The 144,179-nt window shown below is 37.6% G+C and overlaps 8 protein-coding genes and 2 long non-coding RNA genes across 15 annotated transcripts; 5 read left to right on the top strand and 5 right to left on the bottom strand.

Annotated features, from left to right (window-relative positions):
* Positions 1-38,979: 38,979 nt before the first annotated feature.
* Positions 38,980-55,150, top strand: LOC131550823 (uncharacterized). The gene is made up of 3 exons (XR_009273635.1): positions 38,980-39,113; positions 48,527-48,718; positions 55,029-55,150. It is a non-coding gene; the product is annotated as an uncharacterized LOC131550823 (long non-coding RNA).
* Positions 55,151-58,947: 3,797 nt separating this feature from the next.
* On the top strand, positions 58,948-69,548 carry ccl20a.4 (chemokine (C-C motif) ligand 20a, duplicate 4). 2 transcript variants are annotated; one of them, XR_009273634.1, is made up of 4 exons: positions 58,948-59,257; positions 60,306-60,413; positions 67,782-67,846; positions 68,885-68,957. XR_009273634.1 is itself a non-coding variant. In XM_058793236.1 (4 exons), the coding sequence occupies exons 1-4, from the start codon at positions 67,774-67,776 to the stop codon at positions 69,427-69,429; spliced, it is 282 nt and encodes a 93-aa protein (XP_058649219.1). In that variant the 3' UTR covers positions 69,430-69,548. The 2 variants fall into 2 exon arrangements, 1 of the variants encoding a protein (XP_058649219.1); XM_058793236.1 differs by lacking the exons at positions 58,948-59,257; positions 60,306-60,413 and adding exons at positions 69,112-69,189; positions 69,408-69,548 and having other exon boundaries at positions 67,774-67,846; positions 68,885-68,993.
* ccl20a.3 (chemokine (C-C motif) ligand 20a, duplicate 3) lies at positions 59,991-61,021 on the bottom strand. The gene is made up of 4 exons (XM_058793223.1): positions 60,827-61,021; positions 60,518-60,617; positions 60,329-60,406; positions 59,991-60,218 (listed from the first exon to the last, which is right to left on the bottom strand). Exons 1-4 carry the CDS (start codon positions 60,903-60,905, stop codon positions 60,176-60,178), a joined length of 300 nt encoding a protein of 99 aa, XP_058649206.1. The 5' UTR covers positions 60,906-61,021; the 3' UTR covers positions 59,991-60,175.
* Positions 69,549-70,268: 720 nt separating the features above from the next.
* LOC131528897 (uncharacterized) lies at positions 70,269-77,168 on the bottom strand. Its single transcript, XM_058758360.1, has 2 exons — positions 77,147-77,168; positions 70,269-72,600 (listed from the first exon to the last, which is right to left on the bottom strand). Exon 2 carries the CDS (start codon positions 72,589-72,591, stop codon positions 70,774-70,776), a length of 1,818 nt encoding a protein of 605 aa, XP_058614343.1. The 5' UTR covers positions 72,592-72,600; positions 77,147-77,168; the 3' UTR covers positions 70,269-70,773.
* Positions 77,169-95,181: 18,013 nt separating this feature from the next.
* LOC131527728 (uncharacterized) lies at positions 95,182-97,893 on the bottom strand. The gene is made up of 2 exons (XM_058757018.1): positions 97,868-97,893; positions 95,182-97,387 (listed from the first exon to the last, which is right to left on the bottom strand). Exon 2 carries the CDS (start codon positions 97,377-97,379, stop codon positions 95,577-95,579), a length of 1,803 nt encoding a protein of 600 aa, XP_058613001.1. The 5' UTR covers positions 97,380-97,387; positions 97,868-97,893; the 3' UTR covers positions 95,182-95,576.
* A 714-nt stretch (positions 97,894-98,607) lies between these two features.
* On the top strand, positions 98,608-107,767 carry capn10 (calpain 10). 2 transcript variants are annotated; one of them, XM_058753672.1, is made up of 13 exons: positions 98,608-98,864; positions 99,248-99,401; positions 99,917-100,048; positions 101,142-101,338; positions 101,433-101,659; positions 102,173-102,314; positions 103,292-103,458; positions 103,950-104,170; positions 104,251-104,450; positions 105,083-105,326; positions 106,420-106,610; positions 106,892-106,937; positions 107,629-107,767. In XM_058753672.1, exons 2-13 carry the CDS (start codon positions 99,270-99,272, stop codon positions 107,653-107,655), a joined length of 1,926 nt encoding a protein of 641 aa, XP_058609655.1. In that variant the 5' UTR covers positions 98,608-98,864; positions 99,248-99,269; the 3' UTR covers positions 107,656-107,767. The 2 variants fall into 2 exon arrangements, with proteins under 2 accessions (XP_058609655.1, XP_058609664.1); XM_058753681.1 differs by lacking the exon at positions 98,608-98,864 and having other exon boundaries at positions 99,284-99,420.
* eif4e2 (eukaryotic translation initiation factor 4E family member 2) lies at positions 107,743-114,479 on the top strand. 4 transcript variants are annotated; one of them, XM_058753725.1, is made up of 9 exons: positions 107,743-107,833; positions 109,908-110,079; positions 111,179-111,290; positions 111,358-111,492; positions 111,631-111,735; positions 111,816-111,968; positions 112,141-112,277; positions 113,277-113,351; positions 113,479-114,467. In XM_058753725.1, the coding sequence occupies exons 2-8, from the start codon at positions 110,060-110,062 to the stop codon at positions 113,323-113,325; spliced, it is 711 nt and encodes a 236-aa protein (XP_058609708.1). In that variant the 5' UTR covers positions 107,743-107,833; positions 109,908-110,059; the 3' UTR covers positions 113,326-113,351; positions 113,479-114,467. The 4 variants fall into 4 exon arrangements, with proteins under 4 accessions (XP_058609708.1, XP_058609716.1, XP_058609698.1 ...); XM_058753733.1 differs by lacking the exon at positions 109,908-110,079 and having other exon boundaries at positions 107,815-107,833; positions 113,479-114,445; XM_058753715.1 differs by lacking the exons at positions 107,743-107,833; positions 109,908-110,079 and adding an exon at positions 110,207-110,466 and having other exon boundaries at positions 113,277-113,340; positions 113,479-114,479.
* A 472-nt stretch (positions 114,480-114,951) lies between these two features.
* On the bottom strand, positions 114,952-124,923 carry LOC131525761 (phospholipid scramblase family member 5). Its single transcript, XM_058753694.1, has 8 exons — positions 124,802-124,923; positions 123,294-123,558; positions 122,695-122,769; positions 122,354-122,546; positions 118,513-118,624; positions 118,315-118,414; positions 116,268-116,326; positions 114,952-116,188 (listed from the first exon to the last, which is right to left on the bottom strand). Exons 1-8 carry the CDS (start codon positions 124,802-124,804, stop codon positions 116,162-116,164), a joined length of 834 nt encoding a protein of 277 aa, XP_058609677.1. The 5' UTR covers positions 124,805-124,923; the 3' UTR covers positions 114,952-116,161.
* Positions 123,496-125,918, top strand: LOC131525798 (uncharacterized). The gene is made up of 3 exons (XR_009267282.1): positions 123,496-123,585; positions 125,622-125,681; positions 125,821-125,918. It is a non-coding gene; the product is annotated as an uncharacterized LOC131525798 (long non-coding RNA).
* Positions 125,416-134,828, bottom strand: chrng (cholinergic receptor, nicotinic, gamma). Its single transcript, XM_058753743.1, has 12 exons — positions 134,717-134,828; positions 133,304-133,440; positions 133,172-133,216; positions 132,947-133,068; positions 132,554-132,709; positions 132,362-132,459; positions 130,757-130,957; positions 130,283-130,397; positions 130,035-130,149; positions 129,666-129,912; positions 125,772-125,905; positions 125,416-125,615 (listed from the first exon to the last, which is right to left on the bottom strand). The coding sequence occupies exons 1-12, from the start codon at positions 134,778-134,780 to the stop codon at positions 125,424-125,426; spliced, it is 1,626 nt and encodes a 541-aa protein (XP_058609726.1). The 5' UTR covers positions 134,781-134,828; the 3' UTR covers positions 125,416-125,423.
* Between the last annotated feature and the right edge of the window lie 9,351 nt (positions 134,829-144,179).

Below are 144,179 nucleotides of genomic sequence, written 5' to 3'. Positions count from 1 at the left end.
AGCCTGCAACCATTAGCCAAAAAAGCGTAACGGCTAATGCTAACGGAAAGGAGACCAGAGGCTGTTTTATATATATATATATATATATATATATATATATATATATATATATATATATTTATATATGGTTTTTAGAGTGTGCATCTAACCAAATTCTAGGGTGAATTCCAAACGGAAGTGAGCATGCCTATGCCCTATTACCTTCGTGTGTTCTTTGAAGGGTGTAGGGCATTACGGTCTCGTATAAGTGACCATCGCATGATCCCTTCGCTAATGGACTTCTGGAAGCGCCCTTCGTGAAGGTGTTCAGTTATTCACTTTCATTTGGAATGTCCCTATATGGCGTCCTTTTCCCGAAGTGCCCTTCAAGGGTGCTAAATAGCCATATGGAATTCACCCTACAAAGCTCCCTCCGTCCCTGGGTGGGCTTTAGGTTAACAGCCGAAAGATTTAAAAGGCTTTATCATATTATCATCAATATGATTTATTATAAATTATTTATTACCAATAAATCACCCTGCAACATATTAAACTGAAACCACTTTTATTTGAAAAGCAAAAACATAATCAGCAAACTGCAACAAAGCGGGAGGCACGCACTATCCACACATCTCCAATCACCTTTTAGCAGAATAGGATTGGAGAGATGGAAAAGGAGAAAAAGACAAGAGCTTTAAGGAGGAGCTGTAACATAGTCACCTATTTATAGCCTAATAAAATACATTCAAACCAAATGTTTAGATGGTTTCATCGGGCGCATGCGCCTGGTCCAAAGTTAACATCCGCTCTGTGTTTGTTTATCAGTCTGGATAGTGGCGCCGACTACAAACTCAGTTAAAGTTAAAGTGATGAGTAGACTTAAGTTTGGCTCATGTTGTTGTGCTGTGGGATGTGTTTCCCATACATTTATTTATCTGTGGCGACCCGTCACAATATCAAAACTGACCACCACAAATAGATTTTCCAAAAGGCTTTGACTTTGCTGAATAAACATGAAACTGCACGTTTCAAAATCAAAACGCGGTGTGGGTGTTTTTATATCACTGTATTTCTGAAGGAAAATGACTGTCTTTAGAAAATTTTCGATGTCATTTTCATTTCATCCTGCATATAATGCCTGATAAAGCTGCATTTGTGAGCTAAATGCTGCTTTGTGTACAGCCGTTACCAGGGAAACCTCTATTTCTGCCACTCCAAAAGCACCTCCTGCTGGCAGAGAATAACTGTGTCCCAAATGACACACTATACACTGTGCACTTATACACTATGAACATTTATGCACTATGTGCTCAACCATATACTGTATGAATTATATAAGGTTATTTTGTTGTTAATAATCGGAGTCTGATAGCCCCTTCCCCTTCGTAACGTAATTAAAGCTGCAACAGTTGAGTGCATGAAGTGTCCAACATTCCAGACTTAGTTTTTCCAGTTATTTAAGTGCATCATCTGGGTATTTAAAGTGCACTTTTTCATTTTGGAATTTTCAGTGTGAACACATTACTCGCACTATTTATACTACAAAACTTCATATAATAGTGCATAACAAGTACGTGATTTGGGAGGCAGGCACCTAATGTATTTGCATTTTCAATAAGCCTGCCTGAATTTTGCAGCAAACATGTTTTGCTTTTTATCAGAAATAATATACTCAAGAGGAACTTTGCTGATGTTATTGATTCTTTGCGGAGGGTCTACCAGAAGTTAAGTTTAGGCCACAAAAGCACACATGCACAGTAATGTTTGTTTATGCTTGTTACGTCCCGTATTGTTCTGGGAGGGGTGTTCTCTTTCATAGGTTCACTCAATGCTGCGTAAGCTAAGACACTTTGGGAACGCCCTCTGGGTGTGCCGATTGTCTGAAGCCCTTATAGAATCACGGCAATTCATTGGCTGATGCCGTCTTCGACATTCTTACGTCGCCTCCTTATACTGGCAAACACGCCATCTACTCCTCAGATTTCTCTGCCTTCACGAAGCGGCCATATTAACCCTTCTGTTGAGATTTTTCTGGCCCGAATTCGATCGTTTTTTTCTTGGGATTCCTTCGTCTGCACTTTGGCGACTGCAGTAGTGGAACTCTGTTCTCCTTGCGGCAAAGTGCCATAGAGTATCGTCGCTGTCAACCGCCATGTTCTCGCTTCATCGCGAGCGACGACCCGCACAGTAAGTGTGTTAAATGTATTCTGCACGCACGCACGCGAGGCGGTTTATGGCATCTCGAAATGCAAATTCTGCAAAAACGTCCGTCTCAAAACTCTCCGCACTAGGCTCGCGGTTTTTGAGAGGGAGTCATCCGTTTTTTCCCGTTGCGCTCCTGAGGCCGCTGAGGCCTTCCGCGAATCCATGACCTGGGGCTCGGATGTGGAGCTCGAGGTGATGGAGAGTGAGCAGATGGGCTTCGCCTTTTCTCTCCCTCTCTCGCCTGAGCATGTGCGCATGAATTCTCCGGTTGAGTTTGCGCATGAGTATTTACGTCGTAGCCCGGAGGCATGCAATGCCGTTTCCTTCGGCCTAGATGACGTGTTATTCACAGCAGCATCCGACTCTGAGGATTTCGGGCCTGCTTTAGCCGATGCTCTCCCGCCTAGCGACTAGGAAGTGCAGCCTTCTGTGGCCTACTCAGAGCTTGTGGACGTGCTTTCGCGCGCCACTAAAAGCTCTCCATTGATTGGCCCGATGAGCCCCGCGAATCTCAGTCGTCTAAGCTTGACGAGCGGTTCCTTAGTGGCCCAAATTCAAGGCCTGAATGGAGGAAGCTACCATTTTTCAGCGATTTGCATCACAAGATCTCCAGATCCTGGAAACAGCCTTTCTCCTCCCGCCTTACTAACGTGGCAGCCACTGACTTTACCAACCTAGTGGGTTCTGTGGAGCAGGGCTATACCGCCATTCCGGTGATCGAGGACACACTAGCCTTTCACATTTCGCCATCTTTGGCGCCTTCAAGGAAGTCCCGCCCCCTCCTTCCAACCAAACCATGTAGGACCACTTCCACTAACTATGGCTTAAACTCACGGAGATTCGTGAGATAGAGAAAGTTTTTCTCCTTGACGCCCCCATCTCTCAAACTGGACTATTTGGGGAGGCGGTCAGCCCTGTGGTGGAGAAGTTTTGGTCTGCCAAGTCTCAGTCAGCTGCCCTCAGGCAGTTTATGCCTAGGAGAGCGAGGGACCACTCTAACACCCCCTCCTCCTTGTCTAGAGAGCGCTCCTTGCCCAGAAAGGAAACCGCCAGTAGGAGCAGCGCCCCGGTTCATCCCCCTCCGACCACGGTCTGGGGAGACCGCGGCCGACCATTGCCCCACTGGCGACCACGCAGGCGGATTGATCTGAAGCGGCCCGACAGGCCTGCCGCTTCAGCTCCATCGAGTCGCTCCTGACTCTCGGGTCAGGATGAAGAGAGTTTTTCCAGAATTCTCACGAGGCAGGCCCAGACCGTTCAAATGTTTGCCCACCTCTAACACACTCTCCTCACTCAGATATGTCACATCCGCCCAGCAGGTTTCGGTGTGCAGCAAACGGCCATCTTCAGTCTCTTTCAGTGTGGCAGTCGGGAGACGCATCAAGCTTTCTCCCCCTACTACCTGTTCCTTCGTCACCCGCGGCTCGCATGATAGGAGACACATTCGGTTCTCTCCCACAGCTTACAGGCCCCGTTCCGGCCACTTTTCAGTCCAGTACATCAGTCCCCGTGGACTCCCTCATCCTAACCAAGGACGCCATAGGCTTTCCTTTGTGGTATGTCTTCTAGACTACAACATTCTGCTTCCTCTATCGCATTTCTTTCACGAATGGGAGCGTCTACCGGGTAACGCCTTGGGTTCTGCGCAGTTCAGTCCGGCTACACACTCCAGTTTGGCCGCAATCCCCCCGCTTTGTTGGGGTTCACCTGACAGTAGAAAGCAGCTCCTCAAAGGCTTCTGTGCTACAGCAGGAACTGTCCTCCCTCCTCCTCAAGGGGGCAATAGAGGAAGTCCCTCAATCGGACCTGGAACAAGGCTTTTTCAGTTGCTATTTTCTTGTGCCAAAGAGGGACGGCCGTCTACGACCCATTCTGGACCTGCGTCGTCTCAACCTCTCCCTTTACAAAGGGAAGTTCAAGATGTTGACGTTAAAGACTATTATGTCTCAGATTCGAGTGGGAGACTGGTTTGTCACTGTCTACCTGAAAGATGCCTATTTTCATATTCAGGTCGTTCGGCGGCACAGGAAGTTCCTTCAGTTCGCTTTTGGAGGGAAGGCTTACCAATACAAGGTTCTTCCCTTTGGCCTGGCTTTGGCTCCGAGGACGTTCACAAAGTGCATGGATGCTGCTCTGGCCCCTTTGAGGCTCCAGGGCATTCGTGTACTCAACTATCTGGATGATTGGCTTATCCTGGCCCACTCCAGGGAGTCAGTGAGCCGTCACAGGGATGTCGTCCTACGCCACATTCGTGCTCTGGCCTCAGAATGAACACCAAGAAGAGTGTTCTCTCCCCTTCTCAACAAACTGTGTTTTTGGGAGTGCATTTGGATTCTGTTCAAATGCAGGCCCGTCTGGCTCCTGCCCGGATTTCCAGCCTCAATACATGTTTGGCCCGCTTCAAGCTTGCCCATCATGTCTCCGTGAACACTTGTCGCAGGCTCTTAGGCCTCATGGCTGCAGCCTCCCCTGTGCTGCCTCTGGGGTTGCTTCACATGAGGCCGTTCCTTTGGTGGATGAAACTTTCAGGGGTCCGCTCCACAGGACCAGCCACTCACCTAGTAAGGGTGTCGTGCAGTTGCCTTCGCACCCTTTTAATATGGCGGGACCCCCTTTTTCTCCAGAGTGGAGTCAGAATGGGCGTGATTCACTGTCGTCAGATGGTCACGATGGACGCATCCCTGACAGGCTGGGGCGCGGTCTTCGAGGGCAGACTGGCGTGCGGAATTTGGGCAGGAGAGTTTCTCTCCTGGCACATAAACTGCCTGGAGCTGAGAGCTGTCTTCCTGGCATTGGTTCACTTTCTCCCCTCACTCAGGGGGTGTCATGTGATTGTCAGGACGGACAACATGGCGGTAGTGTCCCATATAAATCGCAAAGGGGGTTCACGGTCACGCACCTTAAACAGGCATGCACGCTGTCTCCTCCTTTGGGCTCAGGACAAGTTCCTCTCCTTGAGAGCGGTTCACATCCCGGGAGTATTGAACCTCGCAGCCGACTTTCTGTCGAGACAGAAGCTCAGGTCGGGGGAGTGGATGTTGAACCGCCAAACGGTAGCCCAGATTTGGAATGTGTTCAGCAAAGCGGAAGTGGACCTCTTTGCGTCGCAGGCGTCGTCCCAATGCCCGCTTCGGTTCTCCCTGAGTTCCGCCATAGATGCGTTCACTCACCCTTGGTCGGACATGAGGCTGAACGCGTTTCCGCCCGTCAAGCTGATTCCGGCAGTTCTGTGCAGGGTCAAGGAGAGCGGTGTCCATCTCCTTCTCGTAGCCCTGTTCTGGCCATCCCAAATGTGGTTCTTGGAGCTGATTCCTCTTCTGTATCAGCCCCCTTGGGAGATTCTTATCAGGCAGGACCTGCTCTCTCAGCTTCAGGGCAAGATCTGGCACCCTCAACCCGAGATCTGGAATCTGTGGGTATGGCCCATCCAGGGTCACAGGTTTTGACTTCTGGCCTTCCTGCTGAGGTTCAGGAGACTATTGCTAGTGCTAGAGCCCCCTCCACTAGGAAGCTGTAATCTTCCAAAAGGAAGGTCTTTGAGTCTTTGAAGGTCTTTGAGTCTTAGTGTTTAGCCCATGCAGTGGACCCAGTCGGCTTCCCTATTGGTCCAGTACTAGAGTTCCTGCAAGAGAAACTTGCGGCAGGGGCAGCTGCTACCACCTTAACCCTCTGGGGTCTGAGGTCATTTTGGGGCCCTTGAGATGTTTTGACATGCCCTGATATTTGTGCTTATTTCAGCTACTTAAAACATACTATTGACCAACATGTAATTTTTTTTGTATTCAGCTCAAACTGTGTTACAATAATATGTGACCAAGATGGATGTACATGTTTGAATTTTTTAGTAAAAAAATATTATGCGTGGTTAGTAAGTTTTGGGGAAAAAATATTAGCTGAAATAAGGCCTTAAAACCCACACTAAATAGTCCTGAACAAGACTTTTGAGTAATCAGTCTTGTAGCCTAGAATATTTACTTCAAAATTGTGTGAAAATCATTCTGCTTACTCATTCACAGAAAACAATATATTGATTTAAAATTTTCAAGACATGTTTTGTGATCGAGGGTCTATATGCGAGGGAGTGGCAATGGCCATGAATATTAAGTGAGTCTCACCTGAGAGACAAAAGGCCCTCCCCTAATGGCCCCTAATGGCCCATCAGTGTGACTGTGACTTTGAGGCAGGTAAGAGAAAATGTGAGGAGATTGAAAAAAAGGGTTTTTTAAATTATTTGTATTTTATTTACAACACAGTATAATCAAAACATACATAATGAAGGTCAAAGACACATTATTGTGCACACTGATCTAACAACAGAGATGTGAACAGACTTTGAGTCATTCCTGCAACAGATTCTGTCTAACAAGTGAAACAAGTAAATCATACCTGATATTTACGTGTGTTATTTAAGTGTTTCTACTTCTTTCCATGGATTCAAGAAGAAAAAAACATAATCAGTAGAAAAGGAGTTTGTTTTAACATTGAATATCAGTGTAGTTGAACATCTGATGTTGGTGCAGCGCTCTCAAAGGAAAACAGTTTGAAGAGACATCAGGATACATCTGGTGCTGGTATCTGATTCAATAAAATACAAACAAAAAAACATTTGTGAGCATGTTAATATCAGGAACATCTGTATATATATATATATATATATATATATATATATATATATATAGGTTTTGTAGCCATAGACTCACACATGCTTTGTACTATCATAAAAAAGAGAAAGAAATCTTATTATTATTGTTTAGCACGTTATTAAAATCTATTTCTGAGTAGGCTATTAATAATAAACATGTACTAAACATACTTAGACTCGTAGCATTCATCATGTTACAGTGTACACTCATATTACTTTTATTGTTTTATATAGAGCATGAAAACATCATCGCGCCGTAAGAAATTTAAATACAATGAATTGCCATCATATTCAAAATGTTTTACACGATTTCAAACATTGTAGTTAGGAATTATAGTTTGGGAAAAACCCAACTATGATTTTGTAGTCATATAGTCTAGTATGTATGATTTTATAGTAGCCTATGATATGATTCTGTAGCCACAGACTCAAGCAAGCTTTGTACAATAAAAGGATATACTTTGTGCTATAAAAAATTATATTTTATATCTGAGAAACTAATTATTATTGTTTAGCACGCTATTAAAATCTATTTGTGAACAGAGTATTAATAATAAACATGGTCTAAACATTCTTAGATGCGTAGCATTGATCATGTCGTTTGGGGGAAAACCCAACTAACTGTTAGTAAATCTGTTCAAGTTTATGTCACAATAAAACGGTAACTAATGCAAAAAAGAAACATTACTTACTCATCTCCTCTACTGGATGAAATTGTGTTCTTCTTTGGAGGGAAATCCTGCTTTTACTCGGTGCGTCTTCCAGAAACGAAGAGTAGCCGCGATGAGGATCTCCTCTTTGTTTGTGTTGGGCGTTTGCATATGCGCACGTACCACGCAACTATTTACATATGAACAGCGCGAATCGCGCGGGGGCGGGGTCACATTAGAGATAATGAGTCAGACGGGAGAGACTGAACATCGTGTTGGTTTCATACGGATTACTTCATCACAGAATGTTTGTATTCGATAAGACTTGCTTCATTTCAAAGTAGACACTTCAAGCTTTCTATAGATATATTTCTTATGTCTCTGTGTGAAGTATTTGCTGAGTTACAGTTCATTTTAGTGACGCGTTTCTAAAAACAGTTCGCGGAGACAGAGAAGACAGAGAGCACACTCTGTTTGTTTTCTTTATTCTTCAAAAGCACAAAGTTTAGTTGTTATTATGAGTGTATACAAATAAAAGTAGACCCCTTACAGATTCGAATGGTGTATTGCTCTTATCTGTACGATCAAAAATGGCAGAGTAATTCAAGCTCATTTCGGCCTTATCAGGAAAATCTGCCTCAAAACGCGTATACACGTTTGTCGACCCCAGAGGGTGAAGGGTTTACGTTGCGGCCATCACCTCTTGGAGAGAGCTGGATGAGATTCCCCTGGGAAGACATCAGTTGGTCTCTGCGTTTATGCGTGGTGTCCGGCGTCTGAGACCAGTACGCCCCATTGGAGTTCCTTCTTGGGACTTATCAGTCGTCCTTGAGGGTCTAATGGTTGCCCCATTTGAGCCCTTAGAGTCAGCTCCAGAACAAATTCTGACTCTCAAGGTTACTCTTTTGTTGGCGCTAACGTCTTTGAAAAGAGTTGGGGACTTGCAAGCTCTCTCTGTCAACGAGATGTGTATGGACTTCGCCCCGGGTCTGGTCATGGTGACCTTACGGTCTATTCCTGGCTATGTTCCCAAGGTTTTATCCGCATCATTTCGCTCTCAGGTGGTCACACTTCACTCTTTCCATCCTCCTCCCTTAGCTTCAGGCGAGGATGAAAGGCTTCACATGCTCTATCCTGTCCGAGCTTTGAAGATCTATGTGGACCGCTCCAGCCATTGGAGAAATCTCCCCAGTTGTTGGTATGGTTTGGTGCGGACCGCTGTGGGCTTGCCACATCGAAGCATAGAATTTCTCACTGGGTGAGGGACGCTATTTCGCTGGCATATGAGGTGCGTGGTCTTTCTTCACCTCTCAGCGTTCGGGCGCATTCTACTAGGAGCGTGGCTTCCTCTCAAGCTCTTTTTAGAGGGGTCCCCCTAGAGGATATTTGTGTAGCGGCAGGATGGTCCTCGCCGCACTTTTATCAAGTTCTATAACTTGGATCTTGACACGGCTCCGGGTTCCCAGGTTTTATCTGCTTGAGCCAGCCGTGTATGCTGTCTGGTTCGTAAACGGGCCAGATAGGGCAGCGTTTTTAGCTTGGCATGTTTGGTATATCGTTCCCAAAGCATCTTAGCTTACGCAGCGTTGAGTGAACCTATTAAAGAGCACATCTCGGATTACTCGCGTAACCCTTGTTCTCTGAATAGGGAACAAGACGCTGCGTTTGCTGCCAAGCTCCTCACGCTGCCGACAGGGGCCTTTTCGGCTCAGAAATCTGAGGAGCAGATGGTGCGTTTGCCAGTATAAGGAGGCAACGTAAGAACGTCGAAGACGGCATCCGCGCCATTAGCCAATGAATTGGCGTGATTCTATAAGGGCTTCAGACAATCGGCACACCCAGAGGGCGTTCCCAAAGCATCTTAGCTTACGCAGCGTCTCATTCCCTATTCAGAGAACAAGGGTTCCCTATCAGTCAGTCACGTTCGACGTAATGTCAGTGTGACTGACTAATGGGATCTCGCCCGAGAAACCTTCGAGTGTTAACAAAACAAGCCAATGACAGTTGGTGTGCGTGTTTCGCCACGCGCACCCCGCCCCACAGTGCGGGTATAAAAGGAGAGCGCGTACAAACGCACATCAGCTTTTCGCTTCGGAGCCGAGCCATTCAGCGCGAATCTCCGAGAGTGTCTGCAAGACAGCTACGAAGCAGTTGGTGTTACGGCGCGTCAGCGGAGGTTGCTGTCCAGTGCTGCTGCTTCTGACGGCGTGCTGCAGCTCGTCATTCTGCGGCCGCGCCACGACCTCCTGGGCGCTTCAGCGCTTCTCTAAAAGAGTATTTTTTCTAAAAGAGCAAAAAATATCTAAAAGAGCTCCACGAGAGACAGGCGTCTTTTTAAAGATGGCTTCCCGCTTGTGTGTTTCTGGATGTGGTCCTTTCCTGGCTTCATCTGATGGTCACGATCGCTGTGTCTCGTGCTTGGGCTTTCAGCACGCTGAAGCAGCACTTGTGGATGAGTCATGTTCTCATTGTGGGAACATGACCATCGCGATGCTGCGCTCCAGATACCTCCTCGTCAAACGGGGGGGTATCCCCCTTGCCATGCCCCGTTCTAGCTCCTCCGGTTCTCGGAGGGCTACTTCGGCTCATGGTCAGGATGACCTGAAAATCACAGTGAGAGATTCCCGGTCGAGTGCATCTCCGCGGGCCTCTCACTCCTCCAGTGCATCGCACCATCTGGTGTTCCCGGACGAACCCTCGGGATCCCCGGTCAGGGTGGGGTTCAGCATCTCGTTCGGAGCACCAGCGGATGACAGGATGTCGATCGCTGCATCGGAGGGTGAGCTAGGCTCTGGAGATGATGATTCGGCTGCGCTGCCTCTGTCAGGAAGAGTGGCGTTGTCCGAGTCAGATCCAGAGCTGACTGCTATGCTTTCCCGGGCCGCTGAGAGCGTCGGGCTGCACTGGAGGCCACCTCCTTCTCCCGAACGCTCGAGGCTGGACGATTGGTTCCTGGGGGCGCAGGCCGATCGCCGGCAGCTGCCTCCGGTTCCATTCTTCCCGGAGGTGCATCAGGAGGTGACTAGGTCTTGGAGGGCACCTTTTTCTGCCCGAAACAGGCCTGGCCCCTCCTCCACCCTCGACGGTGGGGCGGCCCAAGGGTATGTGGAGATCCCCCCAGTCGAGCGCACTATTGCCATGCAGCTCTGCCTGCAAAGCGCCGCCGCCTGGAGGGGTAATCCACACCTTCCGTCCAGGGCCTGTAAGTTCTCGTCCGCTCTGACAGCCAAGGCTTACAGTGCTGCTGGACAGGCCGCTTCCGCCCTGCACGCCATGGCCCTCCTGCAAGTCCACCAGGCCAAGGCGTTGAAGCAGTTGCACGAGGGTGGTGCTGACCCAGGTGTGCTGCAGGAACTGCGCAGAGCGACGGACCTCGCCCTAAGGGCGACGAAAGTCACGGAGCGGGCCCTGGGTCAGACGATGTCCACATTGGTGGTCCAGGAGCGCTGACCTTGGCAGATATGAGGGAGTCTGACAAGCATCGCTTCTTGGGCTCCCCGATCTCCCAGGCCGGCCTATTCGGCGAAGCGGTGGAGGGCTTTGCCCAACAGTTCTCCACCGCACAGAAGCAGACGGAGGCATTTCGTCATATCCTGCACCGGCGGTCTGCTGCTGTCTCCACCCAGCCGCCGACTGCAGCCCCTCCGTCTGCTCGTCGCTGAGGGCGCCCTCCTGCGGCCTTCACAACGGCCGCAGCGTGGAGCTGGCCGCGGGAAAGCGGCGCAGCCCGTCTCCGCCCCTGCCAAGCCCGTGAGGTGCCAAGGCAAGCGGCGTCCCTAAGACGGGCGACCCGGAGTCTCTGGATCCTGCTCTTCAGGAGATGGTGACCGCACCACTCCTTCCCCCGGAGGAGGGCCGGGTGGAAAATCTTTTGTTCCCTTTTTATTTTGTTCCCAAAACCTCAAAAAAAGAGCAGTTTCCTTTTTCTCTGGGTCCCAAGAGGGCCAGGATGGCGGTGCACAAGACACAGTCTCTACACCCCCGTCCCCCTCTCCTTTCGCCAGCAGGCAGCAGGGTCCGGTCCGAGGACGCGACGCCTTCTCCCGCGCCCCCTGCCCAACCGTGGAGCCAGGTAAATGTTGCACCGCGCACTCAGACCCCACTCAGACCCCACTCTGGGACGCACTGCCTTCCGAGTCGGGTCCCTGTGCTCCACTTCGCTGCCCCACCGCGGGTACGTCGGTGGCTCCCCTAGTCCCGCTTGTACGATCTCTGGGGGCCTGGCTAGCGCTCCCCAGGCCGTCTCGCTGGCTCCTGATAACCATCAGACTCGGCTACGCGATTCAGTTCGCCCGGCGTCCTCCCAAGTTCAGGGGCGTTCGGTTCACCTCTGTGTTGAACAAAGATGCTCCTGTCTTGCGTGCAGAAGTCGCGGTCCTGCTGGCGAAGGACGCGATAGAGCCGGTCCCTCCAGCTGAGATGAAGTCAGGGTTTTATAGCCCCTACTTCATCACACCCAAGAAAGGCGGTGGGTTACGACCAATCTTGGACCTGCGTGTTCTGAACAGGGCCCTTCACAAGCTCCCGTTCAGGGCATACAGCTGGCCTCGGTGCCTACGCAAATATGCGTTTCCCCCAGTGAGCCTTCTCGCACAAACACTGTGCAAGGTCAGGGAGGACGAGGAGCAGGTCCTCTTGGTGGCACCTTACTGGCCCAATCGGACTTGGTTCCCAGAACTGATGCTCCTCGTGACAGCTCCTCCTTGGCAAATTCCTCTGAGGAGGGATCTCCTTTCTCAGAGAGGGGGCACCCTCTGGCACCCGCGCCCAGACTTGTGGAATCTCCACGTGTGGTCCCTGGACGGGACGCGGAGGTTCTAGGTGGGCTACCTCCAGCGGTAGTAAACACCATCACTTCAGCTAGAGCCCCGTCTACAAGACACGCTTACAGGCTGAAGTGGAACCTGTTCGTCGATTGATGCTCTTCCTGCCGGGAAGACCCCCGGAGATGCCCGATCAGAGTCGTGCTATCCTTCCTGCAAGATGGGTTGGAGCGAAGGCTGTCTCCCTCCACCCTCAAAGTGTATGTTGCCGCTATTGCCGCACATCACGATGCAGTAGACGGTAAGTCTGTCGGGAAGCACGACTTGGTCATCAGGTTCCTCAGCGGGGCGAGGAGGTTAAATCCTCCGCGCCTTCATCTGGTACCCTCTTGGGATCTCCCTCGGTCCTGACGGCCTTGAAGGAGGAGCCCTTCGAGCCTCTGCAGTCAGTAGAGCTTAAGTATCTGTCGTTGAAGACAGTGCTCCTCACAGCATTGGCCTCGGTCAAGAGGGTAGGGGACCTGTAGGCAGTTTCGGTCAACGATTCTTGCCTAGAATTCGGGCCGGGTAACTCTCACGTTGTCCAGAGACCCCGGCCTGGATATGTGCCCAAAGTTCCTACCACGCCCTTTAGGGATCAGGTGGTGAACTTGCAAGCGCTGCCCGGGAGGAGGCAGACCCAGCCATTGCTCTGCTCTATCCCGTCCGTGCCTTGCGCGTTACGTGGACCACACGCAGAGCTTCAGGACCTCAGACCAGCTCTTTGTCTGCTTCGGAGGACAGCAGAAGGGAAAGGCTGTCTCCAAACAAAGCATGAGTGCTGGACGCCAGGTCCAGCACTCATGTGTTTGCTCAAGGTCAGCCCTTGTGCTGGGCTAGGTGCCCGTGTGTAGCGATTCCCTTTGGATGATCCCACATGTGTATTTTCCACGGTACAGCTCCCCTCACGGTGAGCCCGTGTCTTTCCCTGGCAGAGACCTTCTGCCGTCTCTGCTGTGTATTGATCTCACCCCAGGCTGGCTGAGTCTACCTCAGAGACTTCCATATGTAGTACTGCCTAGCCCAGTCCATATGTGTAATCTCCACATGGTACCTCCTTACGCAGGATGTGGCTTCCGTAGCGTTCCCCTACTTGGAGTACGCTTTCCCAGTGTTATCCATATCCACTGTAGGGAACAGCAGTGGCTGTCATCTCTGCCTAAGCCCTGTCCTATCTTCCGTCCCAACTGGTGTGGGGGACTTGCCGGTTTCCGCAGGGCACTGGAAGGGGTCAGCAATAGTGGCGTTTTCAAGGGATCCCATTAGTCAGTCACACTGACGTTACGTTGAACGTGACTGACTGATAGGTAACGCCTTGGTTAAGTATGTAACCCTCGTTCCCTGAAGGAGGGAACGGAGATGTAACGTCCGTCGCCACAGTTGCTGTACCACCGCTGTACGGCCGGGCACACAGTCTCGGCTCCTCAACGAAAAACTGATGTGCGTTTGGCGAAACGCATGCCAACTGTCACTGGCTTGTTTTGTTAACACTCGAAGTGATTGGGCTCGGGCGAGATCCCATTAGTCAGTCACACTGACGTTACGTCTCCGTTCCCTCCTTCAGGGAACGAGGGTTATACGTAACCGAGGCGTTACGCGATTGACCGAGACGCTTTTCTCCTTTGTCTTTCTCTCGCTTCACTCTCACCTCAGAGACCTGTGATTGGACCATGCTTCCGTCAGTCATCAATTCTATGTGACTCTTTGAGGACCAATCAGACTTCAGTGGGCGCATATAAAGACTCGGATGGGACGTGAGTTCGGGAGGAGCGTTTGCTTTTCATTTGTTTGCTCTCCCACGTTTACTTTGGTGTTTGCTCCCTGTTTTGTTGTTATTTTCTGAATTTGAGTTATTGTGTGTTTGAGATTTCTGTTGCGAAACTTTGCTGTTCATCAGCTATTTGACTGCGTTTGCGCTGTCTCGACTCTCGTTTTTTTTCCGAGTTTATCTAGGTCCTGCTTTGACACATAGTGATGGGGCCAGCTCAACATGTCACGTGACTTACATCTTAATACACGCAGGGTAAAGTTGTCTAAACACACTAGTTTAGGAGCGGATGCCAATTTCTGTATTTATGTTTGTCAGCGTAGCTAGTGGCGTTCTATGCTGAAGATGTTACTTTCTTTAATTTCTTTTGTTTTGCTTAGTTTTGATTGATGCTAGTTAGAGTGGTTATGTTTTATTATTTTCTTTTCTTTAGCACCGCTCTTGTCCCTCACTTTTGTTGTCTTTAATTCATTATTTGTACATAATTTGTAAATAGATATTTGTTGGTTTTGAAGGTATGTTGGGTGTTCAGTTTATATTATTATTGAGAGTTCTGTAATATTGAATGATTTTTCTACTAAACGCAGAACTCAGACTCTGTTTTGCCTCTGCCTGTTTCTTAATTGCACACACCGCACCTCCATAGCAGGGAAAAGTGTTTTAGCTTAAATATATTTTATTTATTAATGGTTTTGTGTTATCTCCTAAAATCCCTGGACGCCAAATAATTAGGGAGACGTAACAATGCTGTTGCCGTTGAAACCATCTATAGTAGGCCTGCTTGTTTATTATTATAGCCCGTGATAATTAATAGTCTACATTACAAAAACTTTTACCATATAAAAAAAATTCATCCCACTCACATCTACTGCTATCATCACTTGGATTACAGCATCACGTGCCTTCATGTTGAACGTGATTTTCTCCAATGAGGGGGAGGAGGGGGCTGAATGTTTAACAAATTACGCTACAACACCTAGGCTATATTATGGCACTGACTGGCTAGCTGTAAGCAGACAGAGTGTCAATCAATGTATTGGAGAATACGGCGAACATAAATGTAAAGAAACAAAGTCCCCCACAACCACGATCAGATGATAGAAGCAGGTCATTTGTAACTCTAATGAGAGCAGTCTCAGTACTATGATACGATCTAAATCCTGACTGGAATTCCTCACAGATATCATTTTTCTCTAGGAAGGAATATAATTGTGAGGATACTACCTTTCTAGTATCTTTGACAGAAAAGGGAGATTTGAGATCGGTCTGTAATTAACTAGATCTTTGGGGTCAAGTTGTGGTTTTTAATGAGAGGCTTAATAACAGCCAATTTGAAGGTTTTGGGGACATATCCTAATGACAATGATGAATTAATAATAGCCAAAAGAGGATCTATGACTTCTGGAAGCAGCTCTTTTAGTAGTTTAGATGGAATCGGGTCTAACATACATGTTGTTGGTTTAGATGATTTAACAAGTTTATACAATTCTTCCTCTCCTACAGTAGAGAATGAGTGGAATTGTTCCTCAGGGGTCTATAGTGCGCTATCTGATGCGATACTGTAGTTGACGGCTGCAGGGATACAATTTTATCTCTGATAGTATCGATCTTGGAAGTGAAGTAGTTCATAAAGTCATTACTGCTATGCTCTTGGGAAATGCCAACACCTGTTGATGCTTGATTTTTCGTTAATTTAGTTACTGTATTGAATAAATATCGGGGTTATGTTTGTTTTCTTCTAGAAGAGACGAAAAGTAATCAGATCTAGCAGTTTTAATGCTTTTCTGTAGGATAGGGTACTTTCCGCCAAGCTAAACGAAATACCTCTAATTTAGTTTTCCTCCAGCTGCGCTCCATTTTCCGGGCTGCTCTCTTTAGGCGCGAGTGTGCTCATTATACCACGGTGTTGGACTCTTATCCTTAATCTTCCTTAAGCGTAAAGGAGCAACCGCATCTAAAGTGCTAGAAAAGAGAGAGTCCATAGTTCCTGTTACATCATCAAGTTGTTCTGAGCTATTGGATATGCTGAGGAACTGAGATAAGTCAGGAAGATTATTTATAAAGCAGTCTTTTGTGGTAGAGGTAATGGTTCTACCATATTTGTAACAAGAAGTTGGCTTTACAGCTTTAGCTATATGGAATATACAGGAGACTAGATAATGATCTGAGATATCATCGCTCTGCTGCAAAATTTCAACGCCACTGACATCAATTCCATGTGACAGTATTAAATCTAGAGTATGATTTCGACAATGAGTAGGTCCTGACACGTGTTGTTTAACACCAATTGAGTTTAGAATGTCTATAAATGCTGATCCCAACGAATCTCTGTCATTATCAACATGGATATTAAAATCACCAACGATTAGGACTTTATCTGCAGTCAGCACTAACTCCGATAGAAGATCAGAAAATTCTTTAATAAAGTCTGTATGGTGCCCTGGTGGCCTGTATACAGTAGCCAGTACAAACATCACAGGGGATTTATCATTAACACTTGTTTCTTTGGATAACGTTATATGAAGCACCATTACTTGAACGAATTATACTTGAAACCCAACCTCTGAGAGATACTGAAAATATTTCTATAAATTGTAGCAACACCTCCCCCTTTACCTTTTGGACGCGGTTCATGTTTGTAACAGTAATCTTGGGGTGTAGACTCGTTTAAAGTAATGTAATCATCTTGTTTTAGCCAGGTTTCTGTCAGACAAAGCACATCTAGTTTATGGTCAGTGAACATATCATTTACAAAAAGTGCTTTTGAAGAAAGGGATCTAATATTTAATAAGCCAAGCTTTATCATGTGTTTATCTGTATTATATCGTTTTTTATTTGTTGAACATCAATTAAATTGTTACTATTACTTTGGTTTGGATGTTTTCTGTATTTTCTAGTTCGGGGAACAGACACAGTCTCTATAGTGTGATATCTAGGTGAAAAAGTTTCTATGTGCTGAGAGTTAACTGACTTTGGTGGCGTGAGGCGGCTAGCAGACGATCGGTTTAGCCAGTCTGTCTGCTTCCTGACCTGGGCTCCAGTTAGTCAAGTACAAACTCTAAGACTATGTGCCATATTTCTAGAGAGAAGAGCGGCACCACCCCAGGAGGGATGAACACCATCTCTTTTCAACAGGTCAGGTCTGCCCCAAAAATTCTTCCAATTGTCTATAAAGCCTATGTTATTTTGGGCACCACTTAGACATCCAGCCATTAAGTGACGACAGTCTGCTATGAATCTCATCACCACGGTAAGCAGGGAGCGGACCAGAGCATATTACAGTGTCTGACATCGTACTTGCAAGTTCACACACCTCTTTAACATTATTTTTGGTGATCTCCGACTGGCGAAGTCGAACATCATTAGCGCCGACGTGGATAACAATCTTACTGAATTTACGTTTAGCATTAGTCAGCACTTTTAAATTTGCCAAGATGTCAGGCGCTCTGGCTCCTGGTAAACAATGGACTATGGTGGCTGGTGTCTCTATTTTCACGTTCCGTACAATAGAATCGCCAATAACTAGAGCACTTTCATCAGGTTTCTCGGTGGGTGCGTCACCGAGTGGGGAGAACCTGTTTGATGTTCTGATCGGAACGGAAGAGTGGTGTTTTGACCCGCGACTATGCCGCCTCACTGTCACCCAGTTGCCCTGCTGCACGGGCTCAACCGAAACCGAACAATGTACAGGACTCCTGAGCTAGTCGCATCCAAAGCAGTATCTACAGCCCTCACATTCTTACTATCCTCAACTAAAGTTTGGATGCGTGTCTCTAGTTCTAAAACCTTCTCTGTCAGCCTAACTATTTCCCTGCATTTATCACATGTGAATCCCTCGCTGCTGACAGAGACAGATAAACTATACATGTGGCAAACAGTGCAAACAACAATAGCAGGAGAAGAAGCCATTACTCACCGTGATTGATGAATGCTTGTACGATCTCTGGGGGCCTGGCTAGCGCTCCCCAGGCCGTCTCGCTGGCTCCTTATAACCATCAGACTCGGCTACGCGATTCAGTTCGCCCGGCGTCCTCCCAAGTTCAGGGGCGTTCGGTTCACCTCTGTGTTGAACAAAGATGCTCCTGTCTTGCGTGCAGAAGTCACGGTCCTGCTGGCGAAGGACGCGATAGAGCCGGTCCCTCCAGCTGAGATGAAGTCAGGGTTTTATAGCCCCTACTTCATCACACCCAAGAAAGGCGGTGGGTTACGACCAATCTTGGACCTGCGTGTTCTGAACCGGGCCCTTCACAAGGTCCCGTTCAGGGCATACAGCTGGCCTCGGTGCCTACGCAAATATGCGTTTCCCCCAGTGAGCCTTCTGGCACAAACACTGTGCAAGGTCAGGGAGGACGAGGAGCAGGTCCTCTTGGTGGCACCTTACTGGCCCAATCGGACTTGGTTCCCAGAACTAATGCTCCTCGTGACAGCTCCTCCTTGGCAAATTCCTCTGAGGAGGGATCTCCTTTCTCAGAGGGGCACCCTCTGGCACCCGCCCAGACTTGTGGAATCTCCACGTGTGGTCCCTGGACGGGACGCGGAGGTTCTAGGTGGGCTACCTCCAGCGGTAGTAAACACCATCACTTCAGCTAGAGCCCCGTCTACAAGACACGCTTACAGGCTGAAGTGGAACCTGTTCGTCGATTGATGCTCTTCCTGCCGGGAAGATCCCCGGAGATGCCCGATCAGAGTCGTGCTATCCTTCCTGCAAGATGGGTTGGAGCGAAGGCTGTCTCCCTCCACCCTCAAAGTGTATGTTGCCGCTATTGCCGCACATCACGATGCAGTAGACGGTAAGTCTGTCGGGAAGCACGACTTGGTCATCAGGTTCCTCAGCGGGGCGAGGAGGTTAAATCCTCCGCGCCTTCATCTGGTACCCTCTTGGGATCTCCCCTCGGTCCTGACGGCCTTGAAGGAGGAGCCCTTCGAGCCTCTGCAGTCAGTAGAGCTTAAGTATCTGTCGTTGAAGACAGTGCTCCTCACAGCATTGGCCTCGGTCAAGAGGGTAGGGGACCTGTAGGCAGTTTCGGGCGACGATTCTTGCCTAGAATTCGGGCCGGGTAACTCTCACGTTGTCCTGAGACCCCGGCCTGGATATGTGCCCAAAGTTCCTACCACGCCCTTTAGGGATCAGGTGGTGAACTTGCAAGCGCTGCCCCGGGAGGAGGCAGACCCAGCCATTGCTCTGCTCTATCCCGTCCGTGCCTTGCGCGTTTACGTGGACCACACGCAGAGCTTCAGGACCTCAGACCAGCTCTTTGTCTGCTTCGGAGGACAGCAGAAGGGAAAGGCTGTCTCCAAACAAAGCATGAGTGCTGGACGCCAGGTCCAGCACTCATGTGTTTGCTCAAGGTCAGCCCTTGTGCTGGGCTAGGTGCCCGTGTGTAGCGATTCCCCTTTGGATGATCCCACATGTGTATTTTCCACGGTACAGCTCCCCTCACGGTGAGCCCGTGTCTTTCCCTGGCAGAGACCTTCTGCCGTCTCTGCTGTGTATTGATCTCACCCCAGGCTGGCTGAGTCTACCTCAGAGACTTCCATATGTAGTACTGCCTAGCCCAGTCCATATGTGTAATCTCCACATGGTACCTCCTTTACGCAGGATGTGGCTTCCGTAGCGTTCCCCTACTTGGAGTACGCTTTCCCAGTGTTATCCATATCCACTGTAGGGAACAGCAGTGGCTGTCATCTCTGCCTAAGCCCTGTCCTATCTTCCATCCCAACTGGTGTGGGGGGACTTGCCGGTTTCCGCAGGGCACTGGAAGGGGTCAGCAATAGTGGCGTTTTCCAAGGGATCCCATTAGTCAGTCACACTGACGTTACGTTGAACGTGACTGACTGATAGGTAACGTCTTGGTTAAGTATGTAACCCTCGTTCCCTGAAGGAGGGAACAGAGATGTAACGTCCCGTCGCCACAGTTGCTGTACCACCGCTGTACGGCCGGGGCACACAGTCTCGGCTCCTCAACGAAAAACTGATGTGCGTTTGGCGAAACGCATGCCAACTGTCACTGGCTTGTTTTGTTAACACTCGAAAGTGATTGGGCTCTCGGGCGAGATCCCATTAGTCAGTCACACTGACGTTACGTCTCCGTTCCCTCCTTCAGGGAACGAGGGTTACATACGTAACCGAGACGTTACGCGATTGACCCGAGACGCTTTTCTCCTTTGTCTTTCTCTCGCTTCACTCTCACCTCAGAGACCTGTGATTGGACCATGCTTCCGTCAGTCATCAATTCTACGTGACTCTTTGAGGACCAATCAGACTTCAGTGGGCGCATATAAAGACTCGGATGGGATGCGAGTTCGGGAGGAGCGTTTGCTTTTCATTTGTTTGCTCTCCCACGTTTACTTTGGTGTTTGCTCCCTGTTTTGTTGTTATTTTCTGAATTTGAGTTATTGTGTGTTTGAGATTTCTGTTGCGAAACTTTGCTGTTCATCAGCTATTTGACTGCGTTTGACTGCTTTCGTGTAGGCCTACTTTACGCAATGTACTTGGAACTGTTGCATTATATGTAGGCTACAATATAGGTGTATTACTTTTCTGTTACATCATATTGAATTATGTTAGTTCATACTGGCATATACTGCCACATTTTAATGGGTGAATTTCATTCATTTTTTATGTTTTATTTACTTTCATTATTCTTTTTAGACTACAACATAAAATATACTTGATGCCCGAGAGAGAGAGAGAGAGAGAGAGAGAGAGAGATTATCATTTGAAAATACAGACTTTGTTAAAAATTATTTTGACTTTTAATTATAATTAGTGATCAAGGATTATTAACGGCTTTGTGTGAATTATCTGGAAAAAATCAAATAATCCAGCCATATTATAAATCTTATAGGAAAAAAAGTGAAATAAGAATCATGAGGATTCATTTGCATTTATTGATTTATGTATTTATTTATTTATTCACATCATTACTCTATCAAATTGCTTCTTTTTTTCCCTTATTGTATATAAATGATGGTGGAGCACATGAGTAAAAAGAGCCAGTCCCTTATAAACATTCAGGAATGTGTTATGATTGCGAACATCAGAACCTTTGATTATTCACATGACGTTCAATTCAAAGTGTGTGCCATTATCATGCTAAACGCTACCAGCCTCATCCAACCCCCCAAAACCACTCACACACACACACACACACACACACACACACACACACAATGTGCTGCATATTTCATACAAAGATGCCTTCACGCAAACACAACACGGGCCGTGTGTTTTCCACTGCATCTATTCACTGACCCCCACCCCGACAGGCCCTACACCCACCCATACACAGATGAGCCCCATCCGTCATGAAGCAGCACACAAAAGGACAGTTCAGGCCGATGCTCGTGTCTGTATGTCTATGTATGCAGTGCAGTGTGTGCTCTTTGCTCTAAGCTGCCAAACTGCTTCCAGATACGACCCAGCTGACGTCAGCGTTATCGCAGATCCTCCCATAGTATGTAGCTGTACGTTTCTATAAGCCCTGTTAACATTTACAACAGAGAACCATTTCATTTGAAGCCTTTGAGAGAGGCTGTTATTGAAGTGAACAAGTCATAATCTTCTCTTTCACTTGTTTTGTGTCATACATTTACATACTGATATATACAAAACACTTGATTTTCACAAACTCTGGCAAGAATATGTCTGGGTCATATTTTACCACAAAACCAATTAAGTATGAATTAAGAATTTTGCTTTAATCCCATTTTTAAAAACCGCTAGGAATTTTGCATTGTGATTATTTCTTAATACATTACCGTCGAAAAGTTTGTGATTGGTAAGCTTTTTTTAAATGTTTTTGTATTTATTAAATTTATCATACAGTAAAAACAGTAATCTTATGAAATATTATTACAATTTAAAATAACTATTTACTATATTTTAAAATGTAATTCATTCCTGTGATGGCAAGCAAAATATTTCTCTTTATTAACAATGCTGAAAACAGTTGTGCTGCTTAATATTTTTGTTCAGACAGTGATGCATTTTTTTTTCCAGAAAAATGTAAAAGAACAACATCTACTGTATTTTAAATAGATTTTGTTATTGGTAACATTATGAATGTCTTTACTGTCACTTTTGATCAATTTAAAGCATCCTTGCTGAATAAAAGTATTTTATAATTTAAGCGTATTACAGTAATGAGAATCTAGAGAGAAAGATGGTCAAGTGTCATAAAAAATAATGTCAATAGATAGATAGATAGATAGATAGATAGATAGACAGACAGACATATAGATAGATAGATAAAGAGTTCCAAAAGATAGAGAGTTCCAAAAATAGGATTTATTAAAATTATTTTAAAAATATAATTTTTGTTGTTTCTTACACTGTAAAAAGTGATAAGTTGACTTAACTTAAAAAAATTGAGGAAACCCGTTGCCTTAAAATGATTAAGTAAATAATATTTACATTTACTTAAAATTTAAGGCAACAGATTTCCTCAATTTTTTTAAGTGAAGTCAACTTATCACTTTTTACAGTGTAGGCTTTGTTTTTTCTAAATGTTTTAATACATTGATCTGCATGAAATAAAAGGTGCTTTCAAATTCCTTTAATATTACAGCACTTATTAATAATAAAAGGTAGATATAACCATGGTAGACAAACTAGGCCCACATTTCAGTTATGTGCAGAAAGTACAGGGAGGAGACGGAGTGAGCACTCTTGTGCTTGGGTCACTGTGGGATATTTTTAACGCACACAGACCTCAAGGCTGTAGTTAGAGGGTGGGGTCACGCTGGCCTGTGCTTCCCCCACTGGCAGCGCAAACCTGTATTTATCTGAATAAAATCCAGAGGGGAGTCTGGACCATATGCCCTAAGTTTATCTTCTCTTAAACGTTGCGACTTTGCAACAGTGACACAGAAACCGCACTGGATCTGGCTTGTTTTGTGGATTTGTTATGAAACAATGGGAGATTCCACCATACTTCAACATCTTCTCTGAACTCCACCATCTTGAAGTTGTAACTTAAAATGTCTAGGAAAACAAGCAGTGCAACTCGATTCATCTTTTCTATTACAATATGCTTTAAACTAAAGTGATCAAATTGGCTTTTTATGGTTCCAGCTCATTTTTACAATTCCTGGCATGCACTGAGGTATGAATAATAAATACGGTTAAAATGAAGATAAGCACTTTGCTCCCCATTACTTGCATGTTTCTCAGCGAAAACATGATATGAAGTATGTAGAATAATTTAAAACCATCTAAATAAACAGAAAATGTTTGAATATAATTATTTTTAAGATGACAACTTAAATGGATAGCGCACTCAAAATCTTAATTTCATGTTGTTCTAAGGTTCTATGCATTTCTTTCTTTTGCAGGACACAACAGATGATATTTGAAGAATTTTGGGAACCAAACAACATTGGGGCCTGCTGACTTTTGTTGTATAGCCAAAAAAAAAAAAAAAACAGATTTTTCTTTCTTCTTTTATGTTCCACAGAGAAAAAAATTAATACCGTTTTGGAACAACATGAGATTGAGTAAATGATAACAGCGCTTTTCATTTTTGGGTGGACTGTCCCTTTAAGAATCTTCTAATGACTACTTCTAAGAAGGTAATTGGTATAATGATAGCAGATTTTAAGTCCAGCCAAGACATTTACAATATAAATTCAACAACATTAACAACAAAAAAGCAATGCAAACTGTTGCCTCTACACTTAATTTTTTTACTGAAGACTGTTTGTTGTTTTAACACGATTCTTAGCAATTTAAAAAAATAAATGAGTTAAAGAAAGACAAATTAGATTGTGAAGAGAGATGCAGAGTGAAAGAGAAAGAATGACACAGATTGCAGGAGAAAGAGAGAGCGTCCCTTAGGAGATCTGTCGAGTCTTTTTCTGCATGCATGAACAGTAAATGTATTTTCACTTGCTAATTAAAAGTTCTGTTGTGTTTATTTTCATTTGTGCTGCTCCAGTTCTGCTTACACATTTTCATGCGGCCTACATTTTCCCTGAATATCTCTATGCTCTTTTCATAAACTCTGTGAAATGACTGCTGGTGTCAAACGGACTATTTTCTGAAACAAACGATGATGGTGACAGATCCTTAGTTCCAATATTGACTGCAATCACATTCCACTGATCTTCTGAATAGTTTAATATACTTTTAAACAACTCAACTTCCTCCCTAGTCCAAAAAAAGCATCAATTTAAACTAAACAGCAAATGCCTCACATGCAGCAAAAAAATATTCTTTTATTTAGTCATATCTGGCTCAAATCCCTTTGGATCAACTGAAATCCAAATTTCTCTCAGTTACTGTAGAAGTCAAGTCTATTGGCATTGTGCTCAAGTCATTAATTTGGTAACTGATATTTACTACAGTGACTAAACAACCAGCAGTGCGTCAATCCTAAATATCTGAAAAACTAATCAGAATTGGGTGCAGTCTGAATCATGTCAAAACACTGAGAAATCTGTGACACACAAAGATTAATACATTACCACATGACCATTCACATTTACTCAGCTACAACACATATGTGGTATTGAGCAACTTGGCCTACTTATTCATCGTGAAAGAGGAAGTAGAATAGATACAATTATCCATAAAGACCATAACACAAAATTATTTTCCAAGCTGGTATTTAATGATGAGAGTAAGAGGCAAAGTCCACCAAATAGTGTGCTGCTCTGGACTCTCAGTATTAGAAACAAGCAGCCTTGACCTTAAAGGAATAGTTCACCCAAAAATGAAAATTTGCTGTACTCACCCTCAGGCCAGCCGAGATGTAGAGTTTGTTTCTTCATTGGAACAGAACTGGAGAAATGTAGCATTACATCACTTGCTCACCAGTGGGTCCTCTGCAGTGAATGGGTGCCGTCAGAATGAGAGTCCAAACAGCTGATAAAAACACCACAAGTAATCCACACGACTAAGTGAAAAGCTCATGTTTTATTGTTTCATGTTTTGTGTTAATTTCATCCCCTGTTGTCCTCTCACATCAAAATCTATCAACATTGGTTTGTAAATAGTGCTTGATCTGTGCATATTTCTCATTCAGACATTTTACTGGAGAAAGCAATATTAGACTCAATTTTAGTATTTCAGCTTGAAGAAGAAATGTCTTGATGGATTTGATTCTTACAAACACAGCTTTTCACTTCATAAGATGGACTGGTATTGTGTGGATTGCTTGTGGATTATTTATATCAGCAGTTTGGACTCTCATTTTGACGGTACCCATTCACTGCAGAGGATCCATTGGTGAGCAAGTGATGTAATGCTAGATTTCTCCAAACCTGTTCTGATGAAGAAAAAAAAACTCATCTATATCTTGGACGGACTGAGGGTTAGTAAATTTAATCAAATTTTCATTTTGGGTGAACTATTCCTTTGAGACCACTTACTAAATGGACCAAACAGACAACCCACAACCTATAAATAAGCATTGTTACCCACTTCAAGCAAAAAGTAGGCATTTGGATCTCAGAAAAAAAAAAAAAAAAAAAGATTAAAAAACACACATGATATAGCCCCTACCCCTTGCTAATCATCAGTGGAAGCGTTTCATGTTACATATGCTTTCCATTTAAACTGCATACAGGAAGTGGGTATGGCCTCAGTTTTTTGTAATTGTTTAGGATGTGTTTAGGAAACATTCATTATTATTCCTAAAGATTGAGTCTACTGTGCGTTTAAGTGCCACTCGAGTTTAATTAAACTGTTTACTCACACATAAACAGGCATTGATTTTGTTGTTAGATGGGTTGAGTCATGACGCAGGGTTTGGTCTCATGCCTGCACGGCAGAAAGCTTGTTAAAGAAGAACGATGAGCAGATTTGTGTAAATTCTCTCTGGAACTGCATCATATTGCGACAAAATCTAAGAAAGCCGCAATGATCATACAATACAAGAGACCCACAACCATGATGACTAACTGACATCTAATACCAGCTCTTTCCATCACCCATGGACACAGACTAGAGATTCGTTCAACATCAGTTCTGTCCCATTTTCCCCTCACTCATATATTTTACTCAAACTAAATAATAATCTGTGAAACTCAAGGATGCCGCTGTTTTTTTTGTTTTTTTTTTTTTGTTTTTTTTTTTTTTTTATTCTTGAGTGAAGTGGCAGAGGAAAATCTTTCTGCTCAAATGTTGCTTCATTTCATGGAGTTCTCAGTTATGATTAAGTGAAATTTGAACTTCATCTTCATAAAAAGCCAGTGTATACTTATACGCATATTAGTGCACCAAAGAGAAATGTACTGTAAAAGTATAAAGCTATGAAATGAATGGGCCACAGGAGTCATCATATTTAAGATTATATAAAGAAAACAAAATGGGAAAAGTGAGTTATCTAAGCAAATGTCACCATTTACTATCTGTTTTACATCATCATTCAAACGTTTGGGGTCTAAATGATTTTTAAATGTTAATGATTTTTAAATGTTATTATGATTTTAAAAAACTCACCAAACCTCACCAAATTATTACTCTAAATGCACATTATTGAACACATTATAGTCAATACATTATATTACTATATTACTGATCTCCAAAAAATCTTTCACAGAAACATTAAATAGTGTAAATTAACTTAATGTGCACATTTGAACACTTGCTTCCTTTGTTTACACTTTGACCTTATATATGCATAAAGCTACATTAAAGGGTTACTCCACCCCAAAATGAAAATGTTGTCATTAATCACTTACCCCCATGTCGCTCCAAGCCCGTGAAAGCTTCGTTCTTCGTCTTCGGAACACAATTTAAGATATTTTGGATGAAAACCGGGAGGCTTGTGACTGTCCCATTGACTGCCAATTATCACTGTCGAGGTCCATAAAAGTATGAAAAGCATCGTCAGAATAGTCCACCTGCCATCAGTGGTTCAATCTGAATTTAATGAAGCGACGAGAACACTTTTTCTGTGCAAAAAAACAAAACTACTTTATTCAACAATTTATCTCCTCTGGTTCACCGTAGCGCCATTTTGGAGAATATCTGCTGGACGCAAGCAGCGTACGCTGTTCTGTGTCAGCTGCGTCACAAGGATAAGTCTTCTATGTTTGTTTACGCTTTGATTTGAATGAAAACTGCGTATCCGGTATGCGGCTGACACAGAAGAGCGTACGCTGCTTGCGTCCAGCGGATATTCTCCAAAATAGCACTACGCTGAACCAGAGCAGACGAATTGTTGAATAAAGTCGTTGTTTTGTTTTCTTTGCGCAGAAAAAGTGTTCTCGTCACAAACCTCCCGGTTTTCATCCAAAATATCTTAAATTGTGTTCCGAAGCCGAACGAAACTTTTACGGGTTTGGAACGACATGGGGGTAAGTGATTAATGACAAAATTTTCATTTTGGGGTGGAGTAACCCTTTAATAAATGTGTAAAGATACATTTATTTAATAAAAAAATAATAGTATTAATAATAAATAAATAAATAATACAGTAAAAAAGTGCAATATTGTGAAATATTATTACAATTTCAAATAACGGTATATATTTTAAAATGTAATTTATTCTTGTGATGCAAATCTAAATTTTCAGCATCATTACTCCTGTCTTCAGTGTCACATGATCCTTCAACAATCATTCTAATATGCTGATTTACTGACATTTCTTATTATTATCAATGTTGAAAACAGTCGTGCTGCTTAATATTTTTCATGAAAAAATTTTTTTTCCAGGATTTTTTATCAAAAAAGACATAACAGAGATTTTAACAACATCTCAGTAAATGCTGCAAATAATACAGAGTCCAATTATATATTTCTCTGGCCTCATTTATGCATGAGAGCATTAACAATACAGCTATATGCTGTTTACGAGATATTGTATTGTTAACACTTCACACCGGCTTCAGGTGTGTGACTTTAGTTTGTCCGCTATGAAATGACGTGTGTAAAACGCTGAAGCCAGCGGGCAAATCTGCTCTCAATGCAAAGCCACTGTCAGCAGCAAACACCAACACATACAGTACGCTCACTTATACCCCAATGAAAAGAGTTATCCCGAGCATTCAGTAAATACCACAGCAAATCCTCATCCTCCTGCTTGCGTATGTGCGTTTTCACCACTGATAAAGCCGCCGGTTGTGCTTACCTCCTCTCATCCTCAGCATTATTCTTCATACTTTTTTGCCTTGAATGGTCAGATGTGTAGGAGTGCTGAGCCAGAATCTGTTTATATGACTGAGATTGTGCCAGGAAAGGGGAAAAATCTGATTCGAGATCAGCACTTTAACTGAGAGATGCTTTGTGAAGCGCAGAGGTAGGGAGAAATTGAAACGGTGGGAATAATGTGTTCATCAAAACAGTATGAAAGACAGTGTTGCTTTGACACTTGTGTACTCATACATTAAAGAAAGTGGACACAGTTGCATACGTGCACATAAACGCACATACTTACATACAAAGTCGCATATGTTGCTCCAGGATGGTCTTCAGGCCTGCTGGCTGTTTTGAGCCGCTTATATAAGTGCAAACTGTCCGCTGTGATTAGGGTCAGTCCACACAGGCACAGCTCACGCACACAAGTGTGTCACTTCCTGTTTGCCCACCTCTCAGCCTCCCCCATGGGCTTCACAGTTCCTGGAGTAAACAACACACACAACGCAGCATTACTGCAGAGGTCATCTCATTACCAGAGGAACTATATTGATTTTCCAGTATCTGAGCATTTGATAAACTACGTGTTCAATAATCAGTTGAATTCAGGTTATATCAGACTTTAGTGTCGGTTTGAATTTCTAACCTACAAAATGTGAATTCGCATTCAAGTTTTGAATTAAGAATTTAATTTAATTTAATTTAATTTAATTTAATTTAATTTAATTTAATTTAATTTAATTTAATTTAATTTAATTTAAATATTTATTACCATCTTTACTACTAAACATAAAATATATTTTTTCTTTTTGTTTCAGGAATGGGGCAAGGGCTGTAACAAGTGAGACATTTTCATAACCAATAAATTTTTCAGCATGGCATCAGTAGCATCTTTTGGTGCCTTCAGCCAATCAGTAGGCATAGATCACAGATTAACTAGGTTAACTTTTTCCATAAAAGTCAATACATTATATTACCATACTATAGGTCTCCAAAATATCTTTCACATAAAGATTAAATAGTGTAAATTAACTTACCTTAACTTGAACACTTGCTTCCTTTGCGTGAATTTTGATCTTGGAAGTACTTTAATTCCTATTATTTTGAAAATACAAGTGTTTTTAAATTGGTAATTCCAATCACATGATACAAAGACTCAAATACATTTTTTATTTTTTATTTTGCACACACACACACACACACACACACACACACACACACACACACTATATATATATATATATATATATATATATATATACATAAATTTTATATAATATATATAGAAATTTCTAACTTAAGGCAACTTAAGGCAAAACATCTAATATGAATAATAATATAAAATACCATTTCATATTATATTAGGCTATTTAATTAATCTTATTGGATAATGCATTCTGTAGTGGGTTTCATGAAAATGTATATTATTTTTATGATTGTAAAGTCAAAAATGTCTGTTTCCATTGTCACTGTCAGAACCGCTGTATTAATGCTAGTACTGTCTAAAAGGCATGTGACAAACATTACTTTGCTACCACAATACACTTTTTTTTATAAAATGACCAAAAACACAAATTATATACTGCACTAAGTATCACAGCTTGTATCCTAACAGGAGCCAGAAAGAAAGGTTTCTGGCATTGCTGCGCTAGCCACCTGGCATTTAGGATTGGATTTAAATTGCATTATGCCTTTTTGTTGAAAAATAAGTTCCCAGCAATCAAGTATATCTTAGAACTCCTAATGAAAAATGTTTCAATCTGCATTTTTATATCTTGTGTAAGTAACATCTGCAAGGCTGTTTCGCTGGAAATCTGCCAGGGACGATTGGAAAAAAATAAACAAAAAATTATTTAAAACAATATTCTAAATCTCATTTAAATCTGATTAAATAATCCTTTCTCTGAATCTGTATAAGGTCTTCTTCACAGGGTATTTGTAAACCTCAACTTTAAAGCACAACACTGAACTGGATACATGCCAATAACTACGGCATTTCAACATACTGATGTTGTATTTAAGCTTATTATTCTGAGAGCAAAATTCTTGATTCTAAGTCCTAGAGCTTTCAAGCTTCATCCACGTCTATTTGTTATGGACTTAAGGCTTTTTACACTCTGACACAAGATATTGACTTGACAAGCTGTGCTTTTTTAGTAGCTTTTGATTACAGGGATACTTGACATAAAATATTCTGTTTGGTGACATTGTGAACTTTGACATGTGAATCATATTCCATAAATCTGTGGAATAAATCACAGAGACCCAAAGGCCATGTGATTTATAGACCCAAGCAAACTGATTCACATTCCTTGTTATTCATAGTTTTAATGTCTAAACTCTCTCTGTACTATCATAGCACACATACTGTGTGAGTAGCTGACCTTTGTGAAGATATTTTCAACCAATCATGTGCAAGTCTGAATAAACTTTGAAATACTGTAAATACAGATTTATAAAGCGATAGCATGTTTATGGATTTACTTTATACTTTTACGTACACTTTTATGCAAAGTTATTTGGTGTTTTCCTTGGGAATCGAACCCACAACCTTTATGTTACCAGTGCCACAGACTTTGTTTCTTGTAATTCTGAGTTTATATCTCACAATTCAGACTTTGTTTCCCGCAATTCTGCCCTTTTTTTCAGAATTCTGAGTTTATATCTTGCAATTCAGGGAATACTCATGTCTTGAGGAACAAGAACAATTCTAAGTCCTGTTAGAAAGTAGAAAATCAATGCAAATGGCTATTTGACAATCATATAATCAATGCAAATAGATACAGAAAAGACAAAGTTGAAATAAGTGGGTTATTTCTGATTCTCGACATATGTATAATATCACTCAACAGCATGAAAACAGCAAAGACTGTTCACATCTTTCTTGCTGTCAAGACTTATTAGTCACAACCAATCAACATCGCTCCACTCAATCCTGATTGGCTAAACCCCTGTCAATCAAACCCAACCTCTGTTTAAAACTGCTTTTGAGTTGTATGCTTCTAAATACCTGCTCTAGGACCTTTTGAACTTTAAGATTAAATTAATTTCAGCGGATGGTACATCTCGGCTCAGTACCAGGAAAAACTAATGTTAAAAATACTTTTAATACTGTTATGACAGGTACACGTCCTAAAAATGAAAGCCAAAGTTCTAAAACTGACAAATGTTTAAGTATATGCGAAACAAGAATATGCAAAGATGAAGATTTGTTAATATGTTCATGCTAAACAATTCATAAAACCTGTGTGTCCATCTGGAGTGGTGAGAAATAGTGACAGACTAGAGTAAAATGCAGCCAAATAAGTGCTTGTCATATTTTTGGCCACATTATGTTGCAGACGAGACTGTCCTGATATACATCCAATATTAATAAGATGCTAATGGTGAAAAAAAGAAAAACTTTTCAGATGGCTGAAGAAATGCACCGGTGCTGATATTAAAAACATTTTTGCTAATATGCGTGTTTGAGACCAGGGCAGAGCTATGAGCACAATACTGCCATTTATTTTTAAAATAGGCTTAAATTATGCAGCAACAACATGGCATTAGCCAGAGCGTGATCGTCATTATAATGCCTGTTGGCAGCATCCTTAATCATGAGACGTTGATTCCAACAAGAGTGAAAAGAGACGGAGAAGAAGGATGATGCACAGAGAGATGCATCAGTGATGTTAGATTTGTGTCTGCAGTAAGAGAATATGCTTGGCTGAGCATGTAGGCCAAGCCAACAACAATGCAGAATAACCCCCACAGCAGACCTCCAGCCGTACAACTGCCTGCATCTTGTCCACACGTCGCGCCGCGCTTTCACATCAGTGCGACAGGCCCGGCGCCCCAGAGACTATCGTAATGCTCACTGCCTAATTCTGCTATCAGCACCTTTGTCAAGCGGCATGGGCTTTAAGAAAGGGCCTGTAAGGCTTGAATTGAAATTAATTACAAGGAAAACAGAGTTTGTTGAACATGTGATTCAGTAAAATGTGCATTTTAAACAGGTTTTTGAAACAAGTATACAAACTATTGAATTTATGGAGGTAGTTGTATTTTATGCTCTCCAGGGCTGCGTTTTTAATTAAAAATAAAGTAAAAACAATAGTATTATGAAATATTATTACAATTTTAAATGACTGTTTTAAATATATTTTAAAATATAATTTATTCCTAAATGCCAAAGATGAATTTTCAGCCGCCATTACTTCTGAAGACTTCAGTCTTCAATGTTACATGATCCTTCGGAAATCATTCTAATATGCTGCTTTGACACTCGAGAAACATTTCTGGTTATTATCAATGTTGAAGACTTGTGCTGTTTGATATCTTTAAGGAAACTGCAGCTTAATAAAAAATTTTCAGTAGAAAGTTCAAGAGCACGTAATGGAAAGAAATCTTTTGTACACTTTTGATCAATATTATGCATCCTTGCTGAATAAAATGATGCATTTCTTTAAAAAGAAAAAACCCTATTGACCCCATACCTTTGTTAGATAGAAAGACAGACAGACAGACAGATAGATAGACTCTAAAAAATGCTGGGTTAAATACAACCCAGTGCTGGGTAAAATATGGACGAACCCAGCGAACCCCTTGTTTAGACCCAGCTGTTGGGTTACTGCCCAGAATGTTGGGTTAAACATTTAACCCAACTGTTGGTTGAAAACAACCCAGCATGTGTTCTGTCCAATATTTACTTTATATTAACTATATTAACTTTATATTTACTATATATTATATTTAATTTATATTATAGATTATATAATAGATAGATAGATAGATAGATAGATAGATAGATAGATAGATAATCAGTATAATATCAGCCAGACGCAACTATTGTTGCTAACTGATCACAGTGTCTACTCATAAGCCTTAGCGGCTGAGCATGTGAGAGTGAAATTAATGTTATAAATGGAACTTGTGGTGTTTACCAAATGTTAATTTGCTGTTCTGTGGCCAAATCTGGTTCTGTCTGGACACAAGAATTATCAAACCAAAACACTGATTCAGGATCAGAGGAAGAAAGACTGTTTGTCAAAAAAGGGCCCTGATATTGTTTCACCGTCACTTCCTCTTGGTGGGTTAGAATGTCCTTCCTCCATTTAGGCTCGAAGCGAACAGTTGCATAACGGCTTCATAAGTAACCGTCAGTCACCCCGAAACCCAGACATGTTACTCAGTATCTCCCTCTGTATCAGACACACTGTTCTTACCACACACCACTGCTCAGCCCAGGTCAGGATGACACCAGATCAGCTGACATTCAGAGGGTACAGGATCACAGAGACCACAGTAAGAGTCACAGGTGCTGGATTTCCATTAAATGAGAAGTGTCATCCAGGGAATTCTGGGAATGTCAGTTTTCTTTTTCTTTTCTTTTTTTTACTGTAAATTATATATGACAAGGAATCTTACCATTAACCAAAATTATTTTACAGGTAAAATGACTATACATTTTTACAGTATACAGACAACATATACAGTGATTCTGTAGCTCAAGTAGAGCATGGTATCAGTGCCAAAGACATAGGTTCAATTCCCAGGGAAAAACAGAACTGATAAAAATGTATATCTTGTTCAATACAAAAATCCCATTGGATAAAAGCATGTATATTAGGGGACTTCGGCAGTGCATTATGGAACGTGCACTAGGTCAATTTTTTCCATTTATACTGGCAAATGTTTGTATGATAGACTAAACATTTGATGAAAATATAAACATGCACTCAAACACAAAATGATCAAATGTTCCCACAAGGATAGTATAATCAAATGCATTTGGGGACCAACCGATGGGTCTAATAAAAAATTACATTTTCGTAATTAAGAGATTTCTTTTAATTATTAGGTAAGTGTAAAAATAATAAATGTCAGTGAAAAACCCCACAATGACAGAAAAGCAAACACATGTCAGTGTGTCAGATGTGGTTTGTCATTCTGTCACTCATGTCACCCCGGGATTTGATGATCCCATTTGAGCTGTAGGATGTCAAAACACATACACACACTCACACTCAAGTGAGTTGTCACTTAAGTGCACTGTATAGGAACATACACTACTAAACATTCACACACTATCAAAAATGTTAATGTTTTGAAAGAAGTCTCTTATGCTCACCAAAGCTGCATTTATTTGATCAAAAATACTGTAAAACAGGACTATTGTGAAATATCACAATTTTAAAACATAATAATATGTCCTGTTTTGAAATATGAAAATTGAGAGTAATCAGAATTCCAGAGAGAATCCCGATTCTTTGATCTCATTTTGTTTATCATCTGAGGGAATTTGGTAGTGCTCATTATCAGCAGCTGACTTGAGCAATGTGTTATTGGCTAAAACAGTGGGTGCCTAGTTAAGGACCTCTCCCCTCATTAAGACCTAATCACTCCAATTAGCAAACATCTGCCCTCACTCAAGGCACATCTGCAATCAACCAGCCATTCTGAGATCCAACATGGGAGCACCTTCATCTCCTCAGTCACATAATAGAAAAGGCTAAAACAGTCTGTAGTAATAGGCTGCATCCAAAATCACATACTTGCCTACTATATAGTAGGTGAAAAAGAGTGTGAACAGTCACAGTATTCATAAAACTGCAAGCAAAAAAAACAAAAACACTATGTGCAAATAGCCCACCTTGTTGGCAGAGGCTATTTACACTAACTCCGCCCACCAACGTGTGATTGGGATAGTCAACACTGAAAAAATACACTTGTTAAATATCAGTTTCGGTGGCGTAGAGGTGCGTGCTTTTTGATGCGATCAACCCGAGTTCGATCCCGCCTTTTGCCAAATTTTTTCTCCCTTTTTAAATCTCATATGGCATCAGAAAGGCATTTGTTTTCAATAAAAATGAAGGAAATAATCAAAAAGTTGAAAATAAAGTATCGGGTAGGGTTAGGGTAGGTGTAGGGAGGTCTTTATTGTCCCAATAAGGTGGCATCCATTTCATAATTTGAATTAAAACTATAATTTACACTCAATACGTTATTATTGCGTACTGTTTTATAATGTACTACAATACTGAGGTGCAGATAATTGCCACTATTTGCAATAAAATCTTGCTATTTTAACACAGTGTAAATAGAATCTATAGCTATTTGCACTTAGTGTAAATAGCATATCATTAAAAAATACTGCTATTTTCACTTAGTGCAAATAGCATCTCTCGCTAAGAAAATATGCTATTTGCACTTAGTGTAAATAGAATCTAATCGCTGTTTACACTTAGTGTAAATAGCTGCTGCACTACTATTACATATGCACTACTAACCAACCACTACTATTTCTGGCGAGGTTCTAAAGTGCACATATGATTGACATTTTACTATACTGTTTGGCCATGAGAGAGGATTTGTTAATAAAAGTGAAGCGACGAAACTGATGCTTGTATGTCACATGACAGTGACAACATGATGAATGTACATCCAGATTACATTCATACTGCACAGATTCATACTATATAGAACGTACTTTCTTTACAGTCGCTAAGTAATTGCTTATTCAAAAGAAGTACCTACGTAGGCCCAGAATTACACAACACAATGGAAACAAGCCGCAACACAATGGAAAAAAAGTCACAGCGCAATAAAAAAATCGCAACACAACGGAAACATGCCACAACACAACGAAATTAGTCCTATGCGTTGTGTTGTGCACTACTGGGCCACCGTAAGTACCTCAGACAGTAGTGCAGCTGCAGTGCAGTGTTTGATCTATCCACCATGTATATATATATATATATATATATATATATATATATTTATTTTATTTATTTTTTGCGTTTTTTTCCTGTTTACTAGGATAGGACAGTAGGCCTATACGAGACAGGAAGTGAAGTGGGAGAGAGAGGGGGGTGGGATCGGGAAAGGTCCGCAAGCTGGGACTTGAACTCATGACACCCGAAGCGGAACGGCGCTATGTGTCGTATGTCGCTATATTTATATTGTCCACCATATTTTTAATGTAAGAACGGACACAGCAATTTATAACTTGAATGTGCAAGGCTTCCAGTGTCATCTGCTTCCAGTTATTTTTAGCTGTCCATTATGCTGCTTGATATAGCAAACTGGTATTTCTTTTCATTCATTAACACTTTATTTTTATCATTTACTGCACGTTGTTATTCTTCTAGTTATTTCCATATAGCAGCTAATAAATCGGAAGTCTCGCACATTCACAGACAAATAGCTCGCTTTCGTGTTGCAAAACAAGGTGGATAAACATTCTGTCCTCATCTTGTTTTGTAAACTATAAAGCATGTTCATTTAAGTGTTCATTTCTGAATATATTGACTGATTTTATTTATTATTCACTAGAGGCTAGCTTGACAGTGACAAAGAGTGGAACAATCATTCTGATCACACACACAATGGTGTTTTAGTCTCAAATCAGTTAAAAAATTATGCATCACGCCAGTTTAAACTGATTTACAAAGCAGCCTCAGAATTTATCCAACAGTAATTTCCAAAATTCATCTGTAGGACTATATTTAGCAAATATGCACTTCTAGTTATTTACACAGAGCGGCTAACGTTTCGCACATTCAACAGAAAAATAGCTCACTTCCGCATTGCAAAATAAGGTGGATGCAGTCTGTTCTCATTCTGTTTTCATTTTTCATCTGTAAATATGCTTTCTGATTGTATTTATTATTCACTACTATAGCTAAAGCTAACTGATAGGGTTTTGTTAATGCACACATAGAAATTTGCACTCTCCCTATTTGGCACCGATACTACTAAATCCCTGGCTTTGGTAGGTTGCCATGGTAATCAAGTGTAGCAGATCAGATTTCCACACATGATGACAGTGACAAAAGGTGGAACAATCATTCTGATCACACACAAATGGTGGTTTTGCATCAACACGTTTATAAAATTACGTGTCGTCCCAATTTAAATTGATTTACAAAGCAGCACCAGAATTTATCCAATAGTAATTTACAAAACCTGCTGGTAAGAATATATTTAGCACATTACGTGATATGAAACAAGACTTAAATCGATTCTTGAGTCCAGATTTTGAAATGGCTTTTGGAATTTATGGTAATAATGAGTATGCGTGAGTTTCTCTCATAACACAATTCATGATGTGGTCTCTAGACTGCGGTGTCAGGCAGATAACTGTGAAAATGTCCTGCCTAAATTTAGCAATAAATTCCAGCGCTGAATACCATCCCAGTGAAATGTTTTTACCCACATGTGAACGTCTATGTCAAATCACCATGGAGACGACAGAAACCAGCCTCTGCTACACAAACCTGCAACACTTTCATTACGGATTATCCTTTAGCAGGAGCGAATTTATCAACCCTGCAAATAACTACTGAGCACACGAATGTGTGTGTGCGAAGAGGAGAGAGATTAATTTTCCTTCACACTGTCTACCACATCCTTATAAATTGTGGTTTCAACAGACAACATAATAGACAGAAATGTGTGCAGTATTACGCATAACTCTATGAGCCTATGGGGACAGAATGTAAGATGAGTTTCAATTTGAGAATTAATCTTTTTTTTTTTTTTTCCATAATGATTTGGATAAATTCTTTTAAAAATGTTCACAAATGAATATATAGCATGTGTTCAAAAGTCAAATACTGTTTTAAACCTTCAAACACACACACATATGACTTTCTTCTATGGAACACAAAAGGAGAAATTTTGAAAAATGACCACTCTTTTCCAGGCAGTTCGTGCCATAAATATGTTCAACGTGACTTCTCACTTCCTTTTGTTTTCCATGGAAGAAAGAAAGTCATACATGTTGGAGACAACATGACAGTGAGTATAAACGATGATTTACAGATCTGTTTTACAAGCTGTTTGATCCTGATAGCTTTGAGGAGTGACTCTCATTGCTCACAAAAGGAGGACTGAATCCTATTTTGAGTTTTCTTCTGTAAATAATTCACTGAAATGTGTCATAGAGCTCTGCGGTTCAGCGCAGAGGAGAAGCACTCTTAATGTTTTTCATTCCTCTTTGTTGTTTTATAGATCTTGGGGAACCAATTGTCAATTAAAATTTAATCTGTTCCAGATGATGGTCAAAAACATACCTCAATGGAACTGTTTAAGGATGCTTTAATGCTTCCTTCTGCTGCCCTCACCAGAAGGAAGACAAATGAGTCGGTTTAAAAGTGTCCCAATAGCAATACTCGTTCTCCTCTAAGCCAAGCAGATTCATTCAAATTTGTGGCTAGTGGGGTAAACAGGAAGTGTACAGGCTAAGAAGAAAAAAAAAGCTAATCAAGAAACACATGACTATTGTGAACACACTGCAAAAAATTAAATATAAAATATGCTTTCTCTACATTATTCAGTATGTTGATCCAGACATTGGCTGTCTAATGTTAATAGTATATATATATATTTTATTATATGAATATTCTTTGACAAAAATAATTTGGATTTTAATTTAAATATTGTAAAATTATTTTATTTTTGCTCACAACGCCTGAATGATTAACTGCATTAGTTACTGGTCTTTTGCACTCAACAAAATAAATAATCGTTAAATATATAGCTTCACTTTCATGAATAGTATACGTTTTTTAAGCATCTTTAGGACGGAAATCTCCACACTGACAGGCTCGCAGAAAATATGGGCCTTGCTGTTTTTCTTTTTCTTTTTTTGGTTTTTTTTTTTCTAAAGGACCCCACCCACCCACACTATTCCCCCCCCTTCACAAAATTCTAACACACGCTGGACTCAACGTCAAATAGCTTTACACTCAACCAATCAAAATCAACAGCATTTGGCAACCTACATCCCAGTGGCCAATCATATGTTCTACAGTCTGTCATGTGACACAAAGCCCCGCCCCATTTGTGGAATCATTGAGAGCGCGAGTGGAACTACAGCGATTCAGCGGTGACCGGCGCAGATCCAAGCAGCTGGAGGATCCGGAGAGATTTCTGAAGCGATTCGAATGCTCCTTACGTGGACTGGCTTCCTTTATATCTTCTTAAGATTTTTAAGACGGTATGTAAGCCTTCACTTTGCTCTCACAATGCACAGGTCGCAGATTTTGTTCATTAAATCAAGGTAAAAAAGCTGGTGGCAGCTGCGCATGAAATAGGAACTGTGTCACCAATAACTTATTCATAAAAGTGCTATATCTGCAGGTTGATAGATAAATTTCCGTCAGGCTTTTTAAAAATATATTGCAATACATTTAGATGTTTCATGTAGCCTAATAATCTATCTAAATTTATCTCTGTTAGAAATTACTATATAATTAATAGCCTATAAAAGTTCAATATATCCGATTGCAAGAAGCTAATGTTGCAACAAGATATAGTTACAGATACAAAGATCTATAAAAGCCACTTTTTACCTCTCAGGGTGTAACATCAAAACCACAACTGGGGTTATCTTTGACCCTTACTTAATTATATATGACTGTTCTCTTTGTATGTTTATTTTTTTATTTTATTATTATTTACACCAAAAGCTCTTGAATAGCCTATTTATGGAATACTTTTATTGCAACAACGTCATCTCACTACATCACTAAAAATATAAAATGTTTTGAAATATATAGAAGTAAGAAATAAGAAGAAATATTAAGATTTAATAATTCATGCAATTCATAGAAGGGTTAAATGCGTAAAGTATGTTTTTTTTTTTCAGTCTTCAAAATGTTAAGTTTAATTCGATGTTTCTTTCCATTTCTTTGTAATTCATTGTGAAATTTACTAGCAATTTCTGAGCCAATTTCTTTTTAAGGAGACACTGGGAATTGTTGTAACACATTTTGTTTTAACATGTTTAACTCACTGTTTTTTTTGTGCTATGTATCTCAAACTTTGATATAGTATTCCTAAATTAGTCTGCTACAAATGAAAGCAGTTTAGAAATGTACAGTTTACCCCTTAACTATGTAAATTAATATCAGATACAAAAGAGTACCATTGTTGCCCTTGTCCCCAGAGTGAGCTTCAATTAAAAAAACAGACGCTTTAAATTATGTGCATTAATTTATTGTGGTAATCAAATTTCTTAATTGTAAACCTTTTCATTTTTCAAGTGGTAAGCACATTAAAACCATTTTGATTAAAAATGCAAATAAAACAGGAAACAAATGGTGTACACACTGTCCCATTTTCAGCAATCTTTGTGGCTCCAGTAGATGTAAATTGGAAAGTATTACAGCCCTCCCCGTCTGCTCAGAGATGATATTTCTAGTTTTCTAAGCGTGTAGATGAAAAGCTTGCTCCAGATCACCTGGATTTCACCTCTTGCGTTTGACTGCTTTCCATTGTCGGTCTGATCACAGACGGTGGTGTGAGTCATCTCAGCGCCCAGACTCTCATCTTCACCGCTGCATCATTAGATTAAATCAGTAAACTGATGCTTGTATGTGGGCTGAAGATAAACTTGGCTTAGTGACAAGTTAAATGTGCATGATTACCTTTAATCTGGGTTTCAGTTTCGTTGTCCTCTGCAGGTTTTTCTACAGTAAATGTTACTTATTAACTACAGCAGTTGATGTGTTTTGTGTAGACGAGTCGCTGTTTAAAAGAAAAAGTAGATTATGTGCAGAACAAACTGAATCGAGTTGATCACTAAAATCCATCTGGTGTTGTTGACAGGATCCAGATGTGTCTAATTGCAATATATGAAATCTGTTTGTTGTCGTTCCGGTCTGCAGTGAGATAAAGTAAGGTCATGGAAAGCCGCAACAGACCGAGAGAGACGACTGTTAAATATATTACAGGCTGTGTGATTATATCTGTACCGGAAAGTGAACCCCCTCCATACACACACACTCTCTCCACCTTCTTTGTCTGTCTCCTGGGTTTATTTCCACCTACTGCCACCCTCAGAGACACCTGAACACAGACATAATGATCAACAGCAACGGGCGTCTGGAGAGAACACCCCCTCCTCTCTTTCTCTGTCTGTCTCTCTCTCTCTCTTACACACAGCAAACAGGCCCAAACAGCGGCAGAAAGGGCTTCTATTCTTTTATGAATAGGCGACACACAGTGTGATAAGACACACAAATCCGATGTTTTTAATGTCAGGTATATCTGCAGAGTAAGATACACTGGCCTCAAGTATTTGAACATTTAATTATGTCATTGTATGAATTTCATTGAATTAAAATAAACAAAATGTCAAACATGGTTATTTTAATTCATATGTTTTAAATAACACGGCTTAAGCACACTTATGCAAGCAAAACCTTTCAAAAAAAGATGTTGTTTGAGCTTTAGATTGGTAAAGAATAAATATGGTTTAAATTTAGGAAAAAATGATTTGGACATTAGAGTTGATGGTTGTGATTGTAATTGCGAAAATATTTCGCAATTACAAACCTAATGCTACTTGGCTCATAAAAAAAGGGACCATTTTAGTTTTATAAGAACTGTTTTTAAAAAAAAACAAAAAAACATAATGAAATACACAGCCATAATGCCTGCTCTGAATTTCTTGTCTTCTCGTTATTTCATCAGTTTTTCTTTCTAAACATGTTCTATTATTCTGGCATTATACCATTCTCAGGCTGCTTGCTGTGACTTCTTGCTCTCTCCAGATCAAGTGAAAATACAAGGGAAGCATATTTTTATGTTTTTATGATAAGTGGCCCCTATGCTTTGTGTTGAGCTACAAGTCTTAACATTTCTTTAAACTGGCTGCATATTTGTGGAATTGTAGGTTTGGAAGTTCAGAATGCTGTCTTGCACAAGACATAAGATAAAAGTACATCTCAAACACATACAATATCATTAAAAAGTTTTGTTTTTTGAAATAAATGAATACTTCCATTCAGCAAGGATGCATCAAATTGATCAAAAGTATCCAATTTGAAATAAATGCTGTCCTTTTGAATGATCTATTCATCAGGGAATCTTTAAAAAGTATCACTGTTATCTCACAAATATTAAGCAGAACGACTGGTTTTAGCATTGATAATAAGAAATGTTACACGAGGACCAAATCGGCATATTAGAATGTTTTTAAGAATCATGTGACACTGAAGTCTGATGAAAATCTGGCTTTGCCATCACATGAATAAATTGCATTTTAAAATATATTAAAATAGATCACAGTGATATAACATTGTAATAATTATTTGCAATATTTCAGTTTTTACTGTATTTTTGATCAAATAAATGCAGCCTCGGTAAGCGTCTTTCAAAAATTAAGTGTTTCAAAAACTTAAATAAAAACAATCTCACCGACCACAAATGTTTGAACATGTAGTGTACAAATGTATTTTAGTTTGAGACCATTGGAACAGTATCTCTGTAGAGCAAAAAGACACAATAAAGTACATCCAAATAATGAGCGACAGTTTGTGCTGTCCACAGGATAATTTTTTGGGTGTGTGATCACTTTTACTTTTACCAATATTATAAAACCAATAGTTTGAGCGCAGCTCTTTTAAAATGTCCCAGAAATCCACGACCCCTTGCAGGAGGTAAGCACATTGACTGCTTTTCAAGTGAAAACTGAAAGAAGTAGTTTTGATCAAAGGTGTGTGGTATTCAGTGGCGTAAATGTGGGCATTCATTGCGAACAGTGAAAAGCAGTCACCATTCAACAATAATTTTCACACACAGAAGTCAAGGCAGCTTTAAAATCCAGAGAATGCTTGGGGTGCCTTGAGGGAAGCCACGCCCATTCCAAGTCTCAACAAAATCCACACACACACATAAGATAACATACCTCAATGTGTGGTTTTGGTGTTTTGGGAAAAATATTCCAGAATGGGCTTCGCTTCAAAGAGATGTTCATCCATTCTGTCTGAGGAACTAAAATTAACAGAAACACCTCAGGGGGAATATAACACCAGCTGCTTTTGTTCTAATGCTTTTTCTGGGTGCGCTTGAGCGTGTGCGCTCACATATGTAGAGGCTTCGCTATTTCCAGGGCTGGGGATGTGGCATCCACACTGTAATCTTTTGAGTGGAGAGGATGTTGAGATGGATTATTGAAGCCCCAGCGTGCTGCGTGTGTCATTACCGTGGAGAGATCAGCACAGTGAGGTTAATGAGCCAATCTGCATAAACTTTGTCCCCATCTGGAGCGTTTGGGTGGTGTGGGGCAATGCGTTACCAGCGTTCCTGCATCTACATCACCAACAACCCTTAACATAGCAAATGATTTATGCTAACGATCTTTCTACTCTTCACTGAAAACTTACTACACAAGCTCAGGCTCCCTGGAGCATGACTGCGGTTGGTTGGTAAAAATCTCACTAAAACGGCATGGTTTCGGCTGCAGTGACACATTTATATACAGTTAAAATATGGGATATTATGTACAATTTCCACTACCTGCTGCTCAGTCATAGTGTGTGATTGTATACTTTATGTATTTTTTAAAATGAGTTTGGTGTTAAAATACCATCTCTTATACCAGCTTAATGGTCAGAGACAACTAAGCTGTTCGTAAGTTGATTTCCTCGTAAATAGCCCATGTCTCTGTGTGCTTTCAAAAGTCTTTGTTTTTGAGTCACAACATTGGCTCAGTCAATGGCACGAGTTTAAGGTGGGACTATCTGTTTTGCAGATGAGAGGAAACTTTCCATGAATGGAAACCGTCATTTTTGCAATTCCTTTTAGTGTCACTAGTGGCGTAGCAATTACATACAGTCGCTTTAATTGGAATTAAAGTAGTCATCATGGAATTTGAGTGGAACGTATTTAAACCCAGCTTGCTGCCTTTGAAAGACTCGTAGAAAGGGACCGGTTGCATAAACCACTTAGACTAGTCTTAAAAAGTTAGTCATCCAATTCTATTTCTTTAAGACTGGTCATAAGTTTTTAAAGTCAGTTATAAAAAGATAGACTGGTCTAATTTGAATCCAGAAAGTAAGTCTGATTACCTCTTGGCTAGCTACTAGTTGGTCAAACTAGTTGATAAGACACAGTCTTAACATGGTGGCTATGTTTATGCAATTGGCTCCTGGACTGGAGTGTGTTTAAGACTGTGAGTCAGAATTAAATATATCAGTTCTAGGTTGTGTATCTGAGTACGCTCTTAAAAATAAAGATTCTTTGTTGGTATCAGTGTGTCTATGGAGAACCATTCCATTGCATAAAACTTTCTTTACAGTAAGAAAAAAAAAGGTTCTTTAGATTTTAAAAATGTTCTTCACACTTGGTTCTTTTAAGAACTGTTCGCTGAGAAGCTCTTTGGGGAACCAAAATGGTTCTTCAATGACATTCAAAGCAAAAGCCTTCTTTTGGAGCCTTTATTATTAAGACTGTAGGCTTATATGGAAAAACACAGCAATTCAAACTCGTTTTCACTGCCCTACATGGGCAAAATAACTACACATTTTATCAGTTGAGTTATGTCCGAAGATTGACTGAGACAGATGGGTTTGGTTTGATTATGCTTAGAAAGAAACCCAAATGTGAAAATTGATATCAAATCAAAGTTAATCAAAAAACTCAGCCAATCTGCTCAGTTCCAGTTTTGGTGTAGTTACTGCTTTTTTTAAATTCAAGGCTGTTTAAAAGTTGTCAGCTGCTAACGTCATCATTTCAGCTTCCATTCACAGGTTTTTTTGTTGTGTAGTGTTGAAAATTCAGTGACACTTCTACTGACAAGTGATGTTCTGCTTTCGCACATGGTGGCTGGAGATACAAGGCTTTTTAGTTTGGGAAATGTAGGCGTAATTATAAGTGTGCTTTCACAAATTAGCTCTTAAGATCTTGAATTGTCTCAGAAACATCCACAATCAGTCTTTAAAGACATCCATTTGACTGGTGAACAGCTTCTTTGACAGTTACGTCATAATTGTGATGAAATAATGTGTAATTTTTAAGGCGTTTTTTAAGGCTTAATTATGCATAATTTATCTTTGATAGTTCTTTTTCCCAAAACCCATGGGAAAAATGTGTTTAATCAAAGACCATTTTTGATACAAACTCACATTCCTACACCAAATTTCTCCTAAGAGCTGCATTGAAGAAACATGTGAAATTGATTTTTAACTTAGCCAACGATTTTCATTGGAAAACGATTAAAGGCCATTGTAAACACTGTCTTGAGAACATTTTCTAAAGGTGCTGACTGTAGAATATGCCATGTGTTTACGACTGAGGATTTAACCACAGACATCTTACACAGCGGTTTCCCAAAAGAACACCTCTGCATTAGGAAATTAAGAAAAAACATAAATTCCAGAAAAGCAATGCTTTTGCAATGCAAGATTTCTTTTTATGCCTGTTTGCATGAAACCTCTGTATTGTTGGCTGTAATCTGTGATCTGCAGACTCAATAAGTTGGAACCTTTTGAAGAGCAACCACATACACATGCAGTTAAAAAAAACACTGTGTTCTACTGAGTGTCTACGGCATAAACAGAAAGCGACGATTCCTCTTTTTTTTTCTCACTTCCAAAAGACAACCACCCAGCTAGTCTAAACCATTAGAACATTTCGTTTTTCCCCCTCTCATTACCCATAATGCTGTAAACCCCACTGGGCGCAGTGTGGGACCTTACTGCTGTAGGATGCACAACCAATGAGCCGTTCATTTCTCTTATTTCGTTTTCCTCTTCTTTCTCTCCATTTCTTTTTTTACTTGTTACCCCTCTCTGTGTGAAAAATGAGTGAGGACTGTTAGAGAGTTTAATTCATTTTGATTATGTCAAGGAAAAAGAAAACGAAGCTGTTTTGTTCATTTAATCTGTTTAGAGACGAAATGACGGAACTGAATATTTAGTTACGTTAGGTTTTTTTAATGTTAATTACTGTGGTGTGGTTTGCTTATTTTTTTTAAACTTAATTTTTAAACATTTTCCCCCAAATGTAGTAAAGAGAAAAACATATTTTACAACCTTTCCACATAAAGAGAACCAGCTTGTTTCAATGGGAATGTCATTCCACTTGTATTGTATATATAGTGTAAGCACTCAAGTCACATGATCACATAAAACCTGCCAGGGCTGAGTCTCAGTTCAAACCAAGGTTTTGGCATACAGTGAATTTTCTTTTTATTTCTTATTTTTCCTCATTAAAGCATGCTCTTTTTATAGACTTCTCAATTTGTCTTCAGTAGAAGCCACCAATTTGTCTTGTTTCAGCAGACGCCAAAGCAGATGCTGCTTTGAGCACAAAAAACTACATAATGACTCAAATTTTGGGGCTCGTATACAGTGGAGTACACCCATACTCCGATTCCCCTGTAGTTTTGAAAGGATGCAAAAATGTAGTATGACACATTTAATGATTTGACTCTCATAACATGACTTAGTCCGGAGATGATGTCTATACTTGCGGTCTATATAGTGCACTGCACACGTTGTGTAGCATGTCCTGTTTGTCATTTTCTGGTTCGGAAGAGCTCATGAGCACCCCAAGTGCCACCATGTTGCCATGTAGACTACTAACTGGCATCGCCAAAGTGTGGACTTTGAGAAGGACCAGGTGCTATTTGGGACCGGATCATTGGCAGTATAGTCAAAGAATATTGGTAGCATTACTTTAAAACTATAGTATTTGGCTCGCAAATGTTTTGGAAAGCTTGCTGAACAAATACGATTCATTTGTGTACCATTGCTCATGAAGACTGTCATAGTCTGCATTTTTCCATCTCTGAAAAGGCCAAAAATTTCATAAATTTTCATTTGTGCTGTTATATTGGATGCTTGATTTTCAGTGTTTCTCAGAGTGGACAAGAAACACTTATTATTTGATACTGAGAGTCTGATCAGCTTGTAATGGCAGCCTCATGGAAAACCCTTGTATTAGACCTGTACATTCCTTCATATGTCCATATGGAGACGGCATGAACAGGAAATGGCATGCATTCCTTTTGTCCGATTCAAAAATAAACTCCAGTGTGCACTTCCTGCAGAGGCGTTGAGAAGAGAGAAAAGAGGTGAAGAGGGAAAAGAACAGAAGCAGAGGAAATAAAGAGTGTAGTGTTAAACTTAAATGGGCTCCGTTACACTCAAGGGTCTCTGCTGTGATTCGATGAATCCTCGTGTGGTGATGTTGGCTTGTAAATCACACACCATGTTTCCTTCTTTTGTAAGGAAGATTAAAGCTCTTTGTGTTGCCACATACATCCCTGCAGTTCTGCACTTCCTGTCAGCAAGACATGTGATTGTTTGAACAGTATGTGAGGTTGCCATTTGTCATAGGCATTGTGAATTTTTACGACAGCCCTGCTTCCACTTTCTGCTGCCTTCTGGAAAGTTCACCTGAGGCTGGATGAGACATGTCCTGGCATGAGGTTTTTTATTGAATATTCATAGTTTACAGAGACTATGGTGCAAAGATATGGTATCTTCAGATTTCATATATCAGTAATGATTGTGCACTGGATAAGCTTACAAACCCTTTTTGTAAAATTCTGTGGCCTGCTTTGTTTCCCAAGCCTTAAGACGTGAATTTGATATTGATACTTTTTTTGCAATTTAATTTGTGTCCTATATGGAGATAATAAATATGCGTTGTGTTAGCAGTGTAAGACAATTGTGGCTGTGTTAACAATGTTTTTGCTGATTACATAAAATTAGGCAACATCTTAACATAATTTCTCTGGTTTAAAGTTCGATTCATTCTCTTGTCTTTTTCAGATAATGCAAATGAAACGGTGAATCAAAGATTTTCATGAAAGTCCCACCAGTTATTTTACAAATATGTCAATGTTTTTGTAAAAAAATATATGCGGCTAAATATTGCTGCTTACTGTTATTTGCTGTATTGATGCATATAATTCAATGCTGTTTGTGTTAAATAAAACTAATGAAATAATAAAGAATTTAAATACAATAAAATATAAATATTAGAGGAAACATTTTCGACTAGCTGAAATAATTTTAAGTACTAATATTACTAAAACTGAAAAAAAAAAAAAAAAAAAGATGATGGCATAAATATCACTAATACAGAAATATCACTGATATAAATAAAAAAATATTATCTTTCTTCAGTTTAGTTAACAGCTATGGTGACATCCAGCCTTTATTATTTTTTACTTATTTTTTTTTTTTTAATTTCTGTTAACATTTAGAATTTATTTGGCTTATAGGGTTAAAAAGTTCATAAACAACAAATTTATAAATATACAGAGAAATATTTTGAATATGATGAGATGCTTTTTTTTTTTTTTTGCACAGCCCTAATTATGAGTGTATGTTTTACGAGGTTCTTTCAGGCCAGGCTGCCTTGTATCAGTCATATGGTTTTCTACAGTACTCTGTAATCCAGGGCTTCATCTTTTGTGGATGTGGCTCTGGTGCCCGACGGTCTGTCCCCGTCCTTTTGTTTAAGCCAACCGTAGCTGTGCATTTTCTCTTTTATGACCATATTGTCTGGCGGGGATGCCATGTGATTTTCCTTTTACTGTGTTTCAGCTGCTCGGGGGCCAAGAAGTTCGAGCATGATCATGTAAGAGTGTGACTTTTGTGTGTTTTTCAGAGGCTGTGCAGGACAGTAGAAGCCGTTGAAGTTTTGACTGTGGGTTTGCACTCTCTCACCCACGCTCTGTCTCCAGAAGCTGCAGGGGTTTTGCTGAGTTGGCAAAAACGCGTCGCGACGCAGGAACAGAAATAAACTGTCGGCGTTCAAGAACTCCAACACACGCACATCTTGTCCTCACTGGACCTCCAAGTAAGAGCTGTGAGGATAAAATACCACAGTGTTGAATAAGAAAAACAGTAAAATGATGGACTTTCCAAAAGCTGACATACTGTAGATATATTTTACATAAATGATTGTTTGGGTTTTGGCTTCTGGCCCTTCATACAAGGGATTTATTGGAGTTTGCGCGTTCCAAGAAAAATGAAGCTATGTTGCATATAAGGGCTCCATACATCCTCACACAATTCCTGACCGTAACTTTATTTAAAAATGACTATATAATGGCTTTCCACATACAAGTTACGTCAGTGGAACAGCCTTTAATAAGCCGTGAATCAAAAATGAGAGAAGAGGGAACGACCCAAAAAAGCAAAGTAGAAGACATCATCACATCTGCAGGGCTTTGGTTTCTTTGACTGACATCAGGTTTATTTTCTTTAATACGCTCATACACATTCTTGTATGTCCATTCCCACAGATTTATGTCCTTTTAATGTAGTTGCCGCTATGCGAGGGAGGCAGAGTGAAAGCTTTATGTCTGTCTGCTGTGATCCGTGGCATAAACAGTCTCACTGTACTCTGGAATCCCGCCACTCCTACAGGCTTTAGAAAAAGGGGCATTCAGGGTGAAAGGAAGGGGCAGTGTTTTGATCCGTTACGTCTAACGGTTTTACATTTAGGCTGTTTGATTGATTGATGTTTTTAGGTGGGGCTGTTTAATTGGTGCTTTTAGATTGGTAGTTGGTTTTAAAGTGGGGTTGCTTTACTGTTTTGCGGTTTTCATGGTTAATGGTTTTTTTAATTGGTGGTTATATTCAGTGAGAGCTATAATACATGATTTTTTTTAAAGTTAATACGGCTTATTCAGCAAGGATGCAATAAATTGACCATATGTGACAGTAAAGACATTTATGATGTTACATAATTTTTGTTTTAAATTAATGCTGTTCTTTTGAACTTTCTATTCTTTAAGAAATCCTGAGAAACAAAATGGTTGTTTCATGGTTGCCAGAAAAATATTAAGCAGAACAACTGCTTTTGACATTGAGAATAATAAAAAATGCTTTTTGAGCAGAAAATCAGTATATTAGAATGATTTCCGAAGGATCATGTGACAGTATTACTATTTCTACTGTATTTTTGGTCAAACAAATGCATCCTTGGTGAGAAAACTTACTAAGCCCAAACTTTGGGTTGTTTTGTGCATGCTATTTCAATTTGCTGTCATTTCTCAGTTTTGGGTACAGAAAGAGGGGGAAAAAAGGTCTTTGAAGATTTCCAATCACTTACATGTACTATAAAATGAAATATTTCTTTAAATATTATTATTATTATTATTATTAATAATATTATTTTTCGTATCTTTGTGACCACCCACAGTTGAGTGGAATTCACTGCCATAAATATACAGTATTAATATTGGATAGCTTTACACATGCATTGGTCTCTTTTCGTGGAATTTCATACCTGCTCAGCAATTTTTTTATACTCCCAAAACAGAAGATCGAGGGTAGCTTAGGAAAGAAACAGATGCCATTCACTTTAGTAGAAGTCAGTATAGCACCAGAATGATTTTTAAACAGATGTTTCAACATAAAAACCTAAATACAGCTGCTTTAAGTTAAGGATGTTTGATTGATTGTAGAAATTAATTCTTTGCATAGTTGCATTTATTAAAGGCAGGCTAGGTGATTTGGTTGTGTTGGTTGAAAGTCTCTTCACATCCATAAAAGGTTTTTCCAATCATATCCCTCAGTACGAGGACTACGATAGGCTTTCCTACCTGTCTGTCAACGTATGTATTTGCATACCTCCGCGCATCTTGTTTGTGTAGACATGTTACGTCATCAGCATGTTGCATCACGCATTTGCAGACCAAACAATTAAAGGAAGGTGTTATTATTGTAATATTATGGGCTTCGTACTGTAATGTTTTCTCACCAGTGAATGAGACATGAGGTAATCTGACAGCATTGCATTCAACCCTCCACTAACACCGTCCCTCCTCATCGTTTCACTGATTAGCCTCTGGTCTGCCTGAGCGTGTTCATGTGTTTTGGAGGAGGCGTGGCTTTGGAGAGTGATTTGCAGGGAGGGTGGGATCTTATGCTTTCAGAGCTAGCTTGCTCTTGCTAGCCTCTCTGAAATCATCTACCCTACCTTTAAGTGAGCAGATGTTTTTTATCCAGTGACTTACAAATAAGCCTTACAGTAGTCCTTGTTGGTAGTTTGTAAATGTGCTAGTCACTAGTCTGCCTCTCACTTCTCTCTCTTGTCTCTCTGTGTTGCTGTGTGAGGGTTGTGAATGGTGATTAACAGGAAACTGAGTGTCTGAGTGGTGATTTGCCAGAGATTGAATGGGTTGTGAGTTGTCCAGCCACTGACTTTTACAATGGGAAACATTGTGCATAGGCACGTCTGACAAACATCCTTTTGTCTGCAGTGTAGAAAACAGCTGTGTGCATGTAAATCGGGGGGGGGGGGGGGAGTCAAAGTCCCAGACGTTCTCTGAGTTCAGGTCTGTAGCAGGTGACCCGTAGAAAGCATTCAGGCTGATAGCAGAGCCGAACTCACTCAAAGCCTGACAGCACTCTAAATGCCTCTTGTAGACACATGCACTAATGCATGCATACACACTCTCTCCTATGGTGGTTATTGGAACAATGCAACCAGCGACTTGGGGCTGCATTCCTAAAGGTTTAGGGGTCAAAGGTTAAACTGGGGTTTACCTTTTTGTGCTACAAACTAACCTGAGCACTTGAATTGTTTTCCTTAAAGTTAAATTTACTGTCTAGCTGGCACACTTGTGATTAGAAGCCCCTGAAACCATCACACTACCATTCAAATGTGTTCTTTTTAAAGAAATTAAATACTTTTAATGATTGAAAGTGATAGTAACAGCATTCATAATGCTACAGAAATCATTCTATTTCAAATAAATGCTGTTCTTTTGAACTTTCCGTTCAAAGTATCCAAAATATATTTGACCGCTCATTGCCTTGATTGACCAATCAGCATTGTAATATTACTTAGGATAGGATATAGAATTAATAATACTGAAATATTACTTATAGTATATAGATTTTTTTTTTTTTTTTTAAATATTGTTTCCAAGAGGTACAGCAAATCATATAATTAATTATTTTCATTTGAGCTGTCTTCCTGCTCTTTTCATTGTTTCCTATCAAGGGCTGATTAGGTTAACGGGTTTTCCAGCCCACTACCTCAGCTCCAGCTTAAAAGTTGAACCTCATGGCACCTGCGGCACTGTGAGATCATATCGCTGTGGAAACTCAAGGAAGCTTCTCTTTCATCTCATCAGACCGCCTGGCATCCCGTCACTGTCCAGCGGCGCATCTCGCCGAAACAGCCGTGCAGCTTCAAAAGAATGCCTTTTCTTCAATGATCTTTTTCAATGATCTTTCACAAAAAGGCTGAAGCTCAGAATTCATAGACACAGCGCAAGCAAGAGATGCCATCACAATGGATTACTTGATTCTGATTGGTCAGTCGCGACATTCTGTAGTAAAATATTTTTGTATAATGACTGATGAAATGTAACCTTGAAAAGGTAAATTTACACTAAATGTCACCAAAAAGCTAATACAATGTGTGACTCATTTGAACAAATCAATTAGAACAAGCAATAACTCTTTTGAACAACTGAACACAAACCAATCGTTTCTTTGTTAAATAGAACAAACCAATTGAGTTCTATCACAACATCTATCAGTGAATCATTTGCTTGAACTGAACAAACAAATCGATTTGTTCAAATGAATCAGACTTCCCAGCACTACATATCACTGAACCATTTTTAAAACAAAACAAATTGATCTCCCTTGCACCAACATCTATTAATGAATTATTTGTTTGAACTGAACTAACTAATCAATTAATGACCTGGACTTCCCAGTACTTATCAATCAGTGAATCATCTTTTAAAACCAAACAAACAAAGTTATTGAATTACTGTCCCGCTACTGAAAATTTAGTTACTCTTCAATTCTATTTAGTTTCTATTTCTATTCATTTCCATTTAATTACTCTTCATTTCACTTTTGTTTAGTTTGATTAGTTCTCTTCAGCTCTGGCATGAAGTCATATTTTGTAGCAAAGCGGAAATCCTAGGACATCATCAGAGCTTTCGTCTCTCACAGTAAAGACACATCCACAGCGGTGGAAACCACAGGTGGCTGTAGAGGACGGAAGCGTTGTGTGACACATCAGGGGTGAACGTGTTCCTGATTGCCTCCTGTCCGCAGCGGCAGCGATGTGTAATCAGCGCTGATAGACGAGCTGCCCGACCACAGCTTGATGCAGGGTATTTTAAGAGCTAAAACGGGGCCCCCTCCCAACCCCCCACTTCCCCCCCCAAATTCTGTGGAAGACCACAAGGAGACGCACTGAAAAAGGCCACATCCACAGTCCACGTTAAGATCAGACCACCATGTCTGAAAGCCATTATGGACTATATATTAGACACATGAGTATATAGGAAGGTGCATTCTTTCTTTCTCTCTCTCGCTTTGTGAAGTTGGACCACTTCATACCACCCAAATAAGGAATGTTTTTGTCAAGGTGGTGATTCACGCAATAGGACAAACTGCTGTGGGACTGAGGGTGAGTTGGAGTGAGTGTCTATTTTTAATGACAGTGGAGGGATGTAGGTTGTACATTTAAAAATCATTAAAAATGAAAGATTCTGAAATATTTCAGATTTCTGCCAGGTGGTTTGGATCAGACTTGTACAAATTAGACTGCTCATGTTTTTTTTCTCCTAAAGTAGTCAAAAAAACTAAATGGATTTGAATTAGATGGGCCAAAAATTACGATTTTTCTGAACTTGGGTCACTAATTGATTCACTAAAATGAATTGATCTAAACAAATTAACATTTTTTTACACTGACGAGGTGTATTCCGGTTATAAAAGACTGAGAAAGCAAGGATCTTCATGGATAACTTGAGCGATTAATGTTGTATGGAACACTTGAACGGCATGTGTTTATTCTGGGTACACACTGATCACACAAATGTGTGAAATTCATACAGATATCCTGCTAAATAACTGATAATATCCAAAAACTGCATGAGAACACCACCAGAGCACTGTTTTGGTGATGCAATATAAACTACTTCCCTTTCATTTGGGGTATAAAGTCTGAATGTGTTCTGTCTCGTGATAATGTAATGCTGAGTATCTGGATTCACAGGGGACCCCCGTACACACACACATCCACTCTACCCACAATCCCCCTGGATTATCACATCTCTCCCTCACACCACTGTTGCCATAGGAAACCCTTTCACCCCCCCATGGTCGTCTAAAGAGGTGGTGCAGTGTGTGTGTGAATTCATCATCCATTGTGTTCGAAATGGTAGAGCGATTTGGTAGAAGAGTTTGGTTTTAGGGCAAATCAGATCACCGCCTTTTGTCTGAAAAGAAAGAGTGTGTGTGTGAGAGGTAAACTAATATTTGTTTGAAATAAAGAAAATAATGAAATTATAAAGAAATGCCGTCTGCAGTGATATGCTTTCCAGAACATTAGTTTTTATTATTTTATGATGAGATTTTATTTGACTTGCAGGGCATTTTCTCTATGGATTCTGGTTTTGTGGAGGAAGGTCCTCTACAACAGTTGTACCTCTGGAGTTTTATTAGGATTTTAGATCCATACGAATATGATTGCACATTTTATTTATTAATTTTTGGCAGGAGCTTAATCTTGTCCAGTTTTTAGTTATGGCTTTTATTAGGGCAAGATGCGCAAGGTGCAACGAACAAATAATCAATAAATAAATAGTCTGTAATGTTGTCTGTAATATTGTGAAATGTTATTACAATTTAAAACAACTGCTTTATATTTTAATATATTTTAAAGTGTAATTTATTCCTGAGATGGCAAAACTGAATTTTCAGCAGCCATTACACTGGTTTTCAATGTATCATGATCCTTCAAAAAAACAAAAAAACCAAACAATAATCATTAAAATGATTAATTAGCTGATTTGGCTCAAGTAATAAATCTTATTATCAATGTTAACAAGTTGTGCAGCGCAATATTTTAGTGGAAACTGTCATGCTTTTTTTCAGGATTCTTTGATGAATACGTTTAAAAGAACAGCATTTATTTGAAACAAGCTTTTAATCAATATTTTATTTTTTTATTATTTTATATTTTATTTTATTTTAATTTTATCCACATGAGTTATCATGGAGCCACCAATCCTTTTTATCTTGAGTAACCGCTAATGTCCTTTGTTGATGTGTCTATCTGTTTAATCAAATATTTTTTCTTATTTTGAATTGCTCTCTCATATTCTCATTTTCTCTTCTAGCAGACACTCGGCTCAGCATGGTGACGGTTCTTCTTGAAGGTTCTGAGGAAGCAGAAGCCCACGTGACAAGGTTTGAATGAAAAATGTTGGTCTTTCCCACCCTCTTGCTGGTCTTGTTGAACATTCAACGCTGTCGGTGAGTTTTTGACATTGAAAAACCATCGACCGTTGATTGTGCCCTGAGGCCACGCCCTCTTCAACCAGGACACGCCCACCTCTATAAACGAGTGCATTTCTACAAAGGTCATAATCAACATTCATTGCTGTCGGTGGGTTTAGTTTTGTAACAGCTCTCTGAACAATGAATGTAACTGTGGCCCAGATTCCAGCCTGTCATGCCAGCACACATCACACTCTACGCCAGTACAGCGGAGATCAGCTTTTCTGTTCCTTTCTTCTCCCGCTCTCATCCTCACGGATCTGGAGTTCTTCAAGGAAGACGCAAATAGAAGCAGCCGTGCTGACTGCTTCCTCCTGCATCTAATTGGTGGTTGTGTATATGTGTGCGTGTGTGGAACGGATAGAAGGAAATGGAGGATGAATGTGTAATCATTTAGATGTTCTTCTCATTTGGCTGTTTTGTCTCTCAAATTATATACTGTGTTCACTGCAGCCTGAAATGAGCCTAAAATGGCACTTGCTGCTGAATACTGTGTCCTCTCTGTCAGCTGTGTGTCTGTTTGGTGTTAGCTGGCGTTTGTGCAACTTTTTAGTCTATGTACATGAGATACGTAGCGTATGTATGCGTCTCCGTCGCAGACATCAAAGAAAAAGCTTCAGTCTGAAAATCTCCAGATACCGAAACACAACAACACAGCTATTGTCTAATCCCGTCTGCTTTTCTGTCTCTTTCTTTGTCTACCTTTCATTCTTCCATGTTCTCAGTGGAACGTTATCTGAATAAAATGTCTGCATAATAAAATCTCAGTGGGGCATTGCGTCTCTGTCCTGATTTTGAGTGTTTGTTGTCTTGTCGTCTTGTTGTGGAGAAGAGTCTCTTTTTAAAACCAGTGCTTGAACATGACTAACAGCAGGGAGCGGCATGCGAAATACGATTTTACCAAAGTACAACATTTCTGTCAACACCAAGAACCATATTATCAACCGAGCATACATCTAAACTCTGAAAAGTGGGTGAGGTTAATGCAATATAAATCTTATCGGCTTGGCTCATGAATATTAATCAGGTGACATAATGTCTGTCCAATGGAGAGCAGTGGGTGGGATCTGGAAGTGGAAATCCCATACATTTTCTCCATAGGGGAATTGATTTTTAACAATAACTTAAACTTTCAAAAAACATACATGCTTTGTATGTTTACATACACACACACACACACAAAAAAATCTCTTTGTAGATTGTATTTTTTTTTTCCTTGTTGAAGCTGTTAAGGTTGTTTTGTACCTTTGACATTTAGTCTGATTTTCAAATACTTTTTGCTTCAAATTAAATTTGATTGGTTTAGTTTGGCTTATAACTCTTTTAAAAAACACTTTTTTAAATAGCTATGGGAGAAATTAATGGGGAAAATACTTTAGGATCCAAGGCCACTGAAAAAGGTGCCAGGCACTGTTGCACTCTAGTCCTTGCTAAAATTTAAAAACATAAGTGATTACTAACATGGTCTTAAAGTCCATTTTTATGTGACAGGTTATTAAAACAAATTATTATTAAAAACAAAAAAATGGTTGTTTCCCAAAAAGTGATGACAATTATTTTAAAAAGTGCGGATACAGTTATAATGGTTGTTGCTTGTCATTTTAAATAAACCCTTATATTACATGTAAAGTATGATACTACCATGTTTTGGATATGATACTATCATGGATTGTTGAACTATCCTTAAAGGGATAGTTCACCCCAAAATTTTAATTATGTCATTAAATACTCATCCTCATGTTGTTCCAAACCCATAAGTATTCATTACTGTAATTACTATGGTATTGGTTGAAAAAATGATGTTTGTTTTAGGCTCCAATCTGAACTTTACCCCTAAAAATTGAGGGCAATGATTGCCTGACCTTTTAGGATGAGCAGCAATATTCCCTTTGTGTAAATCTATGAGAGCAAAGTGGTCCATTCTTAAAATAAGCCGAGTGAAAGAAATTTCCTGGGAATTATTGCTCTGAATTGCTTTTGTAATTGTATTACTTTATAACCCACAGAGCACTATGAAATAAATATTTCACAATGCTGTGAAGATAAAGATGTTTCGACACCTATGTTGTAATAACTGTTGTCATGAGTCTGCTCAATAAACTCAGCAATTAGGATTTTACAGTTCTTTTCGAGCCCTAAACGAGTCAGTTTCTTGCGCAGCTCTGAGAACACAGGGCCACAGCGGTCGTCAGATCCTCAGCGCAGGGATCAAACCTCCTAGCCTGGAGCTGTAGATGAAATAATCAAACATAGCTAATGCAGAACGACACTGTCTGTCTGAGTTATTCTCAGTGCTAGTGTATTCTTTAGGCCCCATTAAATGTCTTGCAATTGGCTTCAGTCACAGTGCATGACCGAAGATTTCATCACAGAAACTCTGAAATGGTGATCTTAGCTCTAAAAAGTTTTGGCTGATATGAACAGCAATTAGACATTCATACGTGTGTGAGTTCATGTGCTGGGGGAAGTTAGCCGTTCAGGGTGCGATTGCGTAAAAGGAAAGATTAGAGCGGCAGTGGAGCTGTTTTGTTGCCGAGTTCCTGTTTGTGTGTGTGGGTGTTTAGGAATGTGTGTGTTTCTCCATTATTCAGCAGGAAGTCCTCTGTGTATGCAGCAGTGCAGAGAGGACTGAGGCAATGATGTCATTGCCAGTCTTGGCTTGACTGGAGAGCGTCGCTGGTAATTAAACCACTCAGCTGCAGGAAGTGTGTGGTTGTAATTTAGGGGACAAAATGGCTTAAAAATTGTCCCTAGAGGCAGCCAAAAATTCATTTTGGGGAAGCTGTAAAATAGAAAGTGGACCATAAAAGAGTAAATAATGCGTTCTTCAACTTTACAAAAATCAAATGTTGAATTTTAGTGGTAAGCGTAGTCATGCTAGTAGGCTGCTATACTTGTATTTGAGAACAAGGGGTTTTCATCTATCAAGATGTTGAATGGAAATGTTCACTTTAGTGTGTTCAGTCCTCTGAAAAAAAAAACAAAGATATACTTGTGAAAAATGGGGGGAAATAATTTTACAGTTTTTCTCCCTGTATTTGTATTTGTATGTTTTTAATACCAGCCTAAATATGCAACTGTCCTCTCATACAGAGTGAGTGTTGCATCATGTCCTTCTGAAAGGTTTGTGTTCCACAGAAAAAATAAAATCATACGAAATTAACGCGAGGGAGAGTACAAATAATGACAAAATTTTTATTTGTGGGTGAACTATCCCTTTAAATGTAACATTTATAATTTGGCTGCACCTGTTGTTGTTTCTAAACACAAACAGTATATTTTACTTCTGTCAATTTGCAGGTAATTATGTCTTTCTTCCTCGTTCTTTCTCACTGGGAGTTTTATATATATATTTATATATATATATATATATATATATATATACAGTTGGCAAAATGTGCTAGACTTTCCCCTCATAATCAGATTTTTTTAAATTTTTTTTTTTTTTAAGAAAACATCCGGATACGTTTATTTAAGCTATCATTTTGAGCACCTTGTATCTATTTATTAGGTTATGCCCGTTAATACCGAGAAAGAAAGAACGGCCTTATATATTTTACACTTCTGATTCTGGCCAGAGAGAGTGTAAAGTAACAAATGTGTTTATTAATAGATCAATTGTTGTTCTTGTTATTATTAATCTCTCCTATGCTGAACATGAGGCTACGATCGCTGGTTTACATCAATGAAATATAGAAGACGGGCGACACCATGTGGATCTTCTAAGTATTTCATCTTTTTTCCTTAGGTGTTCTGATAAATAATGCTACCTATCAGATTATGCTACCAACACTGTATTTATCCTTCTGTAAGGGTAGGTTTAGGGTTGGGGTAGGTGTACGTGTTAATAAAGCCTCACACCTTATTAATATCATGCTGGAAGCAAAATCTGATAGGTAGCACTTTTTGCTATCGAATTATGCTACCAAACTCCACCATAACGAATGCTTAACCAACCCCACAACTAGACCTATCCTTAACACGGTCTCCACCCCACCCTCCGGTCTGAGGCCGCTGCTGTGCTGACTGACAGTACGGCTATTCGCCACACAAGAGAACAACAACGCGTGTAAGTGTGTATTAATTTGACAGATTATCTTTCAAGGTTTGTTTGAGACGTTATTCTGCATTCCAGTGCTTCCTTTTAGATGACATCAGTAGTTATTTCCAAGAGCTGAAGCACGTGTTGTGGGGAATTTTTGTCCTAAAGCCTTTAATGACTCTCGCTCTTTCTCTGACCGATCAAAGCAAATTATTCAACACACCTCATTTTTATCCAATCACAGAAAAATTCTCTTTCAGTCTATGCACTTTGTGTGAATCACCCGGGAAATCTAGTTAATCATTAAGCACAATTTTAGCTAAAAATTACAGTGCACTACATCTTCTAACGTGCATTTATTTTACAGATATTGTTCTGAAACTCATCGTGCGTGTGTGTGTGTATTCTATAATTCTATAATAATTATTTACATTTTTTTATATATAATAATAATTGTTGTTGTTTTGTTACTTTGTTTCGTTACATGTAATTGATTGTTTATTTGTGAACTTATTTATGTGTGTGTGTGTGTGTGTGTGTGTGAATAATAATACAAATATTTTTTAAAGAATATATATATATATATATATATATATATATATATATATATATATATATATATATTTATATATATATATATATATATATATATATATATATTATAATACCACTATTATATTTATATTATTATTATTATTTTGTTAAATTTCATTGCATTATGTTTGAGGTATAAGAACATCAATTAAATACAAAAGGCAAGTTTTCACTTTACATAGAAAATTTATTTTAATGCAGTTAATTAAAAAAGCAAACAGTGTAACGGTATAAAATAACATGCATATACAAATATGCAAAGTAAATATGCAAATTTCATAAAGAAATAGATCCTCCTCCATAAAGAAATATTCTTGTAGTGACATCTGTTTAACCAGAGAAGTTGTAAAATTAGCCTTTTGAAAGTTTTTTGTTGATTACTTGCACTTTTTGCCTAAAAAACAGGAAAGAGACAACAGAATCATTAGCTTTAATTTCAACACTGTCCAGTTAATGCTCATTTGTTTTTATTTATTGACAGCAATCACACATCTGCAAGCTTACCTCAGCACACGGACATTCTCCATCACCCAGTCTTTGGAGGGGTCAGTGCAAATGTTCCTGCCTCTTATTGTGTGGAATCTGTGAGGTAAAGCAGCATCTTTTGGTTAGGTTTTTCTCTAGGAATCAGTTATAATGCATATAGTCAGTCAATACAAAATGCACCATATGTAGAAAGCATCTTATACTTACATGACAGCATCAATGTGACAGTGTCTTGTCACGTCCTGAATGGAATATCCTTTGATAATTGCCATCGGTATCTGTGCTTTGGTATACTTCCTGCAACATGCTGTATACGCAACAATAACAGTTTAGATTTTGTAACTTTATTATTACAAAAATATCTTCACATCATGAACCTCAGATTTTAAAAATAAACAGTGTCTCTGAGAAACAAAACAGTTATCCCAATGAAGCAGTAAAACCTAAAAATGCATCCGCGACTGTGCAAATAGCTTTATTATCGGCCCAGTTTTAGAAAGAAATAAATGTACTTACACAAAGCAGAAGCATCTGTATGGAGTACACCGAGAGCTGCAACCAACAACACGATCGCTGTAACTGAAGTTTGAGTCATCGTCTCTGTCAGTGTGTATGAGATCCTCAGAACAAGAGTCAGATGAGAATTGTGCCGGTTGTGAGAGAAAGTCTCTATTTAAAGGGTTGGACATGGAAACACCCGAGTCAGGGTTTTCCGTGCATACGTAAACAGAAGTACATGTGTACAAAAAAAAAAAAAAAAATGAAGCCGCAATGAGATCTTATCCGCCCTGTCAGTCAAACAGGTGCAACGAGGAAGAACACAGAGGAAAAATCAACCAGAGGGAAAGCACAGAACACAGACCTTTAATGTTTACTTCCCTGAAAGAGAGAGTGAACCATCAACATATTTGAACTGTTTCCTACTGGCAAATTAATAGAAACAATGCTGGAAACTCCAGGAGGCCTTAAGTGTAACTTGAAGGTCACTAGAACAAAGGAAAAATTCAGGACTGAAAATTTGCCAAAGAACGCTGTAACATAGCTTTCTATTATATAATATTAAATGACATCAATGAAAATGCCAGAGGGTGTGTGACATAGTTTACTACTTCTGATATTTTGACTCTGCTGTCATTACTTTTATGTATATTATATTACAGTGGGGCAAAAAAGTATTTAGTCAGCCACCAATTGTGCAAGTTCTCCCACTTAAAAAGATGAGAGAGGCCTGTAATTTTCATCATAGGTATACCTCAACTATGAGAGACAAAATGAGAAAAAAAATCCAGAAAATCACATTGTAGGATTTTTAAAGAATTTATTTGCAAATTATGGTGGAAAATAAGTATTTGGTCAATAACAAAATTTCAACGCAATACTTTGTTATATACCCTTTGTTGGCAATGACAGAGGTCAAATGTTTTCTGTAAGTCTTCACACACTGTTGCTGGTATTTTGGCCCATTCCTCCATGCAGATCTCCTCTAGAGCAGTAATGTTTTGGGGCTGTCGCTGGGCAACACAGACTTGCAACTCCCTCCAAAGATTTTCGATGGGGTTGAGATCTGGAGACTGGCTAGGCCACTCCAGGACCTTGAAATGCTTCACGAAGCCACTCCTTCGTTGCCGGGCGGTGTGTTTGGGATCATTGTCATGCTGAATGACCCAGCCACGTTTCATCTTCAATGCCCTTGCTGATGGAAGGAGGTTTTCACTCAAAACCTCACGATACATGGCCCCATTCATTCTTTCGTTTACACGGATCAGTCGTCCTGGTCCCTTTGCAGAAAAACAGCCCCAAAGCATGATGTTTCCACCCCCATGCTTCACAGTAGGTATGGTGTTCTTTGGATGCAACTCAGCATTCTTTCTCCTCCAAACACGACAAGTTGAGTTTTTACCAAAAAGTTCTATTTTGGTTTCATCTGACCATATGACATTCTCCCAATCCTCTTCTGGATCATCCAAATGCTCTCTAGCAAACTTCAGACGGGCCCGGACATGTACTGGCTTAAGCAGGGGGACACGTCTGGCACTGCAGGATTTGAGTCCCTGGCGGCGCAGTGTGTTACTGATGGTAACCTTTGTTACTTTGGTCCCAGCTCTCTGCAGGTCATTCACTAGGTTCCCCCGTGTGGTTCTGGGATTTTTGCTCAAAGTTCTTGTGATCATTTTGACCCCACGGGGTGAGATCTTGCGTGGAGCCCCAGATCGAGGGAGATTATCAGTGGTCTTGTATGTCTTCCATTTTCTAATAATTGCTCCCACAGTTGATTTCTTCACACCAAGCTGCTTACCTATTGCAGATTCAGTCTTCCCAGCCTGGTGCAGGTCTACAATTTTGTTTCTGGTGTCCTTTGACAGCTCTTTGGTCTTGGCCATGGTGGAGTTTGGAGTTGGACTGTTTGAGGTTGTGGACAGGTGTCTTTTATACTGATAACGAGTTCAAACAGATGCCATTAATACAGGTAACGAGTGGAGGACAGAGGAGCCTCTTAAAGAAGAAGTTACAGGTCTGTGAGAGCCAGAAATCTTACTTGTTTGCAGGTGACCAAATACTTATTTTACCGAAGAATTTACCAATTAATTCTTTAAAAATCCTACAATGTTATTTTCTGGATTTTTTTTTCTCATTTTGTCTCTCATAGTTGAGGTATACCTATGATGAAAATTACAGGCCTCTCTCATCTTTTTAAGTGGGAGAACTTGCACAATTGGTGGCTGACTAAATACTATTTTGCCCCACTGTATATTTCAAATAAACTAACAAATATCCCCATGCTCAATTTGGGAGGCAAACACATTCAGATTTTATTCTTTATGAATAAGCTTACTGCACACATGCAAGGTAATGTGACCAGCACATTAAGAATATATAATGTGATATAATATTCTTAACTGTTTGCTTATTCACTTTTAAAATAATTTCAGCACACACTAAAATTGACAACTTTGCTGAAATAAAATGTGGTAAACTTATCATAGCACATTTTTTAAATGAAAAATAATTTTGTTAAAATTTTGTAGTAAAGTAATAGTTAACCAAAAAATGAAAATTTAAGAGAATCTGATGAATGTTCGATTTCCAGGAAGGGCAGATGCTGTTGACTTCTGAATGTTAGTCTAAGTGTTTGACTACAGTAGATGTTTAAATTATTTATGTTATTTATTTTATTGTGGAAGTAGATGCAATATTTAATTCAAGTAACTCATCTGCTATCACAGACATTACTATTATCCACAGATTCCACATCTTGGAAATAATTAAAGAAAAATAAAATAATTAAAATGAAATAATTAATGTCTTTGCTCATTTTTAGCTACATTTCTTAAATTAATAATAATAATAATAATAAACAAATTGTAGATATTGTTAAATGAATAGTTAATCCACATCTTGGAAATAATTAAAGAAAAATAAAATAATTAAAATTAAATAATTAATGTCTTTGCTCATTTTTAGCTACATTTTTTAAATTAATAATAATAATAATAATAATAAAAAATCTAGATACTGTTAAATGAATAGTTAACCCAAAATGAAAATTTGTTGAAAAGATGTAGATGAGTTTGTTTCTTCATCAGTGCAGATTTGGAGAAATTTTGCATCAATTGCTCATCAATGGATCCTCTGCAGTGAGAGGACAACAGGTGATGGACTTTTTCACTCGAGGAAGCATTATTATGGATCACAAACTTGTATTTTGGCCAGAAGCAACAGTTACAATGTCTTAATGATGGATTTGTTTCTTACAAAAACAGCTTTTCACTTCACAAGACATTAATTAATGGGCTGGATTACTTTTGGAATACTGTGATGTTTGTATCAGCTGTTTGGACTCTCATTTTTGACGGCACCCATTCACTGCAGAGGATCCATTGGTGAGTAAGAGATGTAATGCTAAATTCCTCCAAATCTGTTCTGATAAAGAATTAAACTCATTTTCATCAAGTGAGTATATTTTCAGCAAATGTTCATTTTTGGGTGAACTATTCCTTTAAAATTACTGTTATATTTGTTATATGAATATTTGAATTTGTTCTCAAATTCACTGCAACGCATGGAATATTTTACAAACCGCTTGGAATTACCAGTTCAGATAATGATTGATAAAGAGCGACAGTGCATTTGACATGGGACTTTTGAAACCAGGAAGTGGGAATGTCCACCAGGAAAGGAGTCAAACCTTAACTTTTTGATTATTGAATGAATGCATTATATTGTGTTTTATTATTATATAACATCTTTCATGGATAAAACCACACACATGCACACGAATGGATAATTCTGAACTACCCACATGCTCAGCGGCGTCCTCATTTCCACATGCTAACGTGTGGTTTCTTGTGGGGGTGTAGAATTACATATATTTTCTAGGTCATAATGTTTTATGTAACACATGTCCTAAAATCAAAGGGTGAAATAGGTCATAAGAGTGAGAACAAAGCCTTTACAGTGGCTTCTCTAGCAATGAATCACTTCCCTTCAAACCCACAACCTTCGCTGTAGTCTTTCTGCGTGACTTTAGACACCAATTTTAATGTCACTTAAAAGCATTGCTCTCCGTGTTGGTTTTACAAAAACATTTTCACATTCTTTCATTTACACCTCCAGGTTTAGAGAGGTGTCATGACATTTTGAGTTTAATTTCTAAGAAATACACTTATGATCTTTTCAAATGGGGGAGTGTCTGGATTAGAATTAGAGTAAGGTTTAAGTCATATCAGGTTAAATATAATATAGTTTTTTCCCATCAAAGGCTGCGATCTGATCTGAAGCTGTGATAAGAGAATCTTGATGAGTGTTCAATTTCCAGGAAAGGCGGATGCTTTTGACTGCTGAATGTTAGTCTAAATGTTTGACTAGATGTTTATGTTATTTCAGTTATTTTGTCTTGAAAGTAGATGCATAGAAATGATATTTAACTCAATTAACTCATCTGCTATCACAGGCATCACTATTATCCACAGATTCCGTATCTTGGAAAAAATGCAAATATTCTTGCTTCGTATGGAAAATAGTTAATGAAAAACTGATGAGTCTTAGCTGTGCTCACTGTTGAATGTTTAATGAACATTTGCATGACTTTGTCTAGAATAAAATGGGAAATGAATTCGGACATGTGCAGATGAGATGAAGTCGCACATGCAATACAAATCTTTATGTTAAAGCTATCTGCAAAAATCTGCTCTTTTATAGACATCACTTGTGTTTGTTTATATATAGGATAGTATATTTTTAAAGTGTTGCATTTCAACAGGCCTAATACCAAATATAAATACTAATAATTAGAATTAAATAAAAATAATTTTTTTACATTGTTCTACCTACTTTCCATTACACCCACACACACACACACACACACACACACATTTACATTTAATCATTTAGCAGATACTTTTATCAAAAGCGACTTATAAACAGAGGTGTAAAAAGTACTCAAAAATTTGACTCAAGTGAAAGTAATAAAAGTACGAGCATCTGGCCAAAAACATACTTGAGTAAAAGTAAAAAATTCTTTGTAAGAATGTAAGAAAATTACAAATACTAATATTTTAAACTTGACCTTCGTGTTCACTTTGTGTGGTTTCTGAAGTGGTCCTGTCCCCTTGCATTACACGGACTAAAAATCTTTGCATGTGTTCATCTGAAGAAAGAAAGTCATAAACATCTGGGACGACGTGAGAATCTTAATTTTTGGGTGAACTATCACTTAATAACAATGTGATGCAGAGGTTAGAAACATATTCCAGACAGAATGGAAGAAGGGGATGAATTAATGAGGAGTGTCATAGAATTAAAACATACAACATTAACATTTTGAAAGGCCACTTTTTTTGTGTTGTCTACATCATTGTCTAAAAGGATCATTAATCTTTTAATTGTTTATTTGGGGCATTTTTATTTGGGCATTTTCTCAGCAGATATTGCTACTAATTATTGGCGACTAATTATATGAATTAATGAGCAAATCCTGTAATTATTAAGATTAAAAAATATTCATTGAGACTCCAAATTCCTACTCAATGCATCATATAATGACATATTATTAAAACAATTTATCCACTACCTGGTAAGAACATCACAACATGAATTACAATTAAGTAAACATACAATGTTCATTTAAACACTTTTTTGTAACATTTAATTAAAAAATATTAATCACATTTAAATTTTCATCACTGATTTGATTTGCACTCAGTCTTGTGCATTCAGCCAATATACACAACTAATGGCTCTATCAAAACGAAGAATAATGAATAAACTTTTTTGGGGAAACGCAACCTGATGAAAGTCATAACTAAAGCAGAACTGTGTGTTTGATGCGTGAAAACAATGATCATTGGTTCTCACGTCAAGAACACATGTTTGAGATTCCGTTTACCATATTTAATGTGCATAAGATCAAATAAAAATATAATGTACTTTTTAAGTTGAAATAAAATTGTAAGGAGTAAAAAGTACTGTTTTTTTCTTCAGAAATGCAATCAAGTAAAAGTACAAGTAGTCAGTTTAAATTGTACTTGAATAAAGTAAAAATCCCCCAAAATAATACTTAAGTAAAATTACTCAAGTATTTTACACCTCTGCTTATAAATGAGGACAATCAAACCAACAAAGGAGCAACAATATATATAAGTGCTGTGCCAAGTCCCGGTTAGTCTAATGCAGTACACTTTTCTTTTTATTTTTTTTTAATAATAAATAAAAAGAATGAGACAGCCAGTGTTAAAGGGTCAAGTATATGTATAATTTTGACCTATTTAAGTTATTTTGTTGCACTAAATAAACATTTAGACATTATGTGGGTACATTTTTACATTCTTGTATAATATATTTTTTAATCATTATTGTTTTAGGATCTCCTGAGATTTAAAAAAATGTAGAATTTTTTAATGAGTCAGTCGTGATATATCGCTCATCTTAACATTAAATCTTCATGTTGAGGAAAAACGTCCATCTACATATTTACCCAGGTACACTTTTTTTTTTACTTTATCTAACTTTTTTATTTTAGATTATTTTTATGAACTACAGATACTCTATTCTTAAAATAGTATTTCCATTTCTCACTATTTTATTTTATTTCTTATTTTTTGCATCTACAGAATTGTTTTGCATTCCTTACATATATGTTTGAATTATATTTACCAGCACTGATAATGTTTTGTGTCTGATTACACGCTTGTAATAGTATCAGAAAAATGGGACAGATTTTCAGATTTCCCCTGTCTTCCACCACTCAGTGACGCTGCTGTGTGGTCCCCAAATTCCCCTTGTGAACAGCTATATAATGTTGCTTTTGGGGATGCCAGATAACGTGGACTAGGAGAGCTCTGCATCTTCATCACCATCATCAACACTTCTGCTGCTGTCCGCACAACTGCCATCAACTTGTTGAATACTTTTTTATCAATTTCATTTTGCTTTTTCACCCGTGAGTGTCTTGTTTCCCTCCCATGATGAGCAGACTCGTCCTGACGTCATCTGCGCTGCTGCTGTTGCTGTGTGTCTGGGTCAGCCTGAGTCAAAGCAGTAAGTAAAACTGACTTTTCTCAGACAATCTCTTTGGTTTCAAGTGTTTCTTGGTGCTTTGAGGTCCCAAGGCTGTTCTTGACATGTGACCACGTGCATTTTTATGCATTTAGAATTGGGACGATTACATTAGTCATATAGCTGAGATACTACCATGCTTAATAATCAGGGATTGTGCAGTTGATTTGATTTAAGTGAGTGATATGATGGGTTTATGTCTTAATAATTCAGTGGCAAATTGAATATAACTGTTTATCTAACAAATCCGACATCTTATTTGAGCATTACTGACATATGGTTTTGGTTTCTGTAATAGTACTAATAATCTGAATGTGCTAAAATTAAATACACAATAACCAGGTTTATATATTTATTATCAATAAATCCAATTTGTTTCACTTTAACTAATATTGCTTATTCCACATCTTTTTAACCATGTTCATACTTTTTAATTGAATAAATTGAATTGCTTTCACAATGAACAGAATCTTATTGAAAATTAATTTTGAAAATATGATTTTTTTTCAAATAAAATTAAACCGATGCTAATAGTTAATAATATAACTACGTTGTGACTTTTTGAGTGCTATTTCTTGCTAATGACAAATATGCATCACATTATGTTTATTATTGTTTGTTTATGTTCTTAAGGCCCAAATAATTTTTTGAGTGTGTCGCTCTAATTGCTGTTGCTGTTTTCGAGGGATATATATAATTATTTAGATATCAAAATAATAATTTTTGGACATTTTTTTTTTCATGACTCCAAGATGCCATTGGTTAGATTAAAAAATTCAAAGACATTTTTTTATAACAAATTTAATATTTACATGTATGCATTTAGCAGGTGCTTTTGTCCAAAGCGGCTTAAAATAGAGGAGCAATTTTTCACAAAGACAACATTATTCATAGTATACAATGCAAAGTTTATTACCAGGAAAATGAGCAGATGAATGAATCTTTGAATACACTATTGGTCAGTATAGTTGGATCAAGTGTCATTAAACCACATGAACTGAGAATTTGTCTTGTGTTAAGGTCCGGTAAGGTGCTGTACCAAGTATTCATCACAGCCTTTCCCTGTCCTCCGACTGAAAGACTTCACCCGACAGGACGCCACCATGACCTGCAACATAGAGGCCGTCATGTGAGGAACAACACTTATTAGATGAAAATGACATGTCTCGGATATAAATATTCTTTCATAACAATGTAAGAGAACAATCTGTAATATCTGTAATATTTATTATTTCTCTCTCCCGCAGTTTTACTACAGTGAAGAACAGACAGATCTGTGCCAACCCTGATGACATATGGGTTCAGAATGCCATCTTGCATATACAGTGAGTTCAGCATTACACATGCTTACATTTATGTTTTTTTGGCATTGGCAGTGAGCACAAGGCTTAACCTATAGTGAATGAATAAATTGCAAACATACTACTGACCCAGTTAAATGTTTTGTAATCTCCTTATGCTGGTTATAATGGTAAATATGAATGAGCTAAAGTTCAAACTTGAGAAATACCTCCTAAGAGTTTCATTTTATTGTCTTTTGCAGGAACACAAAAAAGTCATCGTAATATGGACACCATCAAATCAGCCTAAAACTGCCTTAAGCTGAACAAACGAACAGTGACAGAAATCCTTCAATAAAATGTATTGATTAGAATTTATTTTTATAATTAATAAATGGTTTTGACAGCAACAGTGTTGTTTTTGTTTTGTTTTGTCTGCAACATTTCTAGTAATATTGACAGTTCTGAGAATTTTTTTCACAATGTTTTATGCTCACACGGCTGCTCTGACATAACAGCACGCTAAAACAAATAATCACAACAGTAAACCTGGCCAAATGAAAGTTTGTGAGCACATACAGTAGACAGCAGGTGGCAGTATGTGCCCACGTGGCAGTAGTACTCACAAAACCTTTAATGTCTTTTAATTATTGGAGATTTATTTAGTGCTTGTAAAAGCATAATAAAGCAGCTTAATAAGGAATCCAATGCAATCTCCTTTTGCATGACATTTTATTTTGAACCCCATTATTTATTTATGCCACAGTGATTATACTGTTACAAATAGAGGTGAAGACATAAGCTTTAGCGACTTAGGAGAGGCCAACTCGTATATTCCAATTTTGGTGTAAATGGCCTCTGAAACAGGCTTATGTAATGTCTGAATTGAAGATCATGATTCAGATAAACTGAACCCGAGAGAAAGTCTTACTTTGAAATTGGGATAGTAACAATTCATGAGCTATAAGGCTGAAAGAACCTCAGATACTTTGATCTCCTACAGATAATACACACACATACAAAGCATCAGTCTCCACCCGACAGAGTAATAAATGAATAAATACATAAATAAAAGTGGTTTTGTGATTTACAAATTGTATAAATATATCAGCCTTAAAATACGTGATAAATGTTCCCAAAATTTAGAATGACATGAATTTCTTCTGGTTTGCTAATTTTGTATATCAAAAAGACAGACACAGATCACTTTCATCAAATGCATTGTAATAGATTTTAATAGCAATTTGTATAAAACAAGCAGAGCTGAGCAATTTCATATTATGGATACATTGTATATAAATTCAGTATTTCTTAGTATATTTTGATTATTATGATTTACATGTGAATGTGATTAACACAATTTTATCTTTTTTATATTAATATAAATCCTTTATTGAAAACAAATTGAGATGTCATAGAGAAATCTTTGATTAACCACACATGCTATGTTTATTAGAACAATGTGTTAATTGTCATGCATATCAGGATATTGGCAGCAGATTGTTACAAATGTTAGTTCATATGTGTTATATATTTTAAAAGAGCACAGTGAAAATAATTAGAATTCAGGTTGAAGATCAAGATTCTGTGTGCCACAATCTGATGGTAATATTGTGGCTCTTCAGCGCCCTACCAGGGTTTAGTTTTTGCTAAAACTTTGTCAGAATATTTGTCCAGCAGGAAGCGGATTTGAACGCCAGGAGCAATGACCAATTTTGACTTATACTGGTAGATATCATAATCCTTTGTGCTCTTGGCTTCGATCTTTTCAAACTTCACAGCATATTGATAGGTGGAATAGTCACCATTTCCATCTTCTGAACTTTTGTAAAACCCAACCCATGAATAGTAGAAGGCATCTTCCCATTCACAGAAAGTGTTTTTGATGTACAGCTTAGCACAAGCTTTACCATCCTCAGTAAAGAGCTGAAGACTAGCATCAAAATCTGATATTGCAGTAGGGAACTCTTTGTTGGCATCATAAAACTCTGGTCCATAAAAGTATTCTGGCTCAGACCAGGGTAATGGCAGTTCAGGCTTATGACCAGGAATAGATTTGCAGATTTTTGATGGTGATATCGTCATTTCTTTATCATCCTCCCAGGAGCTAGTATGTGCTAAAATATTGTTATAATTTTTCTTCATCAGCAAGCGGATTTGCACGCCAGGAGCAATGGCCATATTTGACTTGTACTGATAAATTTCATACTTCTTTGTGTTATGACCTTGAACTTCTTCAAAGTTCACAGCATACTGATAGGTGAAATAGTCATTATGTTCATGTTGCGAACTTTTGTAGAACCCCACCCATGAGTAGTAAAGAACATCTTTCCAGTTGCTGAAGGTTTTCTTGATGTAGAGTCGAGCGCAGGCTTTTCCGTCTACAGTGTGGAGCTGCAGACTAGCGTCAAACCCCTTTATTCTTGTGGGGATCACTCTATTAGCTCCATCAAACTCTGGTCCATACCAAGTGACTAGTTTACCAAAAGAATTGAAAAGTTGCAGTCGGGGTTGGAGACCAGCATTCAGTGAGACAGAAGTCTCTAAATCCCCAGAAAAGTCATAAAGAGTGAACTTTTTATTTCTATCACTGGAATGAGAGTTTTGCCAAGTATCAATGTGTACGTTAACGTATCTTTTTTTTCTCATTATGTCAGCAGGCATCTTCCATGTGAGTTTTGCAGAACCTTGTTTCGTTGCTTTTATCACTAGTTTTATTCCCTCAAATGTATTACATTTGGAATTGAGTGAGCGTTTCTTTCGATGGATGATGGGTATACAGTCAATGCTGTTATATCCTATTTGTTTCAAAAACTGGCTGCATCTCTCATCTTCCATGTCTTCTGTATATTGTGATATTTTGTAAGTGTAATATATTTTGTTTGGTTTTTCATGTAATTTGCAATCAAGAGTGTGTCTGATCAATAAAATCAGTGCAGAATCAATTTCATATGTCTCAGATGGATTAAAGTCATTCTTGCCTTGGTTCTGTGTTGTAATGAACACCTTAAACATCCTGTTTGGCCTGTTTTCATCCACAGAGACAATGAGCCTGTCCATGTTTCTTTCTGGCACATTGGTGTTCTTATAATACCTCCGCACATAGGATGGCAATGCATTGGCTGCAGGATAACTTAGATTGCCAACCGAATAGTAGCTCTGTCTCAATGAGCTCAATGAGGGGAGAACACCCTCTCTATTTTCATACAGTTGGAATCCAAAATCTCCTCTATGAGGATCAAAATTCGAATCAAGCATAAGACTATTGTTTTCATCGACATCCAGGACTTTTTGTGCAAACCAGAACAATAACTGGAGTCCATGATGTGGAGGAGAATTGCCATAATCAGCATTTTTCAGGTTGTCAATATCGTTAAGTTTTCTCAAAGAAGAGGCATGCGCTGAGTAGAGGCTGAAGAGCAGGAAGTAGAGTCTCGTGGCACCCATGGCAAAAACCTTCAACAAACAAAACTCTGTTAATCAAACATATAAGTTGTACATAGAATTGAATAATAAGCTGGCAATTTAATGATGGAAAAATGTTTAATTTAAGATTTTAATATTAATATTTTTAAAAACTGAACAGAAAAAATATCTGCTATTTTAATGATTATACTAAACAATATATAGATCTTTATTATGGTAGTACATTTTTGTGGAGTTTTTGTGGCGTACCAGTGGACTGTCACTTTTAAAAAATAGAGTAGTGCTTTAAAAGTGCAACGGAGCCGCTCAGTGTATGCTTTTTGGGAAAGTAGTGGCTGCTTACAGTTTTATCATTCAAAAAATTACACACATAACATTTAACTTAAATTAATTTTAAAGTCCCCCTAAAATCAATCATTGTATCCCTTAAAACTCACAGCAGTAAATAAAATGTGCAACACTCGACTTTTTGCAAGATCTCACAAAATGTGTAACTTTAATAATAATTAGATACTACATATACAGTGTGTACGTAATTATTGTGAAGTAATAATAAATTCATATTTCTTTTACCTCATAAAAAAAAAAAAAAATTCCAGTAAGTTCAGACAGCCAAAACCTAAAAATCTGGCAACTCTGATGCTTATAATTTGGTAACTTAAATAGAAATTTAGGATGTTTTTTTTTTTTAAACACTTTGTTTCTTTGTTGAATCAAGCCCTCTATTTTTTGTGTGTTCAGGTGGCAAACAGAAAAAGTAGCCAAGTCTTGAACCGCTTAGATTTAGGAAACTAAAAAAAAAAAAAAAAAAGCCCAAATTTGTCCAGAAGGATCTTTATGTAAAATATGCTTTTTTTAATGTTATATTTAATATTTCTTTTAATTCAGTAAAAAAATATCATTGCAGTGCAGCCAAAACCTAAAAATTTGGTGACTTTGGTGTCATCTGGTTACATATGATAGTATAAAAATATCAAACATTTCAATGCCACTATTTGGCTGTAGTACTCAATGGCTTTTTGGTAACACTTTACAATAAGGTTCATTAGTTAACTACATTAGTTAACATTAACTAATAATAAACTGCACTTATACAGCGTTTATTAATCTTTGTTAATGTTAATTTCAACATTTACTAATACATTATTAAAATCTTGTTAACATTAGTTAATGCACTGTGAACTAACATGAACTAACAATGAACATCTGTATTTTTATTAACTGTTAGCAAAGATTAGTAAATACAGTAACAAATGTATTGCTCATGGTTAGTTCATGTTAGTTAATACATGAACTAATGTTTAACTAATGAACCTTATTGTAAAGTGTTACCGGCTTTTTTTGTGGGTGTGTGTGTGTCTTGAATGCTCAGATTAAGGAAACTATTTTAAAAAAAACTAAACAAAATGATTTTGCCTAAATTTGTCCTGAAGGATGGATAAGATAAGATAAGATAAGATAAGATAAGATAAGATAAGATAAGATAAGATAAGATAAGATAAGATATGTTTATAGGTAAAATGGGCCAAAAGAGAGATTTAACTCTCTTTTAATTTGAAAATTATTAAATGCCCACGAGAAGGATGCAATACTAATGCAATATTAGAAATTGCAAAAGGTGAGACCACTGGACAGTGAAATATTCACTGGGTTAATAGGGTGACAAAAAAAGGGTACAGAAGAAAAGACATATGCTAACTGCAAAAGAATTAAGAAATAAGGTGAAGAATAGGTGTGAATTAGCATCCATTCTTCAGATCAATCTCAATCACACAATAAAACTAGTTTGAATGCCCAATTGGCTCGTACTATCCTTTCATATGTTAAGGATGATTCCTGATGACAGCGCTGCTCTGTGCATTTGTTGGCTACATAAGCTGGTTTTGAAAGAAAAAATAATTTCCTCGTTCAAAACTGCACTTTAGTATTTTTCAGTTTAAAAGTTTTTACTGCTGACTCGTAAAACAGTCTCTTGTCGCCATCTAATGGCAGAACAATGTAACTAAAATTACCATCACAAACACACACACATGCACACACACACTCTCTCTCACACACACAACATTTAGGTAATGAAAAAGTTCTACACACTTGTGGTCTTCACAGCCACTTAAACTCTTGGGCTAAATATAGAAATACATCATGTAGCCTAAGCAGACTAGTGGTCAAGTGCAAAGACCACACACTGAAAAAATAAGAAGTTAAATTTACTTAATTTTTCTTTTGCAAGTTTTTGCACGCATATTTTTAAAGTAAAATTTAAATAAGGAATTAAGTCAAATCTACTTAAACAAGTTATCTAAAATTAGTAAAAGGAAATAAGTAAATTTAACGTGGCCAGGTAGAGTTTGATGAGTAAATCTACTTAATTATTTTAAGTTTACCCTACAATACTCAAGTACATCTCACTCAGTCACGGTTTGTAAACTTTACTCAAACAACATAGCACTGAAAAAAAAATGCCTATAAAGCATGTGGTTAAGTTACAAGCACGTATGTAAGCAAGTCAACTGCTCGTTATTCATTTTAAGGTAATATGTTGACTCAATATAATTATTAACTGAATGAACACAGAGACCTGAATACTTGGCACATGATACACAATGACGGTGAAAATCAGTGAATAGTGTTTGAGTATGAATGGGTCATTTTGAGTAAAAAATGAACTCCAGATGTCACAAAACAGCAAGTTACTTAACCTAACAACAAAAGCAACCATAAAACAGTGTAAACAGCAAAAAACAAAAATTACCTTATTAATTACTCATGCCCAAGTGCATGATGGGAACAATGGGATCATGATGGTGATATTTAAACAATATTTGTAAAAATAACAAACAATTCCAAGTAAAATATACTTATAAGTTCAAACTTTAAATTCTACAAGCTTAAATTGAGTACTAATATTGAATTTACTCTTTTGTTTAAATTCTTGCCTGAACTAAATTATTTATTATTTGATTTTCTGTAGTATTTTCCTCACCACAAAATCACTTTTATCAGTGATGCGTGGGTAGTTGGACAAGCTCTGTCTTTGGTTTTATGAAGAAAATGCTCAGCAATGGTGTTGATTGATTAATGTGCTGGTTTGTCTTAAAGCATATTAAAAATCGCACATAAACAGAGCTGGGTAGTAACTGATTACGTGTAATCTAGATTACGTAATCAGATTCCAAAAATTAAGTACTTGTAATTAGAGTAAATTACATTTTAAAATACTCGTAATCAGACTACAGTTACTTTTTTATTGATTACATGATAACATATTATTCACACAATAGCAATGCATTATTTATAATTTACTGATTCTCTCTAATTCCTCTTTTTTATCTTTTAAATTTTCCTTTCTAAAATAGTCTACCGCTTATATACACTCAGAAAGTCTTTCAGTTTTGTGGACATTCACACATAGACTTGTCATTAGTCAAGTGGCAACAGAGGATTTGACCACTGGATTTACAAATATCATTTCAGGTTTAAGAAGTGTTTCAACATTGCATCAACTACTGATGAACACATTCATTTTTATTTGAATTATCACTCAGTAGGTTATTTAACCACGTAATATTATGTATTATTGAAAGGCTTTTGTCTTTCAGACTCATTAAAATGCACAAATTCTCGTTTTTTCTCAAACTTTTTGTCATCTGAACTTTGTCAACTTTCACCTAATATATTTACTTTAAAAGACAATATCTCCCTTTGCATTGAACTTTGAGCGTCATAACTTTGCAGATGTTGTTTGTGCTCAAACAGCAACATTGCACACTAACTAAAGTTAAAAAAGTGAAATCAATGACCCCTTTAAGTACCCCTGAGATTTTAAAATAAATATTTTAAGTATCACATTTGCATGTTCATGGTTCTCTGACATTGGTTAATGGTCATGTGGTGCGCAGGTAAACATAAAATATTTCTTCTTTTTTAGTAAGTGAATTATTTTGATTGTTATTTTAAAATGATTTATTTTAACACTACACTTTTATGATTTAATTATATTTTTGCCTTTCATTAAACTCTCAAACCCCCTGCAGGTCCTTTACTAACCCCAGTTTGGGGAAACCTTGATGTAATATAATGTTTAATGCACTTCATGTTGTTAATTACAATGAAAGGAATATATTTTCTCAGTCTTTGTATTTTTACATCATTATGGTACAAGATTAGGCTATCTTGTTTAAATCAATGTGATAAACGAGTTAGGTCAAATGTAATCTAAAAGTAATCTGATTATATGACCTAAAATGTGTAATGTAATGGATTACGTTACTGACTACAATTTTTGTGCTGTAATTTGGAATCAGTAACGGATTACAATTTGTAAGTAAACTACCCAGCTCTGCATATAAACAACATTAAAAACTTAATTTCTACCACAGGGGGTCATTAAATGTCAAGACCACATTAGCACATTCTATCATTGATTGACTTTTGTTTGATGTAAATTTTCTATTTTGTAAAATTAGTACTCCGTAAACTCAGTAAATTCTTGATCATTTTTATCAAAACTGAATGCATTTAAACTCTTTGAAGACATATATAATATTCTACAGACTTAAATTGAAATTCATCTTACCTCAGATTGAAGGTCCTCAGTGGAAGAGCCTCTGCATCCTTCACATCTCTCAGATGATTATTTATACAGTTTGGAGGAGGCTGTACTTTACAGACAGGGTGTGTCTGCAAAGGACAGCATGTAAGACAGTCCTTCAGTTCTAGCCTAATTTTCAACATAATGATCAATTTTCCTCCAATGAAGTTTTCTTTTAAGTGTACTTGTTTGCTATAGAGACAACATATCAGAGAAAAGTTTGAAATATCGGACATGATATGTGAAGAAAGCAAAGAAAACTCAAGGCAACTATCACTTTTACTATCACAATTTTATTTTTGATTGCGTCATTTCTCAAGTAGTTCATCATACTGTAATTTTTTAGTCCACAGAGACAAAATTGCCCGTACAGGACTGCTCATAAGTTCACACATACCTTGCAGAATATACAAAATGTTAATCATTTTAACAAAATAGGAGGAATCATGAAAATTGCATGTTATTTTTTTATTTAGTACTGTGCTAAATAAGTTATTTCACATAGCAGATGTTTACACATCATAGCTTACTCCACAAGACAAAATAATAACTGAATTTATTAAAACGTCTGCACTTAAAAGTTTGCATACCCCTGAATCTTAATATTGTGTGTCATTACTTGGATGATCCATGACTGTTTTTATACCTTGATAGTTGTTCAACTCTCGAAAGTTGATATTACTTTTGAAAAAGAAATATATTCAAAATAATATATTCTGCGAATTGTACTATCAAAGGTAACTATAAGTACTGAGAGATCTTATAATGAAAAAGACAACTGATCTTGTGACGTGCTGTTCATTGTATTATTATTATTTATTTATTTATTTTTCCTTTTTTTAATTGCAAATTGCCTGCTACAAAGAGCCGTGCTTATGGAAGCGGCAGGATTTTGGGTGCATGAGCACCGCTTGCTCTCCGTCTCCGCGATCAAGATCATTAGAGAATCACAGGTAGGGGAGTTTGATCAGGGTTGGAGCTAAACTCTGCAGGAAAGTGGATCTCGTGGGCCAGATCTGAGGATCCCTGCCTTAGAATGTCTTAAAGGGACTTTGTTAAGAATGTTGATAACCAAACAGTTTGTTCCCATTGTATTGTAATACAATGGAATTCAAAGGGTAAAGAAACTAATATGTTTCACAGAAGAAATAAAGTTTAAACAATGTTTAAAATGACATGATCGAGTTAATTAATTTTAAGAATGTCAGTAAACAAACAGTTCCCATTGATTTCCATTATTGTAGTCTAATACAGTTGAAGTCAAAAGGAAAAAGAAATTATATGTTTCACTGAAGAAATAAAAGTCATACAGGTTAAAAATGATATGAGGGTGAGTAAATTAATTTTAAGAATGTTGGTAACCAAGCGGTTTCAGTTCCCAAAATAAAATGGAAGTCAAAGGAAAAAGAAACTATGTTTCACGGAAGAAATATTTTACTTATATCACAGAAGAAATACGTATTTCTTCCGTGAAACATAGTTTCTTTTTCCTTTGACCTCCATTTTATTTTGGGAACTGAAACCGCTTGGTTACCAGGTTTAAAACGACATGAGGGTGACATCAAGCTCCTATGTGTAGGTTCAGTATTTTCACTTTGATGGCAATGAACAGATTATTTTCATTTTCGAAGAAAATTTCGAATGGCACTTAGAGGCTTTTGCATCTGAACTCTTCATATATATATATATATATATATATATATATATATGCACCAAACATATACTACCGAAAGAAAAATATACCATCTGACCCATTTAAAAACATTTAACAATCTTTCAGTGTGGGTATCACACTAATGTGTTGTTAACGTGTTAAATCGTGAATGCTGTGCTAGATACACGCCAACAGCCTCATCTTATTGATCCTCTGGAGGGATCTGGAAATAGGAGCAGGTGTAGTGGAAGACATGACAGTGCTGTGTTCTCAGTGTATGTATGTATGTATGTATGTATATCTATCTATTTATCTATCTATCTATATACTGTATATATATGGTAAAAATTATATATATATATATATATATATAAAGTGAGTGAGTGAGTGACCGTGGCCGGTGGCAAGGTTTCATGGAGGAGGGAGGAGATGGAGCCATCCCCAATCTGTTGAACTCATGTTAGGTGATCACGTCAACCAAATCATATTTAACAAGGAAAAATATAAATCATCACTATCCTTTTGCAATAGGGAAAGATGGATGGTAAAAACAGTGCTTGTAATAAGGGTTCAATTCTGGCTTTACTGTCACAGGGATATAGTATGTGTCAGGTTGGTTCCATCCTTAAAATTTCAAAGATAGCAGTTCATAAGAACAAGGTCAAGCCAGACATTGGGGACAACAAAGCTACAGACCAGCAGAGGGCAGAAATGACTCTCCACTGACCGGGATGAGCTCCAACTCATTCAAATGTCCTTCAACAACTGTAGGATGACATCAGATTACATACAAAAAGAATGGCAAACAGCAGCTGAGTTGAAGTGCACGCAAGGATGTTTGAGAGCTGAAGTTGTGCAAAGCTAGAAAAAAATCCCTTTATCAATGAGAAGCAAAGAAGTTCCAGGCTGAGGTTTGCAAAATACCATACAGATTGGAGTGTAGAGGACTGAAGTAAGGTCATCTTCCCTGATGTGTCCAGTTTTCAGCTTTGCTCAACACCTGGACATGTAATAGTTAGACAGAGACATAGAGAGGCCTACAAGCCACAGTGTCTCGCACCCACTATGAAATTTGGTGGAGGATCAGTGATTATCAGTGATGGGAATAACAGCGTTATTTTCTTCAGTAACGAGTAATCAAACTAATTACTGTTTCCCCCATTACAATGCCGTCATCGTTACTGACAATAAAAATGCGGTGTTACTATAATTGAGCTCATTGAAGCGGTTTTCATCTGGCTGATGATGATTGGCTTAGATGGAGTAAATTTCCATCTTTTGCCAACCAGAGGCAGAGTAGTGCAGGTGTTCACACACAAGCACATGCACACAGTCGCACACACCAACGACCAGGAGGAAGTGAGAGCGATGGCAAGTCCAACGAGTTCAAAGGTAGCTTCTGCAAACTCGTATAAGCACTACTTTTCCCTCGTTGAGGTAAAAGGCAAGAATGTTTATGTAACATGCAGCTTATGCCCAGGAAGAAAGAGTCTCTCCACGTCGGTGGCAAGCAATTATAATCTAAAGAAGCACCTAACATTGTCACACGTCACCACAAAATTAGTGGCTAAGAATGCAGGTGATAACGTGAGCCACGACATCAAAGCAACTAAAATTAAATATTTCTCCACCGACAATTCTTATCACTCAGACAGAATTAAACAAAATAATATCTAGATATATAGTTGAGGGCATGTTGGCGTTGTGGACAGTTGAATCAGATTCTTTCCGGGCTATCATTGTGAAAATACCTGCCTGAGAGGGGCAAAGCCCGCAGTGCAAAAAGACTTCTTCAAAGTACATAGACGTCGAGTATGACAGAATGAATGCCGAACTCAAAAATACCTTTGAACACATAGAATATATCTCTACAACAGCCAATATTTGGACAGCACATACTGTAATAAAGGCTATTTTGACGTCACTACGCAATGGATAAATCCAAACAGCGAGGGAAAGCAGCACTAGCATGCAGAAGATTCAAGGGTCGTCATACTCATGACATGATTGCAATTGAGCTTGAGAACATTCACTCATCCTATGGCATATCCCATAAAATTATAATAACTGTCACGAATAATGGCTCTAAATTTGTCAAGGCCTTCAAAAGATACCAGCCAGTCGAGGAGGAGGACTCTGAGGATGACAAGGATGTGGTGACTTTAAGGACATTAATGATGTATTTCAAAACAGTGGTGATGATGATCACTTTGCCGCCACATCAGAGATGTGCTGCACACAGTTTAAACCTTGTTTCATGTACTGATGTTGAGAAGTGGTTACTGTCAAAACCACAAAAAAAAGCGATATACAGAAGCGCTACCCCAAAATTTACAGGCTTTGTTCAACGGTCCCTGCATTTCTCAGGGAGAAGACAACTGTTTCCATGGTACGCTCCTACCCACACTGGAGACTTTGATTTTCAAGACTTTGGAACTGAAGAATGGCCTGCAAATCCTAGTTGACCTTTCAGAGGCAGTTGTCACGGTAACACCTTTAATTCATTTAAATATCTTTAACCAGTCACTCAAGAATTGCATTTTATTTATTTGGATGTTTGGAAAATTATATTTTTATTTTAGGCTTATCATTTCAGGCAATCAAAACCAAATTTGCAGAGGTGCTGGAAAGCAAGGATGTTGTCTTAGCTGCTGTGACCCTGCCCAAGTTTAAACTACATTTGCTTCGGGCAAGTCTGCTGGCAGAGTGCCAGAAACTTGTCCTAGACCAAGACCAGCAAGCAGTTACCAGCACATCAACACACCACCTTAGCAGAGACTCAGCCATAGAGGATGAGTTCTTTTCCTTTGAGGATGAGGATGACACCTCTTCTACCGCTGAAAGTCAAGTCACAGATTATTTCAAATCAGGAGCACAAGAGATAGACTCTCTAAATGGATTTGCACTGATAAAGAAAATTTCATTCAGATATAATACAGCCACTCCATCCAGTGCCCCAGTAGAGAGACTCTTTAGTCTGGGGAAACTTGTCATCACTCCAAAGAGGAATAGACTGGATTGTTATGGTGGATGAATGTTACTTTGTTCCACTGTTATTTAGATGTGAAATAATGGTTGACATCTTGTAAACTTCTGTAAAAACCCACCCAGTAAAAGCTTCTTTCCAAATATTGAAGGTCTGGTCTTCTTAATAAAGCTGAGCACAAGCTTTACTAACTTCAGAGACTTGTACTGATGTTTCCTTTATTGAAAAAGCCTGAAACAGGTTTGTAGGTTATAACAGAATTTAGGACTGAAGATGAGGAACTCTTTACCCTGAACATACGGCATTCATGATTCATGAAAGCTGCCAAAGTCATCATGTTTGCAAACAGCCATGACCTTTAATGTCATTTCCTCTGTTTTATTGCATTATTTTTGTTCACTGGGGATTGTGATACAGTGAATCTTCGAGCAAAGGTTCTGCAACAGTAGTTTATCTCATTGTTTTTAATGTCAAAAAGGGCACATGGGACAGCAACTTAGTTCAAACACAATACAGTTCTAGCTTTCCCCCAGATGTTAAATAGCTGTAATGGGTGAGATGATCTGCAGGGTGACAGGTCCAGACTGGTGAGCTGTCAGCAGTTTCATAAAAAAAAAAATGTCTGACATCCTTGTTTTTATGAAAAAGGAACTTGTGTTCCTTTTTCATAAAAACAAGGTTGAGCATGTAAAAATACTCTTCACTGAATGATTTATGAGGCCTTTGTCTAGTCACCAGCTCCTTATCCCTAACAGTTTTTCCGAATTGCTAAAACACATTTCTCAAAACCATCACTAATTTTCTCAAAACACAAATCCAAATCTTCAAACTAATTTCACAGAACCCCTGACTCTTCTGGCAAAATCGAGCTGTCACTTCAAAACCATGTCACCTGTACTCAAAATCAAACAAAGCTTTCAAATCATACACATATTAGTTAATAAAATACACACTACAGATTGTTCATTAGACACTACATCAAAAAATGGAGAACATAGTGTTCAGTGCATGTAGTTACAATAAGTTTACTGTATATAGTAAACATTTTACAATTTACAAAACACACACACCTAACCCAAGAGAAAACACACCTAAGTTTGGGAAATATACCAAAAACAGGTTTATATATATATATATATATATATATTTATATATGTGACCCTGGACCACAAAACCAGTCTTAAGTCGCTATTTGTAGCAATAGCCAAAAATACACTGTATGGGTCAAAATTATAGATTTTTCTTTTATGCCAAAAATCATTAGTATATTAAATAAAGATCATATTCCATGAAGATATTTTGTAAATTTACTACTGTAAATATATCAAAATGTTGTTTTTGATTAGCATTATGCATTGAATTCATTTGGACAACTTTAAAGGTGATTTTCTCAATATTTTGATTTTTTTACACCCTCAAATTCCATATTTTCAAATAGTTGTCCTATAGTTGGCCAAATGTTGTCCTATCCTAATAAACCATACATCAATGGAAAGCTTATTTATTCAGCTTTCAGATGATGTATAAATCTCAATTTCGAAAAATTGACACTTAAGACTGGTTTTGTGATCCAGGGTCACACACACACACACACACACACACACATATATATATTCTTCCCTGGACAGTCGTCTCTCAGTTCTGCAAAAATAGAGTAGATGTAAGGACCACTTGGCTACAAATCATTTCAACAGTACTGTAATGAGTTTGAGGGTGTACAACATGTGCTACATTACAGTTTTTCTCAATTGCTAAAACACTAAACCCTATTGTCTGAACCAAATGCTCAGTTGCCTGAACCCACTGATTAAATCAATCACTCTTTTGGCAAAACCATAAGCACTTTTCACCTGTTTAGACACAACTTGCCAACACATTTTCATTGTGATGCACCCGTGCTGCATAATGGTGAGCACAGGTGACAAAAGTCAAACACAATTAAAGCACAGGTGTCACCACTTGAACACAACAACTCAAAATTGATCACACTTGTGGCTAATGATGTGAGGGAACATATACAGTAAGCCAGGTTAGAGAGCACTGGTTTGTGAGGCCCTACAATGGATAGAAATCTGAGAGGAAGAGTTCGTGTGAGAGGAGGTTGAGGTGGTCAGCGAAGACAAAGAACAGTAATATCTGATGAAATCAGAGCTACTGTGATTGACCATGTTCTTGTCCATGGTATGAGCATGAGGGAGGCTGGACAAAGGGTACAACCAAACATCAGTAGATTCACTGTGTCCACCATAATCCGAAGATTTAGAGAAGAGAACAGGTAATTACCTTTTTTTGACATTATAGTACAGTATGTAAATGTTGACAGCAATTACTGTATGACATACTATATACTGTACCACAGTATACTGTAAGTAAATATGTTTCAGTACATCACTGTACCAATGTACTGTAGTATTGTAATGGAGGGTTGGTCTAACTGTTTGTAGGCCTAGTATTCCATGTATATTTTTTGTAACTCCATGTTCTCTTTTTGTAGAATTGAAAGACTGCCACATGGGGGTGGGAGGACAGGTATGTTCTCCCCACACCAAGAGACCCTAATTGTTGATATGGTCCATGAGAACAATGCCATTAAACTGAGTGAAATTCAGCAGAAGATCATTGAGGACCATGTAAATTGAGGGTATCAACAGTGTCAGCCTCTCTACTGTTGATCGTGTCCTCAAGCGCAACAGACTGCGCATGAAACGGCTATACAGAGTGCCCTTTGATTGCAACTCAGACAGAGTCAAAGAGCAAAGATTCCAGTATGTACAGGTTGGCATATATCCAGACACATTCAATGTTGATTACTCTAAGTAGCGATTTACTATAGTGGCATAAATCACTTTTTCCGTATCACTTTTCCGACACAAAACTATATCTATTTCTACAGAGGGTTTTTGAACTGGATGCAATGGAAAGACCCCATGAATACATGTACATGGATGAAGCTGGGTTTAATCTCACCAAAAGGAGAAGGAGAGGCCATAATGTGATTGGCCATCGGGCCATTGTTGGTGTTCCTGGGCAGCGTGGTGGCAATGTCACATTATGCGCTGCCATCAGCAATCATGGGGTTGTCCACCATCATGCCAACCTGGGGCCCTACAACACTCACCAGCTCCTCAATTTCCTCAATCACATGCGAGATGCTCTGTTAGGGCAGCAGGATGAGCATCCCATCTATGTTGTTGTTTGGGACAATGTGAGTTTTCACAGAGTCCTCCAGGTTAGAGAGTGGTTCAATATGAACCAAGGTTTTATCAATCTTTGCCTTCCACCGTACTCCCCTTTCCTAAACCCCATTGAGGAATTCTTCTCCTCATGGTGGTGGAAGGTATATGAACGCCAACCTTACACCAGGGTAAATCTCCTGCAAGCCATGGGACTTGCCTGTGGTGACATAGGTGTGGAGGCATGCCAAGCCTGGATACGGCATGCCAGGGTTTTTTTCCCCCGTTGCCTGGCCAGACAAAATGTGGCCTGTGATGTGGATGAAGTCCTGTGGCCTGACCCAGTACGGAGACATGATGCTGTGGCTGAGTAATGCACTTATTTGTATATTTTTGTACTTTATTTTTACATGGGCTTACTGTACACAAGTGGCAAACGCATAAGAATTCTGTTTGTTTTTACAAGTGCTACGTGTAAATGCACAAGATTTGTTTTGTCTTTTTGTACAAGTGCTAAATGCACAGGTTTTTTTTATTTTGCAACATGCATTTAGCCTACAGTGAACAATAAACATTTATTTCTCCAGCTTCATGTCCTGAGCATTGTGTTTTCTATTTTTCTACGTAGTGTTTAGTGAGTGTTCCGTAGTGTTTTTAATTTTGATTGACTCGGGGCACGATTTGACAACATGGTTCAGTTTTGAGCACAGATTGAACTGTTTTGAGGTGAAAGTTTGGTTTTGCAAGAAGAGTCTGAGGTTTTGTGAATGTAGCTTGAAAATTGGGTTTTGTGTTCAGTTTAGAGAAAAGGAGAGCAGCTTTCAAGAAATGTCTCTTGGCAATCAAGAAAAACTGTATTTACTATACATAGAATAATGAAATTTCTCTCATCTGAAGTACTGCTGCTATGTACTGTAATTATATTGTATGTTTCAGTAGTATTGAAACCTTGTAGATGAGCCTGTAGGCCATCTTTCCTCATGGTCAGTCCATGCAGAAGAACATGGTCAACTATAGTGCTTTGTATTTCATCAGGAACAAACAACCTTTGACCTCATCCCCTTATTTTTTTCTTTTCTCCTCCTATTCCTCTTTGTCTCCCACTACCATGATTCATTTTCCAAAACACATAATCGCCTGTGCTCCTGTGCATATCATCCTGAGATTCTGACGTGTGTCATCAGTTTTGCTACTGAATGTTCACACATGGATAAACGTGCTGTTCGTGTTCATTTTTTTGATGCTTGAGTTAATTATATTGTGTGTTTGTGTTTTCTAAATGAGAACATGGTTAAACCTGTGCAAAATGGTGTTTTTGTGTAGAGTTTTGCAGAAAACACTGAGCAAATTGGAATGTGTGTGCAAACAGGTGAAATGTGTTAAAAGTTTTGAGAAACATGTCTTTGTTTTGAGAACTGTATGTATGGTTTGGAAAAATGGGCCAAATGAATCCGTTATAGTGTGTTAGCAATCGAGAAAAACTGTAATATGGGTTATGCTACTTTGGTTGATTAGGCTGTTGTTCAGTATGATACATTAATTGTTATAAGCTAGGTGTTTATAAATTTGTTCAAGCTTGATGCCTTTATTTTCTAATATATATTTCTGAAATTCCCACGAGGATTTCAACATATCTGGGAAAAAAAAAAAAAAAAACTTATATTTGTGTTTAAATTCAAACAACACAGACTAAACCTGATTGGTTCCAGAACCATTGAACGGCTCTGATTGGTTAGTGTGATAATGAGCTCGCAGCAGAGAGCTTCGTAAATCAGATATGATGTGCGTGCAAATGTCCCTTGAATGCGCATATAAGTCTAAATTTAAACAGTATTATATCGAGTGATCATGTCTCTTTAGGGCGCTTGGAGGAAACCAGGCAATTCATATGGATTACTTTGGTTATGTTTTTTTGCGATTAACTTTTTGAAACGTGAACATGTTTAATTAATCTTTTCATCGGAGGAACATAAATCTCTCAGATTTCATTAAAATATCTCCGCTTTTCTTTCGAAGATGAACGAAAGTCTTAGATGGTTTGGAGCATCTTAAGGGTGTGTGATGACATAATTAAAATTGTTTTGGGGGAACTATGGAATTCATTAGAAAATATAGCGGCATGTTCTTATTTTTACCAGCTTCTGCAAGCGTGTATGGCGTCTGGCGACTGTGACTTCAGGTAAGATCTGCATTTAATTAACGTTATTTGTCTGTACCAGTCGTGTTTTTGACAAATGCATTGGCAGAAAAAAAAAAATTAAATTATTCATTATAACATGTACAACATTAACAGTTTTTATTTGCAACATGAAGTGTATTTATTTCTGATTTTCTGAACAATTTGGCTTCATTGTAATGAGGTTAATGATCTTTGAAAAACCATGATTATGAACATACAGTTACTTTGTCTTGAGCTGATCACCCAGCTGTGGTAGTGTTGGTTGATTGGTGTTTATATTTGTTCAAGCTTGACAACCTTGTCGACTTTTTCTAATATATATTTCTCATTACAGATAAGAACAAAGATTAAATTGTAAGAAGGGCTGCTTGTAAGAGCATACAGTACATCTGAAACTGCTGAGGCTGGGAAGGTTTTTGACTATATTTCCGACCAGGTACATTGTTCTGTCATTCTTAAATAGAAAACAAATCACCAATCATCATTTGCCTTTTTTGTGCGTGTGAGAAATATTAACATTTGTTGTTTTTCAGATCAGCTGCTATAGAAGACAAACTGAAATCTGAGTGCAGAGACAAGCAAAGGAATAGGAAGTATATTTTAATATCGTATCACCTCTGTTACTGTCACGGTGCACACAGCAGGGAGGAACGAGGAACACGCAGAGGAGGAGATACTTCAAAATAATAGACAGGAACAAGACCAAATATGGACACAAGAGGCGGGAACACATGACACACACGACAGAGGACTGACAGTTACATAGGCGTAAATCCCGGGGGGGACAGGACCCCCCCTATCTGAGGGTTGTCCCCCCTAAAAATATCATTACAAGTGACTCTGTGTACTGAAAATAATATAATGGACATATACTTCAAATAATTGTGTGAGTAGTAAAACAAAATAAACGCAAAAAAGCGTCTTAAGTTCAGAAATGTTTTAATTCCCCCCTCCTTTGCCTCACAATGGTTTGGTCCACTGCCTGCTTTCCTTCTTTACCGATACACACACACACAGGAGTCCGGTGGGAGAGAGCAAATTTCCTCAGTAACAGTTAATTATGTGTAAGCGCTATTTTATTCTCTTTAAACATCGGGTGAAATGATTATTTCTATTTAATACAGATGATGCTGGATCATTAATAAATTTGTCATGACAAAAAAATTATGATATCCGTTGTATTTTTTATGAGCGATTATAAGGTTAACAAGTTTAATACCGTAGCATGTCACCCACTGCAACTAACACGGCGATAAGCCTGTGTGTGAACTGATAGGCTAATATTGTAGACCTACTGATGTGTTGGGCTTTGCTCAATATGATGTTTAGTGGCAGATCAGTGGGCTTAATGTGGTTGAATTTCTAAAGAGACGTACTCGGTTCCAGACGAAACCTAAAATACTATGGAGGACGCAAAATAATAATTATAATATGACCTCAGCGTGGTGAACCATATGAACCGAACTCATATTTAAACACGGCCCATGCTATGTACACATGCTGAGTACACATATCTATCCTTACAAGTACAATTTTGGCTGTATTATTTGTGTCCCCTTCAAAAATTGCTCTTGAGAAATTTTGTTTATTGTCCCCCCCTACTGTTAGATGAAATTTACGCCCCTTCTCTGTTATAGAGATTTTTGAATCAGGCCTATTGGAGGATGATTCGGTCAATCTTGGAAGAAAAATGTTAGCAGTGTGTCCATTCCAGGTGGCTAATTTGTGCTTCCTTTCAGTCATTCATGTAAAAATCCATTATCTAATTTTGTTCCTGTTTTGTTTTTTTCTAAAGCTGCAAGGCACTTGTGCAAAATATCGTATGCCAGGACGACTAGGCTGTGCCCAGGTCTCTGGAACCTGCGACGACGCTCAGCTCCATCGGCCCTTCGTCTGCGCCTTCGGATCCACCAGCTCTGTCTCCATCAGTCGGACCCCAGATGTCGGCAGCCACACCATCTACATCTTGGCTCCTCCCACCCTCGACTCCGCCGTGTATTGTCAGCACTGGGATGCTCTGGGTCTGTGCCATGTGCCAAACTCCATCTAAGCCGCCAGGGCATCATTGTCATCCTCCCATCACCATCCCTTCACCACATCCTGCCATCATCCCGCACCTTTGCCTCTCACCATCCCTACACCATCTCCTTGTCCACCTCCAAAACCCCCTCCATCCCTCCCTATACTGTTGCTTGAACTTTATCATCTTCAGTCTTTCCACACACATCTATTCACTTCTGCACTTAGTTTTTCTGTAAATTTTTGTTTTTTTTTTCTTCAGAAAATTGCAATGTAATTTTTATTTATTCATTGATGTAAAATTCTTAACTTTTCAGTAATACAGGTATAAATGAAATGTTCTACAAATGGATAAGATAGCTTTTCCATAGCATTTGTCTTTTTCTTTTCTTTTTATTTATTATAATATTTTTGTATAATGTTTTAAAATGTACTTGAGTATGTTTGTAGTAATACAAATATACTATAAACATTTCAAGTACATTTTTAATACATTTAATAGTATGTTTTTTGTTTTTCACCAAAGTATATATGCTGCTGTACTTTTTTTAATGTACTTATGAATGTATGAATTTAATAATGTACTTATGAATACTGTATGAATATTTGTAATGTACACAATATGTAATACATTAAAGTTTTCTAGATATCAGTGTATGTGTGTGTATATACTGAGAAATATAATACTAATTAATATAATATACTAGTAGTGTAATGCTAATGCATTTCTAATGAGCTGAAATACAATTGAAATGTACTTGAAGCACATTAAAACAATGCTTCAAATATATTCTACCTGTAGTTCATGAAGTATTAAAAGTACATTTTAAATGTATTTTAAGAAATACACTTAAATTGCAGTAAATATACTTAAAGTTGTTCCAATTTAACACAATTTCAATATATTAAATATATTACAAATAGATTAAAATTGAACTTAAACATATCTTGAAATACACTTAATATACTTAAAGTTGTTTCAAAATAATGCATTTAATATGCACTTAGTATAGCATAATATAAATATATTAAGTGTGTCTGAAAAAGCACAATTTAAATATATTTCTTTTTCACCTGGGTCCTCTTACACTCTGATGTCCTCGACCTCTTTCTTCATGTCTATCTGGCCCTTTTATCTATCCATCAAAGGTTATGATTGGTGTGTGATAAATTTTGACTCCTAGTGTTTCCACTTGGAAACACAATTGTGTGCTAATTGAGCTAAAACTGTGCTGACTTGAGTGAACAATATTGAATGCTAGTGCTTTCTAAATGACCACACGATGTAAGCACTGAGAAATGTAGGGATTTGTGTGAGTTTTGCAGTAACAGTTCACCAAATCTGACTCATGCGTCAAAGCATGGGAATAGTGTTTATAGTTTAGGAAAATGGGTGTGCTTTTTTTAAAAATGGCGTTATGGGGCCAGTTGCATAAATTTAGCCACCATGTTAAGGCTGTATCTTAAGAACTAGTTTGACCAACTAGCAGTTGCCAAGGGGCAATCAGTCTTACTTTTCCAATATAAATAAGACCAATCTACCTTTTCATAACTTAATTTAAAAAGTTATGACCAGTCTTGTAGAAAAAAAATTAGGTGACTAACTTTTTAAGACTAGTCTAAAAAGTTTATGCAACTGGCCCATGGTTTTGAAATTTTAGTTCAAAAGCCTGGTTATAGTGTTTTCGCAATCGATAAAAACTGTAATACTGTGTTGTTACCTGAATGATCTACAGCTGTGTTTTTTTGTTTAGTGATAGTTGTTCATGTGTCCCTTGTTTGTCCTGAACAGTTGAACTCTTTGTCCTGCCACAAGAACATGGTCTATCATGTTAGCTCTGATTTATTCTGAAATGGCTGTTCTTGGTCTTGCTCTTCCTCATCCTCCTCTTACTCCAATTATTATACATACTTTTCCTCTACCTCTCAGATTGATGGATGCGGCCGTGCCATCTGTGCAATTTGAACTGGCTTATATTTTGTATTTACATATGTAGAGACAAGTGTGAACTATTTTTAATTACTGTAAACCATGACAGCTGTGTTGTTGTGTTGTGCTTAACTTTTGCTTTCTTGTGTTTAGGGTTTTGCATCACAAGTTCATTACAACGACCCCGAACAGCTCATCCAAAATATTTTATTTAGCTACTCACGTCAATTACTTTTAACTAGGCATACTTGTACATTTTATATTATTATTGAATATGAGAATCGGTTGAAAAGCCTACACAAAACACGAGTCAAGTCACCTTTATTTATAGAGCGCTTTTAACATAATAATACAGATTGTGTCAAAGCAGCTTTACAGTATTAAATAGAAAAATAGTGTGTCAGTAATGCAAAAGGACAATAGTGAACACTCAATTTTCAGTTAAAGGCAGTTCATCGATGAATTCAGTGATGTCATCATCCAGCTCAGTTCAGTACAAATATTATCTGTGCAGTCAAGTAGACGATACTGCTAGAAATTAAGTGTCCCCAACTAAGCAAGCCAAAGGCGACAGCAGCAAGGAACCAAAACTCCATCGGTGACAAAATGGAGAAAAAAACCTTGGGAGAAACCAGGCTCAGTCGTTGCGGCCAGTTCTCCTCTGGCCAGGCGAACCAGCAGGTTGTTCCATGCTGCAGCAAAGTCAGATTGTGCAGAGGACTCATCTGGTTCCCATGGTCTTGTTCCGATGGCTATCTGATCTGGTGACTGGATCTGGTGGCTAGTTTAGAAATTAATTTAAATGACATTAGGTCAGATTAGGTAGAACTGTATTGATCCCAGATTGATTCCACTCTTTTAAGCTTTGTTTGGCCACACGCTTTTTCAAACCATCCTCTGCTCCGCGATGATTTGTTAAATATGGTGGAGAAAACAAGTCTGACCACCAGATGTCACTAATGCGCATTATGTTAAAATCTTAGAGTAATGAATAGGGGCGTAAGGATTCACTCCTTTTCTCGATGCAACGATTACAAACCCTGACTATGCACATGCATCGATTTTGAAACATGGATTTTTGAATCGTGAATTATCGATTTCGTCTATAGTAATCGATTTAAAATGCTAAGAATCGAATTAATTACGATTTCTATAGCGATTAATGCATTCAAAATATATTTTTAAAAATGTATTTCTCGCAATAGTCGATAACAATCCCAATAACAATTTGATATTTACTACTCTTGATCGGGCTGCCTCTGACATGATACCCAATAGCCAATTAGAGCGAGTAAGCGTCACCAACTGGATGTTGGGTGCTTCAATATCTGAGACTTGGTAGCCACAAACATGCCACGAAAGTGGAGTACTGAAGGAATATCACCTATATTCTTTTCTTTATACTTTGTTTTTCACTGACAGAACCACAGAAACAGAATGCGCGCATGAGCCAGCTGACAACATCGATTGTCCTCAATGTGCTTTTCATCTCTAGTCACATTTAATCTTGCGAGTCTCCATGAGATCTCATGTCACTGTGAAATCGTTCCTACAATCAACAAGAGTGTGGTCTTCTTGTGGTCCGGTCAAATCATCTAGTGTGTGTGTTTAGAGCAGGGGTGTCAAACTCTAAACCCATCTAAACTCTGTAGGGCTAGCCAGGAACTGAGTTTGACACAGTCTATGGTTTAGAGGATTAAAATGCTGAAGATCGGTTGAAACTGTCATTATGTCTGGTCTATCACGGTTTTAAAATCAGTTAAGATTTTTTTTTTAAAATGGAAAAAAATGGACGCATGGCATGAGAGGGCCCACCTTCTGGTCTAGTTGCCTGAGTTGTGTCTGCTAGGCCCGTGCCTCAATCCATTCATCACTGTCCCAAATGTTAAAAAATGTCCTATTTGATTTATTAATGAGGAGTTTTTAAACACTACTCTAGGGCCATTGTCGTAACCTTTGTCCATCAGGAAACAGCTGTGTACTCTGGATGCAGTGGCCAAATGGGTTTGTGCTGATATCAGAATTCTTGCTCCCCTCAAAATACACAGCGTACTGATATTTATAATAACTTGTCAATGGCAGGGTGTGCTAACACATCATAATTTTTGTACATTTTAATGAGTTATGCACTCTAAAAAATGCTGGGTTAAAAACAACCCAGTGCTGGGTGAATATTGGACAGAACACATGCTGGGTTGTTTTCAACTAACAGTTGGGTTAAATGTTTAACCCAGCCTTCTGGACAGTAACCCAACAGCTGGGTATAAACAACCCAATCGCTGGGTTCGTCCATATTTCACCCAGCATTTTTTAGAGTGCGGTTTTAAGGTAAGATGGGGGAAGATTCTCCCCTTAAGAACAAGATTTACTTTTAAATTGTAACATATTTAGATATAAGCTGCATGTACAGGATGAAGATGTAGCCAATTTGTTATCAGAGGAAATAAAAACATTTGCTCATTTAGTTGCAATAGCACAAAATGTAAAATATGAAAAAGAAGGGTAAAATGGACCTTACTATCCACAAATCTCTCATTAACAAATAGATACAAAAAACTCTGATATCAAGTAAATCAACAAACAATCAATTAACCGCAAAACTCTTTCAACTAACTAAATCTTACAAATGTTGATATTCAGATGAAATGACAAAATAAAAATAGCATAGCCATTCATCAAAAGAGCTGAAGTGAAATTTTGTGCCATAAATGGTCAAGAGGAGAAAACTTGCCCCATCTTGCCCTATTTAGTTTATTTTTAGTAGGTTAAACTAAACATAATCAGCAAAGTGAAGGGTCAGTGTCCAAACTGACCGTCGAGGAGCTGGTAGTTGTTTTGTTACAGTAAATAAAAAAATAAAAAAATGTTACAGTAAAAATATAGTAAATTAATAAACTTCTGTCAATATCATTTTACTTTTTTCCAGCTCTTCTTTAACTGAATGTGCATATTTGTTACCATATTTATGACCATCAGTGGGAAAGGGTAATGAAAGTAAATACAAAAATATATATAATAAATAATATACATAAATTATATAATATATAGTTAATAAATTATATATATATATATATATATAATTTATTAACTATATATTATATAATTTATGTATATATATATATATATATATATATATATATATATACTGTATACACTGCTCAAAAGTTTGGGATCAGTAAGATTTTTAAGTAAGTCTCTTCTTAATATTGTGAAATCTTATTGCAATTGGTTTCCTATTTTAATACACTTTAAAATATAATTAATTTTTGTGACACAACGCTGAATTTTCAGCATCATTACTTCAGTCTTCAGAAATCATTCTAATATGCTGATTTATTATGAGTGTTGAAACTGTTGTGCTGCTTCATATTGTTTTTTTTTGGAACGTGATACTTTTTTCTTTGATTCTTTGATGAAAAGAGCAGCATTTGTTCAAAACAGAAATCTTTTCTACGAGTATAAGTCTTTACTATGACTTTTTATTCATTTAACACATCCCTCCTGAATAAAACTATTAATTTCTTTAAAAAAAAAAAAAAAAAAGAAAAGAAAGAAAAAAATGTACTGACCCCAAACTTTTGAATAATATTGTATAATGTAACACAAAATTTCTTTTTTTAAAATAAATACTGTTCTATTTAACTATTAATCAGAGAATCCAAAAAAAAAAAAATCACCGGTCCCCAAAAAAATATGAAGCAGCAAAACGGTTTCCAACACTGATTTTAAATCAGCATATTAGAATGATTTATGAAGGATCATGTGACACTGAAGACTGGAGTAATGATGCTGAAAATTCAGCTTTTTTTCAGCTTGTTTGTGTGTGTGTGTAATTGTTTTGGCCATCAGATTTTATAATTAGTAAAACTGTATACATTAATCACTTCTAAAACATGTGACATTTCCCAAAATTTCCCAAAGAAAGACAGAATAATACAATAAAAAGATTTTTTTTAAATCACTACCGCCATTATTCAGTTTTGGTTTTCCTCTTCTGTCTATCTGAATATCTTTTTTAAAGATGTATTTTTTGGCATTTTATTGTTCATAGGAATATCTAAAAAGGACACAGACTTAACTCACTTTCATCAGATGCATTTTAATGTTGTAACAAAAAAGTATACAACAAACAGAGCAAGGCTATTGCATATTGTACATTATAATTAAATTCAGTTTTCAAGATTATTGGTAACAAGAGTTTATCTTATCTAGATTCTAGAATAATTATCAAGATATAAGTGTTAGAGAGATCAGTAATTAACAGTGCATGACTTGTTAGAACAGTGTCAATAATCATTCTTATCAAGACATGGACAACAGATTGATGCTGATATATATATATATATATATATATATATACATATATATGTATATATGTAAAGACTCGCTAAAGTCAAAGTTAAAAGGAATTTTTACTGTTAGTTTGACATTATCCTACTTTAAAGCTTTAATGGATTGCCATAGGCTGATGGGCTCAGTTCTTCCAGGGCTCAGTTTTCACTAATACATTTTCAGAACTTTTGTCTTTCAGTAAACGGATCTGCACTCCGGGCGCAATAGCCAGTTTGGATTTGTACTGATAAATATCATAATTCTCATTAGCAACTGCCATCTTTTCAAACTTCACAACATAGTGATACGTGTAATAGCCATCATTTTTATCTTGTGAACTAGTGTAAAACCCCACCCATGAGTAGTAGAAAGTATCTTTCCAGTCCGCGAAGGTCTTCTTGATATAAAGTCGAGCACAAGCTTTACTGTCTTCAGTGTAGAGCTGCAGACCAACATTATCATACTCTGGTCCATAAAAGAATTCTGGCATGTTTGATGAGATTTTAGGCTGAAGACTAGGACTCGGTGTGCCACAATATGATGGTAATATTGTCACTGCTTCAACACCCTCCCAGGGTGTAGTCTGTGCTAAAACTGTGTCATATTTTTTGTCCAGCAGAAAACGGATTTGAACTCCAGGAGCAATAGCTAAACTGGAATTATACTGATAAATATCATAACTGTGTGTGATAGAGTTTTCAATCTTTGCAAACTTAGCAGCATACTGATATGTTGAATAGTCATCATTTTTATCTTGTGAACTCTTGTAAAACGCCACCCATGAGTAGTAAAGAACATCTTTCCAGTTGCTGAAGGTTTTCTTGATGTAGAGTCGAGCGCAGGCTTTTCCGTCTTCAGTGTGGAGCTGCAGACTAGCGTCAAACCCCTTTATTCTTGTGGGGATCACTCTATTAGCTCCATCAAACTCTGGTCCATACCAAATGTATGGATTAGTAAACTGAAAATCAAAAAGTGATGGGTACAGTCGCAGTCGAGGTTGGAGACCAGCATTCATGGAGACAGACGTATCTATAGCCCCAGACGGTTCATAAATATTCAACTGTTTCCTGACTTGTGTATGAACTTCATTAGTTTCACTGGAACGAGTGTTTTGGCAAATTTCGATGTATACGTACTTGGAATTTTCCATCATTTTAGCAGGTATCTCCCAAAGGAGTTTTGAGAAACCTTCTGTAGTTGCTTTTATCTCTAGTTTAATTCCTTCATATGCATTACATTGCAAATAGGGCGAGCGTTTCTTTCTGCGGCTGATATGACTGTGTTTGCAGTCATTGCTGCTGTATCCTGTCTCTGTCAGAAACTGAAGGCATCTGTCATATTCCTTGTCTTCTCGATTGCGTGATATTGTGTAAGTACCAGAAATATTGCTCTCATCAACAGTGCAGTTATAAGGGTCTCCAATCTGAAAGAGCAGAGCAGGATCGATCTCATAAGTGTCAGCAGGATTAAAGTCGTTCTTGTGAAGGTCGTATGCCGTAATAAACACGCAGAGTATCTTGTTTGGCTTATTCTGTTTCACAGAGATAATGAGCCTGTCCATGTTTCTTTCTGCCACATTGGTGTTTCTGTAATACTTCCGCACATAGGCTGGCAATGCATTGGCTCCAGGAGATTTTAAATTGCCAACCGAATAGTAACTCTGCCAAGAGCTCAATGAGGGGAGAATGTCCTCTCTGTTGCCATAATGATGGAATCCAAAGTCACCTCTACTAGGATCGAAGTTGGAATCAAGGATGAGAATGTTGTTCTGATCAACAGTCACAACTTTTTGGGCAAACCAGAACAATAACTGGAGTCCATGACGTGGTGCAGACTTTGCATATGTAAGATTTTTCAAGTCATTTATATCGTTAAGTTTTCTCAAAGAAGAGACGCTCGCCAAGACGAGGCAGAAGAGCAGGAAGCAGAGTCTCATGGCACCCATGGCAAAATCTTAATCAAAACAAAAATACTACATATCAAACACATAAGCCATAAATAATTGGAGTAATATTTGAATATTAATAATATTAGAGTATAATGTTTCATAATATTAGAATATTTAATTTAGGCATTTCTATTGAGCGCCAATTGGGAAACTCATCAAAAAACAGATCAATGCATCGAAAGTGCCACAGAGCCACTTAAAGATGGGAGAAAATATTTTATCATCCAAAAAAATTACACACACAACCTTTAACTTTAATTTTTTTTTTTATTTCAAGAACACATTAACCCTGCTATCTATCATTGGCAATATATTCAATAGGTTAATAACTTTAGTTTGATGTAAATTTCATATTTTGTATTAAATATCAAATTAACATTTCAATCAATTTAGTAAATGTAATTCATAATTTATAATCTGAATGTATTTAAACTCTTTGAAGACATCTATAATATTCAACAGACTGAAATTTAAACTAATCTTACCTCAGATTGACGGTCCTCAGTGGAAGAGCCTCTGCATCCTTCACATCTCTCAGATGATTATTTATACAGTTTGGAGGAGGCTGTACTTTACAGACAGGATGTGTCCGCACAGTACAGCCTGTAAGACTGTCCTTCAGTTGTAGCGTCATTTTTACCATAATGGAACAATTTGGCCACAAATAAAGTTTTCTTTTAAGTGTAGCCTACTTACATGCCAGTGCTTAAATTATCAGACATAATAAGCAAAGAAAAATCAAGGTAACTGCATTACTAACCTACTATTGCATTACTTTCTATATACTTATGAACAGATTTTCTTTTTTATTGTCTGTCACTTCTCAAGTCATTTCTGTAGGCCTAATTTTTTAGCCCACAGGGGCAAAAAATTGCCTATAGTTGAAAAAAAAAACCCATCTGTAAATGAATTACAATCTTTTTATGTTAGAAAGTTTAGTTTAATAAACCACTTGCCTGTTATATTACTATATGAGTATTAAAAGTGGGCTAAATTTAATAAGTAACATGAAATATAGGCTTAATAAATTAGGCACATGAGCTAATAAGTGTTTTGTTTTATCAGACATTTATTTTATTTATTTTAAATTAAGTCTTATTAGGATGCTAAGATAGAAAAATAAATAAATAAAATCTAAATCAAAGCAAAGACTTTTACCAGTAATGTGCGATATGTTTTTCTTTAATACTGGCAGTTCTGCGGAGCTCCGCTTGGGGTCGCGCCTGCTGCAGCTCTTCCGCCCCGGATGACAGCGCTGTCCGCCGCGTGCGCGTCCTTCCGGTTATGGGATGAATTGACTTGGTGCAGTGTTTTTATTTCTTTGAATGCATAAATTGTGTTTCAGCGACCCCAGAATCATGGCATGCGATTGCATGATGGATTTTACTTTACTTTGATGCTTTTTCTTCGCCTCGATCTGGCCATGCCATTCAAAACCGCCTGCAGTATGTTTAAAGAGTTAGCAACCCAGCTGAGCTGACGGTACGTCTGGATGGTTTAATGATTAATGCTGACACTGATGTTTGTATCTGAACATGTTTGTCACTTAAATAGATTCTGGAGAGTCGAAATGACCATTAAAAGCTGTCTTTAAGACCACTGTTGCAACTTATGTATAGCTGAAACATTAAACGGGTCATTTTTCACTGGTCAGTCAGTTTTCAGGTTAATGCACTCTTAGTTTAACGTTAGATAGCACATACTGTATATACAGGAACAAGCAAAAACAACAACGCTAAGATAATGGTCTTACTGTATCTAACACTGATTCTTTCGGGAGTATTTTAGTCTTAAAACGCACAGCATGCTCAAACTGTCACAGGTGTGATTGTTACTGCAAGTAACAGTTCACTTTCGTCTTTCAGAAGTGAAGCAGGTCCGGTTGCCATGGAGACAGAGAGTGAGCATCATGGGATGTTTGTGGATCCGGACTTTCCTGCTGACGACTCCTCACTCTTCTGTGACTACGCCACGCCCCTCCCCAAATTGTTGGGTGATGTCACATGGCTCCGCCCACAGGTAACATTCTGTCACACAGGTAATATTATGTAGATAACGTGCGTTTCCAATGAGCACACAACTGATTTTCATGTAGCTAGGTTTTGCTTGTGTGGATTTCAGTGGGTTAGCTTTAAGACTATCTATTATAAAGTACTGCTAAATATTGACACAATTAACTTTTGCACATTTATTCATTTAGTAAAGAATTTACTGGCTCTGTGTCCAAATATGCCTACCTCTGTACTATACTATATAGTAGGCAAACAGTATGTGAATAGAGTAGTATGTCCAAATTCTTATAAAACAGTAGCCTGGATGACCTACTACTTCCTGACACCATAACAGTGACAGCATGACAAATTTCATTCATAATTCACACAGTCTTACTATAAAGAACATACATTTTTAATGGCTGAGAAGTAAGTTTCAAACCACATGTAATACAGGATTTGATTTCGGATGCAGCATGGGTTTTTAACAATGTAGAATGTAACAAACCAACTTTACAGTACTTTTCCTTGCGTATATTCCAGGAGATCTGCAAGCAGCCTCAACTCTTCCCCGATGACCCCGTGGAGGCCCACCCAAAGCAAGGCATTCTGGGAGACTGCTGGTTGCTCTGTGCCTGCTCCATGTTACTCAAGAACCAGCATCTTCTCAACAAGGTAAACACTGTCAGGTTTAATGTGTAAGATGTTTCACCTTAAGTGGAAATAAAACCTACACCTTTAATAGAGTGCGGCAGTTATGTTCCAGGAAAAAATAAAACTTTGTACCTTTGACTTGTTGTCCAATTTCAAAAAACTTTTTAAGTTTTTAACTTTTCAAATAGAAGTTAGTAATGTTGTGATTCACTTTGTATCTAGTTGGCTTGGTTAATAGATTTGAACTCTTTAACAAATACTATTTTTTAAATCCCTTTGGGAAAAATTAATGGGTAAAATGTTTTTTTTTTAGCCAAGGTCACTGAAAAAGTGAAAAACTGTTGCACTCTGTTATTCGGTTAAATTAAAGTGCCCCTATTATGGATTTTTAAAAATGACCTTTCATGCAGTGTGTATCACAGCTCTAAGTGAATGAAAACATCCTGCAAAGTTTTAAATCTGAAAGTGCACCGTGTATAAAGTTATTGTCTCTCAAAAGAATCAGTCGACTCTGAATCATTGAAACGAGTCGTTTTTAAAATGAATCCCAAGCCGTTTCATGTTGACATCAGCATGAAACATTAGCATATGGCCCACTTGTTGGTATTTTCGCGTTGGTCTGAATGAAAATGCAAATTCATTCTTCGCTATTTGATGCCACTTTTGGAGCCGTAAAAATAGCGGTATCCCCGGTAACGCTGTACACAAAGCAGCACTGCGCTCACAAACACTGCTTTATCAGGCATTACAGAAATGATGAAATGAAATCGACCAATCGGACCAATCACCGCAGATTAGCGTCACGCAAAGGAGGGGAAAAATGAATCGTTGAGCGAATCGTTTGTAAGTCGTTGAGCAAGTAAGGTAAAAATAAATGCATATTATAAGAAAATGATGCATGTCAACCTGTTGTTGGGGACTCCCAAAACCAAAATAAGAACCTTTCATTAACCATAATAGGGGCACTTTAAATATACCAGTTACATAGAATAAAACTTTGATCATATTTCACACATAAGACTCATTCTAAGATGTAATGGCAACACTGCTGTGGTTTCTTCTTTCATAATTCTGTACAAAAACTCAAGGTGTGTTTTTATGTGTTTGTTATCAGGTATTTCCACCAGAACAGCCTTTGTGGGGTGACCATGTTTACCGCGGTGAGTTCCGTTTCCAGTTCTGGCAGAACGGACACTGGATAGAGGTACGGGTGGATGACCGACTGCCCTGTATCAATGACACTCTCTGCTTTTCACGATGCCAGAGCCCTAGAGCATTCTGGGTAGCACTTTTGGAGAAAGCGTATGCCAAGTAAGTGGAATGAAAAGGTATAAAATATAACTATAATGTGTGAACTAAAGCAAAGAATAATAATTGAGAAGTTGTTAATTGTTCTTCATGCTAGGTTATGTGGTTCGTATGAGCGTTTGTGGGCGGGGCAGGTATGTGAGGCAGTTGTGGACTTGAGCGGAAGCATAGCGGTAAGATGGAGTCTAAAGGGAGCGGAGTCTCCACAACAGCCCAAAGACTCCCAGACTCAACACACACCTAACGGGACGAGGCTATCTGAACTCTCACTGGAGCTGAAGGAGCGATGTGCCATCAGCTGCTGTGTCCACAGCGCCCCCACAGGTGAGAGAGGAAGTAGCCACTGAATTTTTTTCTGGCTATTCCGATCTCCAAACAGGAGCTTATAGCTGAATTGAACTTGTCATAATTGATGAACTTTCCAACTTTGACACAGTTATTACATGAATACATCAACTGTATTATAGTATTTATTAATATTTTGAATTTGATTTTTTTATGTTCATACTTTAATATTTCCTTTTAATAAGTTTATTTTTGTTGTGCAGTTTTATTTCAATTTCAATTTTCATTTAGCTTGTTATTTATATTTTATTTCATTTATTTTATTGCATTGAAATAATTTTTAAACTACAACACTTTTGGCTAATGATTATAGACTGCAGCAACAATAGCTAATAGATTGCAGATGTTATAATGTACTTCATTTACGCCTTAAATTTGTTGCTGGCAACTTTGTAGTTTTCAGAAAATCTTTCACAAAATATCATAGGAAGTGTTTCGTAATAGTACTGTAATAGTTCTAGTAATAGGTTTGTTGTTTGCCTCTCTCTGCAGGTATCCCAGAGCTTGGCCAATTCCACGCCATGGGTGTGATGGAGTGGACAAACATGACTACCACTTCAGGTGAACAAGTGGAGCTGATCAGGATACGCAACCCCTGGGGCAGGAGGAGCTGGGCCGGCGTCTGGAGGGAGGGGTATGGAGTGAAAAATTGCTGAATCATCACATACGGTCCATTTTTGCTTTGTTATGTGTGGAGATCATTATTTATTCATTTTACTATGATGAATAAGTAGAGGCAATTCAAGGCATTGATGTTTGCCTACTAAACCACCACTGGCTCTGCACCCCTTTACCTAAATTCATTACTTCAGATTTATGCAAGTGAACGTCGCTTTATTGTGCCATCCCAAAGAGGCACAAAATCACTTTCACAGACTTTTAAATTAAATGTTCCCTCCTGGTGGAATGACCTGCCCAACTCAGTCCAAGCCATCTTCAAGAATCGGCTAAAAACACATCTCTTTATTTGACCCTTTAACTCTAGCAATCTATATTCTAATTCTATTCTTAAAAAAATAAATTAATTAAAAAAAAAAAACCTGCCCCTTTTAGACTTGCACTATATTCATTTATTAACTGCTTGTTTTCTTTAATAAACAAAAAAAAAAAACAACCTAACACTAGTTCTCCATTCTTTTTCTATTCTATCTATTCCTTTTCTTTTTATTTATTATACAATTAACAAAAACAAAAAAAGGCCTCTAACACTAGCTTGCTCTATTCTTTTTGTATTCTATCTGGGGGTTTGTATTTGTTTTGTATTCTATCTGTTTTCTTTTTATTTATTATTAAATAAATAAATAAATAATTTATTTATTATAAATGTATTACGTTAAGCTAACTGAGACTTGTTATTGCACTTGCGTATCAGTGCTCTTTTGTTGATATTGATTGCTTCCATTGTCCTCATTTGTAAATTGCTTTGGATAAAAGCATGTGTTAAATGACTAAATGTTAGTTAAAATGTTAAAATGTTAATGTAATGTACGTAGAGGAAATGTTGTTCGACTGCCACTAGGGGGCGAAGCATGACAATCATATGCAATTGTTGCTTATAGTGGAAATGCAGCTTCCGTCTGACTGTTTTTTTTTTTCTGTCTCTCTGTACAGTGGATCAGGTTGGGCTTCTCTGGAGCCCTCCTGTTCTCAGGCTCTACTGGGCCGCACAGCAGAGGGGGAATTCTGGATGGACGAGACAGAATTCCAGCAGGAGTTTGATGAGGTCACAGTGGGCTATCCCATCAGTGATGCAGGACACCTCCAAAGCATCTACACAGGTATTGTCTGTCACAGAGGTGCCCAAACGTTTTAGAACAAAGGTACAAATTGTGGCTGTAGGCCTTTGGCCAAAAGTAAATGTTGCATCTATATTACTTGAAAACGTATTACATTTTACGGTTGTTTAAATAATTTAAAAATGTATAACTTTTTAAAATTTGTATTTATTCTCACATTCACTTATTTAGTTTTTTACATTTAAGTGCAAAAATAAAACAAATTGTTAAAAACAGAAATATAAAGTAGAAAAGAGGATATGTGATACGGCATGATGGACCAAATCACTTTGGCCTGTGGTTCCTGGGCATCTTTGGTCTATGCATTCTTGAAAGCATTTGCATGACCAGTCTTTTTCTGTCTTATAAGTTCTATACAGTCATTTTTTGAATATCTAGTGAGTAATTTACCAGTTTAATAATAATGTGTGAATATTTATTTCATATATATATATATATATATACATATTAATGTGTAATTTCCCTTCATGTAGGAAGCTATCTAACCCATAGCCACCAGATTGGAAGCCACTGGGTCAAAGGTCACTCTGCGGGTGGTTGCCGCAACAACAGCACTTTTAGCATCAACCCTAAGTTCTGGTTAAAAGCGTGTGAGAGCGGGGAAGTGTTACTGTCATTGCTGCAGTACGGACATCCTGAATCACCAGCAGAGCCGCCCCCACACCTCCAGGCCATTGCACTACATGTGTGGAAGGTTAGTTAATCACTAAACAATCATTTTTTAATGATTGAAAATGTTACATTATGTAATGTTAAATGTAATATGTTACATAGGTGGAGAAGAAACACTTTAACCTGATGCGGATGCTGAACAAGCCACCGCTTGTGTCACACACACATGCGTACGATCGGGAAGTGGTGGTACACACTCATCTGAATCCTGGTTTTTACCTGCTTGTGCCCAGTACCTTCCTGCAGGGAGCGGAGGGCCGGTTCCTTCTGAGAGTTTCTTCTTCCTGCTCTACTTCTCTCAGGTGACTGCACAAAGACAAATGTAACTTTATTGAACTTTTTGTACAGATCAAAAGTTTGGGTTTGGTAATGGGTTCTTTTTATGTTTTTAAAAGAATGCTCACCAAGGCTGCATTCATTTTGTCAAAAAAAAATACAGTGAAAACAGTAATATTATAAAATATTATTACACTTTAAAATAACTGTTTTCTATTGTAAAATATTTTAAACTGTAATGTATTATTCCTGTGATTGCAAAGCAGAATTTTCAGAAGCATTACTTCAGTCTTCAGAAATCATTCTAATATGCAGATTTGCTGCTCAACAAACATTTCTTATTATTATCAGTGTACAAACAGTTACAAACTATGTACAAACTATGATACATTTTTAGGATTCTATTATAAATAGAAAGCTCAAAAGAGCAGCATTTATTTGCAATATAAATCTTTTGTAACATTATAATTTACTTTACTGTCACTTATGATCAAGTTAATGCATCCCTGAATAAAACATATTAAAACAATTATTTTTTGAACTGCCATGTATGTAATAATGACACTAATTATTAGTGGTCATATACATACTGTATCTAAATACAAAATATGATGCGATAGCCATATCACTTGTACAAAATATCTGTATTTCTCTCCAGTGTGATGAAATCCCCTCCTCCTCTTCAGCACTGTTCAGAGGGCGAGTGGGAAACCATCAGTTCTCATGGCTGTTGGTCCATCGGTTCTACTGCTGGAGGAAGTCGCAACTTCTCCACACATGGACTCAACCCTCGTATACCTCTTACTTTGACCTATGACCCTGGAGGTAACAACGTTAAGGTCACTCTATGCCAAAACAGGCCTGAAAACTCCCTCCATGCCATCGGCTTTCATATTTATAAGGTCAGAAATGATACATACCTCATTTATAATCGGTTTTGAGTCATCTATATGACTAAACTGCTGAAAATCTATGTTTATTGTCTCAAAAGTGTTGTATGGAGTCAATTTAATGCCATATATATATATATATGCAAAAGAATAAAATTTTGCAAAAGAAAACAAAAATAAAGATCACAAAATAAAAATAAAGTATTGAGAGAAAAAAATAAGTTCCCTATTTAAAGCTAACTCCCTTTGCTTCGTCATTGACGACTGCTTTGGGGTAAACTCCTGTTTACACTGTTACTAGTAACCGAAGCGTTTCCCCCAAAGCAGTCGTCAATGACGACACAACGCTCGTTCCCTTATCTCAGGGAACCGAGGTTATGTGAGTAACCGGAGCATTTTGCAAACACAAACTTTGATTCTATTTTATCTCTGCAACACATATTTTCCATGCTCACAGCTACTAATTCATTTGCAACACTCCATTTATTTTGCGTTTCAGTCAAGCGTGAGCTCGCGAGACCGTTTTCCCTTTTCTGTGTGTTTCAATTCATCGCTCTGCCATGCTGACTTTCGAACCTGTTGCAATCTGTGGCTTCGCGGGGGGCCGTGCCCCTGTTTCTTGACTCCACCCCCAAAGTCAAAACAGTGCCATGATGTGAAACGCACAGAAAAGTGAAGCGCAAAGGGAAATCAAATTTTTTTATTGTGAGCTCACGCTTGACTGAAACGCAAAATAAATGGAGCGTTGCAAATGAATTAGTAGGTGTGAGCATGGAAAATGTGTCGCAGAGATAAAATGGAATCAAAGTTCATAAGCTTCTTTTACAGCTGTTGATTTTTGAAATGAATTATATCTTAATTTTTGCAATTCTTTATTTCTGTTTGCAGAACTAATTTTTTTCTCTGAGTACTTTATTTTCATTTTGCGATCTATTTTTTTTGCTCAATACTTTTCTTTTGCAATACTTTATTTTTCTTTTGCAAAACTTTATTCTTTTGCATATATATGTGGCATTAAATTGACTCCATAGTTTTAGTGTCTAAAATTCAATAGTGAATCTTTTTTTCATATGCCTTCATGATATTTGAACGTGTGTGTCTCCAGGTACCTGATGGTGACTCCCTGTTAACCCCTTGTGCCATGTCTCCAGTGGTTAGCTGTGTACCTCATGCCCACTCGCAGGAAGTCAGTGTGTTTTGCCGTCTACAGTCGGGCGAGTACGTCGTAATTCCTTCCACCTACCAGCCAGAACTCAGCGCTCACTTCACCCTTACTTTTACACGCAGGATACATCGGTAAGCACTCCACCTACACTCTGTTCAACTATCCTATTACAAGAAAAATCTAGAAATATCAGTGAAAAATTTATTAAAGTCAGACATTAATAAAATGTTAAGTATTTAGATATTCAGAAAACTGTAATTACAATTTAACTGGTCAATGCACTGTGATTTAAAAAATAAATAAAAAGCTCAGATAAAAACAGGTAAAATGTACTTTAATGTTAAGAAATTGTTGCTAGTAGACATTGACATCTTTGTACTATCTCTAGTACTAATGTTGTCAACTTCCTCAGGAAAGCAATGCAGAGTCAAGAGCTTCTGGGCCATGTTGTTCAGGAGGTAATGATCTTTCACCTCATTTTAAGAAATAGTTAGCAAAACTCCAAAATCAAATCCTGTCATGATTTACTCACTCTCGTGTTGTTTCAGACCTGCATGGCTTTCTTTCTTCTGTGAAACACAGAAGATATTTAAGAATATTGGTAACTAAACAGTTTCAGTTCCCATTGACTTCTATTGTATTGTAATACAGTGGAAGTCAAAGGGAACCGAAACTATGTTTCACTGAAGAGAGAAAGTCATACAGGTTTAAAATGACATGAGGGTGAAAAAATAAATTTTTATTTTTGGGTGGTCTATCCATTTAACTTTCATTTTCAGATGACATTCAAGCCATGAGCAAAATTTCAATCAAAAAATAAGGCATTACCAAAGATTTTGTCGAAGATATAAAATAATCATAAATAACACTTACCAATGAATACATATTATTTTAAAGTAGGTTTTTACTGTTTTTCATGTCTTTCATAAAACATTTAGAGTTCCTCAATTTGAAACAAATAAACTTGGATTGGATTGAAATTTCACACAAGACATATCAAATTTAGTCTATTTTTAATATATTATTAAATAAGAATCATATTAATGTACATTTATATATATTTTCACAGCCTTCTAAATAATTATTGCTAATTTGCTTGTACAATTGGTTTTGTAAGATGCACTTATCTCTTTTGCTTTCTTCTCACAGGTCTCCTGTGTCTCTGTGATGAGATAATAGTCTGGGGAAGTGGATCACATACCCATGTTGAGATGAAGGTCTTGCCCTCCATCCTCAGGACAGGAGTCTGATGGTGTGCAGCCCTGCAGAGCCTCGTGCAACCTATTGGGAGCCATCGGTGCAAATCACTCGCCACAGACAGTTACCAAAACCCACCAGCAGTGGATAAATTATGGTATATGCTGTTTAGGAATTTGTCACAATTGTTGACTAGTCTTCCAACAAGCGCTCTCTAAGAACCATGTCAGATCAGGGTCATGTGACCCCAGTACATCCTATTTATACAGAATTAGTCGACTAGTCAACTAGTGCGTGATTTTACAGTGGCTTCAAATGTGGCCAACTAATCAGAATTTTGAGTTAGAATTATACCTTTTATAATATTAGTTATAATATATTTTGTTTTCATTACAAGTGTTACATAATGTACTATAAATGTGTACTGATTCAGACTTACAGTATTTATTATGATTTACCTTATTTATTATGAATGATCACATGTTTATGATTATCTTCCGGTATATGTCCAAGTTGCAAAAAAAGGCGAAAATAATAATTCTTAGATACAATATTTCTTAAAATATTGAGAGAGAGAAAAAATAAGGATGCAGAAGATGAATAAAGATGGGGGATTTATTGTCCAAAAGAAGGGTAGACAATGATTGAATAAGTGGGAGGCTCGGCGGCTCTACTGAAGCTCCAGCTCTCTCTGAAGTGTGCCGCAGAGTTGGAGCCCCTCACGCAGTCGCTGCCCTGTCGGCCCCTCTGTGAGCACTAATAGCCTGTGTGTGAGGGTCCGCAGGCCTGTTAGTGCCGCACTAGTGACGAACTTGTAGCGTCACTGCCCACCCTGATCCAGTGTCTGGTGCCGCCACACAATGATTCGTTATGTGAAGCAAATCCGCTGCTGTGACCCTTTCCTCCTCATTTGTGTGTCTGTTTTATGTGTGGCAATATTCATTAAATTATTTGAATTTAAATACTTGAATCCTACTTTGTTTGAATGCTTTGCAAAACATTCTTACAACATGCAAGAATTTTTTTACACTCATAGAAATTTGATGTATATATACAGCTTTTTTCTATGAACTACTTATTGTTATTCATTTTCATTTTTATTTAAAAAGGAAATGTTTCATCTATTCCCCAGTGACTTCGCTTCACATTATTTGACACCAAATCCTCAATAATTTAATAAAATAAAATAAAAATAATTAATTAAAGTAAATTATATCAGTGCTGTCAGTCTAATTTCTTTTATTAAACCATTAACTTTTATTATGAGAAACATAAAAATATATTTACATAATTACATGCATGTGTGTGGATACTATTTATTTATATATATATATATATATATATATATATATATATATATATATATATATATATATGTGTGTGTGTGTGTGTGTGTGTAGTACAGTAGCACAGGTTGATTTTTCTTTTGTCACAAATCATTAGGATATTAAGTAAAGATCATGTTCCATGAAGATATTTTGTAAATTTCCTACCGTAAATATCTAAAAACTTAATTTTTGATTAGTAATATGCATTGCTAAGAACTTCATTTGGACAACTTTAAAGGCGGTTTTCTCAATATTTAGATATTTTGCACCCTCAGATTGCAGATTTTCAAATAGTTGTATCTCAGCCAAATATTGTCCTAACAAACCATACATCAATGGAAAGCTTATTTACTCAGCTTTCAGATGGTTTAACTCTCAATTTCAAAAGATTTACCCTTATGACTGGTTTTGTGGTCCAGCAGGGTCTCTCACACACACATACACATATATATATATATATATATATATATATATATATATATATATATATATATATATATATATATATATACATACATACATACATGCATACATACAGTATCAGAATAAACAGAGAATTTTTAAAGTAAAATTTAATTTGTTTTTCATTTATATGTATTTATATATGAAAAACAAAACTTGTGAAACGTGACATTACTTGATCCCATTAAATTCTTATTTATTTCTTATATATTTATTTATTCAATATTTTCAAGTAATTCAGCTGTAATTTTTATTATTAAATAATCCCTTATATTTCCAGAAACTCTATGTATGTATGTGTATGTATAGATAGATAGAAGTTTACTTTTTTAATTTATGGATAAGCTAATTGGCTAAAATATTTATACATTAACTATTCACCAACATGTTTATTAGACTAGGATAAGGTAACAGTTTATCTCACTTTTGTTTACTACACAGTACAAATATCCACCAAGTGTACAGCGTGCGCGTCACCCACAACGGTGCGATGCGCGCGCCCGCCGCCACCACTAGCGCGCGCCGCCGTTGCTGCGGAATTGACGGGGCTGCCGTCGGCGCTAGAGCGGAGACAGACACTCACCTAGAAAATAATGAACAACAAATTTGACGCGTGAGTAATCACAACGACGCTGCACGTTAGCAGGGATTAGTCGTGCGTGAATGCAAATGCATGCGTTTCAAGCGTCTCTTGAACTCGGAAAAGAGAGAGAGGGAGAGGGGAGGAAAAGAGGTGTGTCTAGAAGCTTTGGCATGGGCTGGGAGGTCACCATGTTTAGTTGCATGATTGGACTCCTAAGATTTTGTGATGGCTTGTGTTTTAATGCATGCGGTGAATGCAGCATGCAAATAACCACTTCTAGAGCCAGATCTGCATGCGCAGGGCCTCGAGGCCGAGGACGGATCACCGGTTACGCGTGTGTGTGAGCAGCGGGGGCAGGTGCTCTGCAACCCGGGCTCCAACTCTTCTCTGCAGCCTCCTGGAGAGACATGTGGCGATGTAGGCTGGTTATAAACACGCGAGGGGTTGTGCAGAAGCGAAACACGCTATACTGTACATGGCACGTGAAAACGAAACTACTGTATATAATCATGTGATACGTAAGCAGCGTGCTTTATTATGTTTGCAAACTTCTCACGCGCAACCGCTGACCATTATAAGCGCAGGGTCAAATAAGGTAACGTTAGTGCAGTCTGTCTCTGCAAACTCAGACAGAGCCCCTGTCCTTTGTCTAATAAAGTCGAGTTTTCTAACAATCCTCAGAAATGTAACGTTAATTACCCTTACAAAAAGTACGTGGCAGTGGTACTATGATGGTGGTATCAGAAAGTGAATAACATGGTACTGGGAGAAAAAAAAAAAAAAGCGTGCATTGTAAATCTGCATGTATTATCTAATTTATGCCTATCTATAAAGCTAATGTATAACAGGAATAAAGTACATTTTAAAATGCATTCAAGTAGGAAATGTTTTTTTTTTTTTAAATTGTAATAAAATTTGACCATACTGTATTTTTGATCAAATGTATGCAGCCTTGATGAGCAGAAGATTTATGTCATATATAAATGATCACACACACGCTTTGGATTTTTTCTTTTTTGTATAATTGCCACTGCAATTATTATTTCCCTGATTGAAGCCACAGTGATAAAAAAAAATAAAAATAGCATATTGTGGCTGAGTGGAATTGACAGTTTTGTCTTCTTTTAAGCCTGAAAGATGATGACAGTGGAGATCATGACCAGGACAACGGCTCACCGAAAGATGGGGAGAAGGAAAAAAATGACGAAGAGGAGAAGGACTCAAACACTACCAAAAGAAAGGTATAGAAATAAATCATGTGTAAATTATAATAGATTGTTCCATATAACTATGTCTATATATCTTCAGGTGGTGGTCCCAGGGGCCGGTGAGCACCCTCTTCAGTACAACTACACGTTCTGGTATTCTCGTCGCACACCAGGACGGCCAGCCAGCACACAGAGCTACGAACAGAACATTAAACAGATCGGCAGCTTTGCTTCGGTAACCTACTGACATATTTATTCAGACTCACGTAAAGAAGATTCAAACACGGGCACAGTGGGGGATGAGTTAGACTGCCTTACTGTAGGTCACATGATCACATGATTGACAGTTCCAACAGCTGCCATGTGTTTGTAGGTGGAGCAGTTCTGGCGTTTTTATAGTCACATGATCCGACCGGGTGATCTGACTGGTCACAGCGATTTCCACCTGTTTAAGGAAGGAATCAAACCCATGTGGGAGGTGAGGATTGTTAGTTCACATGTATGTATGCTTCTTTTCCTAATGACAGATAATAGAATCTGGATTGTATTGCATTATAGGATGATGCTAATAAGAGTGGAGGTAAATGGATCATCCGGCTTCGTAAAGGCCTGGCGTCACGCTGCTGGGAGAATCTGATCTTGGCCATGCTGGGTGAGCAGTTCATGGTGGGCGAGGAGATCTGTGGGGCCGTTGTGTCCGTTCGCTTCCAGGTACTGCAATATTTCCTGCAATATAGCTTTTATGTCTTTTATAAAATAGCATACAGAATATAGTGTCATTTGCAGTATGGCAATTGTTCATTAAGAGTTCATAAGTGGAGCTATTATAATGTAAACAATAGTTTTTCTGTATTGTAATAAGGATTTGCGCTTTTGTTTGAAGGAGGATATAATTTCTATCTGGAATAAGACGGCCAGTGACCAGGCCACCACTGCTCGCATTAGAGACACTTTACGCAGAGTCCTCAACCTGCCTCCTAATACCATTATGGAGTATAAAACACACACCGACAGCATCAAGTGAGTTATACAATGCACTCAGATATTTGTGTGTTTAGACACTACCATTCAGAAGTTTGGGGTCAGTAAGATTTTTTTTTTTTTAAGAATCAGCAAGGATTGGTTGAAAGTGACAATATATATAATGTTACAAAAAAGTGACAGTCTTTATAATGTTACAAAAGATTTCTATTTTAAATAAATGCTGTTCATTTGAACTTTCTATTCATCAAGGAATCCTGAAGCAAAAAAAAATAACATGGTTTCCACAAAAATATTATGCAACACAACTGTCTTCAACATTGATAATAATAATAATAATAAGCAAATCAGCATATTAGAATGATGTGACACTGAAGACTGGAGTAATGGCTGCTGAAAATCCAACTTTGAAACAAAGGAATTAATTAGGTTTTAAAATAAATTAGAATACAGTTACGCAGCCTTGGTGAACATGAGGCTTGTGTTGAAAACTCCTAATTATTCCAAACTTTTGAATGGTATTGTATGTGTATGTCATATTAAATGGTAAAAACTGTCTATCAGTTGCAGTGAATATAGAGTAATATAGGGGAGAGTGGAGGGAAATGTGTCAAAAGTTGTACTGTCTTCTTAAACTTGAAAAATGATCCATAAATTCATACAGTATTTGATCACGAGATGCATAAATTTACTATATGGAAGGTAATATGAGTTTAATAATTTTAAATGTAATAAAACTTTTTTTTGTCAAATTATACATATTTAGGTCTATAATATGTTTAATATATTTTTCCCCTAGTCACTGTGAGGTTAAGTGCATCAGCTTTGCATCTAAATGAAGGAAATATTAAAAATAAAAATACAAAATGTTTAAAGATTACAAAAAATCCTGATTTATTAATGTGAATATTGTGTATCAGGTTACTTGAGAATAGAATTGTGCATAGTTTTGCCCCCTCATTCTTTTTGTTTTTATTTGTAGTGTTGATATATTTGACAGTATTAATATACATACGTTGTGTGTGTGTGATCTTCCAGGGCTTGGGAGGATTTCCATGGTCTAGTGAACGCAAGTGGAGGCCGCTAGTTTTTCATCTGAAGAGTGTGTGACGGGTATAAACTCATGACACATAATCACTCACACTGAAGCTGCACAGTTCTCATTATGAGATATATATTTAGATTCATTCCCAGCAGGTTCATCACTGGGTAAAAGAACTACTTTTTTTTCTCCATCTAGATTATCAAGATAATTTTCCCACCGAAGATGGCGTTTCTGAGGAATTGATCTGTTTTTAAAAGAAAAACAAACAGGACGTCATGAAAAGGGTCAGCATGAAAACGTTTTACTCTTGAAGACTTACGGCTTCTGTTTTTATAATCATCCAAACGCCACATCACCTGAAAACTCTCACAGAAGAAGATGAAGGAACCAAATCATCAACATGTGAACGAATGTTTTCCAGTCAGTCATTAGCTGGAGCTCTCAGAGGGACACAGCGGGACCACATAGTTCAGCCACTGTGACATGAACTAATGGCTGGGAACTGCCACTGTTTTCCAAGAAGAAAGACAACAACATGCCCTTGTGTAGTACAGTCACATTTAACTGAATTATCATCGAAATAACATAGCCTCGTGAAGATGGCCTGAGAGGAAAACAGGATTCATTTAGGTCACATTATTTACCAACGAGGTTGCAGGTTGATGGGGATATTTTACTATAGTGCAGTATTTTAGCTACAGTGTTAAGTTGTTTTAAAATAGAACTGTTGTACAAAAAAAAAATTATATTTCTAAATGTATTCGGAGAGCTCTATAATGGCAAACTTTTTATTTCTCCTGAGTTGAGAGAGTGTAAACCCAAAGGACAGTGCCCTGTCGGGGATGGGTACCACGCTGCCTGATTCACTGTGCCTGGCCTTCGCCTCCGGCAAATCACTGATTTTCAAGATCGCTCCACATCCTGGCACTCCGCTGGAGGAGACCACACTGGAGACGCGACTCGTAGGACTCCAAGCCCTGTTTTAGAAATCACTCAAATAACTAACAAACACTGGTCTGTTAATGGAGCTGTGTATCAATACCTACTTTATACTGCCTGAAATTCAGTGCTGGTGCTGGACAGCTGTATTCGAGGTACATAAAAAAGTGGAAAGGAAAGGTTTTTAATTATGATTGATCATAGCAATAAATGTTGATTATGCATCTGCTGCTAATTTTCAAGCTGTGGTGTCAATCTGTTTTTGGAAGTAATCTCAGTCTTGTGTCATTTAAAGAATGATAATTACATGACTTTGAAAGATTTACAGTTCTTGTGTCTCTCTAACTGGGAATAGAATTTGGGCTTATCTTTTTTTTTAGCCCAGGTTGTTAACTATGCAAATATATTAATCCAGTAAATTTCCTTTAAGAAACACTCACACTCAGAAGTCTGCACTTTTTGAATGGTTTTAACTCCTATAGAACTCTACTACTTGGTTGATTCATATGAAAAGATTTAAATGAAGTGATACCAGATTTAAGTGTATATGAACTTTTTTAATTCTTTAACCTGTTTCTTGCTATGAAACTACTTGTGGTAGCTGGCGTGGAGTTAAATTATGAACAAACCAACAAAGTTTCCTCAATCTTTATTACATGCATAAAAAAACATCCATATTTGTAAGCATTTTTTTATTACAAAAGAGTGCGTTGAACATTTAACCCTGTCAAGAATGACATCAAATAATATTAAGAAAAATATTTTTATTTTAATGGAACACACTAATGCGACTTTAGGAAAAAAAAATGTTTTAACAAGTTTGCTTATGTGTTTTTGAGTATCATATTTGATACATAAGGCTTTGACGGCCCATATAGTATGATACGGGAAATACAGAGTTCATACTTGTCAAAGAAATTCAGAGGCCCTAACTGAAAAAAAAAAAGCACTTTGCTTCAGTTTCTGATATTTTTATGGCCAAAAAGTAAGATAAAATTCTGATGGTTTGTAATGTAAATCAATAAAATCTTTTTAACAGTATAGCACTACTTGCATAAAAAACATTAATATCAGGTAATAACAATAACTTCTTAGTGAAATGATACTTAAATGCTTATTTTCATGACCAAATCTAGTTTTTATTGTGGGGCAAAACATTTAATGCTATGCAATACAATGATGATTGAGAGATGAACAAATGAATGTTACTCAAAAGTTTGTTGTATCATATTTGATACATTTTAACATGATTTTTCTAAAAAAAAAAAAAAAAAATCAAGTGAACCTAAATGGATTTAGTCCATGTAAATGTTCATATTGAAATATTACTAACAATATCAAAGTTATTTTTTATGCTTGCTTAATAAAATCAGTGCACCATGACCTGAAGGTGGATATTTTTAGAATGATACTAAAAGGCCTTTTACTTGCTAAAGTTGTATGAACTAGAAGGCATGTAGTAGATTATGTAAAACTGGTTATTACATAACTTAGAAATTTGTCTATCAAATAAGTTCAAATAAGTTCACCTTCCAGAGGTGTAGAGAGGCTCTGTACAGAGATTCCTGATGTACACAAATTCAGATGCAATTAGTTCAGAAAAGCATCAGCCGTCTATGTTCCCTGCAGTTGTCATAGAAACATCTTATGAGTCACCATAATTCTATATTGTTGGGTTCACACTTTCACTTCAGAGTTGATGTTAGCAGGTGAAGCAAATGTCTTTCATGTCCTTGAAGCTTTATAGCAGGCATCCTCAAATCTGGCCCACTCCTGCAGAGTTTAGGTCTAACCCTAATCAAACACACCTGAGCATGCTAATCAGAGTCTTCAAGATCATTAGAAAATCACAGGTAGGTGAGTTTGATCAGGGTTGGAGCTAAACTCTGCAGCAGATTGGCCCTCCAGGGAAAGATTTGAGGAACCCTGCTTTATAGCATTAGCTCATCTCAAAAAACGTATAATTCTGCAAACAGAAAGAGATAAATGATAAATCAGTTACATATTAATAAAATAGCAGCATCTGTGTGTGGTTGACAACTTACCAGCAGGAAGGCAGCAGCTAGTAACAGCACTTTGGTGTTCAAATTCATTCCTTGAGGCACTGGGAGAGAAAGAGATGCTTTTAATAGCCACTCTTTCAGCTGTAGCTACGAACAGAAAATAGTCACACTACAGTATATAAGGATCTACAATTAGTTTGGTCTGTAAACAGAATAGGAATGCTGGTCTATATAGTTGGTTTTAAAATGAGTCCATATTGACAAATTATATATACTGGTATATATATATATATATATATATATATATATATACAGGTGTATCTCAATGAATTAGAATGTCGTGAAAAGTTCATTTTTCTTGTAAGTTATTTCAAAAAGTGAAAGTTTCATATATTTTAGATTCATTGCATTTAAAGTAAAACTTTTCAAAAGTTTTTTTGTTTTAATTTTGATGATTAGAGCTTACAGCTCATGAAAGTCAAAAATCAGTATCTCAAAATATTAGAATATTTACATTTGAGTTTCAATTAATGACCATCCCTAAAGTATAAATTCTAGGTATCTCTTGTTCTTTGAAACCACAATAATGGAGAAGACTACTGACTTGGCAATGATCCTGAAGACGAACATTGACGCCCTCCACAAAGAGGGTAAGTCACAGAAGGTCATTACTGAAAGGTGTGGCTGTTTACAGAGTGCTGTATCAAAGCATATTAAATGCAAAGTTGACTGGAAGGAAGAATCTGGGTAGGAAAAGGTGCACAAGCAACAGGGATGACTGCAAGCTTGAGAATACAGTCAAGCAAAGCTGATTCAAACACTTGTGAGAGCTTCACAAGGAGTGGACTGAAGCTGGAGTCAGTGCATCAAGAGTCACCACGCTCAGACGTCTTCAGGAAAAGGGCTACCAAGCCACTTCTGAACCAGAGACAACGTCAGAAGCATCTTACCTGGGCTGTGGAGAAAAAGAACTGGACTGTTGCTCAGTGGTCTAAAGTCCTCTTTTCAGATGAAAGTAAATTTTGCATTAATTTGGAAATCAAGGTCCCAGAGTCTGGAGTCCATGTTGCTTGAAGTCCAGTGTGAAGTTTCCACAGTCAGTGATGATTTGGGCTGCCATGTCATCTGCTGGTGTTGGTCCACTGTGTTTTCTGAAGTCCACAGTCAATGCAGCCATCTACCAGGAAATTTTAGAGCACTTCATGCTTCCTTCTGCTGACAAGCTTTATGGAGATGCTGATTTCATTTTCCAGCAGGACTTGGCACCTGCCCACACTGCCAAAGGTACCAAAAGCTGGTTCAATGACCATGGTGTTACTGTGCTTGATTGGCCAGCAAACTCACCTGACCTGTATTGGTATTGTCAAGAGGAAGATGAGAGACACCAGACCCAACAATGCAGATGAGCTGAAGGCCACTGTCAAAGAAACCTGGGCTTCCATATCACCTCAGCAGTGCCACGAACTGATCACCTCCATGCCACGCCGAATTGAGGCAGTAATTAAAGCAAAAGGAGCCCCTACCAAGTATTGAGTACATATACACAGTAAATGAACAAACTTTCCAGAAGGCCAACAATTCACTAAAAATGTTTTTTTTTTGAAGTATTCTAATTTGTTGAGATAGTGAATTGGTGGGTTTTTGTTAAATGTGAGCCTAAATCATCACAATTAAAAGAACCAAAGACTTAAACTACTTCAGTCTGTGTGCACTGAATTTATTTAATACACGAGTTTCACAATTTGAGTTGAATTACTGAAATAAATGAACTTTTCCACGACATTCTAATTTATTGAGATGCACCTGTATATATATCAATTTTGATAAATTTGAATGTTTTACATTTTTTTTAATGAATGAATGAATGAAAAAAAATTGGCAATAATGCATTAAATGTCAAGTGACAGTAAAATGTAGAATGTTACAAAAATGTATTTCTAATGTACTTCTTTTGAACTTTCAATTCTATTAATAATGCTGAAAAATTATATATATATATAAATTATTTAATAATTTATATAGATAGGTCACTCATTGTTATGTTGTTGTATACCACTTGATATGAACATGTACAGTACATTAGTCTTACCATCCAGTCCAAAATGCTCATGATCCATGTTACATTCCTCATTATATCCAGGCCACCTTTTCCATATGCGCCCAATACTCTCACCGATACTGGAAACCAGCTGATGCCCCCAATACATGAGAATAATTAGAACAGAGTATAATTAGAACTGCATGTAAAAGGTGTGCGATACAAATGGCCTGCTGGAGGGTTTCTGACCTGCAGCTCCTGCTCAGAGAGGCAGCGAGTGTTGCAGCAGGAGCCCTGGATCCTTACGGCCGAGATGCCCTCAGAGTCACAGACCTCGAAATACGGCGTGAACATGCTCCACCTGATAAACACCTCAGGGCTTATGCATACACTCTTTCAGTTTTAGAAGATCGCATGAGAAGAGTTTTCTCTGAGCCTAAGTTCATTTGTGTGTGGCTGATATTATGTTAGCCTGATATGACCTGATGCTGAAAGGCTCGGTGTGTGACAACAAACAAACATGGCATGGTCTTTGTTCATGGCTGTCCTGAGAAGGAGGTCATGTTGATGGTTTCATCTCAGAAAGTTCACCACATCTCTCCCTATTCAGTCTGAGAGAGATTACTGGAGGGGTTTTTGTCTGGCGCAGTTAGTAGATACACAATGGTGACCTTATCTGACAGAATAGTTGGCATCATGATGAAACATGATGTGGATGGCTCTGTCTTCATAATAGATTTACAGTACAGGAGATTACTTCATCCATTAGACAACAGTTAGATCCGCTCAACTAATTTGATTGGACCAGGGCTATTATACAGCAGTTAACTAAAATTAAATCCTTTTTTTTTTTTTTTTGTTCCTTGAAATAAAATAAATGTTATATTGAAAAATAAATAAACAAACAAATAAATAAATAAACATTTTATTTTGACTAGTTTTCAAGGCAACCTTTCTCATTTTTATGTAGATTAGAGCCCTGCACGGGCCTCAAATTTAGGCCCTAGCCCGGCCCTGGCCCGGCCCTGGCCCGAGATGCTCAGGCCCTAGCCCGGCCCGTGTCCGACAGCTTATCAGAATTACCGGCCCGAGTCCGGCCCGAGTCCGACCCGAGCCCGTCTTTTTTTTCCCCCTTCTCCCAAAATGGATCATGTTTCAGCTATTAAAATAGTTCAGTTTTGTATATAATGGCAAAGTGATTATATTTCGTTTTTTCCCTTTTTTTGAATTTTTTTATTAAGTTAATTTTGAAAAATGTTTGGAGCATTTTTTGTTCCTTAAACAAGTTCTTTCTTTCTTAAAGTAACTACCAAGCAGCCAGCGGCAGACCGGCAGGCTGATCAGCATGTTTGATCAATTTAGCCTTCTCAAATCATCATGACTTGCCTAAAATAAAATCTATAGATATACTAAAACAGTTCAAGCATATAACAATGTTTAAAGGTTAAACCTAGATAAATGTGTGCTCCAATAGTTTGTGCGGAGAACGGAAGCTAAAGCGCAGGACATGGAGGCGCCAGCGCAATCAATTGCATTTTTTTTTTCAATGGAAACAACTTAAAATAGGCCGTAATTTTTGCTCATAAAGGTAAGAGTAATACATCATTCGGAACTGTAAAGGGTCTACTTCTATTTGTGTGCACTCACAATATCAACAAAACATCGTGCTTTTAAGAAAACGATACGCTTTCTGCCATCTCCTCTTGAACAGAGCGCTTCACAAAAATGAACCTAAAGTCAGCGAATACATGCCTCACAGACATGATAAATATATCTATAGAAAGCTTTAAATTACTACTTAACGAAATAAATCAAATCGAAAAGAAAAACTCATTCATTATAATCATAATCCGTGAAGATGCACTTCTCTCTAAAGGCGCGTCTAATGAGGAGATGAATCCACACTGATGCAACACTGACACAGAAAACACTAGTTTATTAGTAAGTAATTCAAATATCTCCTTACTATTTCCCTCGGACACATTCATGGTAATTACTTTTGCTGGGGCTTTACGGCAAGCTTTATTGCGTGTATTTGAAAGCAGAACAGCTGCGCTGATGGCGCGATCGCTGCTGCGGGACACTAAACACCGTCGAGCCGCTCTTCACAGTCGCGGCACGGTCTCGTGTTGTTTCCACCAGCGCGGCAATTTTTTTTTCATCACTAATTGATAATAATAATAATTCCTTACATTTATATAGCGCTTTTCTAAGCACTTGGCTTAGACATTGATGGATGTCTAAAATATAAAAATAAGGAGAAAACTAAAACAGGCCCGAGGCCCGGCCCTCGTCTGAACTATGACGTGAAAATTGGCCCGAAGCCCGGCCCTAGGGACGTAAAAAAGTCGGGGCCCGTCGGGCCCGGGCCGAAATGCAGGGCTCTAACGTAGATTACCTTGATATAGTAAAATAACTAAAACCAAATAAAAAGTAATGAAAAAATATCAGATAAACATAAACTTAAAAAGAAAAATTTCAATGCCCCTTCAACTTGGAATGCTTTGCAGAAACAGTTGAAGTTAAGAACTTTTATTACACTTAATGATTTTAAATCATATATCACAGAAACCTTCAGCTATAAGTGTGACTGTATATAGGTTACCGTTTTGTTTTTGTTTTTTGCCTGTGGCTTTTTATACTGCTTGTTGAATGATGTCTTGGTTATTATGTTATATTTTGTTTGTTGTTGTATTTAATTTGTTTTTGTTAGGTGTTGTGGTATGGTTTTTGTAGTGTTGTTATGTCATTATGTAATGTGGTATGTTTTGTTTGTTGTTGATGAGGGTTCTTTTTTCCTAATTTATTTTATTTAAATTTTAAGTGTTGCCTTTCTTGGCCAGGGATCATTTGAAAAAGAGACTATAGTCTCAATATGACTCAAAATTCTCATTTACTGAAATAAAATAAAAAATCTAGGCCTACGTGTTTGAGGTAAACAAAAACTAATAAAAATGACAAATACACACAACAAGCTTTAGCTAAAATTAAAATTAAAAACTAAAATAAAAATCCTTAAAAACTATAAACTAAACTTTGAAAACTAAATAAAGAAATAAAATAAAAACTAAAAATATATATATAATATAATTGCATTGTATTTATAATTGATACCAAAATAACATGGGACCCCGACAAGCGTGCTGATTTTTTTTATAACACTGGGATGTTCGCATCTGTATATTCAAGCTCCCTAAATATCATGTAAAACCACAGTTAGTTGTTTTACATGTCAATCAGATGGCTTTTTCCAACCTGGTCTCATAAAAATATGTACCTCTGCGCACTTTTTGTGCGACACCGTTTTACGTATCTTGCTGCACGTTTCGCCACAGTTTCAAATAGAAATGTCCCCTGAGTGGTGCTAAAACACAGGTTCAATATGTGAACCCTGGCACGTTTTTATTACGTAGATATTGGTACTTATTGCGGTTTTTTTTATTACGTTGCTTCAGATACGTATTGCGGCGGTTCAGAATTCAAATATCCGGGGACTGTCGCTAAAAGTTAATGCTCTATCGTGTTGGAAATATGCCCTACACCAAATCCAGCCCTAAACCTACCCGATAGTGTTAACGAATGCAAAACTGATATAAAAACGTATCAGCTGATGCAACTGTGCCCTTTGAACTTCCTTTTAGATTTTAACTGCTTTGTCGAACCGTAGTTACAGGTGCTTCTCGTTTCCTAAGTCCGTCTCCGTACTCCGTGAGCTACCGAACAAACTTATTACCTATGAAAACCCATAGATATGAAGCTGGATGTGTGCGATGCTAACGTTCAAAAGCATCAGTTTTCAAATCTCCCAGCATATTAATATTGTTTTGTAGTCATATGATATTCTTCAAGTAATTGTGCGAAAATTTCGCTTTATTAATCGCAACTCTGTAAATTTGTGTGAAAGAGTTCATTTATTTTGAAAACTGCAGTGATATGTACTTATTGGTACGTATTTCATGTCACGCTAAAAAGTGCACCCAGGTACGTAAATGCCATGAGACCAGGTAGGCTTTTTCCTAAGTGGCTGATTCTTGCAGTGTGCATTAATATTCTAGCATGAACTGAGATCTGGTTTGCTGTTAATCTCTACCTTTGGTGAACTGTCCCAATAAGCTCTCTCTCTGGTGTATAGGCCCTTATTTCCATCAGGCAGCAGCCGAGCCAGCACATCTCCGCTCTCAGAGGCCTCTCAAACAGAAAAACGCACTCTGCATCCTTATCAAAGCCTTGTAGCGAACAGGATCGAGCTGGACCGCAGCACTGCATACACATGCATGAGCTCTCTAACAGACAGGAACATAAAAAACACAGTTGTGTTCAAACATGTGGCTGCTTTGGTGGCTTTGACAATGTAATAATACAATCATCTTAAAGACTGTTTCACAATATGACAATTTATAGAACGACACACATCCTGTCTCTTATATTTACCTTCCACAGCCACAAAGAGCTGATCACTGCTTTCTGTGGAAATGCTGTATGTTCTCCGGGCTACACACTGAGGACCTGACGTATCACAGTATAATCCACAATATAAACCTTTAATAAACATTTTTATATTTACACGAGAAATTATATAATGTATCTCAAACAAACTCCAAGCTATTCCACTAATCATAAATAAAAATATATTGAATTTAAAAATCTAAACAGGGATGGAAATATTTTTGAATACTCCTTTAAAGATTAGATGACACCAAAAAATTATTAATATATTAAAAGTATTATTACATTTATTTTTAAACCATTCTAATATGCTGATTTGGTGCTCAAGAAACATTTCTTATTATTATCAATATTAAAAATGATTGTGCTGCTTAATGCTTTTGTGGAAATATGTTTCTATTATTATTATTCATAAAGAAAAAAAAATGTCTTTACTACATTTCATTCAGTGTCTGTCTAATTTTCTGTTTGAAGAGTTATTACAATTTTTGTTAAACATCACCTTTAAAGGTTATTATTTTTAATACAATTTTCCCTCATGAAAAATAGTCTAATTCTTTACATTTATTATATGTTTTATTCACCTCGCAGTTCTGGTCTGGCAATAATACGAAGTCTTGTGACTGTTCTCAGAACAGACAGTTTTCCCAGTCTTTCATTGTCTGTCTCGTTCCATCCAGGTCCTCCATCCTCTCCTCTTGTCCTGCCTGTATCCTGGAGCACAGGAGTGAGGTCCTGCGTGTCTGCAGTAGGTCTAATCTGGCTGTGGAAAGCTCTGAAGAGCATGTCAATGTGTTTCTCCCTTTCCAGACCAAACGGAAGAGGCTGAGTGGTCACAGATGGCGAGGCCTCATTGAGAGAGAGAAAACACAGGAGGTAAAAACAAAGCATATAAAAGTCAAAGTAAATATTTGTCAAATGTCACTGAAAATCAGTGTGAACTGACATGTGCAACCCATTTTATTTCAATAATATAATGGGGGTTTTTCACATAAAACAGGAAATTCAGTGTGAAAAGTTATAGGGAGGGGTGAGAACGCAGCCAGACCAAATGAGATTTTACTAAAACATTTCCCATTCTACTGTAGCTTTCTAATAAATCTAATGAATTATTGGAAACTATGAATATTATTGGCAAATTGTTTATGTTCCTCATTTGTAAGGCACTCGGTATAAAAGTGCCTGCATGCTATATGAATAAATGTACATGTAATTTAACAATCAAAAATGGCAAAGACTCATTTTTTACACTATAAGACAGAAGAGCAAATGTCAATTTGACTGTAATAAAAATATTTTTAATACAAGTTTTAAATCATGTCTCTTTGTGAAAAGCTTTTCATAACCATAATTTCATATAACAATGTATTTATGCATTATATATCCATAAAAATGAAAACAATAATATAAAAAGAATACAGAAAGTTATCAATAAAAACATTATTCAAATGATTTAACTGTACTTAAGAACATTTATTTAATAGCCTAATTATATTCATGCATTATTATTATTTATATTATTTAATACCATTTATACATGATTGCATATGCTAATTATTTAAAATATATATCAAGATTAAGACTTCTACACATCAAAAAAGAAATACATTAAGTTAATTTTGATTCAGTAATAATAAAAATAATAATAACTGACAAATTACTTCTCTTTTCATTCTACTCTGGATTTTTTTTTTTTTTTTTTAAATCAAAAGTTTGTGATTAAGCCATAATTTGTTGTGCAACTATGCTGGACACCTTAAATGGATAATTTACCCAAAAATAAAAATTCTTTCATCATTTACTTTCATGTTATTCCAAACCTGTATAAGTTTCTTGTTCATGTTGATCGCGAAAGAAGACATTTTGAAGAATGCTGCAAATGCATAATATGGGAAAAAATACAATTGAAGTCAATGGCTACTAGCAACCAACACCCTTCAAAATATATTTTTTCGTGATTAGCAGAAGAGTTTGGAACAACTTGAGGGTGAATACATGATGACAGAATTTTTGGGTCAACTATCCCTTTAAGACTTTAACCAATATGAATTCAGCTGCTAATTAGACACAACAGTGAAAGAACATATCCTACCATTTGAGGTCCTGAGGTTTTAGGAGCTGCTGTGCAGGTGCAGTAGTGACGGGATAAGGGTTTCCTTAAATGAGAAACAGCTTCCAGACAAGCTTCAAATACTGTGTTAGTAGTTGTAATGCTACTCCTACACTGAACACCCCCCTCCTGCCTTGCTCTCTCCTTCCCGGATCTGGTCTTTGTCAGACAGAAAAGTAGCAGTCAGCCATGTAATTAAGATCCTTCTCAAGATAGTGGGGGGTAGAGGAGTGACATTACCCAACCTGAAACAATTCACATGATTTCATGCAGAAGATCATCATTTACGTGAGAGAAGGTTTTTATTTTCAGGAAAGCATCAACTGTTGAATCACCACACAAAATGAAAGCTGATAAAGAAATTGACAAAGCAAATAGCATGACCTTCATAATCATCAACATCTTATCAAAGATCCAACCAACTCTCTTCCCTGGAGACCTTCGATCACTTTTGTTGGCCTGTAGCATTACTAAATTGAAGTGCTGAGAGCTCCTTTAGTATAGAACAATCTGATGGCTTTTTGTCTCCAGAGCATCTTCAACAAAGTCCTCCAGACTTCTGCTGGGGTTGCTCTGAGTCTATCATTTGGGTTTACACTTGCGTTCAGCCTGTGATGTCTCCAGGTGAGATTTCAGGCAGGTATTTTTTGGGGTCTCCAGGGAATGGCTGAGATGGTGCCTGGTTAAAATGTCCCATCAGGAAGATTCCGATGGTGCCCAGTATAAACAGCAGTGCCATGACGATGAAGCACATCCTGTCAATCACCCTGGCAACCAGAAACCATTCTTCATTTTCCTGCAGAGCGAGAAGAAAGGATGACTGGAATTCAGACGTCAACACCAGTTTTTCTGAGATTGCAAGGTTAAACCCTAACACAAACATCTACTGTTCTTGTGTAAATCGGAGACACATTCAGCCTCATGTTTGGAGAATTCTGGAACAGCCACTCACACTTTGAAAGTCATTTTGGTGCTTGGCACTTTCCGCAATGTGTTTACAGGAAGACACACACTGCTGCACTTCTGGTGACGCTGAAGCCAAACTGAATTCCAGATCCTGTGCCGTGTTCCCTCCCAGACTGTTTTCTGAGGTCAGACCACAAAAGAGCAAATTTAAGGTCAGAAACCACCTTATTAAAAATTGCATAGTTGTATTTAACATGCAACATTTGAATTTATTATTATTATTAATATTATATAAAAAAATATATAAAAACAAGTATTTTAAATATATATTAAAACATTATATTAAAATATATCATTTATGGTTTATTTAAAAAAATATTTTTTAAAGGATATAAATTTTTATTTTATATTTTGTAATATTTTTGACAGAAGTCTTTTATGCTGCATCAAAAATAAAAAAAGGAAAAAAATATATATTTACAAAACAGTAATATGTTGAAATATTTGTACAATTTAAAATACATTTTAAGATATTTTAAGGGGGGTGGTTTACTTGGTTTTTTCTAGGCTTGATTGTGTTTATGGGGTGCAGTCTAACATGTGTTCACGCTTCGTTTTTTTAAAAACGCATTATTTTTCATATAATTTACCTTTATTCCACACGGCTCTGTCCCTTCTCTAACAAACGCCTCGATTATTTCCTGGTTTTATGAAGCCCCTCCCTCAGAAATACGTGATGGGCTCTGATTGGTTAGCTGGCTCAGTGTGTTGTGATTCACTAAACCGCCGAGCGTGCGTCTAAATGTTCCGCCCCTCAGCTCAGCTGCATGTGCTCCGGTTGTATTGTAAACAATGGCTTCGTCTATATTGCTTATCAATTTGAGCCCAATTGACCATATGCACAGAGCTCTATTTAGAACTTCCGGATAAAGATAAGCCAGCTCGTAATATTCCAGTGGAGCTCATTTTATATGTGCTATATATAGGTAGAGACTCTCACAGAAACATCTCCTGCCTCATTCTTATCAGAAACTGAGAAACAAAATAATTGCAACATTGTAAATAATGATTGTGGAATTAACATACAGACAAATAAACACTATCATAACTGTTTAGGCAGTTAGGTTAATCTCTTAAACGACGTAATGGTATTCTCGATTAATCAATTTCTTACCTTCAAAGCCATGAACACATTTTTTAAATCTTATAAAATTTTAAGCCATTTATTGTTTCTCAACTCTGTGTGGTAAAATTCCCATTATTAAAGGTTCCATTTTCATTCATGAAGACAACGAAGAAATATGCTAAAAACGAGTCTCGGCGAAAAATAGACTTTTTAAGATGAAAATGAAATTACCGTTATAACCAAGAGATAGCAGTATAGGATCACTCATTGGCTGCAGCTGCCATTTCAACTTAGTTTTTCACGTCTTTTGATTTATTATAAAATAAATATTATAACAAATTTAGTACTTTGTCGCACTGAAGTATAAAGTAGGCTATAGCAAGTGCAGGAAGTCACAAATTCACAGTCAAATACAAATTAAATAAGTTGGTATAACAAATAAATAATGCATTCAGTATTTTGAAATGTTTAGATTTAATTTAAATAACTAGGCTACATCGTTTAAGTTTTATCCAGCACAGACCTGTAGTTTTGTTAGTCTGAATTTAGTCTGAATCACTTAATGCTCAGCTTTATTTTGACATCGGCTCGTCAGGTGATTCATTCCGTTGCCGCTGTCAAACATAACAATTACTCGCGGCATGATTTAACGGATTCCCTCGCGTAAATTTAACATTCGCATTTTGTCATTCCTGAAACGGAATATGTGGAAGTTTGGTCATCTTAGACAAACAAAACTTTTCTCCTAAATGTGAATGGATTATGTAGAGAAACCGAGAAAAGGACGCTGTTCTTACGGCACAGTACACTTGACCGGAAATGACTGAGCTGGCTTATCTACAACCAGGAAGTAACTGTGCATAAGGTCAATTGAGACGCAGAGGATATTAGTGAAGAGGATTGCGCAGAACCTGTGCAAGCACGGCTCTTAATGGTATGTTTATTTGTTTGTTGTCTCATACTTTTAGATAGGCTGTTATTATGCTACTGCTTCTGTTAGCTTTTAATATACGGTTTTATTCTGATTAAAGCTTTAATACAGTACGGCAACCGCACACGCATCCATGTAACGCTTCTCATTGCTATGTGAAAATGTATAATTGGAACAGTTTGTTGGAGCTGATCTGACGATCTGAATATGAGAGAGAGAGAGAGAGAGAGATGCAGAGCAGGGCGTCGCAAGGAACAGTATTAAGAACGGCTGTTTTAGAACATTGATTTTGAAACTTGTGAATCCATTAGAATCGTTAGAAGACAGAATCGCGATTCATATATGAATAGATTTTTACATGCACTCCTAGTTTTCTCTTCCTCTTCTCTAAAGCAGCACAGCATGGCCTCGCCCAGTGTTGCCAAACCCCTCCCTCAGAAAATCTCTAGAACCACCCTCAAAAGTCTCCATTTTTCAAAAAAAGTCGCCAAATATGAAAAGAAAGTAAATACAGGTAAATTTGGTAAAGGTAAAGGAAAGTAAATATATATCTACTTTACAAATGATGACAGTATAAAAAATATAACAAAAGATGAAGTAGGCCTATAACAAAAAAATCTGAAGTGAAATTAGGAAATGCTTAGGCCTACTTGTAACTCTACAGGACGCATTTGAATCAGTGAATTCTGAATCACAAATTCCAAGTATGGGTCACTTTCTTTTCTTTCTTTCTTCTTTTCTATTACTACAAAATAAGTGCAAAATACTGCATCCCAGCACACATGACACAATGATGCACTGTGTCTCTCAGTATCTGGTTGACATGATTGTGCATGAATTGTGGCATATCTTTTGTGTCTGTGGTTAAAACAAGATGTTCATGCACTGATGTAATATTTTTTCTCCACCATCTTGATGCTTATAATGCTGTGTCATCATGTCTGAATGGCAGATGTACTGATGTGTGTTCACTGCGCAGACTCATTAGGCGCGTTCCACTTTAAGCGGCGCTGCTCAGAATGGTCAGTGTATGACATCAAAGTACCGCGAGAGCGATAAGACAGCAGACGATCCTATGCATTCAAATCGCTCTCGCGGTACTTTGATGTCACTGACCATTCTGTGCAGCGCCGCTTAAAGTCGAACGCACCTATTGGCATGATTGAGAGCAAACGTGAGAGGTCACGGGCCTAAGGTGTGGCCAAGTAAAAAATTTAAAATCTCCAAAAAAATCACTATTTCTATTTAAATATAGCTAAAATAGCTCCTTGTCGCAAAAAAGTCGCAGCAACAATGAGAAAGTAGCTAAATTTGGCGACAAAATCCCCAAATTGGCAACACTGGCCTCGCCCCCTTCCTTACATGTTCCCGAGGGCGGGGTTTATCTGGGTCAGTGACCTATCAGACCCGGGAAGTAGTTCGTTGTAGTCCCTTACCAGCCGTTTTTGTAGGCATTAAACTTCCAGAATTTTAAAAGATGATATCTCTGTTTGCATTGAACTTTCAGTGCTGCAACTTTGCAGATATTGTTTATGCTCAAACAGCAACATTACACACTAACTAACGTTAAAAAAGTGAAATTGCAATAAACCACCCCTTTAAGATATGCATGGCAAATCTGAATTTTCAGAAGCCATTACTCGAGGCTTTTTTTCTCAATGTTGAAAACAATTGTGACCCTTAATATATTTGTGGAAATTGTGATATACATTTTAGAATTCAAAATGTTTTCCAACCTTATAAATGTCTTATCTCTACTTTTAAGCAATTTAATGCATTCTTTCTGAACAAAAGTATTTATTTCTTTCCAAAATAAATAAATTAAATTAAACTTACCAACCACAAACTTTTGAATTATAGTTTGTTCATAATTGTTAACTCACGTATTTTCTCTAAAGTGTTCTTCAGCAGCCCCTTTCTCTCCTTCAGCCGACTGAACATCAGCTCTGAGCGTGCTGTTCTGAACATGTATTCATCAGCCTTTGCTATTAATCCCAAAGAGCTTCGTCTCCTGCGGCGAAGCGGGGTGCCGTTGCCCAGGGCAAACAGTTTAAAATCCCCTTCCTCCTGCTCAGGTGTCCAGCGCTGCATCGTCATCCTCAGCAGACGAGGAAGGATGTTCAACAAGACCTGAGTAGCCCCAAAGTGGAGGGAAAATTGATTATAGCTTAAAGTGTAATAACTTTTTCATTATGTCCTTATGGATCGGACAAAAAGCATAAAGTAAAAATGGTTAGATAGTTCTGTTGTACCTTTCTGATGGTGTTGCTCATGGGGTGTGTGTTTGGAGTCCGCAAAGAAACGTTCAACACCACCACACAGTTCATCACAGTTATTGTGGTCACCGACATCACAAACATCAGATACCTGCCAAAAGAACACAAAGTTCTCTAGAAAATGTGTGCTAGAAAACACAATAGTGTATGTAAACTGTTTTATCTTATGTTGCACACAATGAATACAAGTTTATCAGAAACTGCTGAAAAGATGAAGAACTCACTTTCCGATGAGAGGAACAGCTTGGGAAGTTTCTGGCACTTTCTTGGCAATAAGGAACAGGAAGACAGTCTGACCAAGCAGGATTGCAATGGTCATAGTACATTTCTGTCCTCCAGCTATTAAAAACAAACAATCAATTTAACATAGGCTACTAATCACGAACATACTGATAAGAGACTGATTAATTTCATAACTAAATGACAGGTTAGGTTAAAGTGATTGTCTTACTGCAAAAGTAACTAATTCACTTCATTTTGATTATCTTGATGCAAATTAGGTCATGTTTTTCATTGATAAAGACATTTAATCACAAGTTTCTCCTATCGTCCCTAGTGGTCAATGGCTCTGGATGATACTATCCACACTTCATGTTTAGTTCCTCCAAAAATCCCTCTACATTTGTAAGAACTTGCTATTCTAGTCTATTGGACATCAGCCACGGTGACATTTGTTAGCATCTGCTTTGGAGCCTGACCTTTGGCCGGCAGGAAGTAGACGAGCAGCCCAAGAGATGAGAAGAGGACACAGGGCACAATGATATTGATGACGTAGAACAGCGGTTTCCTCTGGATGACGAGGAAGAAGATGATCTCCTGGTACTCCAAATCATCTGGGCTGTATCGCTTGTTCACAACCTTCTTAGCAGGGCGGTGCTTAATAACCCATTCCCCATTCTCTGACCAATCACAGAATAAAATGCATGTTAATGAACATTATGATTATTAGTGCTTTTTGCTGAGACAAGCATTAGCCTACTGTACTCATCCTCAGGGTTAGGGATCTCACCACATTAAACTTTGGTAAACTGGTAGTGAGAAGAAAGAATATCCAGAATTCAGACATCAACACATTTTTATGGGGAAGTTAAAATGTGTTATTACTTTTCTAAATAGACTAATTGTATTTATTTGTATTGTACGATAAAATTGCCAAAAGAAAAGTACCACTTTTGAGAACCTCAGCAGCCACCTAAAACACCACAGTAATGTTAAATGCATAGAAACAATTGTATGTACATTTTTGTTTTTTTTTACCTTGAAATATCAGTTTCAAAATATTCTGAAGGTACACTGACTTCTAATGAGGCAAATAGTTTCTGTTTTTTCTTCCACGCTCCCCCCGAATGTTTGTTCTGGGAGTATGTACGTTTGGTGAGCAGGAAAACGGCGGATTGATTTAGGGCAGCAACAAATGCACTTGTACAGCTATTTACTGTAATTATGACAGTGATATATTTACAGCAGTGAATTCCACTCACTTACTGTAACTATAGGGGGCTCCAAAAATACACAAAACTACATAAAATTGTTGCAGTCACATTTTTACCGCCTTTCAGTGAATCTTTGCTGTGGAAATCCAGTCATTTCAATCGAAATCCACGAGGGTGAAAAATTTCTCCATGCAGATCTCAAGTTGAAATATTTCTAACTCGAACTCGCCATGATTAACAGAGAACTGCTTGGTTTGAAAAATGTTTCAGCACCTTTAGAATATCTTCACCACATGCACTGGAAAACATTCCAAGTAATGCTCAATAGCTTTTGTGGTGCTGAATTTACGGTAAAACAATTCAAGTAAAATTTATATAGCACTTATCACAATACATATTGTTTCAAAGCAGCTTTACAGATGATCGTGATGTTAATGTTTATAAAATCTTAATATCATGCCTTATAGTCACATAGCATAGAGCTGGGCCATAATATAGTTTTCCTTTTTGTGATGATACTAGCAATCAAACTGTTGAGATATGCTATAGGCCTTGTATATATTGCCCTACACAAGTATATCCTACTTTACATAAAGAACATGGGTGATACATATAGTTACATTTTGTGATCTGACATGGATAGCTGTTTGGCAAGTTGACTGTAATTTTAGCTAATGGCCCAGTTTCACAGACAGGACTTATCTTAAACCAGGACTAGGACTAGCCTTAAGCCTTGTCTGTGAAACCGGAGGATTGTTTACTAAGCAGTTATGTTTTTACAATTCAAATACCACCCAACAACTATATTTTACTTTTTTTTTTTTTTTTTTTGTCTTGATGGTAAAAAAATAATGTGATACAGTTTAGCACCAGTAAAAGCTTCTGGATCAATCTCAATCCACTCCATGGTGACGTTGTCTTCGTCTGACAGCATCAGTTTAATTTCATTGGCATTATACGTCTCCGACCTGCCAAAGTAATCAGAGCGAAAGCCAGTATAAAGCTACTCCTACTATTTCCATGTATCAGTCAACACTGTCAAGACAGATGGATCTGCCGTACCTGAACACCATGCTGCAGTTCTGCCAGTCGAAAGGGAAGTAGTTGACTTTGATGGCACAAGAGCTTTGGTAGATGGCAGGGGGCAACCAGACCACGCTACCATCAGGATCTATCAGAGCATTAGTGTAGAGCGCCACCTCAAAATGCCCATCCACACTTCACAAACACAAAAAAGGTATTTTACAGGTCACACTTGATGGACTAAAATACTCAGATTTGCAAATTTCAGACTAGTTATCTTCATAACTATAAACTACAAGATAAATGATACAGTTTATCTTGAAGATACAGTTGAGATGATGAGTTTTACTGCAACTTTTTTTTTTTTTTTTGAGTTTAGATTCTGCCTGGATAATCTGCATAGTCAAATTAATCAATAATTTAGTCTCTCACTTGTTCTCCAGGCCGATGTCAGGCAGCCAGATAGCTTTAGAGGGAAGACGCATGCGTGTGATGTTCTCATAGACCTCAAACCCTGTCCTGTTAGCCCAGCGGAGTCGATAATCATGCCATTTCTGGAAAGAGAGAGAGAGAGAGAAAGAAAGAAAGGTATCTTGCTCTGAAATCACTGTTTACCGTACATATAAAAAGATGTGACACAGATGTGATTATTCCTACCATCTCAATCCAAACGCAAGTAGTGAGGGTCTCTTCTTTCTCCTTCTGAACATGAAGAAAGGATGATAAACCATAGAGTTACAAATTGCACACATATTTACCTTGTGTATACACACACATGCAGAGCTTTACCAGAGAAATGAGGTTTGTGAGGGTCATCTTGATCTTCACATCAGTGATGTCACCATGGTTCTCCATAGGTCGTATGTTCTTGTTGTATCCCACCATTAGATCTCTGTGCAGAGATCCTTCTAGATTACAGAACACATCTGAAACACACAGCATACCATGCCAATTCTACATTTTATTATTCATCAAAAAAAGTTACAAATAATTAAATAAATTAAAATTGTTTACTTAATTTAAATAAGGAAAATTTTTCCACAGAATTAGTAAAGATAATTAGAAAAAAACATAAAATTTGAAAATGTTTTATTGAACATTAGTGTTCACTGTAAAAATTATTACTGTGATTAGTTATCACAACTTTAGCACGAAGTAATAATTTGTTTTTATAAGTTATAAATTGTTCGTGCTTGATTATTTATTTGATTAATTTAATTTAGTTTAACATATCAAATCATGTGGGATTCAAAGAAGATAATGAAACAATTTCAAGAAAAATATTTCACATTTCATAATATTTCATTTTAAGATTGTAAGGTAAATTACAAAACACAAGATGTGTTTTGCACACAATAATTTGGATAAAATATGAAAATCCAAAACTGATGTCATAAATGCTCTAAATGTTCTTAGATTAGTTTAAAATAAAAGCTATTTATTTCCATAAAATTTAAGTTAGTTCTGGGAAAAGTGCAGTTTGTGGATTTTCCAGTGTGTGGATTTTCTTCATTTAATTTCAAGTTTTCTGTTTTGGTCCTGTGCCTGTTGGAGATGTTTTGGATGTTCATATTTTCCCCCTCTTCTATTACGTAATGTAATTACATTAATTTATGTATTAAGTGTAACTTATGTCTAAATACCCGTTAGGGCCACTGCATTGAATCCTAGGGTTCAACATTTTGTGCTATGAGTTTTATGTTTGTTTGTTTTTCCAAATTCGTTTCAGAATTGTCTTCTTGCTGTCCTTTAGTCTTAGTCTTAGCCTTTACATCTTTTCAGTTAAAAAAATTTTTTTTTATTGTTGAAGCAGATATATGTTTATAGACATGGCAAGCTTTTACTGTATGTAAAACTCGTGCAAATCAACAAGGATTTAACACCCTATTTAACACCTTGTTTGACAGTTTAGCATGCTGACACTCCATTCTGTAACTTTAACACTTCATAAAGACAATATGTGAACATGAAAAGTCCAGTGGTGCTATAAAGGATTTGTCCGCCAGAATTTCTTTTCAATTTGCTTTCTACAGCATATTGTTTATAACGGTCTACATGTGTTGAACTGGATTAGTTCACTCAATAGCTGGATTTCTAAATAAAGCTTTAGAACAAACCCATGGTGACCCACTGAAAACTTCATAATCCATGTGACTTTGTGCATCACAAATCCTCAGAACTCAGAAAAACATATTGTATTACCTGAGAATAAGAATGATAGAAGCATCCATAACCAGATGGTTTTTGTAGAAGAGATTGGATCCATGTCTAATATCCTCAGAGCAGCATTAGTGAAGAAGGACTTTCCAGCACCTGGTCAGTGTGTGTGTGTGTGTGTGTGTGAGGGAAACACAGTTGTTTAGGAATGGGAAGGGTTACGGGAAAAATAGGTGTGGTTCCAAACTCGAATCCTCATTGTTATTTTCAGAATACCCACACAGTATGTACCCATACAGTTCCACACATTGTCAGCTGTCACTATACACACATGCACACACACACACACACACACACACACACACACATATCAAAGACCTCAAAGCGAGGTCACAGGAACTAGTTGTATTCTCTCTGTCTGGTTCTCTCTGATGTAAAGCAGAAAGATAATGTTTCAGTATTTCCCTCAAGTCAGTGCACAGATGGTGTCCCAGGCATGATTTGTGGAAGGACAGCATATCAGCTGTCATATGTTCATCTCTGTCTAACGATTGTCGTCTGGGGAGACAAAGAGGGTCATAACACCATAAATTCCTTCATTTACAAATTGGGAAGTTGGCTTTGCTTCCAATCTTGAGGTGTTTAGTGAAGATTTCATGCATGTTTTATGCATGAATAGACAGTTTTCTGGAATGTTTGAGCGTGTGAGCAGATCTGTGAGCTGTACTGTGGGTCAACGGGTGCTAATGGGGATCATATCCTCTAGTGTATTATTTTAAACCTAATGGCATCTCTTAGGCATAAACTTGTGACAGCTGTCTTGGCGATACATCAAATGAAAAACTTGGATACTTGTCAATTTTTTCCAAAAAAAGTCTGACAAAAAAAAAAAAAAGTTGAAGATGGAGTCATTGTCTTTTTTTAGGGAAATAAAAATGGTTTTGTACGAGTCATTAAATCATTCACTCAGCTGATTTGTTAAAAACACAGATTCATTAAAAAAAATAAACATATACTGAAAAAGTCTTTATGAATAAGTCATTCAATCATTCACTATTTGGAGAAAAGGTTGTTTCTGCTTTGGATGTTTTTGGAACTATTTCAGGTAGTGGAACAAATAAGTAACTAATACTCTAAAAAGTAAGTCACTCAAAATGATTTTTACAGAACTTGTACAGCAGCAATTTCAAGCATATGAGCTGAAAATCAGAATGGATATTATTGCCTCATAAGCTGGTTCACCTGGTGTCCAGTGTAAATGAACAGTTCAAACAAACAAATAAATATAAAAACAGACGGAGAGACTAACCAATGAATGCATGATGGGGATTGATGGATGGATGCTTTATTCGACATCCTTTGATTAAACTACGAATTTCATGTGTAAAGCTATCTGAATAATTGTAACAAGGGATTGTAATATCTGATCATAGACAGAGAGTTCAGAAATGTCATGTGTTACCACCCTGTACCATTACAATCCTTCACCATTGAGTGTTGGGGTTTATTTTTAACGCTTTGGAATTTTGGAATGACGGATTCTAGACTGGTTGTTTGTTTGAGGATCAGAGATTCAGAGCTTATTAATACAAAATCTTTCCATATAATTCCACTCGAATAGAATAGAATAGAATAGAATAGAATAGAATAGAATAGAATAGAATAGAATAGAATAGAACAGAACAGAACAGAATATAATAGAATTGAATCTGGTAGCACTGTTGACTGAGATTTGCAAGAAATGGATTAAATTAGAATTCTAAACTAGAGTGTGAGAGGAGCTTGTTCATCCAATCCTGTCAATCATTGCGCAATAATATATCAACAGCTGTTTGCATCACTTCTGTGACAGTTCATCTCATGCATTAATTCTATCCATTCATAAGTACAGGGGAGCCCAAACTGATCCACAACTCAAGGATTCTATAAGCATGCCAACCTGTGAAACTACACTGAAAGTGATTGGCACTGAAAGTGAATTTACATTGCTCTGAAGAAACCACTTACGATTGCTTTTTAAAGGTGGAACAGACAATGAGCTGCAACTGTCAACTATCAAGTATGCAGCATGCCATTTCTCAGTGTTCTTTTAGGATCCTCCAGAATCTTTAGTGCTCATTCTGAAACCCAGAAGATTGACATCAGCTCCAAATAAAGAATGAGAATGACGTTTGTTAGTAATGTAGGGACACCTGTCGCGGAACAGCACAATTAACACAATTCCCGTATGCTCAGACATTAAATCTGAGCCAACAAAAAAGCCCCCCTGAGTTCTCCAGTGCTGCTTCCTGCTGACAGAGATGTTCAGCTGTCATGAACTGACATGAGCATAGCAAGTGCAGTTTCAGTGGAGGTGAACAAGCCTTTAAATAAGGGGATTTCTCACAGCAATTACTTCCTTTTCCCATCTAATAAATCTGAAATAGAAATGGTATATGAGAGTTAGCGGTAGTGCAAGGATGTGAAATACACACCTGGAAAACAGAGAAAGGGAAAGGAGGAGAAGGGGAAGGAGCATAAAGGAGAAAAGATGGGATAAAGGGTGAAAAAAGAAAGGAAGAGGGAGGGAGGTTAAAAAAAAGTGAAAGTGAATTGCTCAATTTAATTAAAAAAATATATTGTAGCTTATATTGTATACTACAATGCCATTTTTTTCTACTATAAGTACTACTATATTATAATACATTCAATTGTACTTATTATTATACACATTATTATATCAACATACTGTTCATATACTTTATTCATATATACTGTATGTACGTGTGTATATATATATATATATATATATATATATACACACAAGTAATTTAAAAAAGAGTTCCTGACAAGCTCATGAGGACAACATTTATTTAAATATGGTTAAATCTTTTACTCCATTTCATTTTTTATCTTTGTTTTCATATAAAAAGTACAAAGAAATACAAATAAATATATAACAAACATCAAATATAATATCTGTACAGTTTGCAGCTCAGACAGGAGGATCAACCTCTGTCCCTGTGAAATAAGTTAAGTCAGGGTGGACATACAGTCACCGTCAGTCCAGTCTCAGTACGCAGTGACCAACTGAGATCCTTCATCCTCCAGAAGAGTCAGCTGTCCTGTGATGACTCTAGAAAGGAGGTCCCATCCAATCATTTCCATAGCAGCAGGTCACATTAGAGAGTTTAGGATGTAATAACGTTCAATGTTGGAGACGCCATTTCAGCTCGAGTATCATTTCAGCAGCATACGTGACTGTTTTACGTTTTGAGAGCATCAATGGCGACGGCAATGATGCGTGGCATGCTGCGATAGAACGCCTCATTCTCTAAACCCACCAAGCTGTAAAAGGTCAAAGGTCGCCCACCAACAGTGGCCTTGATCCGTGACTGATACAAACCACGTTCATTCTTAGAATTCAGGTCAACCAGCACCTGAGATGATGAAAACACACAAAGAGATACACACAGAATTAAAATACAATACTACACAAACATAACATACATTACAAACGTTTGAGGTAAGTAGATTTTTTTTGTTTTGTTTTTTATGTAGATTTTTTAACAAAGGTGGATTAAATTGATCAAGGTAATGTAGAAGGCATTTATAATACTTTTTGTATTTTGAACTTTCTACTAAATACCTAAATATTAAGCAGCACATCTGTTTTCAACATTGATAATAAAAAGAAATGTTTCTTGAGCAGCAAATTTGCATACTAGAATGATTTAGTAATGACTGGTGAAAATTCAGATTTGCCATCACAAGAATAAATTACATTAAAATATATTAAAATAGAAAAAAAAGTTATTTTTAAATTGTCACATTATATTTCAGAATATAACTTTTTTTAAACTGTATTTTTAATCAAATAAATGCAGCTTTGGTGAGAATAAGAGACTACTTTCAAAATTACAAAAACTAACAGACCCCAAACTTTTAAACAGTAAACTTCTGCAAATGTACACTTGTATGATCTGTTTGTCTGTCAAAACATGTACATAAGTATTAGATTTTTTACTGGTCCCACTTTATATTAGGTGGTCTTAATTACTATGTACTTACATCCAAAAATAAGTACAATGTACATTTTGTTCATATTGTATTGCAAAGCATTTTTGCTGCTATTGAGGTGAAATTCAGGTAAGGTTAGTGACAGGTTTAATCACTGTAAAAAGTGATAAGTTGACTTAACTTAAAAAAAAATTAGGAAACCCGTTGCCTTAAAATTATTAAGTACATAATAATTAAAAAAAAAAAAAAAGTTAAGTGACTTGACAATTCAATTAACTTATTTTTTTAATTATCATTTACTTAAAAATTTTAAGGCAACGGGTTTCCTCAATTTTTTTAAGTTATGTCAACTTATCACTTTTTACAGTGATAATACTGATTAATGATTAAGGTTTAAGGGATGGGTCAACAATGTAATTATAAATGTAAATACAGAAATTAATTACAGATGTAATTACATACAGGTATTTTTTTTAAGTACATGTAAAAACACGAATGGAACACAATAAGTGCATTGTATCAACTGATTGATTTAAATGTAAGTACATAGTAGTTATGGCCACCTAATATAAAGTGGGAACTTTTTGCTTGCAAATGCAGTCTAGTGTACCTTCTACGACACACACAGACTCACCTCCTGGAAGATCATGTTTATGTTGTTCGATGGAACAGACAGGATCCAGTTGTACATCTCTTTGGTGGTGCTGACCAGCTGAGCTGATTCAGTTACTCCTGAGCAAACTACAAAACACAAAGAACAAAGCCTTACAACACAGTCTTTAAAAACAGTAAATAATAAAAACTCATATTCCTTAAAATAAATCTAATATAAACCTCATATTCCTTTTCAAATCATATAATGACACAGATGAAGTTTGTAGGCTCCATAACCCATAGAAATGCTAAATGTTAATGAAACGAGAAACTGTACCTTTATCATTGGCTCCTCGTTTCTGTCGCTTGTGTGAATCTCTCTTTCTCCTCCACAGGAGCTCTGAAACAATTATTAGTCTATTAATCTGGACATTCACGGTTTAACATCATTCTGCAATACTATTGCAATACACTTGCAATAATACAACTGCACTGTAAAATAAAAAGTACTTATTATTATTAATAATAATAATAATAATTAATATATGTTATAATTAAATCATGCATTATTATTAATAATTAATAATTAATTAATACATAACAATATTAAACTTACTATACTAATATTCCTGATTGTCCGCATTTCTTTGCTTTTAAACATTAAATCATATAGCTTTTATTCAGGTGTAAAATCGCAGAGAGACCATATGACAAAAAGTGGTTATAGGCCATTCGAGGGTTTAAATTCAGTCTGAAGCTTATATTTGTATATTTGTTCAGTCATTTACACAAACACTTTTTTAAAAGTATATATGATTTGAATTCAGCAGGTGAAAAAAAATCTAGTTATTGCAGAAAAGTCCTTTTAACAACTTTTAGGAAATAAGGTTTCCTGTTATTCTTCCTCAATATTTTGGCACTCAGTTTCCCATTACTAACTCTTACTTTTGAAGAGTGGCTGTTGAAGCAGGGGCATCTGGGTAGGGACAGGGTGTTTTTCAAGCACTGAGTCAGAAGGTTCCTGGTTCTTGAGTTTCAGCGTTTGTGTTGAAGGTTCCACAGATCTGGATGTTGTATCCATATCATCCCGAGGGGGTGTCATCACCGGACGTCCTGTGACACTTCCTGTGCCACTTCTTCTCAGAGCTTTATATATCAGAGCAGTCCAAATTTCAGCTGACAATGCAGACTCCCTAGATTTGGCACTATTATCCTGTTGTTCTTTTCCAGTGGTGGGAAAGGTGAAATCCCTCTGAAACAGTTGGTGGTCCAATTCTGGTATGACAGGAATGCGCAATGATTCTAGTTTGGAACGCAGGGAAGCAATGGAGGAGCGCAGTGATCCGTCGAGCTGCTGAAGAGGTGCTTTTTCACTGTCCTCATCCTGAAAATTTCATCAAATCAAAATAGTTCATTGTTAACTAACGTCTGTCCTAAACAGAAATGTATTGAACATGCTGCTCCATCAAATCTAAAACCTTATCTAAAATTAGGGTTTACCGGTGTGAAGAGCTGTTGCTCCTGAGACAGTTCCTGTGAGTTCCTTGATTCTATGTGTTGATCCAGATCTTCAGCAATGCCTGTAAGGTAGCTCTCCCAGTCGTCCAGCAGGGGGCCCACTTTCTGGAATAGTGCTGGCCGGCCTACCTGCTCTTTGAGAATAATATGTTGTTTAGAATAATAATATGGAGAATGATGTATACAGATCTATACAGAGGCTACTTAATTTTGGAAAGCATTGTATATCCATCTTGAGCCCTGATTGGCTGTGCAAGTACAATGCAGAAAGGTTTAATGGCTCTACCTGTTTCAAGTGCATTTCTGCGTCTTCGTGGTATATGAGCAGAGCTGTACACATTCTCCACCAACTGAGGAAGAGTCTGAGTGAAGAAGGTCAGATCGACTTTATCTCTGATGTAGTCATCGGCCCTCTGAAGCAAGTCCAGCAGAGTCTGCAGGAACGAATGCAACTCTGTAGAGAGAAAGACACTGGACAGTGAGAAAGGCAGTATAGATGGAGGAAACGAAAAAAGAGTTTTCTATATTTCACTGTATTACTGTTTTTACTGTATTTTTTAATCAAAGTGCACTGCAAGTCAAGTTTGGACATACAGTACATAACTACCTTAGTAAAAAAGTAATATATTTAAAATACATTTATTTCATACTAAGTGTAGTTCAAATCTATTAACATATTCACTGACATATCGCTCGAGACTCACTGATAAAAAAATGGTAATTAAACTTTATTTGGAATGTAACTTGCACACAATGCACTTTTCTTAATATTAAGCCTAAAATGTGTTTTAATATCACTATTGATGAGGATTGTATGGTCTTTGAATAATATCGGTCTTTAAAAGCAAGATATATAGTTTAGGAAATATATAGTATACTTAACATGAAATAAATGTATTTCAAATACATTTTTTTCACTAGGGTAAATTTATGACCTTAAAGTTTAAATTAAATGTCAATTAATTTAAATTAATTGTGTCTACATACAAATTTCTTTAAAAACTAGTTTAAATTCACATTTTTTGAAAATGATGAATTGAATTTCATAGAAGTGTATGAGCGAGCCAACAGTGGCAAACATACATGTGAACTCCTTAAATGCAGTTTAAAAAGCATCCCAGAATGCACTTTGTTAAGGTGCAGAGCTAATAATTCACATATTTCCATTGCTGTTGTTTCATAGTTTGTTGACTTTACTATTATTCCAAAATCTGGAAAATTGTAATGATAAAGAATGAGTATGCACATTCAAAGTAGCACTCAACTGTATAGGTTACATTTATATTTAGTCATTTAGCAGACGCTATTAGGTTAATTCTGTTTAAATATATAATTAGGTCTTTTAATTGAAACTGTCTGGATAACTTACGGCACTTTTTAAACCGGCTTTGGCATTTGTCCTGAGCGAGACGCTGGCAGGCAGAGGGGTCGAGGGTCGAAGAACAGGATAGTGTGTAGAAGTGGCAGAGTGTGGTAAATTCTGACATCTGCTGTTCTTCAGACAGCTCAGTTGTCTTAAGCAGCTCAGGACATGTGGGCTCCCGACTCCCAAAAGACTCTGGAATTTGGAGAATGGAATGTAAAAGATTTTGCAGGGTTTGTGGCTTTTCATTGAGCAGAAAGAGTGGGAGGGTTTAAACTCACGGTGGTGGAGATATTCTTTGTTTCAGTAGTGTGTGTGCAACATGTTGAGCGACTCACTCTGTATCTCTGTCATGACCCAATCAGAGAAGGCGGTGACCCGTGTGTAAACGCCAGGCTTTCCCCTCTCCCCACAGCCATCCCCCCAAGAGGTGATGCCAAACAGCTGAAACCGTCCCGATAAACCGTCCTGGAAGATCAACGGCCCTCCAGAATCACCCTGTATACATGCAAGGAGACAGATTCTAGTCAGATGATAATGCAGATGTAGTGCTTATGAAGCAGATATGTGGTGTTCGTAATGCAAGCTAGTATGACAATGTGGCGATACCTGGCATGAGTCAATGCCTCCAGACAGGTACCCAGCGCAGAACATGGTGCTTGTGAGCAGCTCCTTCCCCAGTGCACTGCGACAGGTGGACTGAGAGAGCAGGGGCACCTTCGCCTCCATCACCACATCTGCTGAGGGTCCGTCTACACACACAAAGAGAATGAAGACAAACATAAATAAACACTTCACAGCATTTTAAGCAAACACTGTGTGATATCACTGAGCTCTTTTTCTAAATCATATGATCAATGCAGATTTTCTTACCCTCAAACAAAGAGCCCCAGCCGGCCACCAAGCAGGGCGTACCAGCCGGTGGATCGAGGTCAGAGGGCAAGCAGACAGGTGTGACCCGTTCAGACAGAATTACTGGAGAACTCAGCTCCACCAGAGCAATGTCGTTATTAAACGTCTTTGGGTTAAACTACACCAAGAGAAAAGGATTGGACACAGATGGGACACATTTAAAAATAATAAAACACTCTGTATTGTTTTTACTTCAATAAATAAACAAACACACACACAAATATATATATATTAAAAGAAATTGTTTTTATGTGTTTACCTTCGGATGAGTGATGATACGATTGACTTTCATGACCTGCTCATCAGGGTCAGTTTTTGTGAGGTCAAACTCTCCAACTACAGCTGTCCAGTAACTCTCACCGCGGCTCCTAATTGGGGAGATACATTTTACACATTCACAAAACATTTGAGTACATTCACAAATAAAAAATAACACACCGCACAATTTATAATCCTTTTCATAAAATGGTCAAAGCAGCAAAATAATAAAAGACAATGCTGTTGTTCATTACTTTTTAATGTTATGGCACATTTTAAGATTTTAAAGTGGAAAGGCAACAAGGTTGCTTGTTGAGTTGGGAAGGTTACTTTGGAAATGCAATAGGTTACAGATTACAAGTTACCCTGTGCAAAATGTAATACGTAGTGTAACTACTTCAGTTACTTTAGTAAAGTAATGTAACTGATTACATTTGATTACTTTTGGATTACGTTTCTAAATTTCTAACAAATGTTTTCAACTGTTCGTCTAATCATTTTTAAACATTTAAACTAGGCAGGGTTAACCTTACAGTAGTGCTCAACACTGATTACTGTCAGACTTTCAAAATCTTTCATCACTTGAATTAAGATTTAATTTAATTTTAAAGCACAGTCACCACAAAATCAAACTTTAGCATCTCTTTTTACTTTGAGATTGTTCTGAGGTCAAATACAGATTTAAAATCGTAAGAATTAGTTTAATATTAGCTATAATACTGTTTTTTTTTTAATCAAATGTTTGCACAGCTATGGCGGGAAACACTGGCATCTAACAATGCCTTGGAAAAAAGTTATTACAAAACTTAAAGCATATACATAAACCCAACTAGGAAATAAAAGAGTTTTCGAATAAGCATGTGT

The sequence above is a fragment of the Onychostoma macrolepis genome, chromosome 02 (genome assembly GCF_012432095.1).
Source record: "Onychostoma macrolepis isolate SWU-2019 chromosome 02, ASM1243209v1, whole genome shotgun sequence".
NCBI classification, from domain to species: Eukaryota; Metazoa; Chordata; class Actinopteri; order Cypriniformes; family Cyprinidae; genus Onychostoma; species Onychostoma macrolepis.
The sequence above is the reverse complement of the archived record's forward strand: the minus strand, read 5'-3'. Positions and strand labels throughout refer to the sequence as shown.

What these genes read in the sequence shown, in the direction of transcription:
- LOC131525761 (XM_058753694.1), bottom strand. An exon ending in TGCCAGACCAGAACTGCGAG is followed by an intron (nt 122,770 to 123,293) that starts GTGAATAAAACA and finishes GTGATACGTCAG; the next exon opens with GTCCTCAGTGTGTAGCCCGG. An exon ending in TGAGCATTTTGGACTGGATG is followed by an intron (nt 116,327 to 118,314) that starts GTAAGACTAATG and finishes TTTCTCTCCCAG; the next exon opens with TGCCTCAAGGAATGAATTTG.
- chrng (XM_058753743.1), bottom strand. Translation starts at nt 134,780, where the DNA reads ATGGATCCAATCTCTTCTACAAAAACCATCTGGTTATGGATGCTTCTA. An exon ending in CTTGCGTTTGGATTGAGATG is followed by an intron (nt 133,069 to 133,171) that starts GTAGGAATAATC and finishes CTCTCTTTCCAG; the next exon opens with AAATGGCATGATTATCGACT. An exon ending in CTACTTCCTGCCGGCCAAAG is followed by an intron (nt 130,398 to 130,756) that starts GTCAGGCTCCAA and finishes TGTTTTTAATAG; the next exon opens with CTGGAGGACAGAAATGTACT.
- LOC131527728 (XM_058757018.1), bottom strand. Translation starts at nt 97,379, where the DNA reads ATGGGTGCCATGAGACTCTGCTTCCTGCTCTTCTGCCTCGTCTTGGCG.
- capn10 (XM_058753672.1), top strand. Translation starts at nt 99,270, where the DNA reads ATGGAGACAGAGAGTGAGCATCATGGGATGTTTGTGGATCCGGACTTT. An exon ending in TCACATGGCTCCGCCCACAG is followed by an intron (nt 99,402 to 99,916) that starts GTAACATTCTGT and finishes CGTATATTCCAG; the next exon opens with GAGATCTGCAAGCAGCCTCA. An exon ending in ACCAGCATCTTCTCAACAAG is followed by an intron (nt 100,049 to 101,141) that starts GTAAACACTGTC and finishes GTTTGTTATCAG; the next exon opens with GTATTTCCACCAGAACAGCC.
- ccl20a.3 (XM_058793223.1), bottom strand. Translation starts at nt 60,905, where the DNA reads ATGACTCAAACTTCAGTTACAGCGATCGTGTTGTTGGTTGCAGCTCTC. An exon ending in TACAGATGCTTCTGCTTTGT is followed by an intron (nt 60,618 to 60,826) that starts GTAAGTACATTT and finishes TTGCGTATACAG; the next exon opens with CATGTTGCAGGAAGTATACC. An exon ending in GAGAATGTCCGTGTGCTGAG is followed by an intron (nt 60,219 to 60,328) that starts GTAAGCTTGCAG and finishes CCTGTTTTTTAG; the next exon opens with GCAAAAAGTGCAAGTAATCA.
- ccl20a.4 (XM_058793236.1), top strand. Translation starts at nt 67,774, where the DNA reads ATGAGCAGACTCGTCCTGACGTCATCTGCGCTGCTGCTGTTGCTGTGT. An exon ending in GGTCAGCCTGAGTCAAAGCA is followed by an intron (nt 67,847 to 68,884) that starts GTAAGTAAAACT and finishes TCTTGTGTTAAG; the next exon opens with GTCCGGTAAGGTGCTGTACC. An exon ending in AATGCCATCTTGCATATACA is followed by an intron (nt 69,190 to 69,407) that starts GTGAGTTCAGCA and finishes TGTCTTTTGCAG; the next exon opens with GAACACAAAAAAGTCATCGT.
- LOC131528897 (XM_058758360.1), bottom strand. Translation starts at nt 72,591, where the DNA reads ATGGGTGCCACGAGACTCTACTTCCTGCTCTTCAGCCTCTACTCAGCG.
- eif4e2 (XM_058753715.1), top strand. Translation starts at nt 110,342, where the DNA reads ATGCGCAGGGCCTCGAGGCCGAGGACGGATCACCGGTTACGCGTGTGT. An exon ending in CTGGAGAGACATGTGGCGAT is followed by an intron (nt 110,467 to 111,178) that starts GTAGGCTGGTTA and finishes TCTTCTTTTAAG; the next exon opens with CCTGAAAGATGATGACAGTG. An exon ending in CAAACACTACCAAAAGAAAG is followed by an intron (nt 111,291 to 111,357) that starts GTATAGAAATAA and finishes ATATATCTTCAG; the next exon opens with GTGGTGGTCCCAGGGGCCGG.